We start from the raw sequence: 144179 nt of genomic DNA, 5'->3' as shown, positions 1-144179 counted from the left end.
GTTCTATCACTTAACTGCGATTTTAGGTAAGTTACTTAGGTGCAGGCTCTGAAGACAGACCTTGTGTTTATAATATTGGCTCCATCACTTGCTGATAGTATGTGAGTCACTCCGCCTCTGCAAATAGGGATAACCTACTTCACCAGGTTGCTGTGAGAATTAAATGGGATTATACTTGTCAAATGCTTACAGTTGTTACCTACAACATAGAGTTAAAAGCTAGCTACTGGTATTCGTTATATTAGCTACTCATCTGACAGGATCCTAGAGGCTGGGCACAGTCCTGGCTTTCTTCATCCTCTCTGTGTTACCGAACCCAGGTCCGGCTGCTTGCCGCTGGAAAGCCAATTCTCGAGAGATGAGTGTTGGTAGGAAAGGAAAGGTTGCTTTATTTCGGAGGCTGGCAACTGGGGGAGAGGGTGGACTCCTGTCCGAGAACCAACTCCCGATTGCTCTCAGGGGACAGGGGCTTTTAAAGGGGAGTTTCAGGGTTGCATAGGCGGGAGCAGAACAGCACAGTCAGTTCTGACAGTCATCTTGAAACCAGTAATGTGGTGGTCTGATCAGCGTCATCTTGGTTGTTTTAAGAACAGTTAATCTTCAGTTCCAGGGTTTCCATGTCTTTGAGGCCAGTTCTTGGAATTGTGGCAGCTTATGTCATGGCTACAGTCTGATCATCATGTAGTTAACTTCTTCCACCTGGTGGGGATTTCAGTATCTGTAAGACAGCTCACAGGACATGGCTCAGAATATTATCTATAGCCCTTGAGAAGGGACTGAAGGTCCTTGACTAATGCTTAATGACTAAACTATTATTATTTGGTCTCCTTTGACTGTTTTCCTTTGTTTCTGCATTTTCTCACTTCTCTGATTAAACTTATTCTTTGGCTAAAGTTTTTCCACAGACAAAAGGCGGGCTGAGGACATGGGGTGGGGGCAGGGACCGTAGGGTTCTGCTCCGTTTCATCTGCAAAGCACAGAAGCTATTCCGGTGTTATAAATTTGAGGAGAAGGTATAAGTAAACTTGTGGATAATTGTGTGTGGCTCTTAAACTGTAAGAGAATTAATCTGTTATAAAAAATCCCTTTTAGTTTCCTTTTTCTCAGCTTTTGAAGAAATAACAAGACTGAAAAACATTCCCTGAACCCTTGCCCTATAATCTAGTTAGAAAACAGGAAGTATTTTATTGCATGCCCGAAGGAATTGAAGTCTTCCAGAAAACTAAATAGGAGAGCTGGCAGGGCTACTACTTGGGAAATTCTTTTAACCTCTTGACCTCTGTTATGTCATCTTGTTTGCACAAAAATATCTCATCTCCAACCCTCTTGCGGCTTTTGAATCCTGCCAAGCTCACCTCTACATCTTTTAAAGATATCTTTGGCAGCTTCTAAATCGCAATAAACGCAAAGGAGAGGGGCAAAGACCCAGAGACGACCTTTTGTTCCCTTGCAAATGCCAATGGTATCCGATCTCAGCACCCAGAAGTGGAGGTCTGGGTAGACGCAGCTGCCGCCAGCGCCCTGTCCTACTTCTCACTAGGGGCATGGCATCCCGGCGTCCCTGCACCATCCCGGCCCATGAGCAGGGTTAGCCAGGGTACCACCGGGTCAGAGGTCTGTTTTCCCATCAGTTAAGTGGGGAGGCTGGGCCATCTTGAAGAACCTTGCTTTCACTGCAATTTGAAACGCTCCCCACCTATAACGTCTCATTCCCCATCCCTGCCTTCTAAATACCTGAGGCCTTGCACCCAGACCCCGCGCGCGGGTACCGAGCGGCGGGCGCGCCGCCGGCAACACCCGCGTGCCCAGCGCTCCGACTTGCCGCCCGCTCGGAGTAGCACATCTCGCGCGATTCTCTCCACCTCTCGCGACACTTCCCGCCAGCTCCCCTGCGGGCCTCCACGCCCCACCCGTTTCCTCCAAGCAGCGGTCCCCGTCACCTCACCTTTGCTCTAGGCAGCCCGGTCCGCTGCTCGCCCGCTGGGAGCGCGGCGGAGCCCTGAGTTGGGCGCGAGCCCGGCGGGGCCGCAAGCTCCGCCCTGCTCTGCTCCGCCCCGCCCCTCCTGGGCTCGCGGGGAAGGCCTCCACTGGGGATGTGTCGTAGCCCACTCAGCGAAGGCAGGAGAACTTGAAAGGCTGCGGGGCTGCCAGGTGAGTCTGGGGCGGCGGCCGGGTCCAGGGCTCCGACCGGCGTGCGGGTGGGAGGCACTGCGGGGTGGAGATGCCAGGGGCGAAGGAGGACGCGATGCTCGAGGCAGGGAAGGGGGGCTGGGAGGACCAGCCCTGGCGGGGTGGGGGTGACCTCGGTTACAGGGACGCGGCCAGGGCCCCTTTTGCATTGACCGTGCCCGAAGTCACCGGGAAATTACCTCGTTTTCATCCACGCTCCGCTCCTCTCTGCGGGGCTGGACGGGTGACGGGGAGAGGCGTCCGCGAGCCCTGAGGTCCCAGACCTGGGCTGCAGGAGGCCCGGGGTCGTGGGGAGAAGGGACACGCAAGGTGGCGGAGGTAAATTCGTGCTGGGAAAAAAGATAAAGTGGCGGAAGCTGGAGAGCGTCCGCTCCGAGGGAGGCCGGGTGTTTGCGGTCCCGCTGCGCTCGGTGCTGAGATAGCGATGGTCTTACCCGCGCCCCTCCAAGGAGCCTGGGTTTACTTTCGACGTCTGCAGTGTTAGTCTCTACGAGTGTTAAAGGGGCAGAAACACACAGGTCACGGGCTTCCTTGAGGGAAGGAGGCTTTTGAGGTCACTTGTTACTTTTCGTCTGAGACCTGGATGGTGCGAGTGGGTGCGCGCGTGCGCACAGTGGCCCCAAGCGAGAGTTCGCGTTTTCAGAATTTGTACCATAGTCTCTACTTAAAGACACTTCAAGCATTGATAAAAAGTGACTGTTTCTTAAGTGAATAGTTTTATTTTCAATATTGTGATTCCAGTAGTCATGTAAATGTGTAATGACAAGGGCCTGGAGCCTAAAACCAGGCGTTATTAAGAGGGAGTACGCGTTTTTGCCTTGGGACCAGACTTAGATTGGAAATAGGGGCAAATTTTTTTTGCAGTCAAGATTTCGACCATGTGTTTCTTGTGATTCCAGTTTTGTTTAATTAAAACCATGCAGTTTTCTGAGAGGATTGGAAGATCAGTGCAAAGTGGTTGGTCTAACTATAAGAAGCGTTTTGTTTAAGGCCTCCTTCCTCCAAAAAAACAAAACAAAAACCCAAACACAAAACCAAAAAAAGCTGTTAATTTGTTATTTCTGTTTTAAATTATGTAGCCCCCTTATATTTTTTTTCAGAAATGACTTCTTAAAAATGACCAGTTTTGTGTGTGAACAATTACACTGTTAATAGAAGGAAATTTTATTGATAGTTTTCTTTTGTCTTTTAGAGAAAGAAATGTCATCAGTGGAATCACACGAGGAACAATTGTCCCAGTCAGATCCATCCCCGTCACCAAACTCATGTAGTTCCTTTGAGCTAATAGACATGGATGTTGGCAGTTTGTACGAACCCGTTTCTCCTCATTGGTTTTATTGTAAGATAATAGATTCTAAGGAGACATGGATTCCTTTCAACTCTCAGGATTCACAGCAGCTGGAAGAGGCATACGGCTCTGGTAGGGTAAAAGCTATGACTTGTAATAGACAAGGATTTACTGTCATTTCTCTAAAACTGTAATATAAAAGTCCTTATAGTGAGTTCTATTGGAAGTAAATTTTAGATCTTTTTCTAGTTGTCTCATAGCATTTTTTTTTGCTTTACAGTTTTTATACTTTCCAAATTTTACTTAATAATCTTTTCTTTTTAACATCTTTATTGGAGTATAATTGCTTTACAATGGTGTGTTAGTTTCTGCTTTGTAACATCCTATAGCATTTTTATATAGAAGTTCTGCATTACTATCCAGCCAATTTATAATATTCAAGAATTTGGTCTGTATTTTGAAAACAGTACCTATTGTAATTCCTGCATAGTTAACCAATAATGTTTCTTATGTTTCAGTTTCTGTTTATGAAGAGTGTGGTGCGGGCAGTGTCACATTGCAAAAGAATGAATTCTTTCATTTTTCTCTTGTTTCTTCTTCTTTTATGGAAACAAGAATGATGCTGGTTACTACTTTATCATCATGATGGTCATTAATTTATCTTTTGGTCCCTTAAACAAAAAATTCAGAAAAGCTTTCTTGTATACATTTTTTTTTTTTAAGGGACACTCCTATCTCTCCTTAGAAAAAGAACAGAACAGCGTTGGGTATTGTTTTTTTCATGTTTCATTAAAACCAAGAATGATTTTGATGGTTTATAAAGTAGTTTAGCCAAGAAGAAACAGATCATTCGTGTGTTTTATAACATTATTGAGAGCATAACTCAGAGTTGTATTTTGGGAGCTTTATTTTGCTCTACTATGTACTTCTTTTCCCCTTTCCACTCCTTGATAGGAAAAGACTGTGATAGGAGAGTTGTGCCCACTGATGGGGGCAGATACGATGTTCATTTGGGGGAGAGGATGCGGTACGCTGTATACTGGGATGAGCTAGCATCGGAAGTGAGGCGCTGTACCTGGTTTTACAAGGGAGACAAAGATAATAAGTATGTTCCATACTCGGAGAGCTTCAGCCAAGTGTTAGAGGTATTCCTGTGACCCTTTTACTCATTTTCTTCATTGTGTTCTTCTCTTATTTCATAATCTTTTCTTCCTCTTGTGACTTATTCTGTGAATTTACAGAGAGTTTGGTTCTATTTGCATCCCAGTTCATAGCATTTCTTTTTGCAAGTTAGTTTCAGGATAAAGTAGTTTTATTTTCAAATTTTGAAATACTATGGAAACTATTATATATGTATTTAAATTAAAATTTTTTTTTCTCTAATGGTGATCTTTGTGAATATTTAAACTGTGACCACAGGATTGGTCTTTTTTGCCTTTTATTTTTCTTGCTCTGAAAATATTCTGAAATTTGCTTTAAATTGGAGTAGTATATTAATATTATTGAATGAAATATATCAAAATGTGAACAATGATTATTTCTAGTCTTGATGATGGAATTGGGACTGATTTTTTTCCTTTGTCCTGTACTATTATCGTAATTTTAAAAGAACTTTAAAATAAATTTGATAGATCAAGAGAAAGAACTTTATATGTAATGTAATCCTCATTTTATGGATAATATACATGCATTAACATTACTGAAAGAAATATATCAAAATGTATACAGCGATTATCTCCAGTCTAGATGATAGAAGTAGAAGTGATTATTTTTTCTTTGTTCTATACTAGTACCAGTTCTCATTTTAAGAGAATTAAAATAAATTTGATAAATTAGAGTAAGATATTCTTATTGTAATTGTTTATCTAGCAGTATTCTTGTAAAAAAGTTCAGTTTTAATAGAAAAACCATTACAGAAATCTAATGAAATGTGTTTTCTTTTAAGGAAACTTACATGCTTGCTGTAACTCTGGATGAATGGAAGAAGAAACTGGAGTCTCCCAACAGAGAAGTTATTATATTGCACAATCCAAAGGTAAGCAAATTAATGCCCTTCTTTAACATTGGGATTAAAGGTTAATTGCATTAGTAAGAAGAACTTAATTGGTTTCTTTTTCTGGGGATTCTACGTAGGATAAGCTTTGGACATTTTTATATTGCATTCACAGTTATGAAACTTGAAGCTGTGGCTCCTACCGTCATTTCCTCATTCAACTCTTACACAGAAATTTTCTTAGGGAAAATTATGTCACTGTAGATTTAGAAAATCACTGACACATTATGTGGGCACCTCTTCCATGTGTAGGGTATGGTTGAAAGATCTGTTAGCCTGATGAATTTTCATTTTCCTTTTTTTTTAGCTTTACTGAGGTATAATTGACAAAATAGTAAGATATTTGAAGTGTACACCATTAGCCTAATGTATTTTCAGGATTCTCATTTCAAGCTGTAGGAGTTGCATATCAAAACTCCAGTTGAGATTTGACTATGTGTTATGTTTTAAAAGACCCGTTCCTACCCCTCAGAATGTATAAATAGAAGTGTCTTTAATGTAGAGTATGCTTATTGCTCTGGTCTTTTTTATTTAAGCTTATGGTACATTACCAGCCAGTCGCGGGGTCTGATGAATGGGGTTCAACACCCACTGAGCAGGGCCGACCTCGAACAGTGAAGAGAGGGGTTGAGAACATCTCTGTTGACATTCATTGTGGTAATGTTAATCATTCATTTTTTTTTCTTATCTTCTGATATGCTTATTTGTTTATGACTTAAATCGTGGTCTTTCTCTATGGCTTTAGATTACATCAAGGCTTAAAAATGGTCTTTAATCAAATGGGCTTATTCTAAGTTAAGATTAGCATTACTTCATCTACTAAGAATCTTAATAGGTACAAAAGTCTCTTTTAAAGTTGCTAAGTATATATGGTGGGATGGATAAAATTTGATAGTACTAATCAGGAGGTCACTGGGTACAAATGAACTGATTTAGTCCTAATTCTAAGAAGTGTGATTCCACCTGCTTGATTATTAATTTATTCCTGGTAACCCCTGAAGGTTTTCAGGAGGTTTTCAACCAGGGAAAACTATTTTTCAGGGACCTTGATGGTTATCCATTGCTCTCTAGCTAGGGTCATTTATGGTTGGTTTTATAATATATTTAACTGGATTATAAAATTCCTTTCATCTTTCAGAGGAGATGGCTTGTCTCTTGGACAAAGTCGTAGACTTACTGTAATTTGAAAAGATGAGTTTAAAATTTCAGGCTTCAAATACATACCAGACTTTATTGGTACAACTGGTAAAAATAGAATATTAGGTAAAAGTATCCTGTCCATATTAAATTACTTGAATTTGGTAACTGCCCTTTGGTTAAATAAGAGCATATTCTTACATAATAAAATATTAAAGGGTTAAAGAGATGTGATATGTGCCGTCTGATAATGTATGCAACCTGCTCCCAAATAGTTCAGAAAAATAAATGTGTGTGAATACACATACACATAGAGAAATAAAGCAAATGTGGTAAATGTTAGTGTTGAATCTGTATAAAAAGTACATGAGAGTTTCTGTACTGTTCTTTCAAGTTTTCAATAAGATTGCAGTTATTTCAAAATAAAAAGTTTTAAAAACTTGAACAATTTTTTCACTGACTTATTACAAGATAAATTAGAAACAAAGTAAAATCAGTCTATTTTTACTAAGTAGTTAAATATGGGACTATCTGTGTCTTTTAAAATATCTGTTCATATTTTAACTTGCCCATTTCTATTATCTATTCATTGTGAATGTTTGATTTTAGAATACATGACTAGTTATATAGAGTAATTTTTCTTTGTAATTTCACTTGTAGGGGAACCTTTACAGATAGATCACTTGGTTTTTGTAGTCCATGGGATCGGACCAGCCTGTGATCTCCGCTTTCGAAGCATTGTACAGTGTGGTAGGTTTGCAAAGCATGTCATATTAGATCATGTAAGGGGACTGTTAGTGCTCCTGTGAGTTGAGATAAAGTGTTGTCTTTAGTCTGTTGTCTTAGCTGCATAATAAGATTTGGAGAGCTAAAGACAGGTGGCAAGGTAGTCAAGCTTCCCAGCTTAGACCTAAAGAGCTAGTAAATTCCTTAGGCTAATAGGTTTATATTCTTAACTAATAATACTTGAGTGAATAGCCCTCAAGTCTTATAAAATTGTTTTATGATGTGATGGTCCTGTTTATAACCATTCTAAATTTAAAGGGAACCATAAATATATGACAATGAAGATAATATAGTTTAAATGAATAACAGAAGCTTCAGCCGTTTTTGTAATTCATACTGTGGTAAACCTTATGATATTCTAATTGGAATATTTAGGTCATTAGTATAACTTGACTTTGAAAGGTAGTATTCATAGTCTAACTGCCCTAATTTGGGAGTCTGATCCTAATGGCTAACTAATGCTTCTAAGCATAAACCTCCTAGAAGGTTAAGATTGACGCAATATGAATTGCAAACAGCAGTGTATTTTTTAAAAATTTAAAATATTGGGTAAAGGTTGTTTATAAGAACCAGAAAGTTAGAATAGGAACCTGACTGCAAGGCCAATTGACATAGTCAAGTGGTTTTTTAAAAAAATTGAAACAGTTTCCTTGACACGGCAGAAGTTTTGAAGTTACTGTGTGATTTTTTTTAATATAAAAATGTTTTGTGTAGTAACAGCAGTTCTATATTACAGGAATGTCTTTTCCTACATGCACTGTTAATTTTTCTCGTGAATACTCTACTTTTGACTCGAGTCAATAGGTGCTATAAGCAGATATAGATGGATGTAGTATAATTACAAGATCTGTTGCATCCTCACTCTACAAATTCATCGCTTCACCGTTAACGCATAGTTAATTTTCTTTTCTAGTTAATGATTTTCGCAGTGTTTCTTTGAACCTGCTACAGACGCATTTTAAGAAAGCCCAAGAAAATCAGCAGATTGGGAGGGTAGAATTTCTCCCAGTCAACTGGCACAGTCCTTTGCATTCCACTGGTGTGGATGTGTGAGTAGTACTTTACACCTTTGAGTTGCTAACTGTGATTGTAATGTTTTCTGATCATTGATACGCTTAGGAACATTTCTGCTATAGCTGATTGTATATATAAAATTTTGTTCAACAGAAAACTTTTTGTACTTCTGTGTCTTTTTCTTAGAGATACATTATTAAGTGCAGACCAATCCCTTTGTTTAACTAGCTTGGGTTAGGAGTGGGGAGTTGTGTGTATCTTCTTCCAGTATGTTTTATTGGCTCATTAGTGTTTACTATTACAGCTTTATTATTTCTTTAGCATAAAGCCAAATGTTGCTTTCTCCCCATAGTGTATAAGCATTTCCATCTTAAGATGTCAAAAGCCAACCACCTCAAGATGCACGAAGTATTTTGTTGTTCCTTTTGTGATCACATTTAGATAATATTTGTCCAAATTTGGGGAAAAAAGGAAATTCCCAAATATTAAATTATTGGGGTTTATAACTTGAGGTATAATTGGTGCAATGACTTTTAAGTGATGGCTTTCTTAAGTTACAAGCTCAGTAGTTCTGTTTGTAAACTTTTTGGTAATGTCAGAGAAGGTTGCCTTATATTAAGGATATTCAGCTGTGGGCTCGCCAGAAAGAAGTATGTTCATAATATAGTTCTAGGATAGAACTAGGAGATGCTTCTCAGGTAGATAAAGGAAGTAGCATTGTTTCCATGCTGGTCTTGGAAATGGCTTTTCTGATTCCATGTCTCTCAGTTCTTAACACCCTGTGATTTGAGCATATTCCATGTGCCAAGTGCTCCATTGTGGTGGTGCTTTTACTAGGTGTACAGAGTTCACATTCTTTCATATTTGAGCTGATGCTAAGAGGTTACTAGGGGCACGTAGCCCTCTCTAAACTACAGAAGACGTTGAAGGTTTGAGGAGTCTTTCTGGGAGCTTTGAGAAAGCTTTATGTGGAAGCTGATTTATACTACGTCAACATTGTTTTCCTTTGAGAGATACGAGTTCTGTTTGTCCTTGGCATCTGGCAGTCTCACCTTCCTTCAGCGTTTAGAAATTTGGTGTAGAGAGAGAGAGCTGATCCATTTATCATTTGACTTGTGATCAAAAAACGTTAATGCTGAGAATTCTAGGAAAAGCCTCTTGTATCTTTTAAAAAACTTTAATAGAGAATTTTGTACACAAAAGTAGCATACATAATGAATCTTCCTGTATTGATGATGATGACCCAGCCCAACAAGCCTCAACACGTGGCCAGTTCGGCCCCGTCCATATCTTCCATGTACTGCCCATCCCTCCACTCTATTACTTTTGTTTTTTTGTTTGTTTGTTTGTTTTTTAAAATTTATTTATTTATTTTTGGCTGTGTTGGGTCTTCGTTTCTGTGTGAGGGCTTTCTCCAGTTGTGGCAAGCGGGGGCCACTCTTCATCGCGGTGCGCGGGCCTTTCACTGTCGCGGCTTCTCTTGCTGCAGAGCACAGGCTCCGGACGCGCAGGCTCAGCAGCTGTGGCTCACGGGCCCAGTTGCTTCGCGGCATGTGGGATCCTCCCAGGCCAGGGCTCAAACCCATGTCCCCTGCATCGGCAGGCAGATTCTCAACCACTGCGCCACCAGGGAAGCCCCCACTCTATTACTTTCGGATAAAATCTTAGACATCATATCATTTCATCTGTTAAATGTTTCAGTTCGTATATCCTTTTAAGGATTAAAAATATATATATAACACCATTATCACATCTAAAAAAATTCTTAATATCAGCAAATATACCATCAGTATTCGAATTTGTAATTGTCTAATGTCATGATTTATATACATATATGTATATGTATATACATACATATATATACATGCACATACACACATAGTTTAAACTGGGATCATAAATTGCAATTAGTTGATGTCTTTTAAGTCTCTTTTCATCTCTTGATTACCTTTCTATCTCTTATTTTCTTGTAATTTATGTCTTGAGGAGGCTGGGTTTTTTGTCTTGCAGAGTTTCTCACACTGAATTTTGCTGGTCACATCTCTTTGGCTTCATTACAAATGTCTGCCCTCTATATTTCCTGTAAATTGATAGTTATCCCTTGTATCTTAATTTCTAAGTGTAATTTGGATAATAACTTAGAGGAGGCTATGGAATGTATTTAGGTTTTCTGCTTAAAATGCCTTTTGTTTTTTCAGAGATCTGCAGCGAATAACTCTGCCCAGCATTAACCGCCTAAGGCACTTCACCAATGATACAATTCTGGATGTCTTCTTCTACAACAGCCCCACCTACTGTCAGACTATTGTGGACACAGTTGCTTCTGAAATGAACCGATTATATGTACTTTTTCTGCAGAGGAACCCTAATTTCAAAGGGGGCGTATCCATCGCTGGTCATAGTTTAGGTAACAGATTCTATGTGACCAGAGATGACTGTCACATTTTAAGGATACCTGTTTTTGAAGTACAGTGTCTTTTATCAGTATCACATTCAGAGGTCTAGAACTGGTCTGTGATGAAGAATTTGGAAGGGGTTGGAAGGGTGGTGGTGGATGGGAAAGAATGACTCCCTACCTCATAGATTTTGCTTCCTGGGTAATTGGCTTATTACTTTTTTTGTATAAAACACAGCTATTTAGTGCTAATGCTTCAAAACTGTCCCTTCTTTCTTCTGTTTTACTTGTAGGTTCACTTATATTGTTTGATATCCTAACAAATCAGAAAGATTCCTTGGGGGATGTTGACAGTAAAAAGGTAATAGGTTCTCTTGTATGCTTTCTTAGTAAGCATTTTTAGATTTTAGGCTTTTTGTTTTTTGCTTTGTCTCATACCATAATATTTACATTTATTTTAATTTTAACAGACTTGTAATTATCTCTGTCATTCTTGGATGATAGAAGCAAGATAGTAGTATGCTTCTACAAATATTTGCCACATTCTAAAATAATTATAGGTCTCTTATTTTTTCATTATAAATATGCACTACTGATCTGTTATTAGAATTATAGAATCATTGAGTTGAAATGGAATTTGCATAGGAGGAAATGAAGAGTGAATTGGATTCAAATTGATATAGTTTATAGAAATTCTGTTAAGCCATCCTTAAACGTTAATAAGAGCTCAGGGAAGGCTTTATTAATGATGATGAAGAATACTTTGATACTCATTCATTCACTCATTCATTTGTTTAAAAACATATTAGGTTTCAACTGACTGCAAAAACTTAAAGATCAATCACATCTTAATTTATATTTCATATAAATTACAATTTATTCAAAGTTAAGATAGGTCTCTGTGGATATCTAACATAGTACTTTCCTATGTAACATTAATAAAAATCTGAACGAATTTAGAGAACACGAGCTTTACAATTAATTTTTAGGATTTGCCAAGTATTTTCATGGATCGAGGAGACACACTGACACTGGAGGAAGATTTGAAGAAACTTCAACTCTCTGAATTCTTTAGTATCTTTGAGAAGGAGAAAGTAGATAAGGAAGCTCTGGTAAAAATAATCTTTTAAAACTTTGCACTATACCATTTTCAGTATTTTTTTAAAATAAATTTATTTTATTTATTTATTTTTGGCTGCGTTGGGTCTTCGTTGCCGCACATGGGCTTTCTCTAGTTGCAGAGAGTGGGGCTACTCTTCGTTGCGGTGCTTAGGCTTCTCATTGCGGTGGCTTCTCTTGTTGCGGATTATGGGCTCTAGGCGCGCGGGCGTCAGTAGTTGTGGCTCGCGGGCTCTAGAGTGCAGGCTCAGTAGTTGTGGCGCGTGGGCTTAGTTGTTCCGTGGCATGTGGGATCTTCCCGGGCCAGGGATCGAACCCGTGTCCCCTGCATTGGCAGGCGGATTCTTAACCACTGTGCCACCAGGGAAGTTCCCCGTTTTCAGCATTTTTATTGCTTCTTTTCATCATACTGCTTGCTAAGAGCCTGCCCTTTAGAAACATTTTAGTCATAAATACTTCGTTATCATTAGTAATGCTCTTTAGCCTTATTTGTGTGCTTTTTATCATATAAAGTGATCTTTGCTTTGTGGAGGTTCAGAGTTCCGAGGAGCCATGTTAATAGCAATGGAGCACAGACTAAAACACAGCACAGCTCTGAAAACATGAGAGCAGGAATAAATGACCACTAACTTTTCCAACTCTTATTTTCTGTTATACTGTGTAGAGCTCTACTGTGGATATTTGCTTGTTTATTTGTTTTTGTTACCACTAGGGAGTCCTAGTCATGCAAAGCAAAGAACAACAGAGTGTTTAGGCCTTATTCCTCTCAGAGAACAGGGCGTTTACTTATTTATTTTTAGGACATTTAATTGATTTTAATTTGCCTAGAAATAAGAAAGATATTTGATTTTTTATGCTTAGGCTTTATGTACAGACAAAGATCTTCAGGAAATGGGAATTCCCTTAGGACCAAGAAAGAAGATACTAAACTACTTAAGGACCAGAAAAAATTCAGTGGTATGTGCTTAATATAGTTTGTAGGATTAAACAGTTTTTTGACTTCCTTGTATTCTTGTGCTTTGTGAGATGTTTAGTATAGGGAGCTAAGCAATTTTAAAAATTGACCTTTGGCTCTCTTTTCAGAAATTAAACACATTTACTTTATTGATATCTTTAAAAGTGTTATTAGCTTCAGAAGTCTTATTTCCCCTGGACTTCCACCATTCAATTTTTTCCTTTTTTTTTTGTTTTGTTTTGTAACTGCTTTATTGAAATATAATTCACAGCACATACCATAAAATTCACCCTTTTAAAATATACAATTCAGTGGGTTTTAGTATATTTGCAGAGTTGTATAACCATTACCACTATCTAATTCCAGAACATTTCCATCACCGCAAAAAGAAACACCATATTCATTAGCAGGCACTCCCCATTCCTCCCTCCTGTGAACCACTGATCTATTTTCTGTCTTCATGTATTTTCTTATTCTGGATATTTCATATAAATGGAGTCGTACAATATGTGGCCTTTTGTGACTGGCTCCTTTCACTTAGTATAATGTATTCAAGGTATAACCGTGTTGTAACAGTGCTGCACTGAGCATTTTTGGCCACTGATTCCTTTCCATAGTCTAGTTAATTATTTTTCAACCTTTTAGCAGGTTGCTCAGTTCTGATTTAAGGCTGATAGAGACATACTACTTGCTTTGATTAGAAAGGCGTACACTTCATTGAACTCCTCAGCACTCCCCTGCATTCATTCCACAGTACTCTGCTATCGTCTCCTCTCATGATGGTTGCCTAAAGTTTCAACTGCTACCCAAATGGCTTTGTACAGCTTTCATTATTTCAGAGCATGTAGGAATATCAATTCATAATTTAAGGCAACTTTTGTTTTCATCAGCTTTATCTTGTTCTCTGAGAGATTCTTCTTAAAATTGTTGACTACCATTTCAAAACCTTCCCAAGCATCCTTTTAAACCAGTAGAAAACTGTATAATCCTTTGGATATTTTCACTACATAGCAGCTCCACAGAACTATTTTTTATTCTTTAGGGTATTAATAGACCAACCCCACAATCACCTGCAGGGGCGAATATGTCTAACATCCCCAAAGAGTCGGAGTTCTGCAGTAGTACTAATGGTACTGGAAATGATGAACATCTGGATGTTGGCATTGGGCAGGTAACAATACTAATTCTCTCTGGTCATTTTATTGTTTGCCATTGGTATGGCAGGAACAGATGTAACTTTTGTTATTAATGAGAGAGGCTTTTATTTCCTCCTTCCAGGTGCCTGTAAAATACCCCCGGCTCATCTATAAACCAGAAATATTCTTTGCCTTTGGGTCTCCCATTGGAATGTTCCTTACTGTCCGAGGCCTAAAAAGAATTGACCCCAACTACAAATTTCCAACATGCAAAGGTTTCTTCAATATTTATCACCCTGTAAGCATTGGACAGCTCTTGTGGTTTTACCTGAATATTGGGGCTTATTGGTAAAGAGCATACGGTGTTCTGTTGTGTTGATTTACTTTTTTCTGTATTATTCTGTAGTAATGAGATAATTTATAATAGTATGAATCTGGAAGTGATGAGGCAGAACAACTACATTTAAAAAAATGAGCTTATAGGGCTTCCCTGGTGGCGCAGTGGTTGAGAGTCCGCCTGCCGATGCAGGGGACACGGGTTCGTGCCCTGGTCCGGGAAGATCCCACATGCCGCGGAGCGGCTGGGCCCGTGAGCCATGGCCGCTGAGCCTGCGCGTCGGAGCCTGTGCTCTGCAACGGGAGAGGCCACAACAGTGAGAGGCCGTGCACCGCAAAAAAAAAAAAAAAAAAAAAAAAAAGCTTATAATTATTCTTGCCTGATACATAGCTCCTGAGACTGTCATTATCTTTCTTCAGCAGAGGTATATGTAGCTATTGTTTCTCCTATGTAGTTTGATCCTGTGGCCTATAGGATTGAACCAATGGTGGTCCCAGGAGTAGAATTTGAGCCAATGCTGATCCCACATCATAAAGGCAGGAAGCGGATGCACTTAGGTAAGTCTTGAGTATAGAACCTGATAATTCTAGACCTTCTGGTCAGTGCACACTGACTGGACCTCATTCACTTTGTTTAGCTGTGTTGAACCCTTTTACCTCTGTAAACCATGTAATGTTCTTTTTCATATATGCTTCAGAACTGAGAGAGGGCTTGACCAGGATGAGCATGGACCTTAAGAACAACTTGCTAGGTTCTCTGCGGATGGCCTGGAAGTCTTTTACCAGAGCTCCATACCCTGCCTTACAAGCTTCAGAAACTGTAGAAGAAACTGAAGCAGAACCTGAATCAAGTTCAGAGAAGCCTAGTGGTCAGTGACACTGTACCTATTGATTTCCTGCACCAGGCCAGATAAGAGGGACTCCATGGTGTCTGGTTCTTATTCTCCCAGGGTCTTCTTACTTTCTCCTTTTTATTGTTTAGGACCAATACTATGAGTCCTAATGGGCCTTCAGCTCTGCTGGTGTTTTCTGTCATCTCACAGCCACAAATTTTGGAAAAACATTATTTGTGAGGGAAGATGTCAAGAGAAGCTGAGCATCTAGTAATGAGGCTTTAAAACATTCCCCCCTTGGGCACTATGGCAGTAATGCTCAGAGCCTACACTGTGAAGAACCTTGCTTTTACAGGGGAATGTCTGTGTATTCATGGGTTGGTTTTATTTTCCTGCCTGGGGACTAGCTAGGACACTGTTCCTCTTAATTTCACAGTTAATATTGCATTCTTTTGCTTTAGTTTTCAATTGCCTAAGGAGTTCTATCCCTGTTTGCATTTAGTTTGTAAACCAAAGGCAAATGGAATAGCCATTAAAGGTACAGGAAGGAAAAAAGGGATTGGATAAAATCAGTGTGCCTTGAGGAGAAGCTTTAAGGGGATTGAGAGGAGGAAAATGAGAGAGAGCTTTCTGAGCAGGGTAGCTCATCCTACGGTAAAGCTGGAGCCTGAGGGAAAGTAAGGACAACCTTGGAGGGCTGGACGCTTTTATATTCTTATTATGGTTCTTCTGTATCCAGATGTTAGCACAGAAGAGAACCTTGTAGCAGTTAAACAAGAAGCTCCCCCCATCCATGTGGGAATGCTGAATGGAGGCCAGCGCATCGACTATGTGCTACAGGAGAAGCCCATTGAAAGTTTTAATGAATATTTATTTGCTTTACAAAGTCATCTATGCTACTGGTACGTGTTTGTTTTTTAGGTCTATCTTTTTTAAAAATTAATTAACTTATTTATTTTATTTTTGGCTGTGTTGGGTCTTCGTTGCTGCGCGTGGTCTTTCTTCAGTTGCGGCGAGCGGGGCCTACGCTTCGTTGCTGTCACGGGCTTCTCATTGCGGTGGCTTCTCTTGCTGCAGAGCATGGGCTCTAGGCGCGCAGGCTTCAGTAGTTGTGGCTCATGGGCTCTAGAGCGCAGGCTCAGTAGTTGTGGCACACAGGCTTAGTTGCTTCACGGCATGTGGGATCTTCTTGGACCAGGGCTCGAACCCGTGTCCCCTGCATTGGCAGGAGGATTCTTAACCACTGCGCCACCAAGGAAGCCCCTAAGTGTTTGTTTTTGTTTTGGGGTTTTTTTGTCTTAATTGTTTGTTAAGATTTCTTCAGATGACGTGAGTGTGCTGTTTTGTAATTGTCTGAACAAGAAATCATTCTAATCCCAAATGTACACTGGCCTATCCTCCTTTTTCTACATCTATCAAATATCTGTGAAACAATTAAGACTTATTTCACTAAGCATAATATTCTTTAGGTCCATCCACGTTGCTGCAAATGGCAGAATTCCGTCTTTTTTTATGGCTGAGTATTATTCCATTGTAATATATACCACATTTTCTTTATTCATTTGTCTGTTGCTGGACACTTAGGTTGCTTCCATATCTTAGTTATTGTGAATAGTGCTGCTATGAACATTGGGGTGCGTGTATTTTTTCAAGTTAGTGTTTTCGTTTTTTCTGGATATATACCCAGGAGTGGAATTGCTGGATCATATGGTGGTTCTATTTTCATTTTTTTGAGGAGCCTCCATACTGTTTTCCACAGTGGCTGCACCATTTCACATTCCCACCAACAGTGGACAAGCATTCCCGTTTCTCTACATCCTCGCCAGTGTTAGTTATTTGTGTTCGTTTTGATGACAGCCGTTCTGACAGGTGTGAGGTGACATCTCATTGTGGTTTTGATTTGCATTTCCCTGATGATTAGTGATATTGAGCATCTTTTCATGTGCCTGTTATCCATTTATGTGTCTTTCTTGGAAAAATGTCTATTCAGGTCTCCTGCCCATTTTTTGATTGGGTTATTTGTTGTTGTTTTTTTTGATATTGAGTTTTATGAGCTGGTTATGTATTTTGGATATTAACCCCTTATCACTCATATCATTTGCAAATATTTTCTCCCATTCAGTAGCTTTTCCTTTCATTTTGTTGATGGTTTCCTTTGCTGTGTAAAAGCTTTAAGTTTAATTAGGTCCCACTTGTTTATTTTTGCTTTTATTTTTTTGCCTTAGGAGACAGATCCAAAAAAATATTGCTGTGATTTATGTCAAAGAGTGTTCTGCCTATGTTCTCTTCTAGGGGGTTTATGGTTTCCAGTCTTACATTTAGGTCTTTCATCCATTTTGAGTTTATCTTTGTAAATGGTGTGCAGAAATTTTCTAATCTCATTCCTTTACATGTAGCTGTCCAGTTTTCCCAGCACCACTTGTCAAAGAAACTGTCTTTTCTCCATTTTGCATTCTTGCCTCCTTTGTCGTAGATTAATTAACCATAGGTGCATGGGTTTATTTCTGGGCTCTTTATTCTGCTCCATTGATCTATGTGTCTTTTTTTGTGCCAGTACTAATCTGTTTTGATAACTGTAGCTTTGTGGTGTGGTCTGAAGTCAGGGAGGGTGATATCTCCAGCTTTATTCTTTTTTTCTCAAGACTGTTTTGGCAATATGGGGTCTTTTGTGATTCCATATAGATTTTAGGATTATTTGTTCTAGTTCTGTGAAAAATGTCATGGGTATTTTGGTAGGGATTGCATTAAGTCTGTAGATTGCTTTGGATAGTATGGCCATTTTAACAATATTAATTCTTCCATTCCAAGAGCATAGGATGTCTTTCCATTTCTTTGTATCATCTTCAGTTTCCTTCATCAGTGTTCTATAATTTTCAGTGTGTAGGTTTTTCACCTCCTTGGTTAAGTTTATTCCTAGGGTATTTTATTCTTTTTGATGTAATTTTAAATGGGATTTTTTTTCTACTTTCTGTTTCTGATAGTTCATCGTTAGTGTATAGAAAAGCAATAGATTTCTGTATATTAATCTTGTATCCTGCAACTTTACTGAATTCATTTATTCTAACAGTTTTTTGGTGGAGGCTTTAGGGTTTTCTATATAAAGTATCATGCTATCTGCAAATAGTGACAGTTTTACTTCCTCCCTTCCAATTTGGATGCCTTTCTTTTTTTTTTTTTCCCTGATTGCTGTGGCTAGGACTTCCAATACTATGTTAAATAGAAGGGGCAACATTAGGCATCTTTGTCTTGTTCCTGAATTTGGAGGAAAGGCTTTCAGCTTTTCATTGTTGCATATGACGTTAGCTGTAGGTTTGTCATAAAAGGCCTTTGTTATGTTGAGATATGTTCCCTCTATATCAACTTTGATGAGCGTTTTTATCAAGAATGGATGTTGAATTTTATTAAATGCTATTTCTGTGTCCATTAAGGTGATCGTGTGATTTTTGTCCTTTCTTTCGTTGATGTGGTATATCACATTGATTGATTTGTGAATGTTGGACCATCCTTGTGTCCCTGGAATAAATCCCACTTGATCATTATGTATGATCCTTTTTTTATATTGTTGGATTCAGTTTGCTAATATTTTGTTGAGGAGTTGTGCATCTATATTCATCAAAGATATTGGCCTGTAATTTTCTTTTTTTGTATTGTATTGGTCTGGTTTGGGTATCAGGATAATGGTGGCCTCGTAGAATGAATTTGGGAGTATTTCCTCCTCTTCAGTTTTTTGGAATAGTTTAAGGAGGATAGGTGTTAGCTCTTCTTTGTATGTTTGCTAGAATTCCCCTGTGAAGTCAGTCCTGGACTTATGTTTCCTGAGAGTTTTTTTAAATTACAAATTTAATTTCACTAGTGTTTGGTCTGTTTAAATGGTCTGTTTCTTCTTGATTCAGTCTTGGCAATTTTTATGTTTCTAGAAATTTGTCCATTTCTTCTAGGTTGTCCAATTTGTTGGAATATAACTGTTCATAGTATCCTTTTATGATTTTTATATCTTTGTGGTATCGGTTGTAATTTCTCCTCTTTCATTTCTTATTTTGTTTATTTGGGTCCTTTCTCTTTTCTTCTTGGTGAGCCTGGCTAAAGGTTTATCCTTTTTGTTTATCGTTTCAAAAAACCAGCTCTCATTTTCATTGATCTTTTCTATTGCTTTTTTTCATCTCTATTTTATTTATTTCCTTCTCTGATCTTTATTATTTCCTTCCTTCTGCTGACTTTGGGCTTTGTTCTTCTTTTTCTAATTCCCTTAAGTGGTAGGTTTGTTTGAGATTTTTCTTATTTCTTGAGGAAGGCCTGTATCACTATAAACTTCCCTCTTAAATCTGCTTTTGCTGCATCCCATAGATTTTGGAGAGTTGTGTTTCCATTTTTATTTGGCTCAAGGTATTTTCTGATTTCCTCTTTGATTTCTGTATTGACCCATCATTTTTTAGTAGCATGTCATTTAGTCTCCATGTGCTTGTTCTTTTCCCATTTTTCTTTCTGTAATTTCTAGTTTCATACCATTGTGGTCAGAAAAAAGCTTGATATAATTTCTATCCTCTGAAATTTGTTGAGACTTGTTTTGTGGCCTAACATGTGATCTGTCCTGGAGAACATTTCATGTGCACTTGGAAAAAATGTGCTTTCTGCTGTTTTGGAATGTAATGTCCTGTAGATATCTATTATGTCCAACTAGTCTATTGTGTCATTTAAGGCCACTGTTGCCTTATTGATTTTCTGTCTGGATGATCTGTCCGTTGATGAAAATGGAATGTTAAAGTCTCCTACTATTACTGTATTATTGTCAGTTTCTCGTCTTATGTCTGTTACTATTTGCTTTATATATTTAGCTGCTCCTGTCTTGGATGCGTATATGGTAACAAATGTTACATCCTGTTCTCGTATTGATCCCTTTATCATTATAGAATGCCCTCCTTTGTCTTTTGTTACAGCCTTTGTTTTAAAGTCTATTTTGTCTGATAGGAATATTGCTGCCCCTGCTTTCTTTTCATTTCCATTTACAGGAAATACCTTTTTTCCATTCCCTTATTTTCAGCCTGTGTGTGTCTTTAGCTCTGACGTGTGTCTCCTGGAGGCAGCATATAGATGGGTCTTGTTTTTTGTCCAGTCACCCACCCTGTGTCTTTAGCTCTGACGTGTGTCTCCTGGAGGCAGCATATAGATGGGTCTTGTTTTTTGTCCAGTCACCCACCCTGTGTCTTTTTTAAAATGTATTTATTTATTTTTGGCTGCATTGGGTCTTCATTGCTGTGCATAGGCTTCTCATTGCTTTGGCTTCTCTTGTTGCAGAGCATGGGCTCTAGGCACGCGGGCTTCAGTAGCTGTGGCACGTGGGCTCAGTAGTTGTGGCTTGCGGGCACTAGAGCGCAGGCTCAGTAGTTGTGGCGCACGGGCTTAGTTGCTCCGCGGCATGTGGGATCTTCCCGGACCAGGGCTCGAACCTGTGTCCCCTGCATTGGCAGGCAGATTCTTAACCACTCCGCCACCAGGGAAGCCCCACCCTGTGTCTTTTGATTGGAGCATTTAGTCCATTGACATTTAAAGTAATTATTGATAGGTATGTACTTATTGCCATTTTATTACTTGTTTTCCGGTTGTTTTTGTAGTTCTTCTGTATTCATTTCTTCTTTATTTCTTCCTTTGTGGTTTAGTGATTTTATTTAGCAGTATGCTTGTGTTCCTTACTTTTGTGTGTGTGTGTGTGTGTATGTTGTGGTTTTTTGATTTGTGATTACCATGGGGTTCTTACATGTTGACCTATATCTACTGTGTTAAACTGGCAGTCATTTAAGTTCAAACATATTCTAAACAACCTACGTATTTTTACTCCCCTCCCCTGCATTTTGTGGTTTTGATGTTATATTTCACATCTTCATGTTTATCCCTTAACTGTTTATTGTAGTTATAGTTGCTTTTACAGTTTTTTGTCTTTTAATCTTCATACTGGCTTATTTAAGTGGTGGATCCTCAGTCCTTACTATGTATTTGCCTTTTCTATTGGGATATTCCCTTTTCTATAGGTTCTTACTTCTTTTCCACTTAGAGAAGACCCTTTAACATTTCTTTTAGAGTAGGTTTAGTATTGATGAACTGTTTCAGTTTTTGCTTGTCTGAGCAGTTCTTTATCTCTTCTTCAATTCTAAATGATAATCTTGTTGGGCAGAGTATCCTGCGTTGCAGGCTTTTCCCTTTCAGGACTTTGAATATATCATGCCACTCCCTTCTGGCCTGCAGGGTTTCTGCAGAGAAATCAGCTGATAGCCTTTTGGGGATTCCCTTGTATATGACTCTTTTTTTCTTGCTGCCTTCAGAAGCCTCTCTTTACCTTTTGCCCTTTTAATTATGTTATGTCTTGGTGTGAGTTTGCTTGGGTTCATCTTGTTTGGGACCCTCTGTGCTTCCTGTTCCTGGATATTTGTTTCCTTCAGGTTTGGGAAGCTTTCAGCCACAATTTCCTCAAATACATTTTCGATGCCCTCCTCTCTCTCTTCTTCTGAGACCCCTATAATGTGAATGTTGGTACATTTAATGTTAGCCCAGAGATCTCTTATACCGTTTTCATTTTTTAAAATCTCTCTTTTCTTTTTGCTGTTCTGATTGGGTGATTTCCATTATTCTGTGTTTCAGATCACATGTGTTCTTCTATATCACTCAGTCTGCTATTGAGTCCTTTTAGTGTGTTTTTTATTGCAGCTATTGAATTCTTCATTCCTGATTGGGTCTTCTTTATATATTCTAGTTCCTTGTTAAAATTCTCACTATGTTCATTTGTTCTTTTCCCTAATTCAGTTAACATTTTTTTTTTTTTTTTTTTGCGGTACGCGGGCCTCTCACTGTTGTGGCCTCTCCCGTTGCGGAGCACAGGCTCCGGAAGCGCAGGCTCAGCGGCCATGGCTCACGGGCCCAGCCACTCCGCGGCATGTGGGATCTTCCCGGACCGGGGCACGAGCCCGTGTCCCCTGCATCGGCAGGCGGACTCTCAACCACTGCGCCACCAGGGAAGCCCAACATTTTTTAACTAACTGTGTTCTGAATTCTTTATCTGGTAAATTGTTTGTTTCTGTTTCATTATTTATTTTTTCATGGGTTTTCTCTTGCTGTTTCAATTGAGAGCAGTTCGTCTGCCTTTTCATTTTGCTTAACTTTTTCTGTCACTATGAATTTAGGTGGAACAGTTACCTATTGCGGTCTGAAAGGGGTATTCTTATGTGGGAGCGTCCTTACACAGACTGTGTGCCCAGTGCCTTTGATGGGAGAGCAGGATTTGATGACACGGAGTCGTCTTTCCTCAGCTATCACCTTAGTAGGGGGTGGAGCTGGAGCTGGGTGTGAGGTGGGACTTCCCCTCTGCTCAGTGGCTGTCACCATGCAGTTGGGGACAGGGTCTGATCCTAAGTTGCTGGAGCCAAAGCCCTGAGGGTCCGGCCCAGGCTGGCTCTGTTCCCTTTAGGTGTGTTTCCCACCCCCCCCTGCACTGGAACCCTTGCCCCAGAGCTGGGGAGGGCAGACAAAAGTGGGGCCCATGTGGGCTCTCTGCAGACAGAGGTCCGAGCTGTCTGCCGTGTGCAGCCTTGGGTGCACGTCCCCTTTGCCCCTCACAGTCAATCACTGCCCCCAGCCTCCTCTGTCTTGTTATGGGGCCACACTGCAGGGCAGCTGGGGCCTGTGTGGACTCTTGGCGTCTGTTGGGGCATAAGCCGTGGGGTAGGGGCCGCCGTCAGAGTTCTGGGCTTCTGATGCACTGCTTGAGTAAGTGCCAACAGTGGCTGCTGACACCCCACCCAGACTCCGCCCCAGGCCTGGGTTGCCTGTGCATCCCTTGGCTGTGTTGCTTCCTGTCGTGGCGGCCCTAGATGCTGTGCCGTGGTGCGTCGTCATGGAGCACGTGGGGCTGAGCTGTGCACCCAGGCGGGGAGACCTGGCAGCCACTAGAGCAGTCCTCCCACTGTACTCTCCGCCCTGGCTGGGGGCGCGCCAGCACGCACGTGCTCCCACAGCCCTGCTGCCCTCCAGCTAGCCAAGGGGGCTCGTCTCCCCTGATTAGGACCCCAGGACTGGGGCGTTCGATCTGAGGCTCTCACTGCTCACTCCCCAGGGCGGGTCTCCGCCTGTGCATTCTCCCTTTTCCTCTGAGTCCCCTCCCAGGGGCACAGGTCCCAACCTGATCGCTTTTCTTGCCATCCTAAACGATTACATGTGGATCTTTCTTACAGCCTTGGTTGTACAGGAGTTTTTCTGCCAGTTTCCATTCCACATATAGATGTACTTTTGATGTGTTTTTTGGGGGGTGAGTTCCATGTCCTCTTACTCTGCCACGTTGATCGAGCCCCCTTGCCATCCATACATCTTCTTTGGTGAATTGTCTGTTGAAATCTTTTGCCCATCTAAAAAACTGGATTATTTCATTATTAAGTTTCAAGAGTTTTCTACATTTTAGTTACAAGTTCTTTTCAGATATACTTTTTTTCCTCAGGATGTGGTTTGGTTTTCATTTTTCTATCAAGTAGGTTTTGAAGCGCAGTTTTTTATTTTGATGAAGTCCATTTTACTGATGTTTGTGCTTTTCTGACATATTTAAGAAATCTTTGCCAAATCCAATGTCATTAAGGTTTCTCCTTTGTTTTAGAAGTTGTGTCATTTTAGCTTTTACATTTAGCTCTATGATCCTTTTTTTTTTTTTGGCGGTACGCAGGCCTCTCACTGTTGTGGCCTCTCCCGTTGCGGAGCACAGGCTCTGGACGCGCAGGCTCAGCGGCCATGGCTCACGGGCCCAGCTGCTCCGCGGCATTTGGGATCTTCCCGGACCGGGGCACGAACCCGTGTCCCCTGCATCGGCAGGCAGACTCTCAACCACTGCGCCACCAGGGAAGCCCTATGATCCATTTTGATTGAGTTAATTTTTAAAGATGGTGTGAGGAAAGGATTGAGGTTCATTGTTTTGCATGTGGTTTTCCTGTTCTAGCAACATCTGTTGGAAAGTTTATTCAGATGGAGAAACTGTTGAATTGCCTTGGCTCTGTTTTGTTCCACTGATCTGTTTGTCTATCCTTATGCCAATAAAACACTGTCCTGATTACTGTAGCTTTCTAGTAAGGCTTAAAATTAGGTACCGTGAGTCCTTCATCTTTGTTGTTCCTATTCGTAGTTATTTTAGGTATTGTAGGCCCTCTGCATTTCCTTATATAATGTAGAACGAACTTGTTAATTTCAGCCTAAAAGCTTTTTAGGGATTTTGATTGTGATTGCATTTTATCTATAAATCAGTTTGGGGGAAGAATTGACATCTTAATAATGCTGAGTCTTCTGACCCACGAACACAGTTGTCTCTCAGTATATTTTGGTCTTTAGTTTCTCTCAGTAGTGTTTCGTGGTTTTCAGCGTATGTATCATGCACTCTGTAATTCATATTGCCCTCCTCCTATTACGAATAAGGTTGAGCATCTTGACATATATTTAAGGACCATTTTAATTTTCTTTTTGGGGAGTTATCTATACCCTTTATTCTCTTTTATATTGAAATTTTGGTCTTTTTTAAATTGATAAATCTGTGATATGAGTTGTAAATACCTTTTCCCCAGTTTGTCTTTGACATTGTGTACATTAATTTTTGCTAAGTAGAAATTTTGATTTTTAGGTAGTCAAATTTATTTATTTTTTCCTTTTTTGGCTTCTGGAATTTGTGTCATACTTAGATTTCCCTTGCTCTCCAAAGAATTCCTTACCAGTTTATTCTGATATTTTAGGGTTTCATTTTTACATATAAATCTTTGATTCTGTTCAAATTTATCCTAATAATAAGGTGTGGATTGATCCAAATCATTTTCAGGATAGCTATCCAGTTGTTGCAACACTGTTAATAGATTTGAGGTTCTAACTTTATTGTATTAAATTTCTATGAGTATTTAAGGCTATTTCTGGACTTCCTGTTCTTTTCTATTGATCCATTTATTTATGCACCAGGATCACACCATTTTAATATCTGGTTTAGCTAATCTCCCCTCACTGGTATAGGAGGAAGGAGTTTCTTAACCTGCCGTCTGTGTATGGAACTTGTGGGGAATAGAAAAAAGTCTATGAGTCCAGTGAAATTCTATTGATAATTTCGGGTATATACGTATATGGTGTCTTTTCTGGGGAGTAATCCATAGGTTTCATTAGATTCTCAAATAGATCCATGACTCAAAAAATGTCAAACCTTAGATCTAGAAAACTGTTTGAGCCATATACCCTTATGGCAATCCACAAATGCTGTATTTTTATAATCAAATTTCTTTACAAACTGGATATAATTGCTTGTACATACACTGAATAATATCTGGAAGATGCATGAGAAATTGATAACGTCGGTTGTCAGAAATTGGGGACTAGTGGTTAAGAAACAGTGAGAAGGAGACTTCATTATTATATCCTTTTGTGTCTTTGATTTTTATTCATATGATTATACTGGCTTTTTGAAAAAGGTGAATAACATTTAAAAATTAAGGTGATGAATTGGACGACTCTTCCATGTTGTTCCAAGAATGAGTTCTGTGGAAAGGGAGGGCTTGATCATTTACTACTGGCTTTTTTATATTACAGGACATAATGCTAGACTTATTTGTTATAAGGTTACCTTACAAACCACTGCCAATTACATCACCTCTGAGTCAGATTTTTTTTAAACAGTAAAAAAATGAACTCGTAAGGTGGCTGTGCAGATTGAGATGATATATGTAAAGCATCTAGTACGAATGTTAGTTTCTTCTTTTTACAACATATTTTTTTCTCTTTACAGGGAGTCTGAAGATACAGTATTGCTGGTTCTCAAAGAAATCTACCAAACCCAGGGTATCTTCCTTGATCAGCCTTTACAGTAAAAATGAACCACCTATGGCTGCTTAATGTAAGTTTTTAAATGTCATGTATGCAGCATGGTTCCTACATATTAACATGTGACGAGGAACTGTGGAACCTCAGCTCTTTATAAATATACTTTTTGTTGCCTGTCACCAAGATCCAGGTTATTACTCATTTTTAGAGGGACTCTGGTTAAAATTCATGGGAAAAAAGCACAGTAGGCCACTTAGAGAAAGGTTAGTGTATGTTTGTTTTGTTAGCGACTTGGTCCAATAATACTTGCCATTTTTAGGATCTAAACTCAGAATCTTAATAGTTGACCATCTGAGAGTTACCATGATGGCAACAGTTACAGCTTTAAGTACAAACAGCTCATCCTGGGATTTACGTTACTCAGCCCTTTAGATGTGTAGTTAGAAAGTTTGTGTGTCAGACTCTGGCGTTCTCTCTGGTCGCCTTCCAGCGTGATGACCTCTTCAGCTCTCTCCCTTAGACGGACACTGAGGGATCCTTCCCCAGAGAACCTGCCTCTTTGTTGCTGCAGTTTTCCTCTCCTCAGCTGCGTCATTTCCTGCAGGTTGCCTGCCACTTACTCACCACTGGGGTCTTTGGAAGATAATCTTCCTCTCTGGAAGTGAGTGGAAAAGCAAAGGGAAGACCCTATTACTTTTTACCACTGGCTTCAGAGAAACACTTGCCATTCTTTCTTCATAGCTGGGAGTGGTTTGCATCTTTAATACTTTGATGATGGTATTTAGGTACCATGCTTTTTTCTTTTTTAACATCTTTATTGGAGTATAACTGCTTTACAATGGTGTTAGTTTCAGCTTTATAACAAAGTGAATCGGCTATACTGTTCCCTCTTGCATCTCCCTCCCACCCTCCCTATCCCACCCCTCTAGGTGGTCACAAAGCATGAGCTGATCTCCCTGTGCTATGCGGCTGCTTCTCACTAGCTATCTATTTTACGTTTGGTAGTGTATATATGTCCATGCCACTCTCTCACTTTGTCACAGCTTACCCTTCCCCCTCCCCGTATCCTCAGGTCCATGCTCCAGTAGGTCTGTGTCTTTATTCCCATCTTGCCCCTAGGTTCTTCGTGACCTTTTTTTTTTCCTTAGACTCCATATATATGTGTTAGCATACGGTATTTGTTTTTCTCTTAGGTACCACACTTTATTGCTTATTACTTGAGATGGTATAAAGTCTGTCTGAATTTTTGTTTTGGGTTGGGTATAAATTTTTCTAAGAAATTACTGCTTATCTTTAGAAAATATTCTAATCTGGAAGTGGACTCCTGAGATTCAGAAGGCATTGTGGGGTCTGCTCATCGCTCATGGGTGTTCTCTGCATTTGAGGCCAAGTCTAAGTGAATGAGGGAGACTGGTGGCCATCAGGTTCTTTTGAGCCAGCTTTTATTTCCTACACGTACTGTATGAAGAAAAGACTAAAATCTGTAACTACTGTTTACTCTCTCTACAGCTGACTGACAGATTTATTGCTAGGGATCACTGATGCTGTTCACTGTTTCCACAGCTGTTTAAGCTGCTCTCGGTGGACAGTTTAGTTCACGTCAGGTGCACCTTTATAAAGCAAAGATGTTATATATCCTAGACCTGCCCTTTTATATCATATCATACTTCAAACTGGGAGACTCTAGACAAAGTCCGACTTAGTTGTTAGTTCTTAAGTTGAGGGTTATAAAAGCTGACAGACCTGAAATTACACAGCTTTGACTGCTTATTAAGTGATGAATAAAATGTTTTAGTGGTACACTGATGGTGAAATAGAGTTTGTGTAAGCCATCTGCCACGGCTGCTTGGGTGAAGGGAGTATGGAAGAGTGTCCTCTTCAAGCACATAAACAGCGTTGCCCTCTTAGGTACCCGTAGTGCAGGATGCTATGGAACAGGCTCCCGGCACAGGCAGTGTTGGTAGATCTGGCTAGGGGGAGGTGTTCCTTATTCTGAAAGACAAACCTGCGTCTGTGGGGCCAGGAACAGCCATTGCAGTCAGTGTCAGAGCGTGCAAGTGAGATGCACCTTGAAGAAGACGAGTGAATGGAGACTAATTGTTTCCAAGGCATCTTGCTCACCACTGTGCTGTAGGTATCTTCTTTCTCACAGGTCTCAGTTTGTGATTGTCTTTGCAGTTCTCTTTGTGACAGTCCTTCACACTCCTCTCAGGTTCCTACAGGCCCTGGTGGACACAGCGGTGTAGACAGGCAAGCTGTGTTTCGTTTTTTACATCCGTTTCTTGTAAGTAAATGTATCATGGTACCCAAAGCCCTGGAATTTAACATTCACATAAGCCATCTCTTTGACAGCAGAGGGAAGGTTAATTACTGTCACCCTAGAGATAAGGTTGGGGTAAAGGTGAGAGCCTGGCCTTTCCTTGTCCATCTGCTTACACACTGATGCTAAGCCACTAAGAAGTCTCATCTATATGAAATACTTTATTTTCTTCACTACGTAAACTCTGGGTGTGAAGTAAGGGTTACTGAGAATTCAGTAGCATTCAGTACATATTAAAGGGGAAGCTTTCATCAAGTTGTTGTCTTCAAATTTAAATTTGGTCTTCCTACTAACAGAATAACTAAAATTTAAGAGTAAACCAAAGGACCAGCAAGAGTGAGTCCCTGTAACCAAAGATGAACAGGATCAACCTGGATGGCTAGATAAAACACTGTTTGTACTAAGAAGTGTTTCCTTCTGGTGGTGAGGGGCAGGTGACTGGAAAAGAGCTTTATATCCTGTTTGTCCCCCTGTGCTGGTATCACGGATGTATATTCCACAGGGTAATAAGCTTGACTTGAGTTCCTTGTTTAGCTGTATATTATTTGCACTACTTCAGTTGTATCATGTGCAATCTCTTGACCAAGCCTATTTTTAAATGCTGGTAGAGTATCATTTTATACATATTCCCAGCTGCAGAATTGGTATTGCTTATCGCAGCAAAAGAGATTGTTTGCATGGAAAGATTAATAGCACTGATTAGCTTTCTGATATTTTGCACTTTTGGAAATGTTTTTTATGTGATTATATTTAAAACTTTAGTAAATACTGAAATAAAACCATATTGACCAGTTGCCTACTTTTACCTGGCTCCTCCATCATAAAGTAAAGAGAGTCAATACAATAACCATTTCTCTTCCCCTTGTGTACTACTAAAACAAGTTTAAAAAGAGTTTTGGGCAAAGAACTAACATTCAGGTTCTTTCCCCTGACTGTTGATTTAAAGTACGGCGATTATAAGGTGAATATTGAGATGCTCCTTTGGTATTACTGACATCAGCCATGCTATAGATAGTGGAATCACTTGTGTCAGATAGATAGGGAATCTGGTGTCTAACTTTGGAAACGTTTCAGGTCTCAAATGGAACTTTAAGCACAAAAAACCACGTTCACCGTTAGGAAAAAGATATATTGAAAATATGTTACAGAAATACACAAATCAAGGTCATATTTAAAATATAATCACAAAAAGAAAACAAATAAAATATAATCACAACACAGAGAAAGGCCGTTATAGGTCCTACACTGTCAGTTCCGCCAACGTCCTGTCATGGTCCATTATACCCTACGGTGAGGGCGGGGCGGGAGGAGACTTGCCTGCCCTCCAGACAGCCGTGTCTCTGACTACCCTGCCCTGCCTTGGCTGCTTGGCACAGCTGGTGCATTTGGGCGGATCTTCAGTCCTGAGTGGCGGGAAAGCAGCTCGTGTAAGTAAGGTGGAGACAGTGAGTACTGAATCCACGCTCCTGACCAGTTTCTTTTTTATTGTGTTTACTCAGTAATTCAACAAATTATCGAATCGTTTATGTTTACAGTATTCAAAATGGACAGCAGTACTTAGCTGGACTTGAATAAGATATGCACAGTGGTAAATAAGCCAGAATTGGAGATTCTCCTATTTAAGGCGTGATGGAATTGCCACCAGAGAAAGTAAACAGAACTAAAATAATTTAACTGCTCATGCCCTAGATTTTAAGATTTTGAGCTATGGGAAATGGAAATTAAGTTCTGATCATCAGCGCTAGCTTCTAGGATAAAGTGGGGCTAAGGTGAAAGCTTCTTTGTGACAGAATCATTCCAAGAACAGTACTGAAGTTAAGTGTAAAAACACTGTAGATGTTGGGATACCAATCTGATGGGCCACATTCATAAGCTGGAAAGACCATGAAAAGATCTCGTTACTGGAACGCGGAACGCGTGGCGAACAGTAGTGATAAAGGACCTTGACTCCTCGTGATAAATCCCTGTGAGCCAGGGCAAAACTGCATGATCACTGGGGCTTCTCTCCTCACCTGTACCTCTCAGGAGGTAAAAGGTCAGAAATTCTTGTCCTGGGCGTGGTGAGTTAGGAGGGGCTGATTCACCTGTTTTCCAGGGAGGCAGCTCCAGTGTCTAAACATCAAAATGATGAGGGTCGCCAGGCTGCTTTTGCGCGGTGGGAAGAGCAGGGCTGTGCTGCAGTGGTCTGTGGCACCGGGCGTCCGTCAGGGGAGGGTAGTACTGCCTGTAGCAGACGTAGGCGAACGTCAGGCCGATGGCGGATCCAGCCAGGACATCTGAAGGCAGAGGAGATGGGCCTTCCCTCAGTCACGGTGATGCCAGCCAGCAGAGGGAGCTTGGCCCTCCAGGCTACTCTACTTGTTTAGCCCGCAAAACCCCTCAGTTCCAGGCTTATGGGGTTTTTGGGTTTTCTTAATTTTACCGTACAGTTGCAGGATTGTCATTGTCAGGTTGTTCTCTAAACACCAAATCAAAACACATCTTTAGTTGGGTAGTTACAACAAGGCTTTTTCTGAGTTCACTGCATTGAATATTTTTTTTTTTTTTTTTTTTTGGCGGTACGCGGGCCTCTCCCTGTTGTGGCCTCTCCCGTTGCGGAGCACAGGCTCCGGACGCGCAGGCTCAGCAGCCATGGCTCATGCGCCCAGCCACTCCGCGGCATGTGGGATCTTCCCGGACCGGGGCACGAACCCGTGTCCCCTGCATCGGCAGGCAGACTCTCAACCACTGCGCCACCAGGGAAGCCCGCATTGAATATTTTTAATTGAGAAGAAGAATGAAGGTTCACTTAATGCTATCAACAACTCCTTCTCACCATTTAAAGGGTTCTAGAGGAAGGAATAAACTCTTCAGGAGTTGCCTCTCTTTGCAAAAATTTATTCTTTAAAACTGAGCTCCTAAGGTCCTCTGGGCAATACTGTCAGCTTTTTTTTTTTTTTTTTTTGGACTGTGGGCTTTCTGTGCAAATATTCTGTAATTTGGATGTTTTACTCTATCATTCAACTTAAATTTCTTTGGTTTAATTACAATTTTATGTTTTCTTGAATTTTACTTTCGTTTCTGAACAAAAACCTCACGACAGGGAACTTGATTTTTAAGACAGTAAGTAAATTGAATTTTGAGGTTGGTTGTAAAAAATTTCTTATAGAGTTTATTCTGAACTTATGATGCTTCACAGTCATGGGAAAATCAGAATGTTCCTCCTTGGTAATCTGTTTAAAAGATAACAGTGTGCTTTTTCATTTTCCGTGTAGCGATAAACGCACACTCAGTACAGAACGCAGACCATCCTCTGCTCACTTGTCTGTTCATTCAGCAGACACCCAGGGAGTGTCTCCTGTGCCGAGTGCTAGGGAGAAATGATGGGAGAACGGTGGAGGCGTCCATGGCCTGGATGCCTTGCTTACCTTGCCAGTGATGCTTGTAGTCACAGGTGCGGGACAGTGCAATCACAGCTGCAAAGAGTAGGGGTGACAGAAAGGCACAGAACCTCCAAGATTTCCCTCGGCCTCGTGGTGTGAAGCAGTGTAACTTCCCTGCCAGGTAGAAGGACGCGAAGGCCAGAGCGGCAAATGCAACTAGAAGAGGGAAGACCTCTAAGTATATGTCTTTTAAAGAAAAAGAGGAGGCTAGCGGGTATCAATATGTTTTTATCCCTTTTGGTAACTTTTGGTGTAGATCATCGATCTACATCGTCAATCATGAGGGAGAAGGAAACAAAAGGGAAAACGAAGGACCGTTTCCCAAAGTGAGTAACATTTACCCTGAGGCTAGTTTTGGAATCCTAGCAATGGGACTTCACTTCCTGATGCGTTCGTTTCCTGATGCATAAATGGGAATCATGAAAACAACAGTACGCATCTCACTGGGCTCTTTATGGTGTCAAACGAGACACGAATCTACAATGCTTTCGGAAGCACCTGACATACAGTGACTCTTCAATAAAGGTTAGTTAATATTTTTATGACTGGAACAAGATTGCAGGATTTAGGCAAATAATACAGTAATAATAAAATGTTCCAATTTCATGAAGGTAAACTACTTCCTCTGTACTCGAATATTTAATATTCGAGGTTCAAGCTTGTTATTAAAGAAGGGGGCTCTCCGATTTCTAGATACAAGAACAAGAGTGCGTGAGACGTTCCCACCCTCACGAGCTTCCGAGGTTAAATTCAATGATCCCCAAAAAAGCACAGATGTAGAGCCCACGTGGTATTCCTACAGGAAGAATGTCCGCTGGGGAAGCTCTTGCGGCCCTCATTCACCACGGCCTCGTTCCCCGTGCACGGCAGGTCATGATGGGCTTGCCCGTCGGGGAAGCAACGGTAGAAGAAGTCTGGGCGTGGCCTGCAAGAAATAAGCAAGGTCCGAACGTGGATCATTCACAACTCCAGAAATTATTTTTTGGTTGTGTTAGATACCTTTCTTAACTGTCAGTCAAATAGTGTCCCAGGCAAAACAGTGAAACCGGATTGGATAGTCACCACTAAGAGAAAAGCCTTATTTCCAGGGTCAATATTTAAATCAGGAAGGAAAAAAAGCCACTGCGGCACATAGTTACTTTTTAGGGCAGAGAGTGAGTCGTGCTGCAGCTTCTGGGGGTGCTCTGGGGGACACCGACGCTGTGTCAGTGGGAAATGCTCTTCAGGGCAGAAGAGAGGACCGAGGTAGAGGAAAGGGAGGAAGTGTTGTTAGAAGAGAAAGATCAGACTGAGAATAATAAAGAGAAAAGGCGACGGGGAAGATGCGGCAGCAGTTGCGTGCGCCTGCCCTCCTGGGGGCGGGGGGCGGCAGCGCCGGGCACTCACCTCCCCACTATCAGTTTGACTGTGTTGGTGAAGACGCCGTTCAGAGCCAGGGCCAGGCTGGCAGCTGGAAGGCAACGGAAGTGGCTGCTGGTGGCGTCTGCCCAGGAGGAGCGGCCGGGTCCCTGTCTCGTTAGGCGCAGCCGCGGTCTCCGGGGACAGAGGAGCGCTCGGGCTCCAGCCGGAGCGGAGCGTGAGGATAATCCCGGCCCCCGCTGGCCACTCCGCCGTGGCACAGAGAACGCGCTACCCGGGCTGAAGACGCGTCGGAGCCGCAAACAGGCCGGTGCACGCAGGTGCACCCAGGACGTGGAGCACGTCTCACAGGCAGCAGGCGGGGCACCCGGGAGACACAGTCACCCGAGGAACGCAGAGCCGGGCCCCCCGCCACGCCCCGCAAGCCCCGTGGGGGCCCCCGCCTCCTGCTTCCGGCGCTGGGGAGGCCGCGCTTACCCAGGCAGGCCTGCCGGCTGTCCACTGCGTCCGCCTTCTTCAGACACCTGGCCAGGAGGACCGGGGCCAGCGGGGCCAGCAAGGCGACGACCTGCGCCGGACACGGCAGAGCTCAGCACGCGAAAGGAAACAGGGCCGCCCCGAGAACGTCACACAGCTGGCTGGGAAAAGAGCTCCCACAGCAAAAGGGGTGAAGTGACAGCAGAACTGGCCTATCAGGCATCCCGGCTCCCCCGCAAGTGCGGTGTCCCGGGTCTGCCTGCGGCTAGCTGGGCGCCGAGCTCCCGCGGGAGCCGCCGTCACCGCTCCTCTCAACGACCAGTTGCCCCGGGCCGCCCTGAGCAGCCGCCCCCAGACCCTGTCCCTGGAGCCGAAGCGGACGGACTTCTCTCTCAACCTGGCCCTTAACCGTTACGACGCGAAGGCTCGTCTTCAGCTCCGTGGCGGAGCCAGGGGGACCTGCCCGCTCCCTCCCTAGCGTTCGGCTCCGTGAGAAGTGCGGTCAGAAGGAAGGCTGGTTCTCCACGCACAAACATCGGCTTGGTGGCGAAATACTCTGCTTCCACGTACGGATTCCGGTAGAGCCACATCTCCTCGGGCTGGATGAGCCTCTGGAAGGGCGGGAGCAGCTCTGTTACCCTAAAGGGGACACAAAGGTGCGGGCGCGTCGGCGGCTTCCCGGAAGCGCGCGCGGAGCCCGGCCGGGCGGCGGGGCCGGGGGCCGGGGGCCGGAGCGCAAGTCCTTACAGGAAGGCCGCGAACAGCACGAGCCGCACGCCCACCTCCGCCGCCACCTCCTTCCCCATCACGGCGCCCGCGCTCAAGGCTGACGTGGCGGCGCCGAGGGAGGGGGGCGCGGGGCGGGGCCGGAGCGGGGGCGGGGCCGAGGCGGGGGCGGGGCCGAGGCGGGGCGAGAGCGGCCCCCAGCGCCTGAGACAGCGGCGGACGGAAGTGAGGGGTCGCCCCAGCTGTCTGTCCCCCGCGCGCCCGCCCGCCCGCGCGCCCGACGTTGCGTACCTTACCGAGGCCCGGGCCTTCCCTCCCGGGGACCACGCGGACTCCTCGTTTCCGGATCCAAATCCTCTGAAGCACAGTGCGTGCTGCGGGAAGACGTGCCGGGCTCCCGCACGACCTTGCGGGCCTCGCCGGCTTGGTGGACGCGCTGGTCCCCTCCCGCCCAGGGTGGCCTCTTGCCCACTGAGCGGTAGCAAGAAATTACGGCCAATGAACAAGTCCACATATTTAATTTGCAACATACGGGACAATTTATTGAAGTCAACCTCAAGCAAAATCTGAAATCAGTGGAATGTCATTAAAAACCTTTCCAAATTAATCCTCACGGAAGCAAAAAACACATTTGAATTCCAAAGTATTTGTAAAATAAGAAAGGCAGCATCTCAGTAAATATAATGTACAAAAATTATATGTTCCTACCAGCACACACAGTAGTAAGAAGCTTAAATATTACAGGCAATGCTAATACACCGTAACTAGTCAACAATAAGCTATCTATGTACAGGTTAACCAAGCTTTACACGTTTCACACTATGCAATAAAACATAGGCCAATCAACAAAATCCCCAATCAACAAAATCCCCAAAATATCGTATATCTTGAAGTCTATGTGGCAACATCAAGTCATTATACAGTAATGCCCTAGTGGAATACCCCCAGGGAAAATGAACACTAATCTTTAGTGTCAAGAGCTTCTAGCCAAGTCACAGAAACTCAGAAGAGACTGACTTAGTGAATATTGATGCTTTGTTATTAAAGACTCAAGTCTCAAGGGATTTAGGCAAAAAAATAACAGTTCACAGGATCTACAAAGTTTATTACAGATAAAGTACAGAAATAACCAATCTACAAAGGTAATTATCATAGATAAAGATCACGAGGAAATGAGCGCAGAATCTGCAGGTATCTGTGTTTTGTTGTGCAATATCACAAGTGGATACAAATAAATTTCTCCTATCAATTCCAATTATGCACACACCCTTGTATATAAAAAGAACCAGTTGTAGTCATCATTTAGCATCTTGGTTATCAGTGGCAACATGATTTTCTTTTTTTTTTTTTTTAACACAGGGCATGTGAGAGCACAAATGAGATAAAGAGCAATATTAGTGACAACAAAGTAAAAGTAAATTTTACTCAGTCCACTTCTAAACTGACAAGAATACTGTTTGAATCCCTCATTTAGGTCATCTGATGGATACCGAGAGGCATTCACACACATCAGAAGTCTGTGGCAGGTGGGGAAGGGAAACCCGAGGGTGCTTTCTTGCCAACTAGCAGGTGTAGTGATGTCACATAAGAAAACGAAGGACTGAATAAATGACTTTGGTAACTATTCACCTTTTCCCTTTTTCTTACACATTAATGACTCTGGGACGTCACCGAAGGACAGGTAATTCTCTTCCTCCTTCGTACATATGTGCCACACGCACCTGAACTTGTCACTTAAGCCATGGACTGAAAAGAACGGAAATGGGTTTGAAACACACAGGTTACACCCAGCATTTCAGGAGTGTAACATAAGTGCAAATTTTTGTTTTTTTCCCTACGCAGGCATATATTAAAAGGAAAGAAGAGGTGCTTGGGGATGGGGTTGACAAAATAACAAAACAGAGAACATACATATGAAGTACTCGTATAAATGCTGCTGGTATTTCATGCAGGAGTCTCTTCCCCGAATGTGTGCACTGAATCTGAGAGAACTACTGTGGACACTTCCGTCTGCAGAACTTGGCCTTTAATCCAAGTTCAAGAGGGTAAGAGACAAAACAGTATACAAAACAATGCTTTCTACTTCATAAATTTTAAAATAACTGTAAAATAAGGAGAATCTGAGGAGTTTCAAGTACTTAAAAAACCTGAATTCAATGAGGCAGAGGTCTCAGTGTTAAAGTGGCGACTTCGTACCTGTGGTAAACACCATCACCCCCTCCCTGACCCTACTGTAATCCCCTTTCCCTGTACCCCACCCCGGATAAATGTCGGTAGATTTCAGTATATACAAATTCCCAACTCTTCGTATTTGTCAATATAGGGCAAAGCTGTCTAATTATATCTATTCCCGAGCCTATCTGGAAAGGGAAGTTCTACTGTTTGTTTACAAATAACCAGAGACCAATTCTAGGTGGCCTGAGGCCAAAGGAAGTTGTTCCAAATGATCACTTCATGTCTGCAGCAGCTCGGACAATGAGGGGGCTGGACACATCGGCCTTTTAAGAAGTAATTCAAGTCTAATTTGCACTGCCCAGCACAAGCAACTTCCCAATGTAGAAGGACATCAAGTGTGAGCTTCCCAAGCTGTCAAGACGCCACGGTAACTTGTTCTCTTATCCTAGTGGGACATGGCATGTGGCGGTACCTTGACTTTAAGGTGAACGCTAAAGAAGAGCTTTCTGTTTTAAAATGAAATGAGAGACAAGCAACAAATCCCCGGGAGTCCAGAGACTGCGCTCCACACAGCTGGCCCATCTGTTTCCAAACTGCAGATCTGGGCTGGACCCTGACTGGAACACACCATGCAGCGAGCTACTCAGAAGGGAAACTCTACCTCCTGAGTCAGGAAAGAAAGGTGTCCAACAGCCGCCCTGTCTCAGTCCTTTCCGCGATCATCTCGATGTTGTGAGTTTCCCAGCGTTATTCACAGGCGGGCCTCCAAATACTCTGGGGAAATGGCAGCTGGGAGCTGGGAGCAGCCTTCCCCTGCCTTTTTTTTTTTTTTTTTAGTTTTTAGTTTTTAGATGTGTTCCTGTTTTGAACACACAGAAATTTCCAAGTTTCAATGATTCTAAAAGTCAGCCTATTTTATAGGTTAGGCCAGAGCGTTTCTGAGAATTAGGATAGGGTGGGAACTTGTTAAAAGAAAAATGAAAATAAAACCCACCCCACTCCTAACTCCAGCCCTGATTAGATATTCAAGAAGTGACTCACTCCCTCCAGCTGCTTCCGCCTGGCCTGCCGGGAGCACAGGGCCATCCACCCCTCCCTTCCCAGCCAGCGACAGGACACTCCTCACGCCCCCTCCCACGCAGGGCCTGGAAGGCCTCCAGGATTTCACCTCTAGCTCTTACAGATCCGATTTCTGAAGATTTATGCTGATTATCAAAAATCTTACGTTTGCTTCTTCCACCAAAGAACCAACATAAGGTTAAAAAAAAATGCCACCGTTATCCCATGCTGCTTTAAGTTATTTCATTTTCGGACAAGAATTAAAAACCAACCATTTATGCTCTGACCACAGGCAGATTTAAAAGTTAACAAATAACAACTTCCAGCTATCAGTGAGCAACATGTCTTTTGCAAAATGTCATTGGTGAAGCACAGACAAGCACCCTGGCATGGATACTATGCACGTATAAAGCACAACTTATTTTTTTTTCTGCTTCCATAGCCTGCACCTTTAAAATATACAAACTAGGCGACAGTACGAGGTGTGAGGAGAGCTCCCTGGCACTGCCAGGACTAAAACCACGTTCCAGACCGTTAAAGGACACTCGTGGACAAAGACCCCATGGCTGCAGTCAGCGATGGTGTTTTCCGCCCTGATTTCTGAAGTGGCAGAACAACCCTATTAGCCAACCCCCCACCCCCACACAAATTAAGAAACCTCAGCGGAGCTCTGCTACAGATACACAAACAAAATGTGACACAATGAAGAAGCTGCATAAAAATACTTAAACCTAAGGTATTTGTAGTATACAGGATATACCCTGGCTTACCATATAAAAGTCACCAGATATTAAATAGCACGAAGTCCAAAACAAAGCAAGGAGATAAGATTCCATGTTGGATACCGTTTCAACACGAGGTGCATTTCGGATATTAAAGGAAATCCTTCATGTTAGTAAGTTTAAAAAAGCAAACATTTATCATATACATATATAAAATAAAGTTTTAGTATGATAAAACCTAGATTTTCTTAAATTATTTTTTAAAAGGACATCAAACTATATAATTGCTCAAGAGCAAACTTTAGTGTTTTGGTGAGCTGTAATTCACGGGACTTGCAGCAGTCGCATTTGGTAATACATATAGCATTTTCTATCTTGCTCTTTCTTTTGGGACCATATCTAATCAACAGAATTACTGGAGGCCCAATAAGTTACCTCAGAATTATTTGCTGGAATCAGGCAAATGGCAGTTTAGGAGCTTAAGTAAAGGAATTGTAGTGTTTTTTTGTTTTTGTTTTTTTTTGTTTTTTTTAACAAGAAAAAATCCAGTATAATTGCACATTTACATACAAAGAACAAAAAAAAAAAGAAGCACAAAACAGATGTTTTTCTTCTTTTTTCCAGAGAAGAGTTGTAAATTGATAAGAAAAAGGAACACACAGCACAACTGAAGGAATGTTGTGGAGCATCTATCTTCCCTGCCTTTATAAGGTCACTGGGTACTTCCTGAGGGAAAATAAATGCTACCAGGTACCGGCAACTGTTAGCAGTCAAAATTCACAGAGAAGTTGACGTTCATTCAAGCTAAACCTAGGCTTCTACTTAGTACAGTGTTACAACAATGTCTGACAGGACTAATTAATTCATACAGGGAATCCTGGAATATACATATTCCTAAGCATTAAAAGCAAGTGAGTCCTGTGGGCAGGTATTCCGGTTCACTTGCATCTATGAGCTCCAGCCATTCCTGCTACCACTGCTTCTGTGGAGCTCTCCCTAAGCGCTTCCTGCCATGAAGTGTGTTCGTGTGGCTCTCGTTTACCCTGTATAAGTACAAGTGCTTCCCCTTCCTCAGTGGGGGTGAGTTTAAGCACTGGGTAACTGTTTACATGTAACTTGGGGATGCCCCCTACCACTTTCACCCCCAAATTAGGAACTGAACAAAAAGATCTATTCAAATACAGTTCAAATTCATTTGTGTAGTTTTCACCAGGACACGTGACTGAGTGGTCAGCTGACAAAGGGAATGTTTGCTTGGGAGAGGAAAGCAGAGACAGAAAATTAAAATGCCCATAATTCTCTCCAAGTCAGACCAGGGTGTACATTAAATTGGATAGAAAATGGTGCTTATTTGACCCAACTTTTGGTCTGTGCCTTTCAACTCCCTTTAGCTGCCTTTACCAGTGTGTCAAGACAACAGGAATGACCATTCTAACTGTCTTCATATCCACAGAGACACACTTCATCAAAAACACCCATTATCAGTGAAGAACGTTTCAAACTCAGTGAGGGCATCGATTTCTTTTTTTCTCCAGAACAAAAAACCAACAACCACATTACATACCTTTCTAGGTAAAGTTATATCGGAAAGCCCACCTAGTTTAAGACCACAGAGGTAATATTCACTGAGGCCTTTTGATTTCAAGAGGCCAGATTCAATACTCCCACAGAGCCCTTCTCTAAGACTACGAGAGGCGTCTGGAAGGGAAAGCGAAGCCAGCCTCCCTACTGCTCAGGAAAGAGGTATGTAAGATCACCATACCCTTTTCTAGAGGGCTTTCTGCAATTCCTACTTAAAACACACACACACACACACACACACACACACATACACACAGATTAGACTATCTGAACTACACTTCTCAAAATTTTTAAAAATGAAAATAAATAAAGGAATGATGGCTACTTTTGCTTTTTACACCCAAGGAACACATCCTAGACTTTAAATTTATCTCATTAACAAAACTTTTTCTCTTTGTTCTTATTTTAAAAGCGAAGACATCTCTTTTGCCAGCTGCAAAGGCATTAAAGCACAATAAAAGGCAAGAAAAGACCAAGGGAATCTAACCCTCCACAAAAGAATCCCCAAACTGACAGGACGAAACTGAACAACCAGGTCCCACCAACGGCTTCTGCCTGCACGGCCTGGTTCCCCACCTTCACTTTAATAAGGCAGCGCTGATGGCCAAGGCTGTATGCACTGCAGCGGTCTCTTCTTGTACTAATGCATTCTCTACCTTTTCCTTTTCCTTTCTTCGTTTAAATAAAAAAAGAAGGAAATCGCTGCCCATTTATTCTCTGACTTCTTCTCCGTGATCTTGTGATTCCAATTTACATTTGATCTTGCTCCAGTATTCGGGTGACACGGGAGATACAGGGTCATGTTCAGAGCAGCAGAGACGGCCTTCCAGGGCGGAGGGCACCAGAGCCCCCTTTTCATGATCTTTGCAAAACGAACGTGGACAGAACTCACAGAAGGACACAGCTGCGCCGCTGCACTCGTCGCACTGATGCCACGGGCACTCCCACTTTCCTAGTGTGGGCGGGAAGAAGGGAAGGAGCCCAGTGAGTGCCTGTCCCCAACGCCACGAGACACCCCACTTCCCACCTTCCTCTCGGCCTGGGGACTGAATGCAGTTGACTACGACTCCAAACCTCAGCCAACAGAGGTCTGGGTGCACCTGTCAGTGTGGCTGCGAGCTACTGCCCCAAACTCAGCTAGGAGCCAACTACCACCCGTGGTAATGGACAGTAAGACACCAGTCCTGCTGGCCCACGGGCGTCCCCCATTTGCACTGAGACAGATTTTTCACTAGCAGAATCTTTGCTCGCTACTGTTGCTTGTTCTCTCCAATGCTTCCTATCCCACGGCTCCACACGGGGGACTGGACCGCCCGTGTTCTGAGTCGGGCACGGTGGGCGGAGATGGCGTCGGGTGGGGCCTGCAGGCCGGGCTCACCGTAGGGCGGCTGGGGCAGGTTGAGGCACAGCAGGTGGTAGGCCCTGGGGCAGTCCTTCCTGTCGCACATGACCAGCTCGCCGCCGTCCCCGCACTGGAAGCAGCGATCTTCATGCAGCTGCTTCGGCTCTGTTTTGAGTTTTCGTCTCTTCTGCTTCAGCTTAGCGTTTTTTGCCTTTTCTTCAGTTGTGGACGCACATGCCGACTGGCAGGAAAGAGGGGGTCACGGTTTTAACGATCACAGAGCGTGAAGCTTTACGTAAAAGGGAGATCCTACAACCTCACGTTCATTTAAATTCACCTGTTGTTCAGTTACCTAAAACACCAGGAGGGCTTACCCTGTCACGGAACTGTAGTAAAAATAATTCATTTTTCATTGATTTTTGAATAGGTGGTGTTTTTTCTTTTAATTGCAAAGACAACTGAGATAGCATTCACAAACTATCATAAAGTTCACCAATTTAAAGTGTATAATTTGGATACACTAAAGTGTATTAGGATAGTGTGAATTTTTTTTTTGAAGTTTTTGAAAAAGATCTTGCTAACTTCAAATTCCATCAGAAACAGACATTTTCAGAACCTAACAGTTCTCACTAAGATATGCTCTAGTGGGAGATCGCAGTCGAAACTCTGGGTAAACGCAACTGCTGGCCTGCAAACTAAACCAGGTCCCCCTGGCCAGCACCTCCTGAGACAGCCCCAAACAAGCTTCTTCAGCAGCCCCTCCCCAGCCCCAGGGGCGCCCCCTGCAGCCACTGACCTTTGGCCGCACGCCGAGGAAACCACTGCAGTTATCCGCCCCACAGTGGCACTCCGTCCTGCCATTGCCCAGACAGTCCAGGTTGTAATTAAATGTTAGCTCCATCCCTAGAACACAAGAGAGAGAAGTATTCAGACTCAAGTCCTGGGGGAGAGAAACGCTGTCAAAGACACACCCTCACAACGAAAAAAGAGATGTAATTCTGACATGAAGACCCTTCCATCCTCTGTGTTCCACACTGAAGACAGTGATGGGAAAAAGGAAAAAAACAAACAAACAAACAAAACACAAAAAACTAGAGGAACACATCCCATCCACCAAGATTAAAGCAAAAATAAATATTCTACAAAGACCATCATATTCTTCTCACTGAAGTGGTCAAAGACCACATGACAGAGACCAAGAATCTGAAATCTGTGCTCAAGAAAAATGGGTTCTAGTTTAGCTCTCTTTTCTAAAACTAATTTACACTAGTTTCTAAATAAACAAGATGACCGTGGAATTGTCACAGCCATACCATTTCCACTAATTAATGCCTCACATTATGATCAGAAAAGACTTCAAAATGCACATTTACTACATACACCAAAGACCCAGGGACTCAAACTAGGAGGTCCAAGCTTGCTTTCTTTCGTCGTCTTTTTTTTTTTTTTTTAATTTGGCCACACCATGCAGCAAATAGCAAATTGAATGTACACAGTCAGTCCCCTGCTTTTTACACATAACAGATTCCTAAGAACGTGTGCCAGTGTTAAACAAGGGACTTCCTGTTATGAAGTGGTTTCTTTCTCAGAAATTAAAAAAACTATACTAAGTACTGAATTAAACCCTGTCTTTTTGCCGTTGCCTTTAAGGACAGATTTCTAGCATTTTAAAGTTTTGTTTTGTTTTTTTTGGCCACACCGCTCGGCTGAAGGATCTTAGTTCCCGAACCAGGGACCAAACCTGGGCCCCCGCAGTGAAAGCACTGAGTCCTAACCACTGGACCGCCAGGGAATTCCCAGTTCAAGCGTTCTTTAGCTGGACCTCAGCAATCCACAGCGAGTGCTAGAAACACAGTTTACATCACTTCTAGCTACAGCATTTCTCTTCCCACCCATTTTTCTACAGACTTAACAAACGAGAAATTAAGTCTTGCTGTTATTGATGCTGGATGGGTAAGGAAAAATGAAAGCAGTAACTCTGCTTTGAGAAGCGTTTTATGTCTAATTTGAAACAGACTGATTTTTCAAACTAAAATACAAAACAAAACAACCTCCCACAAACAAACGAAGAGACCAGTTGATGGTAACAACTGGTTAATATTTTCTTTAATATTAAAGAAAAAAAAAGGAAACGAAAGCTTAAACATTTGGTTACATTATACAGACAGAAATAATTTGGAGAACTAATTCAGCGGGATCATAGACACAGAATTCTGTGATACTCTCTTACTAAGCTCCCTTTTGCAGGATATAGATGTTTACTTCCTACGGGCAGGTAACAATTCTAAATATAGCTCTTTATCTTATTTGAATGAATACTTGAGTGTCAGAATGTCCTGCCCTCAAAGACATACTTGCTTTCCGGGGAGGGGGCAGTCCCTTTTACCTGCAGGAATGTCACAAAGAGCAAAAAGGCCAACTCGAACATCTCCATTCACCGTCCACTTTTGTGTTTCACAGTTTGGATTACAACTGTGGTTCATAAAGCGAGAATAATTTCCCTTCGGGCCAGCGTCAATGATACGGTCCTTCAGAAAGAAAAGAAAGGAAAAGTTCCTTTGACATGAAACTGAGCATAAGCGCGTCTGAGAAACATCCAACTCAGGCGAGAGCCACGAGGCAGCACCGTCTGCCACCAGCTGAGGTCTGACGACCGACAGCTCCGAAGATGTGCTCGCGGCACAACTGACTAAGTTCTCTACTTTACATGATGACCAAGTCAAAAGCAAGTAAGATGAAGTGGAGTTTAGTTTCTTTTAAAGTTTGTTTCTAGAAACAAACACACCACAGAATAATGCGACTTCGATCAGCTGGCCGTGGGCTCGATGAAAGGTGTTTTCTGAGTAGGACGCTCTCAGTCCGGGTGCTACTTGGGACGGGAACTATGGTGCTTTGCTGCCAGCCCTCCTTTCCTGCTCTAAGCAAGAAGCAAAACTCGCAGGGGGGTAGATGAATGGGAGCTTAGGCCACAAAGAGGGAGGAAGGAAAAACAAGAAACTTCTCTGAATGAAGACTTGGAGATCTGACTGATGGAAGGGCTGGGGTTTGGGATATAATCTTCATAGTCTGTTTTTACTTACACAAAAGTTCAAAATACCATAAAAAGCTCAACATTTTGGCTCCCTGAATTTAAACTCTGATAGTCTGGGAAAGCTCTAGAAGATGGAGCCTCCCAAGTGTTGTCCAGGTGGCTGGAGGGGTCACCGGCAGTGAGGCTAGGATTTAAGGGGCCAATCAGCAGTCACAAATAAATGGCATTTTATGTATATAAAGTGTATGTTCATGAAGGTGGTAAAACTTTCAAACAATGACATATCAGTTAAAATAGTACTTCTTTTAAATGATTTCTGGTTCTTGTAAGGCTATTCGGACTCAGTTTTAGAGACAGCCTGGAACATAGGAAACATGGGTACTAATCTTGGCTCATCATTAAACTGTAACAAGATATCCAACAAATCACTTATGGCTGGATCTCAGTTTCTCGTCCTCTGTAAATCAGAGGACCGTTTTTTTTTTTAATCTTTTATTGAAGTATAGTTTTACTGAAGTATAGTTATTGGTGTACAATATAAGTTACAGATGTACAATATAGTGAGTCACAATTTTTAAAGGTTATACTCCAGAGGACTGTTGAAGAAATTAAATGAAATAGTTTTGCTGTAATGGGCATCAAACAGCACTCACAGTTACATGTATTAAACCAGAAGTTTTACTGTCATTTTTCTTTTGACAGCGTTCATTTTTCCTAACTCATAAAAAAAGTTTAAATATGTAGAACAATTTACAGTCAGGATTTTTGCTAAAGCAGAACTTTACTGGTGGTTTATAACTTAGAATTACAGAGCTGATTCTCTCCCTTGGGGATAAAGAAACTGAGGGCCAGGTCTTTCAGTGACTAAGAGCTGGGACTCAAATCCAGATGTGTCAACCCTGTTCCTGGTCATCTTCTCATTCACAGCGCGTCTCACATGACCTGTGCAAGGCGCCAGCAATCATTCACTTTTGTACTCTGGTATAATGAGCATATTATAGTGGGACACACACTGGCTACTGCAAACCATTATAATTTGCTTGAGAAAAACCAAATGAGAGGAAGGAAACTGAGTTTAACCTAAGACCACCAGACTAAACCAAAAAATCCTTTTTTCTTACCAAAAAAAAAAGCAATTTTACCTTGGTAACAGTTAACATATAAAAATTAGTTACACTGTTCTCGTGGGCTCGCTTGATTCGCAATCTGCATTCTTCCTCATCAATTAATTCGCCAACATATTCATTTACAAATTCACCCTGCAGAGGAGCACGCAATATATAAATGTACAATCAGTGGATCCTATTAGAAAGCATTCCTTAACACCACATGTATAATCCGAGAATTAACCAAAAACATTCCTGGAAATACAACTATAGTACAAAATAAAACCAGAAAATTGACATTGGTACAATCTACAAGCCTTGTTCAGATTTCACCGATTTCACAGGCACTCATTTGTGTGTGTTATGTGTGCATGTGTGTAGTTCTATGGGATTCTACCAGGTGTAGACTCAGGTAACCATGACCACAAGCAAGATACAGAAGTGTCCCATCAGCACAGATGCCCTGTGCTTCTCCTTCATAACCACACCCATCCTCCATCCCTAATTTGTTCTCCAACTCTATAGTTCTTCTAAAAATTTATTTTATTGAAGTACAGTTGATTTACAATGCTGTGTTAATTTCTGCCGTACAGCAAAGTGATTCAGTTATACATATACATATTCTTTTTTATATCCTTTTCCATTACGGTGTATCACAGGATATTGGATATAGTTCCCTGTGCGAAAAACAGTAGGACCTTGTCCAACTCTACAGTTTCGTCATTTTGAGAGTGTTCTATAAATGGAATCACAGTATGTAACCTTTAGAGATTGGATTTTTAAAGAAAAGCTGAGCCTAATTCCCTTGAGATCCATCTAAGTTGTATGTATTAACAGTTCATTCTTCTGTCACTGCTGAGTGCTGTGCCACAGCAAGGACGCACCAAAGTTTGTGTGACTGGTCACCGGCTGGAGCACATGTGAATGGTCTCTAAGTTTTGGCTATTACAAATAAAGCCGCTGTGAGCATTCTGAGAAAGTTTTTGTGCAGACAGAGGTTTTCATTTCTCTGCGATACATGCTGGGTCATATGGTGAGCATATGTTTAATTTTTTAAGAAACTGCCAAACTGGGCTTCCCTGGTGGCGCAGTGGTTGAGAGTCCGCCTGCCGATGCAGAGGACGCGGGTTCGTGCCCCGGTCTGGGAAGATCCCACATGCCGCGGAGAGGCTGGGCCCGTGAGCCATGGCCGCTGAGACTGCGCGTCCGGAGCCTGTGCTCCGCAACGGGAGAAGCCACAGCAGTGAGAGGCCCGCATACAGCAAAAAAAAAAAAAAAAAAAGAAACTGCCAAACTGTTTTCCAGAGCGGCTGTACCACTGCGCATTCGCACCCTCCTCTCCCCAGGTATGAGAGATGCAGTTTCCCCACGTCCTCACCAGCATGTGGTATAGTCCCTATTTCTCATTTTGCTGTTCTAACAGGTGTGTAGCGATAAGCTCCTTCTTAAATAAGTGTAAACATGGTCCATTCAACATTTCATGTTTACAAATGCATAAGCATTAACCCTTTTACCTCAGAAGCGTGGCTGATTCAGTCTAGGACAACAGCATTAGCTACAGGATTTACTGGTGTTACCAATACATTTTTAAGGCAAAGAAATGTCTTAGGCAGTAAGTTACAATGTATTTGCTTATTGCTTCCCCAGACTTGTGCTCCTGCCCGGCCCCCGACACACATCCTCACTAGCTGTTCTTACAGCTCTTAGTGTCACAGAACTGAGAGTACCAGTCATCTCAAGAGTACTATATTATACTTTCTGATTTAGATGAATCATTAAGGGCATAAGCCAATGTCCTTTCTCTACTGATAAAAAGACAAGACTGTGATTTCTGTGTAAGAGAAGGGCGCCTGCGGGTCAGCCTTTCCCTGGGCGGCCAGCCGGCCGTTGGTGAGATGGCGGAGGGGCCCTGTCTGCTTCAGGCAGCCACAGGTGCGTTTCAGCTGGGCCCGGTCACCACGCGAGTGCACCTCAGGCTTCTTCTCTCCCCCATTTTAACTGACAGTACAAGCTCTGACAAAGAGTTAGAAAAGAACCGCGCTTCATCTCTAACTGCAACACCACGACAGGACCACTCTGCACGTTCGGGCACTATGCACTGTCGGCCCGGAGTGGCTTTTCCTACACCCAGTTTGGACTTGGACCCCGGCTGCTGAAAACATTCTGCACCTTTGTATGGTTATCACCGCCCTCACCAGGTAGAAGATTTCACTGCCGTCTTGGCTGCACTGCCACCTAGTGTTACTTTATTCTATGGCAAGTTTCCTTTAATGAAAACCTGCAGAGCAGAATTTAAACCAAATCAGCTCCGCTTCATGTTTTTTTACAAATTGAGATTCAAGTTAAGGTTTCATTTCAAGAAAGGGTTCTGTGGCTTTAAAGGCCTGAAAACCATTTATTATAGTTTATATTTACTATTCTATGAAAATTGGTGAATACAGAAAGGTGAAAGTGCTGATATCAAACATGAGGCATGCAAGTCTCATAAACTCGATACCACTGTGAATAAGTGTCTTTAGCTATTCTGTAAAAGAAATATTTAAGGCATCCAAAAAGTGACAAATCTTCAGCCTCAAAGAGCTGCTCACTGGACTTAAAACCAAAACCATTAACTGTGAATTCAATTATGGATAAAAATAACAAAATAAAGAACTTTTAGGGAATTCCCTGGTGGTCCTGTGGTTAGGACTCCACACTCTCACTGCTGAGGGCCCAGGTTCAACCCCTCGTTGGGGAACTAAGAGCCAGCAAGCAGCGCAGTGTGGCCAAACAAACAAACAAAAAAAAAAAACTTTTAAAATGCTAGAAATCTGTCCTTAAAGGCAATGGCAAAAAGGCAGGGTTTAATTCAGTACTTAATGTAATTTTTTTAATTTCTAAGAAAGAAACCACATCATAACAGGAAGTCCCTTGTTTAACTCTGGCACATGTTTTCAGGAATTGTTATGTGTGAAAAGAAGGGGACTGACTGTGTACATTCAATTTGCTGTTTGGTTTCTGTCCCCTAAGTATACCCAAACCTTCTCCATGTTGCTACGAAGTCTTTATGATTATGCTGTTCAGTGTCTGTATATTTCTAGCCATTTTGTAAAACACCAATTGTCTTAACATTAGCAATTCCTCAAGTGCTAAAGTGCAGAATAATCCTGATCGTATTTTCTTTTCTCTTAATTATATCATTAATTTAGTAACTTAGAATATGATTTAGAATAAATGTAACCACTATTAAAAGATGTTAACATGGTATTAAACTGGATAGTTTTCAGGATGGCTCCCCAAACTCCCCTGAAATCATAAGCAAAAATTTGCAAGTGATATGCAGGGCATTAAAGTAATATCAAAACATATGCATTATATAATGCCATTCTAAACGCAGATGGCCTTTGACCAAGCGACCCAATCCACATACCCAATGCATTGGCAAATCCTGTTGGCTCTGCCTTTAAAATGTCAGAAATCCAACCACTTCCTTCCTACTCAACTACAACCCTAGTTAGTCCAGGCCACCAGCATCTCTCTGCGGGACTGTAATGGTCTTGTTTTTATTGCTCTCTCTCCATTATCATAAATTCCCCATAATACAGCCCAGACTCTTAAGGTGGTCACCATGACCCCTGCCTGCTGGTGCTCACGCCATTGTGTAATCCCCTCCCCTGGAGAGAGCAGGACCTGTGACTTGCTTCTAAGCAACAGAATGTGGCCCAAGTGACAGGATGTGATTACGTGAGTTTGTTACATTAGGACTTCAGCATCCGTCCTGCTGGAGCGTCTCTCTCCCTCGTTGGCTATAAGGAAGCAAACAGCCATGTTGGAGAACCCCATCTGGCAGGGAACTGCGGGCAGCCTCTAGAAGCCAAGAGCAGCAAAACAACAACAACAACAAACCCAAACCCAAAACACCTGATGCTCTCAGACCTAGCGCTGTGAAGGACAGAATTGCGCCAGCAGCCGTGCAAGCTGGGAAGCCAGATCCTTCCCTAGTTGAGGCACAAGAATGAGAATCCAGCCAGGTCAGTGCCTTGACTGCAACCTGGGGAGCCCCTACGTAGAGGACCCAGCTATGCACTGACCTATAGGATCTGTGGGATAGTACACTGTGTGCTATGCTGTAAGTTGCCAAGTTTGTGGTTATCCAGAAAACGAACACATGGAGGCAGACGGATGCCCTCCCTACTAAACTCCACCAGAAGCCCCTGTCCCGAGGCCGATGAGGCCCCACGACCTGGTCCCGCTGCCCCTCTACCTTGCCACCCCCCCACACCCCAGCTCCCTCTCCAGCTCCCTGCTGTCCTGGCGCACGAGGGCCTTCCCTCCGGCCTGCTCTCCCACGTGCCTGCATGCCCTCCTCGCCCACACGTTCGGGTCAGACCTTCCTGAACCCAGTCCCTGTCACCCCTACCCTCTCTGGCAGCTTTATTTTTCTTGGTGGCATCTGGTAGTAAGTGGCGTCATATGTCTATCATCTGTCCCTGGTGGACTCACAAAGGTGTCCTGCTCACTGCTGCCTTCCAAGTGCCTAGAACAGTACCAGGCACGGGGAAGCCACTGAACAAACATGTGCTGAATGAATGAGTTTCACCCAAGCAATCTAACCTACAGAAATAGATGACAGATGATCGACAGAATTAAAAAATGTGTGTGTGTGTGTATACACACACACACACACACACACACACACATATTTATTGGAAAACAGGCTATGTAAATGATGGTACATTTTACTATGGAATACAACGAGACTATGAAAAACAATGAGGTGAAATCTGTATTACTGCCACAAAAATAATTTTCTGATACATCAAGTGGGAAGAAGAATAATATGTATGATTAAAAAAACCCTACAAATACAGAATATATGAATATGTATTTGTATATGTGTTTATGTGTATAATTGCATAGAAAAAGTTCTAAAAGGCTACATACCAACCTATGGACAATGGTCCTCTCTGGTGAGGAGACCAGGAATTGAGGGTGAAGGAGGAATTTCACACTTTATTATTTTTTGTATTGTTTGATTTCTTTACTACATTATATGGTATTTCTTCATTACAAAGGTGATTTTTTAAAAGGCAGAAAAATGCCAAGAATAATTTTAAATTCCCACTAGGCCCATCTTCTCTCACTAAACACGGCTCCAAGTTCTATGTGTTGGCAGGTGGGGGGAAGGGTGGAGGTGGGAACTGTTCAGGCCTGTCACCAATATTTCAGGTGGCACTGTTTTAACAAGGAACCCGGAAGATTCTCAGGATATCTAAAGGCTGAGAGCCACTGTTTGAATAGCAGGATTTACTGGTGATTTTCAATTTTCTTTGAGCTATTTGCATTAAAATATCTTCTACAATGGGCATGTATTTCTTATGTTAAACAAAGAGACTGTTTTGAAAAATTGCTTCAAAGTATAAGAATGAAGATAATTTATAAGTATCAAAGATCTCAACTTTTTCCAGTTGCTTCTGTATATATGATCTAGTCTGAGACTAGCAACAACTCTTAAACATGTAGGGCAGGAATTATGTCCATTTTAGAGATGAAGAAACTGGGGCTCAGCAAGGTTAAGTGACTTGACCAGGGCTTCACGGCTAATGAATTATGATGTGGGAGCAAAGTCCTGGGGTTGCTAGTTTCTGTCTCAGTATGTCCTTAACTTTACTCTTTTTCCTTTACAAATTTTAAATCTAGTTTGCTTAACAAGTAAAAATTATTTCAGATAGAATTACCAGTGTCCCTTCTCCTTTTTATGATTGATCATAGGAAACCCAAAGATTATGTGTATTTTATTTTTTTTAATTAAAAAAATTTTTTAACATCTTTATTGGAGTATAATTGCTTTACAATGGTGTGTTATGTGTATTTTATTTTTTTTAATTTTAAAATTTTTTTAACATCTTTATTGGAGTATAATTGCTTTACAATGGTGTGTTATGTGTATTTTATTTTTTTTAATTTAAAAATTTTTTTAACATCTTTATTGGAGTGTAATTGCTTTACAATGGTGTGTTATGTGTATTTTATTTTTTTTAATTTAAAAAATTTTTTAACATCTTTATTGGAGTATATTGCTTTACAATGGTGTGTTTTATTTTTTTTAATTTTAAAATTTTTTTAACATCTTTATTGGAGTGTAATTGCTTTACAATGGTGTGTTATGTGTATTTTATTTTTTTTAATTTAAAAAATTTTTTAACATCTTTATTGGAGTGTAATTGCTTTACAATGGTGTGTTATGTGTATTTTATTTTTTTTTAATTTAAAAATTTTTTAACATCTTTATTGGAGTGTAATTGCTTTACAGTGGTGTTATGTGTATTTTATTTTTTTTAATTTAAAAAATTTTTTAACATCTTTATTGGAGTGTAATTGCTTTACAATGGTGTGTTATGTGTATTTTATTTTTTTTAATTTAAAAATTTTTTAACATCTTTATTGGAGTGTAATTGCTTTACAATGGTGTGTTATGTGTATTTTATTTTTTTTAATTTAAAAATTTTTTTAACATCTTTATTGGAGTGTAATTGCTTTACAGTGGTGTGTTATGTGTATTTTATTACTACCTCTTTTTACTGCTCCTTCTTTGCTCAAGAAGTGCCAAACTCTCAACTTCGGAAGTTTCAAAATTTTGGAATAAATCCCCATGTATTTAATCCTTATTGAAGCATTTCTAAGAGGCCTAGGTCCTGGTCTGTTCCGCCACTGCCCCCATCCCATGCTACCTTCTTAATGCTCCTTTTGGTCCTGAGGCCCCAGCCTCTCCGCTCCGTCTTGATGATTTCTGCGTCCGGGTAGAGCCTCTTGGTGAAGCACTGGTTCTGGCAGCGCTCCCCTGCCGGGCACACCTGCGGGTGACACTCGTACTGCAGCATTCTGTTCAGGCACTCGGACTCCAAGCCACACGGGTTCTCGTCAGCCGGCTTGCAGTTACAGCGGGGAATCTCTGACAGGTCTGCCACCTGGATCTGTACCTTTCCTATTACTTTGTTAGCCTGAACAACAAAATCACAAATGGGAGGGAGGAATGTGAACAGGACACAGGAAACACCCAGGCCCTCTTGGCTCTGCTACTGCCTTGTGGTGTGACCGTGAGAAAGGCTCTTTATCTTGATCATAATTTCCCCATGAATAAGCTAAGATTAATAGCTGTCTCTCCTTAGTTGACAAAAATATCAAAACCTGATGTGAGTTCTCACTTATTTATCCTGTGTATTTCTCCTTCTACCAGTTGATGACAATTTCATAACTGAAAACAACTGTGGGCTGTCTGGAAGAAAGGGGCTAAATCTCCATATTTTTATTTGGTTACACGACAAGCTGATGGAGCAAGAACAGGGCTTCCCATCAAACATACTGCTCCTGGGTATGGGGGGCTCATCAGAGCCCCCATCATCCTAGGGCGGCAACCTCGGCTCCTGGCTGATACTCCAACAGAAGCTCTCAGGTTGTTCTGCAGAAGACTGGGTGATAATTAGCAAAAGTTCTTATAAGACAACAAGGGCCTTCTAACTACTAAGAGAGCAATGCATTTCATCCTGTCTGTCAAAGAGCAATGTTTTCACGGGTAAAGACTCACTTTGATGTGTTTGTAAGGAGGGGGTTTTCTTGAGTTTTTTTCAATCTCTAGTGCTTCTTTACTTTCTCTTTGCGCTTTCAATTCCTGGAAACGTTTTGCAGCTTCTTCCAACGCTGCCAATAAGACCAAACAAAGTATATAAATACCAAAAACCAAATAAACAAAAACCATTAACAGATTAGTTTTACCCTGCCTTCCCAACACACTGAATCTGGCCTGAGGGTTTCTTTTTACAATTATATTCTGGAAATAACCATTTACCACCAGGATAGGGTAACACTGAAATAAGCTATAACTCCTTTACGGCTGAACACTGTGCCCTGTGCAGGCTGTTGCTTCGGAGGAGAGGTCCCACCTCAATGATCAGAGGTTTCCACGTGAACCAGAGAGCAGCTCTTTACCTTGTACCAGATTTAAATTCACTTTACTCTTACCAGAAAGCTAAACTTCCTGGCAACTTGTTGCAAAAGCAGCTGTAAGGCTCTTCTTGGGAAGCATTTAGTCTTACTATCTTACTTACTCTTCTGTGGCAAAGGAGCTTCACTTGATTAAGAAGACTATGTATTTCCAGGATAATCTCTATGTTTGTAGTAAGATCACTGAGGGAACTCCTTTCACGTACACAGCACAGTCTACTACACTGAATGTATTTTTCCAGCTGACTGGATTGTGACGTGGTTCTAATGTGATTGGAAACTTATGGACGCCGGATCATAACACCTGGTGAAAATTCTCTAACACCAGAAACACGTCTTATGCAAGTTAGGAGGTGTGGAGAGATCAACACAGGTGTGTTAGTTCTGAGCCACTGTGAACATTGTCCAACGTACCTTTTTTGAAGGTCTTGTTAATACTAGTCTGTCCCTCAGCAAAGCTTTTGTCTCCTTCGACGTAAGGGAACACTCTGCCCTGGTGTACCCAGTAGTAGTCGTGAGAACCAAAGAAGAACACGGGGAAGTCCCCCAGGTCGTGCTTGAGGCCCTGGATGTTGAGTGGCACAGACCGGGGGTTGCAGATCTCCGCTGGCCACCATCTGAAAGCAGGAGGATGAAAATTGCACTACGCTTTACGTGGCTGGTGGGAGCCAAAAAACAAAGGTTTTGTACTTTGCAATTTTCATTTAGAATCTAAGGACACAAAATACCTCGCTTAGCTTTAATCCTGCCCAAACCACACGTCATTTAACAACACATTGAACGAATTAATGAATGAAATAGTGAACACAGACTAAACAAACTAGGCTCTAAACACCCAATCTAGTTTCTTCCTTAAAAAATTAATATTTGATATTTATAAAAGAATGTATATCATGAAAAGAAAGCATAATAATAAAGTAACAATGAACCCACTATACAACTTAAGAATCAGAATTTACCAATAATATTCCAAGCCAGATTTCAGTCCTAGAAAACTCATGTTTTTCTCCAAATGTGACATTCTTAATACCAAGTTTGTCTTTATTCCTAGTAATCAAGGGCATCATTTGAGAATAAACTGATGCTACAGTAAAGAATGCCCACTCCCATTCAAACTGGTGTTTTCTGACTCTCTAATCAACTAGGATAAATACTTTTTGGTCAAATGTACTAGGTTTATATCAGTGTATATTTCAGAATCTAATTCATCTTAGATCATAGTAAATGGGAGGTTTGGGACAGGACTGAAAACATAACTGCTTCATGCGACGATGACTGTGCCCATAGCAATCACTGAATAACTAGCTATTGAAAAGAAACAGTTTCATAGGGCCCAGAAAGGCCTGATTGGAAAAAATACATTAAGAATTAGTTCATGGGGCTTCCCTGGTGGCGCAGTGGTTGAGAGTCCGCCTGCCGATGCAGGGGATACGGGTTCGTGCCCCGATCCGGGAAGATCCCGCGTGCCGCGGAGCGGCTGGGCCCGTGAGCCATGGCCCTTGAGCCTGCGCGTCCGGAGCCTGTGCTCCGCAACGGGAGAGGCCACAGTGGTAAGAGGCCCGCGTACCGCAAAAAAAAAAAAAAAAAAAAAGAATTAGTTCATGGATGTGAGTCTTTGCAAAATGAACAAGAAGAATATGAGCTGCATATAAAATCTCACTGGATTGTGAATGGGAGCACTGCTTTGGGCTTCTTTAAAATGTAATGTGATAGCACAGGGAGATCAGCTCAGTGCTTTATGTCCACCTAGAGGGGTGGGATAGGGAGGGTTGGGAGGGAGATGCAAGAGGGAGGGGATAAGGGATATAAGTATACGTATAGCTGATTCACTTTGTTATAAAGCAGAAACTAACACACTATTGTAAAGCAATTATACTCCAATAAAGATGTTAAAAAATGTAATGTGATTAAAATTTAAGTATTAAAATTAAGTCAAATATATTTTCGTATTCATAAGTTTTTTAAAAAAGGAAATACGTAATGTACGGCACAGCGACTATAGTCACTGCTAAGAGACTATATTTGAAAGCTGCTAAGAGAGCGAATTTTAAAAGTTCTCACTGGAGTTCAGGCTTTTCCGGCACTAGCTGTCCTGAACTCCTAGCTTGGCTCCCTGCCATAAACACTGCACCTTCCTTCACCACACACAAAAAAAGTTTGCATCACAAGAAAAAAAAAATTTGTAACTATATATGGTGACGGATGTTAACTAGACTTATTGTGACCGTTTTGCAATATAGACAAATGTCGAGTCATCGTGTTGTATACCTGAAACTAATATAATGTCAATTATATTTCAAAAAAAAAGGCAAAAAAACTTTTAAAAAGGAAATATTCTGAAATGTATTTGAAGATCTAAAGGCTCCTTACACTGTTTTAGATATTTCTTGTCCAGGAATGTCTTATCTATTATTTGTCAAACCTGCACCCCTCCCCTCCTGGAAAGATATATATTTTTAATTATAAAAGCAATGTGTGCTGGTCAGAATCACCATCACTAAAAAAGTCTACAAATAACAAATGCTGGAAAGGGTATGGAGAAAAGGGCACCCTCCTACGCTGTTGGTGGGAATGTAAGTTGGTGCAGTCACTATGGAAAACAGTATGGAGGTTCCTCAGAAAACTAAAAATAGAGTTACCATGTGATCCAGCAATCCCACTCCTGGGCATATACCTGGACAAAACTATAATTCAAAAAGATACATGCACCCCTATGTTCACAGCAGCACTATTCACAATAGCCAAGACATGGAAACAACCTAAATGTCCATCGACAGATGAATGAATACAGAAGACGTGGTACATATATACAATGGAATACTACTCAGCCATAAAAAAGAATGAAAAATGCCATTTGCAGCAACATGGATGCATCTAGAAATTATCATAGTAAGTGAAGAAAGTCAGAAAGAGAAAGACAAATACCATATGATATCACTTATAGTGGAATCTGAAATATGACACAAATGAACCTATCTACAAAACAGAACCAGACTCACAGACATAGAGAACAGACTTGTGGTTGCCAAGGGGGCTGGAGGGGAGGGAGAGGGATGCACTGGGAGTTTGGGATTAGCAGATGCAAACTATTATACGTAGGATGAATAAACAACAAGGTCCTATTGTACAGTACAGGGGACTATATCCAACCTCCTGGGATAAACCATAATGGAAAAGAATATAAAAAACAAATGTATATATGTGTATAACTGAGTCAGTTTGCTGTAACAGCAGAAATTAGCACAACACTACACTGTAAATCAACTACACTTCAATAAAAAAAAAGACTATACCTTTAAAATTATTAAATGTAACTTTATGGAAAAAAAAGCAATGTGTGTTTCTTTTAAAAATTAAAACAGTGCAGAAATGTATAACAGAAAAACTGAAAATGGCTCCCCCTTATAATCTCATGCCTCAGACTATTAACACTAGATGTTTTTTTCCAGGTAATAATAAAAACATATTATATCTAGATCTACAGTTTTTAAGAGTTGTATAAACACGTGGAGAGATAATGTACATACTGTTTAACATACTTCCTAAAATTAACTATATATTGTGGATACCCTCCCATGTTACTATACGCACCTGCATTATCCTTCTTTTGGCTTCCAGGTATTCTACAATATGGATACACTACAATTTATTTGACAAATACCCTACTGACTGAACATTTAGATTATTCAAATTTTTGCAATTAGAAATAATACTGCAATGAACACCCTTATAAGTACATTTCTGCCCATTCATCCAATTCTTTTCCTTAGATAAATTCCCTGAAGGGGAACTACTGGGTCAAAGGGATGCACAGTTACAACTCTGATACGTGATGCCTTACTTGTACAGGAGCACTTGTCTCCCCATGCCCTCCCAAGCTGCAAAATTATTACTCTTAAACCTTTGCAAGTCTGTTAACTGAAAAATAAACTCTTTGTTTTTTAAGGTACATTGATTTCTAGTGAGGCTGAGCATTTTTTACGTCTATTTTCTATTCTTTTGCAAACTGGCTTTCTCTTCTTTGCTCCTTTTTCTAGGGAAGGTATTATTTGCCTTTTAAAACTTTGTATCTTTTGCCATAAAGTATAAAATTATTTATGTATTCAAACTGTCCATTTTTTAAAAAGAACTTGGAGGTTTCCCATCATATGTTAAAAAAAATAGTTGGGGGGGAGCTTCTCAATGCCCCTTATCTCAGCTAAAAATGAAGTTTTTAAGGTTAAATAGGTAAGCAAGCAGTGTATTTAAAACAGAGAAAATGACATAGCCCTTGTTAAAAAAAATTACAGTATGTTTGAAATTCTACAGAAACATATTATACTTAGGATTCTAATTGAAAAGCAGAACTCTACTGTGTGTATGTGTTGTTGTTTTTTTTTTTTTAAACCAAGGATGGACTTACACTGACACATCATAATCACCTAGTTTACCTTAGAATTCACTCTTGGTGTTGTACATTTTATGGGTTTAGACAAATGCAGAGTGGCATTTATTCATCATTATAATATTATACAGAGCATTTTCACTGCCTTCAAAGTCCTCTGTGTGTTCTCTTGAATAGTATCTATTTTCTTAGTAAAATTATAAACATATGCCTCAAAATGTAGAATGCAGAGTTTAAAAAAACATCGTTATTCCTGTTCACTTAAAGCCCTGTTAAAAACAGGCTTCTTAAAGAGGAGGAAGATTTATTAAAATAATGGCAATCACACATACTTCTTGCTTCATTCCCTTAAGAGCTAAAGGCTCCTAATGAAATAATCTCTCTTTAAATTCTAAAAAGCTCTCTCTTTGCACACAATTTAGAGCTTCTAGCTAGAACTATAATGGACTAGATTTAGGGGTAAAAAGAGCTATTTTGGCCAGGATATAAACTCTTAACTTTATTAGAAATCAGAAATTAATATAAATCTAATTAGAGTACAAAAAAAAAATCTTCCCCACTCTCCACATGAAAACTTTTATTCTAAAATCTATTAGTACCATAGTTCATTAGGAAAAAATAACTTTCAGAACTTAAAAACAAAAGTCAACCAACTAATAAAAAATATCCACCAACCACTAACCTTCCCAGTCTTCTAAAAACCCAGACTCAGAATATGTTTCTTCTCTTTCTTTTTCTAAGGAAGTTGCAGCACTGTGCTGCTTTTTCTACCTATCTCCTAGCCACTTTGTGTACAGGCTATGAACTACTGAACAGTGACTGAATACTTCCTCTTTGTCCTTGGAAAAACTTGCCTGTAATTTCCCAATTTGACCCAAACAATCTGCTTGTAATGTAGTTTCTTGCCAGCTTTACAGTCATTGCAATTCCAGCAGCCTTCTGGCATCTCTATGCTCAGGCACTCCGGGTGGAAGGAAGCCGGGCACGACTCACAGCAGAGCAATCTTCCACCTTGAAACAAACAAACAGTCTTAATAACTGAGAAAAGAGGAAAGAGAGAGAGACAAGAGAGAAAGTTATCTTTTACCTGCATTAAATTTGATTCAGATTGAGGGAAATTAACAAAGGGATTGAGTTATATTTTAGTGATGGATTAAAATACAAAGCAATGAACAGATTTAGCTGAAGTAGCCCTTTCCAGGGAGGGCTTCAGTGGCCAGAAACTCAAAGCTTTTGAGTAGTAGGAAAAACATTACTCTTTATCCCTCTAAAATGTGGGCTACTGAAGTACCAGTTTAGCAGGCAGCTAAGACTATTAACATATGACAAATAGATGCATAAAATCTTTAGACTGAGTAGATTTGAGAACAGATTTTCAGAGAAATATGTAGCAACTCTCTTTTCTCCTTGAGAGCTAAGAAAGCAAGCAATGGTCATCTTTGTATTTTAATCCAGTGGCACAGTTAACTACATCCCTTTATAACAACATAAGCAAGAATGAAAACAGCCAATAGGTTGACCAGTACTTTTTTCTTCCCATGTAAGAATACAAAAAAGGAAAAGAATCTTGAATTGGTGATTACATTATCATTACCTTTTCAGTGAAGACAAATGAAGTCAAACAGGCTATATAGCAGTGGTTTGCAACTTTTTCATCACCAAGGATCCCCCTTCCCTTTCTCATGGATCCATATGTTTTCAAATATTTTACCAAACAAAAAACCCACCAAAACCAAGAAACATTTTAAAAGGAACAATTATTTTCTTCTGTTTTAATTAACCGAAGAAATATATAGCAGCCAATCAGAGCTTCTGATCCCAATAACAAAACTGGTATTATCACATTAAATTGCTAAAAGCATAGCCAAATATAAAGAAACTCATGCCACTGTATTTTACGCAAATGTCTGATTCTATTAGACTTTCTGAACGGTTAAATAGAGTTCAGAATTTTGTTTGTAATATTTCCTGATGTCATATTGAGAACCACTGCTTTATAGCATAAAATAAGTAAGTATCAGTGTAGAATCAAGTACCACACACAAGGAGATGCCTCCAAGTACCCTAGCAAAATCCTCTCCTTTTAAATACACAAAACGATCTCTGGATCAAGACCAAAGCAGGTGCGGCAAACAAAACAATATTATTTTTAAATCCAAAAAATTAAAGAGATTTCGGGGAGAAATCTCTTTATTGTTGTATTTTCTCTTTATTGTTGTATTTCAACAAGTGATAGAAAAGAATGTTAACCACTGAAGATGAAATGCAATAAAGACATTTACTGAAAAAAAAAAATCTTTCTATTGGAAAACCAAGTCTACAACCCATGAGTATACTGAGATTTAAAGTCTCATAAGCAAAAGGTTAAGAGCCCTCTATACAACTTTATCAAATCACATGCTCCAACCTTTTGAGGGTTTGCTATCAATTTTCCAGAAAATCTTATCTTCCTGTAGACTTTCAAACTTCTAGCTGATTAACATAAAAACAAAAAGAAAATCCGTATACAATCAGTGATGAATTAAATTACTATATTTCCTCTGCTTAAAAGCTTTTACTTCAATCATTGGGATTTTCCCCTTTGTGTGCAGATCTCAATATGGATTAATTGTTCCAATTCTCCAACCTAGAGATTAGCTGCCTGAGTGCTCTTAGCCTAGGTAGGGAATTCTTCTGTAAGTTTAAAGTAAAATGAGATAATTCATTTTTCCATCAGAAAGAAATGACCGATAGGGAGAGCGGTCTTTGCAAATACCTTTAGAGGACAAGTGATTATTAGGGTTGGTGTGGAAAAGTCAGTCTGGCCTTTTTTTAACATTATGGAACAGTCCTGAATTTTAAGTCTTATTTCAGAGGAAATACAGACCCTGAATCATCAGTGAAAATCATCACGATTTTTTGACAAAAATACACAAGGGAAATATAAAAATAAAAGTATGAACAATCCACCTTGGTGCTATGCAAGAAAACTGCTTTAGGATGCGAGAGAAGAAAGATATGGTTCAAGCTAAGCAAACAGAGGGCTCAAAATAATTTCAATTCATGTCAAGGTCAATACCGAGTACTGAAAAGAAAGTAAGCGACAATTGAATTAGTCTAATTTTATAAAGGCGCCAGCAGGGAAATAAGGCATTTCCTAAAATGCCTCAGGTAGTCTAATTTTATTGCACTATGGAATTAGTCAGACCCATGTCCATCTTTGTTTTGGAAACAGTTGGTATCACCAGTAAGATGCCATACTGTGACTTAAATGGAAAACAGACAAAAGAGTCAACAGCCTCTCCAACCTCCCTCTTCATGGGTTCTAATCAACTTGCTTAGTTATACTTTCTTTTAGTCATGGGTTGCCACTTCAGATGTCTGACAAACAGCAAACATACATCATCAGCAGGCAACACAAAGCATGAAAAAAAAAAAGAATTAAATTTTCTTTAAATATTCTGAGCCTGGCCCCAGATCATAATGGCAATGTATACAGGAAAAGGCTTTCACCTTCCAAGTTATTTATTTTACCCTCTGGGATAATAACTCCCTAAATAATACATTATTGTTAAACCACTTTTTTCCCCTTTATTACATGTAGGCTATATAAAGCGAAACACAAGATTTTTCTTCCATAGATTAAATTAACTTGGAGAATATAAATATACATTTAGCTCTTGGTTCTCAGTGGATAAATTATCTATTAGCAATTCTTCAATTCAGCTGGGCTGCCTTTCAATATCCAGTATTTGCAGCATTTTCCCAGCTGCCCACCAATGTCTCCTAAGAGGAGGGCAACTAGTTTTCATAGCACCATAACAAAAACATTTAAGAAACAAAACGATAGAATGTATTTCAGAATCAAAATTTTAAGTGTCAGTATCTTTGTTTCCCTCTATAACCTGTCTTGTTATTTAGTTGAAAGTTAGTAACAAATTATATCATGTCTACTCTATTCTAACATGAATGATACGGTTCTACATCAGGCAAAAGAGAAAGAGCCCTCAGAGCATGCTTCTATATTAAGCAGAATCCTAGTCTTTCAATTTTAATGATCTATAGATATATGGAAGGTGTGAAAATTTATTCAAGGAGAAGAGTAGGTAAAAATTTGTAATAATGGAATTATTTTAAGCCCTTTTTAATAATTTTGCAGCCATATGAAGACAGCCACAGCCACCAAGGTAGAATTTACCAAAAGCAACAGATGGTGCTTGACAGGCATACATTTCCCCCCTTCATTTAAAGAGAAAAAATAGGAAATGCAAAAATAAAAGTAAGAGATAAACTATTTTGATTATTACCTTTCTCACATTTCTTTTTGGAAGCTGACGAAGAAGGAATCATAGGTAATTTCATCAACTCTGCACGATTTGATTCGTTCAGTAGGTAGTGGGACTTATAGGCATAGGAACTGAACATGGGGTCTGAATGGTCCTGCACTATCAGCCCTATACGAGACAAACAGAAAGATGTGAGCTGCAATGAAACTACCCATGATTCCATGAGGAAAAAATAAACCAACACCTACTATGTAGCTGTGCTTAAAGCTGGGGGGGAAAAGAATATGAAGGAAAAGAAAGATCTGACAGACAAGGCTTTCCATCGTTATTAAAAGGAGTTTAAGCTACTCAATGCCTTATCCCTATATAGAAACCTATACACCCAGAAGGAAACTCCAAATTAATTTGAGGCTGTAAACTGCTTTGACGTCATTCTGAAAACCCCCTCTGGAAAACAAAGCTACGTTCCTTAAGGTTTAGAAGTACTATGACGACAACCCAAAGAACAAAATGATGTATCACTTAATTGCTGGAAATAAGAACTGTCTACATGACACAGTAGAGACCGGCTGAAAATAAGAACTGTCTACATGACACACTAGAGACCCTGGTCACCTTCAATACATCAAGCAGCGCTGAAAGGCAGAACTGGACTTCTTCTCCTCTCTGCTCAGATCTTTAGATACTCTCAAATTCCAGCTTTCTCAGCCAGATAATGAAGCTTTTCTCTATCAGTATGATACATGACTTTAAAGAAGATATAAGTCGTTGAAGTTCACTGAGGTAATGCACACATTTAAAGTTTGGTCCTGCCATGATAATAACTAACTTAAACGCTTACCAACTTAAGGGTTTATAAAAACAGTCCTTTCAATCTACCAATACAGCTGTCCTGTTGGAGGAAAACAGCATCTGCTCTAAACTGCCCGTGACACCCACCTTTCCCCTCCCTCTCTCCTCCTCCTGCCCTGAGTTAAGACCATCCTGTAGCTACGGGCCACTCCTAAACCCAGGACCTCTGAGACCAGGGAAACTTTCTCTATTTGGTTACTGGTCAAATCATGACCGCAGGTTCACAGAGATCATTTTGAGAAGAGGGAAGAGTTTTGTTTTTAAAGGGGTGACCATTTACTATTTTCTGTGGATTTTATCTTCATTTGATTTTATCCTACACTGAGGCAGATTCAAGAAATACTGATATTTCTCATGTGAATGGAACCTGAAATTGCTAATCGGAAATACATAAGAATTTTCGAATAAAAGTTATATAATGTTGAATGAACATTTCATACGTTTAACAGAGAAAAGTGGTGCAATGGCTTTTAAATAAGACAGAACAACTTAGAATATTAAGTAACTTTTATTTTACATCACCCTCCAGATTAAAGGAAATGCTGAAGAATCTATACTACACTGAAATATAACTGAACACACCCTACGGCACCATGGGGGGCAGGGGAGGAGGAATGTTTCTCTAAATGCTGAAGTATTTCTAAAAATACTTCCAGATATTTCAGTCCTAAAGATTAGCTTAGGGCTTCCCTGGTGGCGCAGTGGTTGGGAATCCGTCTGCCAATGCAGGGGATGCGGGTTCATGCCCTGGTCCGAGGGGATCCCACGTGCTGTGGAGCAACTGAGCCCGTGCGCCACAACTACTGAAGCCTGCGCGCCTAGAGCCCATGCTCCGCAGCGAGAGAAGCCACTGCAATGAGAAGCCCCCGCTCGCCACAACTAGAAAGAGCCTGCGTGCAGCAACGAAGACCCAACGCAGCCAAAAATAAATAAATAAACTTATTTAAAAACAAAACAAAACAAAACAATTAGCTTAATGATTCTAAACAACCAATAACCAAGAACTAAGACAAAAATCCTCTGTGCGGAGGAAGAAACTGTACGCGGCAAGAAACAAAGGCAAAACAAGCTGAGTTTACTAACACCAAAACATAAACAATTAAAGTATCCCTTTTCATGTGTGGATTTATTACAATTAGATCTCCTTAAAAAAGAAGACCTCTACAAATTCTGGTAAAAGAACACATATCATTTACTTCTGGAGAACTTTTAAGCTCTTCTCAAATCCCAACATCTGATCTATTCAGAATAAGTTTCTGTAAAATGCTGGAAAGGAAAATGAAAGTTTCTGTTTACTGTGCAAAGTTGCAGTTAAAATATTTGGGGATTAAATAATCTTGCTCTTTAAAGAGGCATTTAAATACAGTACATCTTTCAGAATAATTGCCAAATTGGTTAGATGCAAACAGCATCCTGTTGTTAAAACATGAGTTTTCCCCTCATTTCCATTATCTCAAGCTTTTAATCAAGGCGTATAACTTAAACTTAACAAAATGGTTAGAAGTTTCTCTAAAACTAGGTTCCTTGACAATGGGTCATTTTCTATCTATCTTAAAGCAAAACACCTGCTTTAAAGTGTTAAAGCAGAGCGACACAGAGCAAAAGAAAATATTGGTCGATATACTTAACTGATGGTACTTGATTCGAATATACTCCAAAGTAAGCCAACATGATAGTTTTAAACTTGGTATTTAAAATGTTGGCTCAGTTACTTACACACACACCCACACACACCAACACACCCACACACCCACACCCCTCCACCACTCCTAGTAAAAGTGAGTGCCTAGAAGGGTAGAATGAAATATTTACAAAAGTGATAGACTTTATGTTATCACTGACACTCACCTATTTGAAAGTCTCTAAAGCTAGCCATTCAGTTGATAATTCAGTATTTTCATCCTAGCATTACTTTCTTAGGAGTGGGGAGATGGAAAAGGCACGTGACTTTTTATTTCTTTGGCTAATACAGTGTGGCATGAAACACTTCAGACCTTCTTCCCCTGTGCCATCCACATTTCAGAGCAGGACGCAGCTGTCGTCACTACTCTACACAACACTTCCTTCTACCTGCAGACCGCCCCGCGCACTTCCAAACTGAAAAACTCAAAGCAGTGTGTACAGTGGACCCAGGAGGCTGCTATGGAAAGGACTACCACTTACTTAATCTTGTACCGTCCACCTCCTCTGGTTGTTTTTCTTTTTTTTAATGAGAGTTTCAAAAGCAAAACAACTCAAGATCTATCATACTAGCTAAATTCTATTAAAAATACTCTATAGTACTTTCACCAAATTAAAAGAACTGTCTCCTAAAGCAAAAAAAACAAAAACAGGGACTTCCCTGGTGGCGCAGTGGTTAAGAATCCGCCTGTCAGTGCAGGGGACACGGGTTCGAGCCCTGGTCCAAGAAGATTCCACATGCCGCAGAGCAACTCAGCCCATGCTCCACAACTACTGAGCCTGCGCTCTAGAGCCCAGGAGCCACAACTACTGAGCCCCTGTGCCACAACTACTGAAGCCCGCATGCCTGGAGCCCATGCTCCGCAACAAGAGAAGCCACCATGATGAGAAGCCCGTGCACTGCAATGGACAGCAGCCCTCGCTCGCTGCAACTAGAGAAGGCCCGTGCGTGCAGCAAAGACGACCCGAAGTGGCCAAAAATAATAATAAAAAAAGATAAATTAATTAAAAAACAAAACAAAAAAACCAAAAACAAATAAAAAACAAAACACGATTCAAAACTTCATTTTCAGTATGGGTTAAATATAATCTAACAGGCCTGATATGCCACACAGTCCTTTCAAATATTTCACACTAAGGGAAGTTTAGAAAACTTAGCACTTATGATTAAACAAAAAAACAAACAAACAAAAAAAACTGCACTTGGGGATATTAGTTGGTTTCTAAAATGCTTACTAAACACTAAAAATTCTTTTATTATAATACAGCTGAGACGCTCTGTAAAGTTGGGTACTCTGTATCACATTCAACTGAAGAAGTTCTACTTTATATTTATTATGAACTCAAGTTCACTGACGCCCTCAGGGACGCAATATTATTTTGAAGTGATCAATCTTAAGTGGCAGACTTAAATATCAACAGCTGGCAAGTAAGAAAGCCTGTACTCTAGGCTCTTAACTAATATACTACATATGTTGCCTTGGTGGTATTCCACCAGGTCTTCCTCAATGCCAGACCAAAACATGATAAAATACAACATAAACAATTAAAAAATAAATGTGCTCTTCTTGCCTTCCAAGTGAAATCTCAATTAGTTGAAAACTCTGGATTAAAGAATATGACATGGGAAGAGTCTACTTTGAGTAGAAGAACTGTTTGCACAAGGGAAGAGAGCTGACCCTTGAACAATGCCGCAGTCAGGGGTGCGGACCGCCACGCAGTTAGAATCCCCTGTAACTTTAAGTCGCCCCCCGACCCACCTGTGGATTCCACCAACCTTTGATCATGTAGTACTAGAGTACGCCACTGAGAAAAATGCGCACAGAGTGGATCTGCGCAGTTCAAACCCATGTGGTTCAAGGGTCAACTGTAGATTAATCTTTTGATGTTCCAAATAGGAACACTAAGGAATCATCTATAACTCTAAGTTACTAAACAGATGTAGATTTTAGCTTAATTTATGGAAGAATTAATATTCTAACAGTTTGAGTGTTTAATGTTATAAAAGGGACGAGTTACTAGAAGTGTTCATCTCTCTCAGGGATGTTACTGAAACTCGATTTTAATGGGGGAAATATACCAATGAACCCAGAAAGACATAAAGAGAAAGGGCTGACACTCACCTCTTGCACAAACGAAACAAAAGCCTACATTTACAGCAGAGGAAGAGTTACTGCTCCGTTTGGAATGATTACTACAGATGAGAACGTAGGAAGACACAAATATGCTGCCGGCAGCAATGCAAGCATCTCCAGAGTGGTAGGCTACTGGGCACCTCAAACATCTCATCATGCGACCTGTTGAAAGACAATCAAAAAGGAATCTACGTAAGAAAGAATCAGCTGATATAAAATGAGATCTTTTGGGATCCAGTGTGATGCTGGTTACAGTAATACAAAAATCTTTTTCTTCCCTAGTTTGACTCTGCTGTTCCTATGCTGTCTGGGCCCTAAATGCAGTGCTCATCTAGAGGTCACTCAAAGAAAAATGTGTCTGTGCCAGTGCTGGAGAGATGCTGGTCTCCAATATGGCACCTGTTTAAGGAATTTTCAAGGGTAATTTTGAACATATGGAATTTTCTTCCCATGGTCTGAATTAGAACCTAGAATCCACTTATCTTACTATCCATTGTGGCTGAGCTGTAATAGCTATAGATAAACAGAGGGAGAATGCCTGATGTTCTTTATAATAATGTGCTTACTGTTTGCTACTGAACTTACAAAAAAAACAACTGTCCCCTTCCTTAGCTCTGTTTTACCTTTACTTGCTTTGTGGATATCTTTCTCCATACAGCAGGCAGAGCAGCAGTGCTGGGGACAGCGGAATCCTTTTGATTCAAAGATGGCAGTGGGGAATTTGCGGACACAGGCTTCATGGTAAAATTTCCCACAAGCACCAACAGAGCAACGCTTCACGTCTGTACCAGACACTTTACATGAAAAACACGGGTGCTCTCCTGGAAAATTGGTGAGGAACACAGATTAAATAAAATCTGATTAAAGCATATTCCTTTTAAATAGAAGCAGTCACTGACACCGAAGAGCTAATCCCCAAAGATTCTACTATTGCATGTAAGATTTTTAACATACAAAGAAGGCACTGAAAATAGTTAAATTAAAATATGACTTAATAAAACTTGCTAGAATAATTGATTTGCTACAATAATTGATTGTCAGTTTGAGGATATAGCACCAAAAACAATTTAGATCTCCACTTCTCATTTTATACTGAAATTCCATAGAAAATCTAGAACAGAATTTTCAACACCTGGCAGCTGAGAGTGGCAAGGTCTTCCCAACATAGAATAAAGAAATTACCAATAAAAAGGCAGATTCCATTACATAATCACAATTTCCATTTGTAAAACAAGACATAAAATGAAAACTCATAATCCTAATAAAAACAGAAAGTTATATCTACACATCTTATTCAAACTGTAGAAAATCAAGGACAAAGAGAAAATATTAATATCACCCACAGAAAAAGACAATTACCTTCAAAGAAGCAAGACCGCTGACTGAAAGAGAAAGATGGAAGCCAGAAAACAGGGGATGCTATCAGTAAGGGCTGAAAGAAAACTGTCACCAAGCCAGAATTCTACGCCCAGTGAATGTACTCTTTTTTTTTTTTTGCGGTATGTGGGCCTCTCACTGCTGTGGCCTCTCCCGTTGCGGAGCACAGGCTCCGGATGCGCAGGCTCAGCGGCCATGGCTCACGGGCCCAGCCGCTCTGCGGCATGGGGTATCTTCCCAGACCGGGGCACGAACCCACATCTCCTGCATCGGCAGGCAGACTCTCAACCACTGCGCCACCAGGGAAGCCCTGAATGTACTCTTCAAGAAGGAAGTGAAGTCAATACACACTGGGGAGAATTAATAAAACCAAAAGTTGGTTCTTTGAAAAAGGTTAATAAACTGACATCCCTGGAAACAAGTAACAGATAAAAAAAGGGAAAAAAAGCAACAATGTTAACATCAGAAATGAAAAATGATACATCACTACAAATCCTACAGATGTTTAAAAAATAATAAAGGGATATCACTATATTTTTGCCAATAAATTTGAAAATTTAGATAACAGATTCCTAGAAAAACAGAACTTACCAACACTGGCACAAAAATATTAAATAGAAAAAAAACAGTTCTATAATCTATTTAAGAAATTGAAACTATAATTAGAAACCTTCCAACACTAGAAACCTTCCAACCAGTGGAGCCCAGGTGGCTCCACTGGTCAACTGCCAAACATGTTAAGAAAGAAACAATTAGAATAGAAAAGAAAAAAAAAAAAAAAAAAAGGAACAAGTGAATAACAGATGTAGAAAAATAAATGCAACAAGGATGACAAAGGATTACGTTTTGTTATATAAAGAGTTCACATATGATGTTATCACTTATATGTAGAATCTAAAAAATAAAACAAATTAATGAAAATAACAAAACAGGGACTTCCCTGGTGGCGCAGTGGTTAAGAATCCGCCGGCCAATGCAGGGGACACGGGTTTGAGCCCTGGTCCAGGAAGATCCCACATGCCGCGGAACAACTAAGCCTGTGCGCCACAACTACTGAGCCTGCGCTCTAGAGCCCGCGAGCCACAACTACTGAGCCTGCGTGCTGCAACTACTGAAGCCTGCATGTCTAGATCCTGCGAGCCACAACTACTAAGCCCGTGTGCCACAACTACTGAAGCCCGTGCTCTGCAACAAGAGAAGCCACCACAATGGGAAGCCCGCGCACCACAACGAAGGGTAGCCTCCGCTCACCGCACCTAGAGAAAAGCCTGCACACAGCAATGAAGATGCAACCCAGCCAAAATAAATAAATAAATAAAATCTTAAAAAAAAAAAAGAAAATAACAAAACAGTCTCACAGATACAGAGAACAAACTAATGGTTACCAGTGGGGAGAGGAATGGGGGGAGGGGCAGGATAGGGGCAGGGGATTAAGAGGTACAAACTACTATACATAATAAAATAGGTAAGATACAAGAGTATATTGTACAGCGCAGGGAATATAGCCAATATTTTATAACAACTTTAAAAGTAATATAATCTATATTGAATCATTATGTTGTACACCTGAAACTAATATAATATTATAAACCAACTATACTTTAACCAATTAATCAATACAAAATAAAGCAGAATCATGGGGGAAAAGAGAGTTCACATATGGAGAAAATATATGTAACAGATACAAGAAAAGATAAGAAGACTTATAAAGAACTATAAATCAATATAGAAACGGCCTAATATAAAAGTGGGCAACAAATATGAACAGGAAATTGACAGAAAGCAGAAAGACAGATAGCCAATAAACATATGCCAAAATGCTCAACTTTACTAGTAATCAAATAAATACTAACTAAAACCACAAGTAACATTTTAAAAATTCATCAAATAGGAAAAAACTTAGAGTCTGATAATACCGATCATTGATCTGGGTGTGGGGAAACGGGCACTCTTATGTACTGCTGGTAGGAGTTTAAGTTGGAAGGAACTGTCTTAGAAGGCAACAGGGCAGTATCCATTCTAAAAGGATACACTGGCTTCCTGTGGCCTAGAAATTCTATAATACTCCTTGCTGTCTGTGTTAGAGGGAAGACTTGTACATATAAAAGGATGTTGACTGAAGCACTGTTTACAACCGCATATGACTGAAAGCTGTAATTATCTGCTTTTTAAAATTAGGATTAGCGTTTTACTTTTGTGTCTGTGTTACATATGGAAATCATAAGTGACTATTTATTTGGACATCATCTTTTGAGAAGTGTTCAAGTCTTTTGCCCATTTTTCTTATGATGCTATAAAAATTCTGAAGGACAAAAAATACAAGGAATAGTTTTTTGTTTTGATTTTTTACAGAAAGTTATATTTGGTTTTGGAAGTACCTAACCATTACAAATTGGCTAAGTCATAAAGCTCCTTTAAAATCAGGACTTAAAACTGTGATATTCAAATTTTTGTTGTTGTTAACTGGCTTTGTTGTAGAAATAAAATAAAGTTGAGCAGTGTTAAATTGGCTGAATTATAAAAATTCTTTAAAATTAGTACTTACAACTGTGATGCTCAATTTTTTTTTTTGGCTTCATTATACAAATAAAACAGAGTACAGCAGGGTTATTTTTGTTGTTGACGTCCTGTTGCATATATATAATTTCAAATTATATTTTAACATATTGGTAGATCTGAAAGCAATAGTACTGTTTTGTTTTGTTTTTTTAATAAATTTATTTATTTATTTATTTTTGGCTGCATTGGGTCTTTGTTGCTGCACGCAGGATTTCTTTAGTTGCGGCGAGAGGGGGCTACTCTTTGTTGTGGTGCGTGGGCTTCTCATTGCTGTGGCTTCTCTTGTTGTGGAGCACGGGCTCTAGGCGCGCAGGCTTCAGTAGCTGTGGCTCGTGGGCTCTAGAGCGCAGGCTCAGTAGTTGTGGCGCACGGGCTCAGCTGCTCCGCGGCATGTGGGATCTTCCCGGACCAGGGCTCGAATCCGTGTCCCCTGCATTGGCAGGTGGGTTCTGAACCACTGTGCCACCAGGGAAGTCCAATAGTACTGTTTTTAAAATAACTTTTAGGGCTTCCCTGGTGGCGCAGTGGTTAAGAATCCGCCTGCCAATGCAGGGGACACGGGTTTGAGCCCTGGTCCGGGAAGATCCCACATGCCACGGAGCAGCTGAGCCCGTGCGCCACAACTACTGAGCCTGCGCTCTAGAGCCCACGAGCCACAGCTACTGAGCCCGTGCACTGCAACTACTGAAGCCTGGGGGCCTAGAGCCCGTGCTCCACAACAAGAGAAGCCACCGCAACGAGAAGCCCGCGCACCACAACCAAGAGTAGCCCCCGCTCGCTGCAACTAGAGAAAGCCCGTGTGCAGCAACAAAGACCCAATGCAGCCAAAAATAAATAAATAAAACAAATAAAATTTTTTAAAACATACAAAAATAAGAAATTTAAAAAATTAAAAGAAAATTATTTTAAAGTTTAAAAGGTTTGACTTTACCTAAGGCATAAACTGCCCTATGTAAAAATGAAATAGGGTTTCCCTTGCATAATGATCAGAGTAAGTCTAATATAAATGAAAATTGTTGTAATTAGTGGTACCATCACACTAACAGAGCTGACTGAGCTATAACCCCCTGTGAGACTTACGTTTAGAGCTCCAGCATGGGCATGCTTCCACTACCCTCCCTCCTCACTAGCACATGGTCTTCCTTTAGAATAAGAAAGTAATAAGTAAAATTGCCTGTTACACATTTTATTCAAAAGGGCAGGGCTTCCCTGGTGGCGCAGTGGTTGAGAGTCTGCCTGCCTATGCAGGGGACACGGGTTCGTGCCCTGGTCCGGGAAGATCCCACATGCCACGGAGCGGCTGGGCCCGTGAGCCATGGCCGCTGAGCCTGTGCATCCGGAGCCTTGCTCCACAACGGGAGGGGCTACAACAGTGAGAGGCCCGCATACCGCAAACAAAACAAAAAACAAAACAAAAACAAAACAAAACAAAACAAAAAAAAAACAAAAGGGCAAATGAAAATGCTTTCTTTCCAGAAATCACATTTGTCTTAAACAACAGAAAGTGGCAGTATAAGAACTTATCTTATATACGTACTTTTTACACGTGAAGTGTTTTATCTTTTGATAAACAAAAGAAGACTTCGTAAATGATCTTAAACAATGGTTTGAAGAATCTGAGTTTTCACTCCTAATATGCTGGTAGTGTACCACATTGGTATCAAACTGATTTTCATGTAATAGTAAATATATCAAAAACAGTTTAAAAAATAATTACTTTTGTGGTTTTGATTTGCATTTCCTGGATTACTAATGATGTTGAACATTTTTTCATGTCTTACTAGCCATTTGTGTATTTCTTTGGAGAAATGTCTCTTCAAGTCCTTTGCCCAATTTTGAATTGGGTTATTTGGGGTTTTTTGGTGTTTTCTTCTAAGAGTTTTATAGTTTCAGTTCTTATGTTTTGGTTTTTGATCTATTTTGAATTAATTTTTGTGTATGGTATAAGGTAAGGGTCCAACTTCTTTTGCATGTGGATCTAATTTTCCCAGCACCATTTATTGAAAAGACTATCCTTTCCCCATTGAACAGTGTTTGCACCCTTGTTAAAAAATAATTTGACCATATATATGAGTTTATTTCTGGGCTCCCTATTCTATTCCATTGGTTTATATGCCTTTATGCCAGTACCACACTGCTTTAATTACTGTAGCTTTGTAGCAAATTTTGAAATCGGGAAGTGTGAGTCCTCCAACTTTGTTCTACTTAATTGTTTTTTTTTTTTTTTTTTTTTTGCGTTACATGGGCCTCTCACTGTTGTGGCCTCTCCCGTTGCGGAGCACAGGCTCCGGACGCGCAGGCTCAATGGCCATGGCTCACGGGCCCAGCCGCTCCGCGGCATGTGGGATCTTCCCAGACCGGGGCATGAACCCGTGTCCCCTGCATCGGCAGGCGGACTCTCAACCACTGCGCCACCAGGGAAGCCCTACTTAATTGTTTTTAAAGCAAATTTCCTTCTTAAATTTTCTGTTAGTTGCGTACCCAGTTAGATTATATCGAACCTTTGTTGGCAGAATTCTACTGGATTCTAGAGTTAGAAGAGAAGCCCTAAGAGTGTTTTAATACTGAGATACATGGTCCTTCCTATCAGTAATTTATCAGGCTTAATGGGGCCAGGCAGATTACATCAATGACTGAGTGACAGGGTTTTAGAAAAAGTGTCTGGTAGGGAACGTGGGGAACAAGGAGTATGTGCCTGATCCATGTTAACACACTCAAAACTCATTCTGAGGGCCAAATAAAACAATGTGCAGATAATCTGACCCTGAGGCTGCCAGCTGGCAAACTGTTCAAAAGCTTTACTGCAGAGTCTAAATGTGATAAATAAAATGATATTTTACATAGGGAAAAATACAAGTTATTTGTTTAAAACAGCTTGTGTAGCTTAATTTTTGCCTGTGTATGTAGGTGAGTGTGAGTGTGTGTGTGTGTGGGGGGGGTCAGGATATGTGATATATGATCCCCATCCGACTGAGTCAAGGTGGCAGAAGGCAATGGTAAAGGGCAAGGACTCTGGGGTCAAGCTCTGCCTCCTGGGCCTGAACCCCAGTTTCACCATGTGTGTCTTTGTGACTCTGGGCAAGGTTGGAAAACAAACTCTCTAATCCTCAGTTTCACATTCTGTAAAATGGAAATAATAGTATCTATCTCGTAATGTAGTGAGGAGCAAATGAGATAAGAAGATAAAACGCTTAGTACTAAGAGCACCTGGCATTTAGAAAGTATTTGGTTAAAAAAAAGTTAGTGTTCTAATGGAATCTAGAATATACAAAAGAGTTTTGGAGGCCTACAGTAAAAAAGAATAAAATAAGTATCTATGAGAATCCAAATAATGGGAGGAAAGGAGGAGGAAAATAATAAGGTATCAAAGGCAAGGTCAGCATATCGTACGTACTTGACATCCAATTGGCTCACAGTTCCTCACAGCAAAACCAAAACAAAACCCACAGAAACATGTGAACATGGTTCCTAGAAGCACTACCAGGCCATCTCCAGGTGACTTTTCACTTACCTTATTGGTACAAATTAAACAATTCTATTTTCTGCTTTCCATGACTTAACTAGAATCATGGCTACAGAGAGAAGAAATATGAACTTACATATTTCTTTCTCTGTAAGTTATTTTGACAGGTGGCAGTCTATACATGGAGTACAAGAAATAAATGGTGACTCCAAAACCCCCATGTTTTAAAAACAATTTCTGATAGTTCCATCTTTCCACTAAAAATACAATCCCCATGGACACTTATTCTGGTCTATAAACTCAAGGGATTTTAAAACCAATTTATTGAGCACAAAAATCTCAAGCCCACCTGAAAAATAATTCACTCTACAAACTTTGTATAGCTCTTTGGATAAAACATAAATACATCTCGATGATTTGACAGATTTTACGGTAAAGGCACTAGAGGGACGAAATCTGACAATAATATTACGAACTGCTCTTTAGATCTCAGGAGGCCTAATCACTGGATGGTCTTAATTGGTTGGAATAGCTATGGGAGAGGAGATACGAGCTACATAAACATGGTAAGAGAGTGTGATGTCATGGGAGATGCGGGCACTGCCCTTTCTCCACCCTCACCCCCATCTTCTCACATCTACCAGGACGCTCACCAGTTTTACATTCGACGCAGACGAACTTTCCATCAGGGAATGATGTCAATCCCAGGCACTCCAGGTGGAAGTGTTTGCAGCACTCTCCCTCACAAGGAATCAGAGAATCCCCAGAGCTTTCACAGATCTGTAACATGGCAAAAAAAAAACCCAGCTGTTCTTAAACTGTAGCAGGCATCAGGACCACTGGGGGGTCTGTTAAGACACAGATTACTGTGTCCACAGTTTCTGATTCAGTGGGTCTCGGGTGGGGCTCGAGAATTTGCATTTCCAATAAGCATCCTGACAATGCCAATGCTGCTGGTCTTTGGCCCTCACTTTGAGAACCATTGAACCAGATAACTATTTCCAGACCCAATATGTATAAAGTTTAAAAGTCATACTTGATCTTTTATGATTCCTTCTTTGGAATCTGCATACTTTAACTTTTCTTCACAGTGCAAAGCAGTATTTTTCAAAAAGGGTAAATATACATTAAAAACTTTAATACCAACTTCAATTTAAGAAGATGTTTTTGAAGTCAGCCATCTGCCATTTACTTCCAATTAATAAGGGAGTAGTATCACAATGAAGACTGGCACTTACATCTGAATAATAAGTATTCCAACTCCGAAAGGGAAGAAAAGAGCCAGAAGTGGCTTTTGGATCTGTAGCTTGAAAGCAGTATCATAACTTAGAAAGATACTACCCTCTCCAACAGGAGGGAAGTGTATGACTGGCAGGATATTACAGCCTTTGTTTCAAGCTGCAGGACAGGTTGCCTGCCTACCTGACACACAGTGTCCTTCCTACTCATTCCAGTGCCTCTTCTTGACAAACTTGAATCCACGGACTGCACATCAGAAACATCTGCATCTGCAGTAGCTGAAGGGCTATCGACTTGCTTTCCAAAGCCTACCTACATGGAAAACAGAACACATTTTTAAGAAAAACAGAAGTTTCCTCAAGATTAGGTGCTACGAAAATCCTAGTAAGACTTGCTCAAAGAAACCTTCACACAACCTCTTCCTCCTTTCTTTCTAAAACCCCTGGATACCCAATGTCTGGTGTTTTGAGAGAAACGGTTACAATTTAAAAACTACGCTCCTGTTATGTAAGAGATCAGCGAAATTAAGAGACCCGTAAGGGCCTCCCTGGTGGCGCAGTGGTTGAGAGTCCGCCTGCCGATGCAGGGGATACGGGTTCGTGCCCCGGTCTGGGAGGATCCCATATACCGCGGAGCGGCTGGGCCCGTGAGCCATGGCTGCTGAGCCTGTGCATCCGGAGCCTGTGCTCCGCAACGGGAGAGGCCACAACAGTGAGAGGCCCGCGTACCACAAAAAAAAAAAAAAAAAAAAAAAAAAGAGACCCGTAAGTTACAAAATGACCAAAATGATTTCTTTACTACTAGCGTTTAAAAAAAAATTCCCTGTTCTTGCCGAAAAAGTCAGGCAAAGCAAAACCATTACTTGGTTGCTTGGTTTGGCAAAGCGAGACAACACTGCGCCCAGGCCCTGGGACATATTTACCTGCAGGTCACTCAGTCCTCTGGAATCGGAGTCAGACGTGTCTCTGTACGTGGAACTAGCCATTTCTACATCAGTTGAGGCGCGGCTCCTTTTCTTTAGAGGTTTACAGGAATCTGAAATCTCGCTGGCACCTTAATACAACACACCGAAATTAATCCTAAAATAGTACTTAAAGTTTGTCTTAATTTTTTTGTGGGAGAATATTTTCTTTCCCCAATCTCATCTGTAGTGTGAAAAAAAAGCATAGCTCTCTTTGTAACACTGAAGTCATGAGTCAAAATTTCATAAGCTTCTGACCTTCCTGATGGTGAGTGATGTAATTTACAACCGCTCTATTAAAACACTTCATTCCGTGCTCCTGCTCTAAAGCTATTTTCGGGCAACAGAGCCCAAGTTCCAACCTAAAAACCAATTCTATCAAAACTGTAGGACAGCTGATCGATTTGGAGCAATCCAAAGAACCATTCAATTTGGAGGGGGAAGACATAAAACCCAACACACTGTGTAGCTTACAAATATGGTCGCAGAGACACCTCCATCTTGTTTTTATTAGGGATGTGACAAATCTTTGATTTGTATTCGATTCGTACACGGATAGTGCCATTTTCCCCCGAATTTTGCAATTCAGTTGATTATTGCCCCCCAGATAAATCCTGGATGTTCACAATTGTTCATCTGAGACTTGCTGGGTGAAGGGCATTTACTGTGACCATTACAAGTGCTGCAGCACAGCTACATACGTCATGCCATCTAGGAGGCACAGTGCTGAGGGCTGTAAACAGACAATGTTCAAGTGCAGCCAAATCACGAAGAGCTGGATGAGAGGCCTCTGTGTGGACTTGGTGAGGGAAGGAATAAATATGAAAAAAAAAAAAAAAAAAAAGGCAGAGAATAGTGTGGAATTTTTTTTTTAAAACGGTGTGTAATACAAATCCAGCCAAAACAATAGTGCAAAAAGTTACAAAGCAACAATCTCTTGGGCTAATGCAGTATAGGCTATACAGAAACAGCCACGATGAAATGTGCAGATCAGGCACGGTGAATACCAAGGAACCAAGGAGACGGTTAATATTTCAACCCACAGTTTGTGTTTTAGATTTTTTTTTTCCCCCAAAATTTCCATACAACAAACAGACATCTAGATCAGCCCAGCAAGCTATGGTGGAAGTGTGCAGTCCAGAAGAGACCATGGAGAAACAGGTCTCCCGAGGCCATGAAGATCCGCAAAGGCTGAGCGGGAGCAGCACTTGGTGTGTGGCCACGGTCTGTGGAGGAGGATGTGGACCTCGTTAGACTGCTCAGGTTACTGGAACCTCGTTATCACATCCCATCCTACAAGGTTTTCACTGAATGTTTCCTTACATCTACAAATGAGGGTGCCTGCCCGTGTTAACGCTGATTAAAAAACACAAGTACACAAATCTATCTCCTTCATTGCTGGTGTATGGACCCAGAACACCACCACAAAATATTTCCTTGGCCTAAAAGATCACTGGATTAACAAGGAGTTTTAACAGAGGAACAGGAGTGCTGTACTGAGAGGCTTTCGAAGGGAAACACAGGTACCGCCATTTCCGATGAGTTTCTGAAAATGCTAGAAAAAGGACAGGCTGCCAAAGGCAGCCACCACGCTGTTCTCCATGATAACGGCACTAATGTTAAAAAAAATAAGAGCTTTTAATGATTGTAATGTATACAGTTTGGGCTGTTTGGCAAAACCCTGCAGATGTGCATTAATGACGCTTTATTTAAAAAAAATAAAAATAAAACCAAAAAAACCCAAAAACAGTCCATGTTGAAATTGATCAGTGTAAGTTAAATGGTCGTTTTTAGGCTGGACCCATGATTTAAGCTGTACCCATCCAGCTCAGACAAAAAAAAAAAAAAAAAAAAGAAAAGAAAAAAAAATCATTTGAATGTTAAAGCAATTGTTCAGAGTCTTGAAAAAGAAATCAGGCAGGAAAATGCCAATAATGATGATTGGCAAAATCAAAACTGAAAACAAAGGAACTGTTTATCGAGCCGCCGACAAAGAAATCTTGCATGGAGACTACAAGTCTGGAGTTTCTGGGATGAAATTGTACAGGAATCTCAGTCCACAGTTTCCTCACTCGCTGCGGAGACGGAGCTGTCACTGAATCTGACAGAGCCCTGCACTCCCCGGTCCGCCGACCCTGTGGAATGGTGGAAACACAACGCAATCAGGCCTCCTAATCTCGCAGCGATCGCGATGTCTTTTCTTGGAGCTCCGCCAAGCAGTGTTCCCTCCGAGAGGCTGTTCAGTTCTGCTGAGGATCTCCACGGAGACCATCGCTGCAGACTTCTCCCCGAGAATGCAGAGAGGCTGGTGTTTTTTTTTTTTTTTTTTTTTTAAATAATGCAATTTGCCCAGAGTAAACTACAGGTATTAAATACAGTCTGATCTCATCACCAAAAACGCACGAATCATGCTATGGAGTTTGTACTGTAGTCAAATTGCACACAGAAAAGTACAGACTTAAGTTTAAGGTTTCTTAAACTTTGTGCATATCTCAAATAGATTCTGCATAAGGTCATCAAATAATGGCCATAAATATGCTACGAATCATTTTAATCTACAAAAAGATTTTACAGCACTGTAAAAATAAACGTGGCAAGATTTTTTTTTTCAATCAGGTTGTCTTGTCTGATTTGTCATAGTCCATGTTTGACCACTATTGACATAGCTACTATTCGGTATTCAGTCGAATACCAAAAAAAGTGGATTCGTCACATCCCTAGTTTATAAACCAGTGAAACCCCAGAATCTTATGGAGAAAAGCTGGAAACAGTATCAAGCCTACACGTGGTGTTCTCCAATTTACCAAAACAAATAAGACTTTTCACATGGAGGCACAGAGTAAGATCAATTCTAAGAGACACACACGCACGCATGCGCGCACACACACACAAACACAGGAATACTTCAATTTCACACAAATTATCGACTGAAGAGCGACAAGTGATTTACAGAGACACACAAAAATACATGAAGTACAAATAATTCTTTAAAATTGGTTTTAATCAAGGAAATGCAGAGCAACATTATAATAACTCACCTTTTTGTAATCCAGTCTTCACTGTAGCCTGAGGAACTGTTTCAACCTGTTTGGACAGAAAAATACAGCATTAATGGGGAATTGTTTTTCACTTAATAAACAGAGGGAAAAAAGTAATACTTCGATCAATCTAAGTAATGATGAGCGATTAATGTATCTGAAATCTGGACTCGGTCCCATTTTCTGGTAAAGTTCTCTGTCTCAGGGTCAGGGAGGGTTTAAATCCTAACTGCCTGTGCTGGATGCCAAGTGACAACACACAGCCACATGCTTTTGAGCAATGACCTTTCCCACCATTCCCTTGGTATATGAAAAGAACACAAATACTTTCCTCAGTGTCTGGGAGGCAGGAGAGGGGTTGTTTCTGCAACCAGTCCCGATGTTGCTATAAACCCCTCCCGCCCCAAAGACGTTAGGATAAATTTTTACTTACTATGATACTCAGGTTAATGTAACTCACGCCACTTTAAGACCCTTCCGCGCCTGCACTCACATCTAAGTTGCTGGGAATCAGGACCCTCTCTGTAGAGAGTGCTACAGGGCTCCATACAGCTGGAAGCTCAATACTTTTGCTGCTAGTACAAACTTAAGAAAATAAGTTTGTGATATTGCAAAAGCACTTTCTTGAGTGTCTTATGAACAGTGTCTTGATCCTACATTAGGAGAGCGAGATCAGAAGTTATTCTGCCAATGTTTATGTAAAACACGTGGTAATTTGAGGATTGAACCGTTGGAATTAAAGAAAGGATGCCGTTTGAAGGAGTTCCTGCTTAAGCTATGAATTGGATTTTATGTTTCTCTGAGTGGTGAAATATGCATGTTGCAACACATTTTGTAAATATTTAAGGATTATTCTAAGCTTTTTAAAAAATTTTTTATTTTTTTTTACAACAAGTAAAAAAAACATACAACAGAAGTACTTTTATAAGATACAATTAGTAATACAAATATAAAATCTTCTAAACAATCACTGGTATTGTTTTACTACTAACTATAAACACAGTGGCATTAACAATCCGTCCCATTTTTTGTACTCATTCTCCTTATTAATTTTAGACTGACTGGTCACAGACTGAATTTGGGAACCAGCTGGCAAAATTACAACTTCATTTTGTGAAGGAATACTGGAGATCTGTAAGAGGTTAGAAAGATTTTTTGGAATATAATTTCCTAAGTATGAAAGCTAATTATGATAAATGAATGACAAATTAGTATATTATTTAAATTTTTGTTAAATATTTCTGGGAAAACTGTTTTACATATCTGATGATACCACAGAGTACCCACAAAATCACCTCTTAAGTTTGGAAGTTTAAAACTCTGAAGGAAATAATTTAAATAGAAAACTTCACATTCTTCCATATTTAAGTGGTTTTAAAAATATAAAGCTTATTGGAACTAATACTATTCACAATTCTTTTTGTTTAGTAGCAGCTGTCTGGGTATAAAACTGGATATTCTTTCACTTTAACAAATTAAAAATTCTGACTGTGAATTTAAGTTAAAGAAGTTAACGATTTCCAAAAATTTCTTTGAAAAGGTAATTTAATATGCCTATTGCTGTATTGATTACACTGGCTGAATACCCTTCAGTCAAAATGCCCCTCCTTTTTTTTTATGTAAATAGTGTGTATCTGATAACCCAGTAACAGGTGAGTGCCATTCCACTGGGAAAATAACATTCCAAAAAATCTGTGATACCAACAGAAAAACCAGATCATCTATGATTATCTTTCTTAAATAAAACTCTTATAGGTAAATTAATTTGGTCTGTTTAAAAAATAAAAATAATATATACCAGCAGCTTAAACCAAAAATTAAAATTAAAAAAAAAAGGGAACTCAATGATGGTTCCAAATAAAAATCACGAAAACATGAAATCATTTTGCTCGTAACTGAAATGTCAAAATCAATGTGAGGAATTCTTTAAAAGTCTTGTACCACTGGCTTCCCATCTCCTGAAGCCTGATTGTTTTCTGTGAAAATGCTTGAAGCAGCATCACAGGGATGGTTGTATCAGGACTGGGCACTGGGATTCACCAGGACAGAAGCATTAGGTAGTCCGGAAAGGAAAGCCAGTGTGGGGGGAGTCTCTCTTTCTTTTAAGACACCAGCATAAGTCACAACACTCACAAATACGACGGTTAACCCTCTACATGTGGGAAGCCAACCTGCTCCTTTTTGATCTTCTTCTTTGGCACGACCTCAGTGGATTTCTCTGATTCGGAACGGGTTCTAATGGATCTTCTCTGTTGCTTCTTTTCTACTGAGCCTAAAAGATAATACAAACGAACAAACAATAAAACCTCACTTGACTAACTGACATTCAAGTAATTAAGATCTGACCAAATTCCTTCCTTTTCTTATCCATTATTTTTGGTCCTTTAACGATAACTCATTAAAAAACTATTAAACACTTGGGAGTACATTAAAAAAATTGTATAGATCAAATTGTAAAAGCTGATGGGTTGAGACTAGGAGTCATAACGCACTCTGAACTATACAGATAAAGAGGGATTGGATTTTTAGAAGTTGTAAAGTCAAACCAAAACAGCAGATAAACACATTTAGGTAATAATAATTGAAGGGATGAAGGGACTGAGGGGATGGATGAAAATGATTTTATTCTCAGCTGACATTAGGAAGTAATGGTTCAAAATTCAATTGGTACTACATATTTTGCATTTTAACAAATAAATTAATTCTACACGTAAAATGCTTAACAGTGCTAGGTGCTGGTTTTGCTATTGTTATATCATTAACAGCCAAAGGGAAAAAAGCAGGAAAGGCACAAAAATGGGACTAAAACGGAATCATTAATTTGACTATCTAGGGACTTGTATAATTTAGAAATAATTAGTCACGGAAAACTAGTTGAAACAAATTATCAAGCTATTTAATATTAAATGGTGAAAAAAAGAAACTATGAAGATTTTTAAACAGTAAAATTCTTTGAAAGAAAACTCACATGGACCCCATTTTGGAAAGGATAAAACTTAAGATTGAAGGCTGCAATGTGAAGAAACACTAAGTCAGGAATGAATCACAGAATGATTCATTCTGTGACCCTAAGAAGGAATGATACCTTCAGCACAGCTGTTCTCCATCTTTTCAGTGCTTGGACCACCTAAACGGTCCTTGCTAGATAATAATCACCTTGCAGAAGCTACCTCAATGAAGTGTTCCATGTCACCTGTAAATTTTCTGGTTTCATTGTTCTTGTCTAGGTGGAAAGGGCTTTCCTCATCTTTGTTCAAAGCCAAAACAAAGAAGGATCCCACTATTTTTGGGGGGGAAGGAGTAGGTAGTTTGGTGATAATGTATTGTTTCTGAGCTGTGCTTAATTAATTTCCATCAGAGAAGTCACAAAATGAAGGTGTCCTTTACTCTCACTCTTTTCCTTACAATGATGAAAATGCTAACTAAGACAACAGGTATCCTACCCTCACAGACACCTGAGTATCCCAGAGATCCGTATTTCAGTATAGTCATCAATACTCAAGACCTACCAGGGAAGAGGAAAATGAAAATAGAACTACGTAAAACAAACAAACAAAAAACTTTGTTTTGAGAACAACAACAAAATTGTTCTAGCAAGGGCAAATGATATTTGCTCTATTGTCTTATAAAGATAAGGCAATGTGGTGACTCCTTAAAATTATTCTGAAAGCTACCCGAAGAACATATACATTCTACTACATTTAAAGACACTAAAAAGTATTATGTTTATGTTCTAAGAGAGGAGAAGTGAGCATCTCTGGATTTGGAAAATAGCTTAGAAATCTGGTAGAAATGCAGACACAACGCCTCAAACCACAGAAATGTAGCAGTGCCACACATCCTGTGTAGCACCTAAATTTACTAAGAAAAGGCTGGAGAATTCCCCATGAGTAGTTTACACCAAATGAGATAATGGTGCAATTGGTTTCTGAAGGGAGATCGGGTCTCTTTTCTGACTTTTCAACTACTGAAGTTATTTTCACAAGGAACAAAATGGTCATGTAAAAAGATAAAATATGCTTATCAACTACAGCTGGTAACCAAATTTAAACCAAGGTCAAAGCTTTAGAGCGCTCATCCCTAAATTAAGGCTGCAACATTAATTTACAATCTCATTACACTACGTCTGCCTGAGGAAGGAACTGGGCTTTTTCTTGATATAAAGAATTATAACCTTCCACCTTTAGCTTTCACTAGGAAAAAAAAAAAAAAAAAGAAGGAAAAGAAGGAAATCCACAGCAGAACTTAAATTGAAATGAAAAGACTACATGAAGATAAAATGTTCAGTAGCTGAGGGGCAGAAAAAACAATCTCCATTAAAAGTAAAAGTTTAGGGCTTCCCTGGTGGCGCAGTGGTTGAGAGTCTGCCTGCCGATGCAAGGGACTCAGGTTCATGCCCCGGTCCGGGAGGTTCCCACATGCCGCGGAGCGGCTGGGCCCGTGAGCCATGGCTGCTGAGCCTGCGCGTCCGGAGCCTGTGCTCCGCAACGGGAGAGGCCACAACAGTGAGAGGCCTGCGTACCGCAAAAAAAAAAAAAACAAAAAAAAAACAAATAAAAGTAAAAGTTTAATATTTAAGACCAATCTAATATCCTATGAAGAACTTACTTTCTCCCTAGTTCAGAGAATGCAGATGTTTAAATAATGATCCTCCTAGTCTAAATATCACACTTACATTCAGACAAATTACTAACAGTTTAGTGTAAAGAAAGAAGACAAAACTGATAGGCCTAACTACAGAGTACTGAGGCCAAAAGAGTCTTGTGGGATCCAAGAAGGTACCAAACATGTTCAATTATGGCTAATTAATGCAAAATCTTCTAAGTCCATTGTTCATTGCTTCGTTATAATTTCATTTTTTATACAGTATTTTGAAGTGATACAAGTTGCAAATCTGGTTCTGGACTTCGCTACTCCCTCCTTACTTTACTGCAGCTTCCTTTCCCAACTCATTGTTGAATAAAGGCATTCTATTTACTATGCCCTGTCCCATACATGGCAACACCTCTCCCTATCCTGCGGCCCTTTCTTGAAAATAAAGGGCTGCAAGTTCTTTCCTGAACAATGAACTTTCCTGAATAATGATTGTTTTTATTTAGCTTTTATAATAAGAAGAATCTTACTCAAAATTTCCCTTACAAAAATACTTACCCCTTAGTGCCACTCAATTACAGGCTTGCCTGAGTTACTACTGATCCAAGATTACTACCTTGGGTCTTAAGACTTTAATCCTTCTAGAAAATTATTTGGTCACTTCTTAGGTTCCAAAAAATATTTTTAAAGAACAAATTGAAACAAACTCCTTCCTCCTAAGGTTTCAAATGACCAAGTTGGTTGGTATCTAACTCTTTTCTTGACAGCTGTATGCAGCAGTAATACTGTTATATAAACCAAACCCACCAGACACTCAATTAAGCTTCTATAAGATCCTTAGTCAATCTCTTAATGAAAATTACTTTGCCTATTCCAAAGGTATGATCTTACTAAATACAGGCATTTCTTCTTTGAGCGACAATAATGTAGCTTGATTTTCAACTCATGGTATCTGTTAATCAGAGAAGATTATAAGAGAGCCAGGCCCGAGCCCCTCAACTGCTGACATCTAGCACACCTAAGAATAATGGAAAGAGTGTGGGCGTCTACCAAGTTGTGTCCAATAGGGGATAAAGGAGGAAACAGTAAAAGTGTGTTAATAGTGCTGGAAAACTAAAGCTGTTATTCTCATGCAGAGAGGTCATCAAATGGTGCAGATATGTACAGACTGTATAACTATAGTCTTTTCATTATAGAATCCCATTATTGAAATTCCTGTAGGAAAAATAACTATTACTATTACTATCAGTAAAGCTCTCTGGCCCCTAAACCATTCTTTCCTATTGAAATAATTGCTTTTACAATTTCATTTTTAAAATATAATTTGATTTTGATAACTAAAGGTTTCTTAGGAACAAAGCTGCCATGTGACAGTCAAGCAGAACCAAGAACTCAAATGGAAATGTACTCTACATTCATACCCACCTGCAGGACCAGATGTTGTTTCAGGAGATGACATATTCTGAGTTGCCTTTTCATTCCTCTGGTTTGGTGTAGAAATTATAAGTCTGTCTTGTCCCCTGACACTTATTTCTGTTTTGTTACCAATTCCCTTCAAAATAAGGCAAATTAAAAAACAGGTGATTACCAGGCAAATGGCATCATTGGCTTATAAAGATGCCTTAAGACCATCATAATGTGCTTGGATTTTATATGGTCTTGGATTGCAGTTAATTTATTATCTTAGCCATTATCAGAACAATTTTATTAAGTCATCAGAATGTATGCTAAAATGTACAATGAGACTATATGGGGAAAAAAACCTGTTTTCTAAGTCCAGATGATGAATATCACTAAAAAATAAACCTGTATCATCTAATTTTCTGTCAAAACCAAAATATTTTCTGGTCTGAATAGTCTCCCCCTTTACCCATATCACAGTAAGAGAACTATAGTCATTTTCATGTGGTAAAGTACCCTACTACAGATAAAAATCTCAACACGTCTTTGAAAGACAAGGATATCCTTAGATTACAGAAGTATGACGAAAATGTGCACCCCATAAGCAATTTGGAGCAGAGAGAAGGCAGGGACAATTACAGTTCTGTCTCATTTTAGGTATTTTTAATGCAGTGAAATAAAGGAGTGATTTATAAATAGAGTATATGTATTTTTTTTTTTTTTTTTTTTTTTGCGTTACGTGGGCCTCTCACTGTTGTGGCCTCTCCCGTTGCGGAGCACAGGCTCCGGACACGCAGGCTCAGCGGCCATGGCTCACAGGCCCAGCCGCTCCGCGGCATGTGGGATCTTCCCGGACCGGGGCATGAACCCCTGTCCCCTGCATCGGCAGGCGGACTCTCAACCACTGCGCCACCAGGGAAGCCCGAGTATATGTATTTTTAAAGCTTTCATTTTTAAAAGGTCAGTTTTATCTCAAATTTGATTTAAATAGCACTCTTTGGCGGGCGGGGGGTGTGTGTGTGTGTGTGACAAAGTTTGATTTGTGCATCCAAAAGCAGATAAAAACCAGCTCCAAGAAAGAAGCCAATTTGCATTCGAAAAAGATGCAAAGTATTTACTTGCTAGTCAAAGCTGTCAACAGAACCAAGTGGGGACTGTAACTTAAGTTTTTTCCAAGGAGCTTCGCCTTACTGAAATCAGTTGAACCTATAGGCAGAAACAGGTTAACGGAGGACGCTTATGCTTTTCTTTAGGAAAATATATCACTGATGAGGCGTACCTATATTTATTTTAATGTGCATATGACAACGTTAGGAAATAAGCACAGAATTCTTTAAAAATAGCACACATCCATGAGGTGCCACTACATTTGGATTCACGAGCCCACAGTTGTGGTGTCGGCTGGGAGGGTAGTGAAGAGATACACGGAATAGAAATTACAAATGTTGTAAAAGAGTTTTAAAGTGTTCGAGCTAAAGTGTAAGTGCCCTAAATGGAGGCCCAGGGCTGTCGAGGGAGGCATTCCGTTTGAAGAGGCTACTTTCACCCTGTTACACAAGCTGTCACCACAGTTCATTGTGACAGAACAAACACAGTTCTGGTATTTTTCTAAAATGTATTAGCTATCCCAGGTCAACATGAGCCAAACAAAATCGCTGGTGCAACCAAACAGCGCAACAGGTATAATGATTACAATGGTTAATTCAGATAACTGACAGAAACGATTTAATAAGAAGCATACTTTGCAACTAAGAAAAACTAACCACACAAACCAGAAACAGGCAAAGTGCCCAGTTTTTTTCCATGATTTTAGGGAGCTCAGCTCAATTTTGGCTGCACAGCTCAAGATTAATCTAGTACAGATGGGGATATTACAAAAGAGAGAAAAAAAAAGAAGAAAAACAAAGCTTTTTTGCCTATGTCTTTTTTGCCCCCATCTTAAACAGAGTAAACTGACTGTACATTTCAAGTGCAGTGAATACAAAGGGTATTCAAATTATGACCTTGTGTTGTTTGGGGTTTTTTTAAATGCCAAGGTTGACTACTTACTAGATACCTAGGTCCCCCCCAAAAAACCCATGAAAAAAGGAGGTACCTTCGTTGAATAAACAAACTGATCGATAAATTTCCCATCTCCTGTAGCATTCTGAAGAGCAAACACTTGTTCAATTTTCACAACTGGAGACATGTTACACTTCTGCAAATCCAGGCTCCCTTTGTGCATTGTGATGGAAGCTGGTAAGGATTTCCTCGCAGCTGCCGTTTTCCAGGCTACTTTAACGGGAGGTGGTTCGTCCTCTTCCACACTCGTGTGCCGCCTCTGGCTGTGTCTCCGAATTTCAGTACCTGATAGTGAGGAGGCCGCCTCGCCTGCACTGGTCTGTTCTGGCTGAGCATTCAGCACCGATCTTGGCCTTCGGGTTTTTTTAACTTCAGCCTTGGAGGCAACATTCTTTTTTGCTTGGGATAAAGCCTCCTCAGGCTGTTTATCAATGTAGATAAAAGTATACTGTTCGATTCTTTCCTCCCGGGTCATTTTCAACGCTTTCTCGGCGTGGGCAATGCCGATATCCCACTGAGCACGTTCTCTCTGAGGCCGGGGTTTCCGAATCTGTAAAGAAAGATACAGGCATTATGGAACACGCTTTAATCTAACAGGGACAGTTAAACCAACACGTATTTCCCATGTGGTCTTATCATCTTTCCAGGTATGCACAAACATCTTCAGGGTCTTCAGTCAAACAAGGGAAATGTTCTAACTCCATGACTTTGATGAATCAGCGCTGCTATCGAGGACATGCAGGTCCACTCTTTTACAGTAAACCCTTGTTTGTCGCCCACTCTGCTGGACAAGTCCCTCCAAGAGGGAGTCGTCCTCCTCATGTCACATTCCTAAAAAGCTGGCAGTGATGATGGCAGAGAGAAGAAAGATTACAGAAAGGATTACTTTCAGGGGCCAATAAAACACTAACATTAAAGACGACACCCTAAAGCTCAGGGGTGCCACCCAGACCACAGCAAAGCTAAGTAAGTGGCACAGAGCCAGCATTTGGAGCTGAGCGGCCAGCCTGTGCCAGAATGCAAACAGGGGAAGAATGCAGAGAAAGGAGAGCCCCGAGGAACACGTGGAAATGGATACAACACAAGAAAACAGGATTGTATGAGAGGAAAAATAAACCTGCATCACAGTTTCCAGAGTCCTGATCAGAAGACTTCGGATTGGCAAAACAGGTAAGAAAATTTTGAATAAAGGTATGTGAGGGCTTCCCTGGTGGCGCAGTGGTTGAGAGTCCGCCTGCCGATGCAGGGGACACGGGTTCGTGCCCCGGTCCGGGAAGATCCCACATGCCGCGGAGCGGCTGGGCCCGTGAGCCATGGCCGTTGAGCCTGCGCGTCCGGAGCCTGTGCTCCGCAACGGGAGAGGCCACAGCAGTGAGAGGCCCGTGTACCGCCAAAAAAAAAGGTATGTGAGATGAGCAAAGCAATTAGGAATTATCCAGGGGGTTAGACTGAGGTAGCCAGAAATTAGCTAATGAAACAAGGAGACGGTACAGTATATGTCAAACACTGTTATTTAAATCTGTGAAGTGTTAAGTTTGATAAAAGTAATCAAAATCCTCTGTGAAAATATTTAGCTTAGAGTGAAAATATGACAAAGTTCTGAATCACCAGAGGCCCACAGTAAATTAGTTGAGTTTAAAAATCTCGACCAGACAGATTATCAAGAGTTCATGTCAAAATTCTAGTATGTCCACCACCACAACAAACATCTTTGGTTCCATCACTAGTGTGACCTTGGTTGAACCCGCTACTTAAGCTTTCTGTGCCTCAATTTCTTCATCTGCAGAAATAGGAATAATAGTATCTACCTCACCGAAGTTGTAATGAAGATTAAATGGATTAATACATACATAAAATGCTTAAAAACAGTGCCTGTCTCAGAGTAAGTACTAAATATTTTTTAAACCTTACTTTCATAAAACAATTTTGCTAAATAAGAATAAAGGGAAATTAGGGGGAAATGCTGAAATAGGAAAAAACATAAAAATCTCTGTCAAAATCCACATTTCACTAGCATCTACTTGACTACGTACATTTGAATTCAATTCAAAATAGAATCCAAAATTGTATTAAGCAGATAAAGTTTTCAGTAGGACTATATAATGTTGTTTATATGACATATAAAATTTACTGACACACTTACAATGAATTATTAAAATTGAACTTAGAGGACTAAAATAAGTCATTCTAATTGCCTGAATTCAAGTATGAAAAGCTCTACTAAATTATTAAGTCCTTTACAGTCCACATTCAATTTGACCATGTTCCTATGTCATCAGTCACCTTCTGTTTCTCAGAGTGATTGCTGGCTTGTCTGGTCGCCTCGGCCAGTAGTTCTTCATACTGTTTGTGACCTTTGTACTCTCGGACCCGCTTTTCGTGAACCCACGCCCTCTCTGGCTGGTTGCTAAAAAATTGAACGTGATATTCCCGGGCACCTGTAAGTAAAAATTCTTATTAGCCATTTCAGAGCATAAGCAGCCACATATACTTTGCCAAAAATGTGCACCTAAGCCAGGTTCCCTAGTTTACTCCTATTAAAACGTGTAATTTTTGGATTGTCCAAAGATGTAATCCAACATCTACCAATAACACACTAATTGTTACTGTAAAAATCACCCCAAACGATTAAACTTAGTACAGCAAGTTTTAAGAGAAAAAAAAAAATCAGAAATTCTGCTAATTGTCAGATTTGTTACCTTGGTTACACAATTTATTTTTACTGGCCTCAAACCTTTTTACAAACAAATCTGGGTATAAATGAATAATTTTTCCTTCAAAAAAATGCGTAACATATTTTCTTGGACTTTCAAAAGCCAAGTGCTGGTCAAACTGCTTTTCTAATGACATAAACGTGTGGCGCACAGACCTGGGGGTGGTAAGGGGAGGACAGGCTACTGAGACTCTCCCAGGGATCCTGCAAGGTCAAAACCATCTTCACAATAACACCAAGATGTTGTCTTTTTCATGATGTTGGCATTTGCACTTAATACAGCAAAAGCAATGGTGGGTCAGACTGCTGGCATCTGAGCACAGATAAAGGCAGTGATGACAACAAATTATACTAGTGCCGTATCCTTCACAGCCATATGCTGGCAGTTAACAAACAAACAAACAAAAAAGCCAGTTTTACTTAATGTCCTTGATGAAGCAGTAAAAATTACTTTTACTAAATCTCAACCCTTGAACACATGTCTTTCTAGTATTCCTTGTGACAAAATGGGAAGGGTGCATAAAGCACTTCTGCGTGCTGCAAGTATGAAGACTGCCTTGAGGGAAAGTACTTCTGTGATTGAACTGCACGGTGAACTGGCCAATTCTTCATGGAACATGACTAAGAGAAAAACTATGGTTATTTGAACTTGAGAATTTGGCAGGTATGTTCTCAAAAATGAACAAGCAAGTTTGTCACTTCAAGGAAAACAGCTGATAGTATTTGTTGCCAATAATAAAATTTGATCTTCCAAGAAAAATCAAAATATTGGAAAACTAGTATCTGCCCCTATGAGTCTTCCAATTTCCAAATAATCTAAGAATTTTCTGATGAAGTAAGTGGTGACAACGAATGTGATTTTAAAAATATCTGTAAAGGAATGTGTCAACATTTGGAAGATATGCATGCAATATTTTTAAAATGGCCAATGTATGAAGTTACAAAGTCATGAAAGGCAAACGATCCATTCAAAGTGCAAGACAGAAACCGAGTACAAAAAGTTTATTGATAGGATTTCAGATTCCATATTGCAACTACCCCACCACTTGCTGAGTTTTGGGGCAATATCAAAGAAATATACCCACAATTACCTGAAAAGGCTATTATTAAAATACTCTTCCCTTTTCCAACTACACATCTGTGTGAGGCCAGATTATCTTCATTTTCTTCAACCGAAACAACAAACCATAACAGACTGAATGTGGAAGCAGATACGAGAATCTAGTGTCTTCAGTTAAGTCAGTCATTAAAGAGATTTGCAAAGATGTAAAAATACCATTCTCAATTTTTTTGCTTGAGAAAGTATTTTTCATAAAAACAGAATTAATAATATTACAGTAGCTTTTTAAAAATGAATTGGTAAATATTTAAAATTTTTCTCAGCTTTAATTTCTAAATTAACATAAACAGTAATAGATATAACCTATGTAAACAAAAGCATTTAGAATCCTCAAATTTTAAGAGTAAAAGGGGTTCTGGGACCAAAACACCTGAGAACCACTGCTCTCTGGCAGTGCTACTCTGAGTGTGGTTCCCAGGGCAAGCCAGTCTGCCACAAAATAAGCAGAGAAGGTAAGACTGAGCATCTAGAAACTATGATAATTTGACATTGCGTGACATCTAGGCCCATGATCAGGGATCCTGTACCGTGTATTTTTTTTGTAAGGGGAGGCCTTTCATTTCCCTAATAGTTAATTTTATCGTAATTTACAGAAGTTTTGGTCCACGGTGGACTGGAAAACTTTTTTAAAAGAGCAAAAAACTAGTCCTTTACCAATAACAGTTTGAAAAACATCACTGTAAAGAAAATGTCTCAGGTCAATAGAGAAATGTGAAAACTGGTCCTCTTGGGGAATCCAAGATAAGGCAGGTACGGAGAGAAGGACAAGAAGCAGATCCTGACAGAAAGTATGGGTATCAGCGTAAACTCAACTGACTGAGTTACAGGAAAAGGATTATATCTTGGATTTGAAATTTTTAAATTTTATTAGACATTAACGGGAGATTACTTAAGGAATTATTTTTAAACCAAATTAAAATTTCATATGTAAAATAGCCTGTGAGAAAAGAGAAACATACACACCTTGGTTTTCCATATCATCTAATCTGAGAAGAGCCAAGCATAAATTTGATTGTGATCAATCAAAGAAGGTTTATTAAAAGTCCAAGGGTTTTGGAGGACAAGAACAAAAATATAGTCGCAACTAATAGATAGGTTTGGAGGACAGGGTGGTGGGTACAAGCAGTAGGGTTACAAGAACACAGGACAGGTGAAAGCGTCGCTTCTCGTTTTGTCCCGAGGCCGCGGGGCTCGTTTCTGGCACCATGGCGCAAAGGGCCTCCCCGAATCCTTATGCGATTATAACAAATCCCTGGCTGAAGGCTACTCTGATTCTGCTGGGATGACTACTGAATTCTCACAACTCCTGAACAATAAGATTCGAGAGCTTCTTCAGCGAATGGAGAGAAGCCTAAAGTCGGCAGACACTCGGGATAGCACAGTTTACACTGACTGGGCAGGTATTGCTGTGCTTTACTTACACCTCTAGGATGTGTTTGGGGACCCTACCTACCTACAGGTGGCACATGGCTATGTAAGGCAAAGTCTGAATTATCTGACCAAGCATTCCATCACCTTCCTCTTGCGAGGATAGGGGCCCCCTGGCAGTGGCCGCTGTGGTGCATCACAAGGTGAACAATGAGAAGCGGGCAGAAGACTGCATCACCCAGCTAATTCACCTAAATAAGCCTGATCCCCATATGCTCCAAATGAAATGCTCTATGGTCCAATGGGCTATATCTATGCTCTTCTCTTTGTGAAGAAGAACTCTGGAGTGGAAAAGATTCCTCAAAGCCATATTCAGCAGATTCGTGAAACAGTCTTAACCTCTGGAGAAGACCTAGCTAGAAAGACTCCGCTGGTGTATGAATGGTACCAAGAATACCATGTCGGGGCTGCTCATGGCCTGCCAGGAATTTATGACCACCTGAGGCAGCCCAGCCTTCAAGTAAGCCATGGGAAGTGACAGTTTGGTCAAGCCCAGTGGAGACTACGTCTGCCAGCTGAAATTCCCTTCCGGCAATGTCCTCCTCGTGTGGACATTACTCGGGACCTGCTAGTCCACTGGTGCCACGGTTCTCCTGGAGTCGTGTACATGCTCATTCAGGCCTATAAGGTGTTCAAAGAGGAACAGTCTCTCAATGATGCCTATCTGTGTACTGATGTGATCTGGCAGTGTGGCTCGCTGAAGAAGGGGTACAGGCTGTGCCACGGCGCTGTAGGCGATGCCTACGCCTTCCTGTCGCTGTACAACCTCACAGGACGCAAGGCACCTGTACAGGGCCTGTGAGTTCGCTGAATGGTGCTTAGATTATGGAGAACACAGATGCAGAACACCAGACACCCCCTTCTCCCTCTTTGAAGGAACGGCTGGAACAATTCATTTCTTGGCTGACCTTCTAGTGCCCACAAAAGCCAGGTTCCCTGCATTTGAACTGTAAGAGGAAAGTCCCCTCAATGCAACTCACTGCGTGAGCCTCTCTATACATCAAACACGGGCTAAAGCAACAACAGAGTCAAACTGTGTACTTTAGTTGATTTTTTTTTTCAGAATATGTCTTTAGTTCAGTTCCTTTTTTATTATTTACTTTTATTTTAAAATATCCAGGGAAATCTTAATTAACTTCAGTTTCTCCTAAAGGGAGGGTAGGTGATGTGTACAGTATTTTGAGGGCATATATGCATTTATTTCAGAACTTGGAGGCAGTCGTATTCTTACTCAAGCTTATGAATATAACCATCTGTTACAGTTCTAAAAACGTTTAAAAGAAACTAAATGTAGATAAATACATGCTTATCGCTGGATATTGACATCCACCTCTTCCCTTTAGTATTTTTTTTATGACACTTTTATGACTTTGCTTTTCTCTAAGTGGTTGATTATGAAACGGGACAAAAATATAACTATATGCTTCCAGGACAAAAACTGAAAGAGTTGCCAACTGGGCTAGGGACCTAAACACCATTTTTCAGATTCACAATGCTGAAACTAGAGATAAACACACTTTCAAATTTGCCTCTTTTTGTTAGTAGAGCATCCAGGCTCTACAATCCAACATCTTTATCAAAAACTTCTGAAATGTGATGGTCGTTATATGAAAATTCTGATTTAAAGGCTATTTCTAGATAAGCTAACAAAACGTTTGTTTTCTCCAAATAAGCTAGTATGTTTTGGAACTACTTATGTAAATTTGTTTCTTCTTTGGAATAAGTGTAAGATCAGGAAATGAGATTTCTGTGTGTAAATATATTGTGATTGAGTCCACCCTTTCTGACTGACCTTCTAAACTCTGATTTGTGTTTTACTTACTTTGCAATGACGATGCTTTATAAAGGGTTGGTTGCTGGGAAGAAGCCATAAGGTATTTTCCTTCCTATCTGTCTAGATGTTGATCTTTTCACTAAATAGTAGAGCATTCTACTTGTTTAAAAAGGGGGAGGGGTGCTATACTGCAAAATCGCTAAGCTTTTGACAGGAATGCTGGTTCCTGAGAAGGTATTATCCAGTGATTGTTCTTAGAACAAATGGCTTTTGTCTCTTTGCATACCCTAGGCTTTAACACTCATCCATTTCTGAGCCCTCAGGATCGGGTATTGATATGGTAGGTGAAGACTCCCTGGTGCTTCAAATTCTGTACAAATTGTTTTGACTCATCAGCTCCCATTCCCCCTTCTTCCATTGCTGACTTTCCCAGGCTTGTTTGTCTTTTCTATGTATTTTGACTGATTTTGAAACATTTTGCAGTTTTTAAGAAAACAGGCTCTAAAAATTTTAAATGTGCCTATTTCACGGCTCTCTCGGTCACAAAAACATGCTATTTTTATTGGAACTGTGAACCATATCCCCACTGAGTACATGTTGGTTCCCGTGGATAGCAATCCCCTATTATTTTCCATTTAGCACCAAAATAGCTAATATTATTGGCAATTGCCTGACCCTTTAAAGGCTACTGACAGTAGGATCTAAAACACAGCCCACTGCTCCATTCCCAGGATTAGCTTATTCCTCTGTGACTCATGCTAGCTGGGGACAACCTTGTGCCTCTCAGATTTGAAGCACTGCTGGCAAGCTCTGTGCAAGCCGTGCCTTTCTCGTGAACGTGTCACATGAACAGTGTCAGCATCCACAGGAAAGCTAATCTGCCTTTGGATGGGTGTCCAGCTTGACAGAACAGACCCCATTTGGTTTAGTCAAATGTCTTACTATACCGTTCCTGCACTTTTAGCTACTATAGTTACTAACCAAGGGAAAAAGAACAAAACGCTTTCTCTTAACTGGAGGAGACTGATCACAGTGCTTCACCAAACACCTTAATTAATTTAACCCCAGGAAGACATCAAGGCAGGGAGAACACTTTGAATAAGATTCTTATTCCTGTTTAGATTGCTGTTTAGCTACTGCCATCCATTAACAAATTTATCAATACAAACACAATCCAGTTTTCATTTTTTTCTTTAGCTTTTTAAGTTATTAAACTGGCAAGATTTTATATTTGTGCCATTGTTTGTTTTATTTATGTTTAAGAGCTCAGAAAGTTTGATAGGATTTTAAACTCAGGCAAAGGCTATAAAACTCAGACTAATACCCTAACACCATGGCAGAAACTGAAACTTTCACATGAAGTTTCTTAGTTTTGTAAGGAAGAGGCATCATTTTAGTTCTATTTCTGTTACATCATTTTTCCCTCAGATATTTTTTTTGTTAGAAAACAAAACAAAATGAAAAAATGCACAAAACTGCTTCCCAGAAAACTGAGTAGTATCCTTTATCTCCATGTAAAGACTAGGTAGTGAAACCTTAAAGCCTTGTCAAGCAGTATTCATTTATCCTGTCGTGTGCTTCTGTGAACGTCAGGATCGGTTATTGACATCAATCCTATTGGTCCCATCAGGAAGTCAGTCTTTAATCCTTAGAGTCATTTGACCCTCTTTTCATCTTTGACGTCACTTCCAATTATTTGGAATCAAAAGCCTTCACGGTAGGTAGAGTTTTAGGTAAAAGTGGCCATTTTCTCTCCTATTACAACTTCCCGGCATGACTTAACTGAGAGGTGTACTTTGCTCCTAAGTCCTCAGGTTAATTGGTGTCTGATCTTATAATGCCCTGCCTTCTCTTGAACTGAGTGTGAAATACAAAATGTGAAGAGTAAACACTTATTCATCTACTCCTGTGGCTACGTGAACTCACCTATAATCCTTCATTATTCATACTCAATTCTGACTTCACTGCTGCTCCCCCTAAATAGGTCAGAGCACCCCACTTCTGTATTGTTAAGCTGTAGAAGAACTGTTTCTCTCCTACAGGTACAAGTCAAAGTAGGATATTCAGGGATCCTACGCCAATGTTATATAGCCATTTACTGGAAAGGGCTGGAATTGTATGTATTTCTATGTTCCGTAAAGGATTTGACTTAACTGGTTCTTAATGAAATTTTATTAGGACTAAAAAAAAAAAAAAAAAAAAAAAAAGAACATAGGACATAATCTGTTTCCAGAAGTCAGAGTTACTTATTTAGAACCAAACAGGTAATCCCAAAAGACTCTGAATTATAGTTAAAAACATGAAAACAAAAACTCACAGATAAAATAATCTCATTTTAATCTTTATTTTCAACTTCTTCCTCCATTAAATCACTTACTACAGATGAAACGAATCAAACAATTTGTCTCTTTGTTGGCACTTTGTTTCCTGCTGGCTGGAAAACTATAAAAAAGAGTGAAATAAAAACCCAAAGACCTGGGCTTCCCTGGTGGCGCAGTGGTTGCGAGTCCGCCTGCTGATGCAGGGGACGCGGGTTCGTGCCCCGGTCTGGGAAGATCCCACATACCGCGGAGTGGCTGGGCCCGTGAGCCATGGCCGCTGAGCCTGCGCGTCCGGAGCCTGTGCTCCGCAACGGGAGAGGCCACAGCAGTGAGAAGCCCGCGTACCGCAAAAAAAAAAAAAAAAAAAAAAAAAAAAAAAAACCCAAAGACCTGACAGATGGAGAAACAAGCACATCTGTCTCTGAATAATGAGCTAAATTTCCAATAGAAAAATGTGGAGGAAACATTTTTATATAACAAAAATAATATAGGTAAAACTGTCCAGTTTTAAATTTTTAAAAATATATTGGGATTAAAAGTTACAATAGGTATAATGTGATACCATTTAAAACTCTCAGTTAAAAATCTTTATTTTCATATCTATTAATTACAATATGCAAAGAGAAAAAGAATTACTCCCAAACTCTTCTTCTCTTTTCTCTATCTCTTTTTTATTTTTTTTTTTTGGCCTCACCTCGAGGCTTGTGGGATCTTAGTTCCCCCACCAGGGATTGAACGTTGGTGCCCCGGCAGTGAGAGCACAGAGTCCTAACCACTGGACTGTCAGGGAATTCCCCGAATTACTCCCAAACTCTTAATAGTTGTTACATATCTGGAGGACGGGACTATGGGCAACTCTGCCTTCTGAACATATATACTGTATTGTCATAAGCAGAAAGAGCATTTCATTTTTAACTTTTACACTTAAAATGAGATCTAAACAATGAAATACAACAAAATAGACATGTGATCCAAACATCTTTCAATGTGCTCTTCAAAGAATTATATCTGTAAGTGTGAAAACCGTTAAATACGTTTTCCAATGCTGAGAATCTGACTAATAACAATACTGACTAATAACAGTATGGAAACCATTGATTACTATATAAAATTCAAGACAAATTTCACAAAGTAGTTTAGATAATAAGCAACACAAAATGTTTCACAGGTGTCATGTGTGGAACATAATCAACAAAATCAAGTTTTATACTGTGTTTCTGGTTTTTAGAAAAACTGTCAAAAAACTGCTTCATTTAAAACTGCACTGCACAGCCATGCAATGAAATATTATTTGGCAATAAAGAGAGACAAAGTACTGACACACACCACAACACAGATGAACCTCTAAAACATGATGCTAAGTGAAAGAAACCAGACATAAAAGGCCACATATTATATGAGTAGATTTATATGAAATGTCCAGAAAAGGCAAATCTATAGAGACAAAAAGTAATTAGTGGCTTCTCAGGGCTGGAGAGCAGAGGGGGGAATGGGAAGTGACTCCTAATGGATGCGGGATCTCTTTTTTGGGCTGATGAAAGAAGTAATAAAGTTAGATTGTGGTAATGGCCACACAACTCTGGAAACGTACTAAACATCATTAAATTGCAGGCTTTAAAAGGGTGAATTTTATGGCATGTAAATCATAGCTCAAGAAGGCTATTATTTTAAAAACTACTGCAGGAAAGAGAAAATTTTAAATATTATCAGCATGTACATTTTTCAAACCTAAATTCTCAGATTTCGGTTTCCTCAACAATACAAACAAAATCAGTTTTTCCAGCACTAAAGTAGGGAGGACCAGACCAGATTAACTCATAAAATAAATTTAAACACTTCCTTTGGAATACAAGCTGAAGCATAGATTATGCTTTCATTTGTATCCCAGAAAAAAGCTGAAATTAGTAAGTTTTCATAGAGTAATTAAATGTGAAATTCTTTATATAATCTCAAAAGGATGCTTTCCTAAGGGGACAGAACTGAAGAGCCACAACTCTCACGTGATGTAACATCTTAGAGTGCTCTGGAGGCCCAGATAGGGACTTGTGTATTGTTTTATCTAAGAAGGCTTGTCCCTTTCTTCTCCCATTCAAGAATCATAGATTATTAAATGTGCAAGGTACTCAAGAGATTAACAGTCCAACAGCCCTACTATATAAATGAAGGGGCTAGGACTGCCTCCCCCAGTCTCTGTAAATTATGAGCAGGGGAATTCAATTACTTTCCTTTTATTATACAGTAGTAGTTAAGAGTGGAGGTTAGGGACTAAGATTTCTTTGAGACTCTATTTACAGATCCAAAACGTAAGGATAGTAGTACCTACTTCATAGTATAGCTGCTATGAGGACTGTTTAAGAAAATATACAAGAGAATTGTTTGTTTTTTAATTTATTTTTTGGCCACGTCATGCAGCACGTGGGGTCTCAGCTGCCCAACCAGGGATCCAACCCATGCCCCCCCGCATTGGAAGCGTGGAGTCTTAACCATTGGACCGCCAGGGGAGTCCTACAAGAGAATTGTTTAACACTGTGCCTTGCAAGGAGTGGACATTCAACAGTGTTGGGTTTTTTTTTAAACTTCTACCCTATTGATACTTCTAGTCACCCCAACCCTTAATCAGAAGATTACAGTGACAAGATGATTGCCTTCTGTATCTGGGTGGATTTCTTGCTGGGTAGCACAAGAGTTACAAATATGGCAGATCCCGTCACAAATCTGACTTGCCAGACACTTTTTCTCCTCATAACAGTGAACAGGGGCCAAGACAGAAAGTTTAAAATGAGAGAAAAAGAAATAGATGCAAAGTTGTCACAGACAATAAGGGACTCGACAAGTGAGTTCACAAAGCAAATATCCAGAAATAAATTCCCAACTCCAACCTTCCTCTGGCTACTAAGCAAGTCCATTCCAAATGCTAAAATCTCAGGAATCTATTCTACAGGTTTTGGTCAAACTCTGGAAAAGGAATAAAGTTAGAATACATGTTTTCTTAACATTTATTAACATTCCTAAGGTAGAATTCTATGCCATGTAGCTGGCTTCAAACCATACTTCTATTTCATATTGAATTTATAAGGATGTCCCAGTAAATTTACAGATGCAAAAATGGAGTAAAAAAAATTTTTTTAATTAAAAACAAACAAACCCCCCCCCCAAAAGAAATGGAAAGAAGGAGGAAAAAGGCATCTTGCAAAATTTATCAGGATGAAAAGCACTTGTCTGAGTAAAAAATTACTACCCACAGGAGTCAAAGATGAAATAAAAATGTTCAAAGCTTGGCCCAAATGTCTATTACGCTCATATATGACATCTCATTACCTATCGGTCTGCTTGCTTTTGAAGGTCAGATTAAGGTTTTTTTAAAAAAGAAGTGTGAAAGAAATTATAAAACAAACATAGGGTGTTCTAAGGGAAAACAAGGACCATGTCAGCTGTAGAGGCTCTCTGCCAGTTAAGATGACCGTAATTATTTCACTGCTCATTAAAAACTGATACTGATATGTGTTTGGGTATCAGATTATATTATCACATATGTATTATATTCATAAACAACATTTTAGATTCACTTTTTTGCCACAACTTTTTACTAATGTCCATTTATGCCTTTTCTTACCTCTTGTGTTAATTTTGGTGTGAACCTCGAGTTGGGGATCACTTGAAACCATACAAGGCCACCAAGGATAGGTTCCCACCTTAGACCAAACAAGATCGCCAACCTGGAACTTAACACCAGCGGACACTTCTGTTGTTGGAACAGAAGGTAACATCGGCTGAACCTGTAGGAAAAGGTCATAAAAAACTTCACTCATACTTTTCTCTGATGCCTGCTATCCGTATCTAGCAAAAGGGAAGAAGAGAGGAGGAAGATAAGCCCCACCCCAAATATTGAAAAGAGGACTGATGGTTTCTGTTGCCAAATGATTGATAAGGCATCTCAAAAATTCACATCTATTAAAAAGTGGTCATAGTTATGAAAAGGAAAATAATTCGCTAAAAATATCTACCTTTTAAACCAGCTCCAAGATTTATTTCCGTATAACTTCTGAAGTAATAATACATGCTATGTGTGTTCTAATTTAATCACTCTGCTTCCACCTCCTCACACCATGTTTGGTTAGACAGTATTCACTAAAGCCACTCACCGGGAGCTCCTCTTTCAGTACTGGATCTTCTCTTGGTTTTTCTGATACAGTGTCAACCCTCTCATTTGGTCTCTATGTGAAAAGAATAAAATGGCAGCAAACCAAAGAACAGTGACACACACAAAGAGTCAAAGAAAACTAAACAGCAAAGGGAATAAAGGACATTTATTAGCTGAATAATATAAGGAGGAAAAATACAACTTACATAGTACATGATGCTGTGTCTTAACATCCATTGTCCATTCTACACCACAGCTATAGCTCCCATTTCTTACTTTATCACTTTTAAAACTTAATTTGTTGATTTTCATTTTTTTTTAACCTATCAGAGTGCAGAAAAATGGGCACTCTGAGATTGCTAGTAAGATGTAACTTGGAATTCTTCTAGAGAACCATTTGACAATGTGTATGAAAAGCCTTAAATTTTCAGACTCTGACCCTGCAAATCCACTTCTAAAAGTGTATGCTGAAAAAGCACTGATATATACACATACTGATAGATACACACAAAGATATGCACACCAGTGCTATTTTTAAGAGCGAACATTAGAATTAGACAATAGTCTAGATGTCCGAAAGTACAGAATTCGTTAAATAAATTGTAGTACAACTAGATAGTGGAATAATAGAAATTTTTAAATGACACAGAAAAATAACAATATAATGTTATTTGAAAACAGCAAATTGAAAAGCAGTTTGTATAGTGTGATTCCAATCTTGGAAAAATAATTTCTTACGTGTACAGACAAAAAAGACTAGAAGGATACCACCAGGTGATGGAATAAGTGATTTTCTTGGATGTGCCTTTCTATATTTGTCAAATTGCTTATAATAAATATCACATTACTTTTCTAATCATAAAATCCACAAATACGTTATTTAAAAATTGATTTCTACAATCCTTTGAGGAGGCAATTTGGAAGTATCTATCAAAATTCAAGGGCTTCCCTGGTGGCGCAGTGGTTGGGAGTCTGCCTGTCGATGCAGGGGACATGGGTTCGTGCCCCGGTCCGGGAAGATCCCACACACCACGGAGCGGCTGGGCCCGTGAGCCATGGCCGCTGAGCCTGCGCATCCGGAGCCTGTGCTCCACAACCGGAGAGGCCACAACAGTGAGAGGCCCGCGTACCACAGAAAAAAAAAAAAAAAAAAATCAAAATATGTACACTCTTCAATCTAACAATTATATTTTAGGAACCTATCCTACAGGAATACACAAAGTGAGAAAATCTAAGCAGAGGTATGGTAACTACAACATTATTTCATGTCAATAATCCACATCTATCAAAATCTTCCTACTTTTTATTTTAAAATAGCCTGTATACGCCTTGAAAAATATGTGATACATTGTACAATAAATTGATGAGTAGTTATCTTTGAGGAACAAGATTAGGGAAGCGGTGAGGGAAGATCTATACTTGTATATTATTTGTGTTTTCTGTAAAAAGCAAATTACTTTTGTAATTTAAAAGGTTTAAAAACTTTTCTTGTCAAAGAACAGAATTTAGTTTAGATGGCTTAAAAAAAGAGAAATATATCCATTAACTTAGCTCTAATTCCACTTAAAAAGTATGGCTAATTCTAGAAGTTACTTAAAATTCTCATTCAATTAATTCAAGCAGTTTAAGATGCTGCTATAAAAACAAAGTTTTATTAAATAAAAGAAACTGTAAAAATGGTGAGGAAAATGATAAGCCAGACTCATATGCCAAACCCCAAGTATCATTCATTCATTCAGCAGTGCCTACGACTTTCTAGGCATTGTTCTAGAAGTTGGGTATACGATGTTGTAACAGACAGATAGGATCCCTGACCTCAAAGAGCTCACAGTTGGGTAGAAGAGACAGACGTTAAACAAACACAAACATACACTCATACGATGTAAATGTAAAAAGAGAAATAATGGTGTGTCTGTATGTAGCTATGATATGAAGGTCAGGAAAGGCCTCTCTGAGAAAGTATAATCTGAATCAAAAGAGGAGGAGTTAGTCTAGTAAAAAGTGGGGGAAAGACCATGCCAGAGAGGAGTGGCATGTGTGAGGTCCCTGAGGTTAAACAAAGGTAGAAACTTCAAAAAAGCCATTACAATGGACTTAACTGCCCCAAGGAAGAGACAGGTTACAAGATGAGAGTGGAGAGGAGGCTACATCACCAGGGCCTTGTAAGCCACATTTAAGTGTTTTATCCTATGTGCACCGAAAGCCTCTGAAGAGGATTAGGTAGAGAAGTAATACGCGGCCAATTTCTGTTTTAAAAGGATCACATTAGCTGTTACATGGAGAATATTTTGGAAGGGAGCAAGAGGGGAAGCAGAATGTCTAATTAGGAGGCTACTGAAAATATTGGAAATAGCCCAAGTGAAGGAAGTAGTGGCAGCTGTTGGTGGGCACTAAATTAGCTCTGTCAGATGCGTCTGTGGTGGCACCATGACTAGCTAATCCAACAGGACACGCTCACTGAGCAAGGAAAGAAAAATCTATGTTCAAATGGGAATTTTTGTCCTGATCTCTGGTGTAATGAGGCAGTTTAAAAATACGGTCCAGGGCTTCCCTGGTGGCGCAATGGTTGAGAGTCCACCTGCCGATGCAGGGGACACGGGCTCGTGCCCCGGTCCGGGAGGATCCCACATGCCGCAGAGAGGCTGGGCCCGTGAGCCATGGCCACTGAGCCTGCGCGTCCGGAGCCTGTGCTCCGCAACGGGAGAGGCCACAGCAGTGAGAGGCCCGCGTACCTCAAAAAAAAAGTACGGTCCACATTTGCGTAGGCCCGTCCGGCAGCTTCATTTCAGTCCACAAACGTAGCTTAAACCTTCACCTCAGCTTCTCATTCTCAAGCTACCACAGGAGAACAGGACCACCTGGGGAAGCACATATGGAGCCAAGAAAGCAAGTCCTCCTCCTCGGCACATTCAGTCTTCTGATGCCGGGGTGTTAGGGATCTCTGTAACTCTAAGGGCAGATAGATACGGAGTGACTCATCTTTGCCAAACGACAGAACCCTACTGTTGTTAAGAACTCGTCTGAAGCTCAGTAACATTTTTCCCTTTCTGGATTAAAGACAGGATTTCCTCCAAAACCTTTTTATTATTCAAATGTCTTACTTCTTTTTGATTTTTTTTGTTTGTTCCATATTGTTCACATTTTCTCCAGGCTGGCTTGAAACACTGTTAAAATCACTTTCAAAGAACTGAGATTTTTTTTACACAGTCATTTTAAAAGGCAAGAAATGGCAAGGGAGAAAAAGAGGCCCAAGAAGATTTATTCTAAGCTTTCAAGACTATAAAAATAAAAGAAGAAAAAATAAGGATGCTGCAGTGACAGAAAGGGAATATACATGGTAAAATGTGCTAATGTGTGAACAAAACAGTAATACTTACTAGGCATTTAGAGACCTATGACTTGAGCTCAAAAGAAAGGTAAAGAGAGAGAACACAGTATCACAAATACCAATTAAGAAGGGGAGTTGGGTTTTTTTTGTTTTTTTTTTTCGGTACGCGGGCCTCTCACTGTTGCCGCCTCTCCCGTTGCGGAGCACAGGCTCCGGACACGCAGGCCCAGCGGCCATGGCTCACGGGCCCAGCCGCTACGCGGCATGTGGGATCTTCCTGGACCGGGGCACGAATCCGTGTCCCCTGCATCGGCAGGCGGACTCTCAACCACTGCGCACCAGGGAAGCCCGAGAAAGAGAGTTTTTAAGATGAAATGGTCAAGGGAAGCCAAATGCTTAGGAGTCAAGAAAAATAAGGAGTCAGAAATTGCCAACAGATAAAATACTGCTGGGTATAAAATCCATTTTCCTTCAGTTGTTCAAAGGATAAGCTTAAAAGAGATTAAAATCACATAGGGACTGAAGATACCTTTTTTGGTACTAGTAGTGCTGCTTCAGAAAGAGAAAGCATCAGAGAAAAGGTGACAGTGAGTGAGCTCGCTCCCCATAGCATTCGAGTCATCTTAATTTTTTTTAAAAATAAATTTATTTATTTATTTATTTTTGGCTGCATTGGGTCTTCATTGCTGCACGCGGGCTTTCTCTAGTTGTGGCGAGCCGGGGCTACTCTTCGTTGCGGTGCATGGGCTTCTCATTGTGGTGGCTTCTCTTGTCGCCGAGCACGGGCTCTAGGCACGTGGGCTTCAGTAGTTGTGGCACACGGGCTCTAGAGCACAGGCTCAGTAGTTGGGATGCACAGGCTTAGCTGCTCCATGGCATGTAGGATCTTCCCAGACCAGGGCTCGAACCCGTGCCCCTTGCACTGGCAGGCGGATTCTCAACCACTGCGCCACCAGGGAAGCCCGAGTCATCTTAATTTTAAATGAGGGCTTCCCTGGTGGCACAGTGGTTGAGAATCCGCCTGCCAATGCAGGGGACACGGGTTCGAGCCCTGGTCCGGGAAGATCCCACATGCCGTGGAGCAGCTAAGCCCGTGCGCCACAACTACTGAGCCAGTTCTCAAGAGCCCAGAAGCCACAATTACTGAGCCTGCATGCTACAACTACTGAAGCCCACGCACCACAACAAGAGAAGCCACTGCAATAAGAAGCCCGCACACCTGAACAAAGAGTAGCCCCCCACTTGCCGCACCTAGAGAAAGCCCGAATGCAGCAAGGAAGACCCAAAGCAGCCAAAAATAAATTAAAAAAAAAAATTAGGGGGAATTCCCTGGCGGTCCAGTGGTTAGGACTTGGTGCTTTCACTGCTGAGGGCCCAGGTTCAATCCCTGGTCGGGGAACTAAGACCCCACAAGCCATGTGGCGTAGACAAAAAAAAAAAAAAAAAAAAAAAATTGGTCTTTTTTTAATTAAAACCCAAGAGATTTATCAGGATGAATAATACTCATCAAATCTGGCAGAATTCGAAATCCTTAATAGTTTTCAAAACATTAAGTAAAATCATATTCTCTAAAAGAACCAAAAACTTATGTCATCATTTAAGGTAGAAAGAAAAATGTCAAGTCAGTAAATTATTCGTGCATTTTTCTTTTACTTTCTGAATAACTGTGTAAATTTGCAATGCATATGAACAGTTTCTAAGAATTTTAAGACCTAACACTCTGAGGCTGGAGAACCAAATATAACCTCTAACTTAGTGCTAATGGGACCAAACCAGCCATCTGGCTTTTTATAAGTGAAAATGGCAAGCTAAGAGTTAATGAGACTGGCCTTAGTGGATAAGCCCACCAAAGTGCTAGTAGAAGACCAATGTTTGAATAGGGCCTACACTCACATGCCTGAGGCATTACACCTGCCAAGGAGGAAGAACTGCAGAAACATTTCCACATGTTTCTAATTTGGTGGGAGAGAAAACAGCTAAAGCAGCTTTACAAAATATACAATTTCAGTAGTGATCTCAGGTCTCCTGCTGCCTGGATGTTTGGACACATTTTCATTGTTGAGAAGATACACTTAGGTTGTTCCAAAGAACAGCCACTCTTTAGAAGGCCGAACAGCTCAGAATTGGGAGGAAATACTTGTAGATCAAGTATGAAGAAAAAAGGAAAGAAAAAAGAAGTGAAATCTTTAAGTGTATTATTTTAGATGAGATTTTGTTTGCTTTGTTTGTCTCAAAAAAGAACCTACGAGCAAGCTTTTAAGGAAGAAATCGACATCTATATCCATATATCTATAGCTATAACTATATCTATCTATACATCTGCAAACCCAGCTTGAGGACACTCATCCCAGGCACACAGTTCTCATTATGCTTCCCTCAAGCATCTGGGGGAGGGGAGCTGTCCCGTGGTGTGGGCAAACTCTTACGTGGGCTTCTTTCCCTTCTACGCCCGCTACAATGCTGAACACCAAGGGCGTGGACCCCCAGTGACAACCAGGAGGCACAAGGGCATCAAGAATTAAAGCACTTAAAAACAACTGTCCTGAAGAAAGCAAAAGAGATGTTGTTCAAGTTAAGAAAACCCCATTAAACACATACACAGTTACAAAAAACAGGTTGATTTGTGCACATCCCTTGTCCGCATGGCTTAGCAGAGACACGGCACTAACAATAAGCAGGGCCTTTGGGGCCTCCAGCCCAAAGTTCTACTGTCAGAATGGAGCCTCATTTTTATGGCACCATCTCTTGAGCTTATAACTGCCTCCCATGTGTGATAAAAGTTTAATTAATCAAATTCAACTAACAAGAGCTTAGTTTTTCACCATATTTCTTTGAAAGAAAAAACCCTGGATTTTCCCCCAAAACTCAACTCTCAGGCAATGGTCTTGGTAACATTTAGTGCAATCAATGCCACTTAACACATCTATACCTTCAGTCAAAGTGACATTCCTTTACCCCAAGATACTGTAAGATCCTAAATAATAAAATATTAAATTATGCCCCACATGATTTACTAAAAAAGAAAATGAACTAAAACTCTTAAATTACATCTAAACATTCTAATTCCTGGATATAACAGTTAACTGAAGGTTTAAGTGATATAAACAGCCATACATAGCAGACATCCAACAAAGACAGAATTGGCTTTAAAATCTCACTGAAAAGTGACTACTAGAAATATCACATCACTGCACTGAATTTTTTTCCTAGATTCCAATAAAACAAAGAGTGGATACGAAAAATGAACAGACTATCTTCTCTGCTTCCAGCCCTATTTCTATTTTGTGACATATTTTAAACTATATATTTTAATATTTTTACCAATAAAGGCAAGAAGTCTAGCCTAATAAATAAAATTGGATATTCTCCTATTTGCCAGATTCTCTAGAGCAAAAGCAAGACGGGCCAGCAAGATGGTTCTTAGGACCTAAGCTAAAAGCAAATGCAGGTTTTATGCATTTTCGTGATTGCTAAGGGTCATAGTGCATCACATGTCTTTTCACTGCAGGTCCATGAAAGAATTGCTACAGTGGATGTCTCTGGAGGGTAAAAGGTTAACTTCTCTCCTTCCACTGATTCATTCATTTAATAAACAGTGTAAGATACTATGTGAGCTAAGTTCTGTGGGGGGCATTTAATAAATGACATAAGAAATTCAAAGGCATTCCAGAAACCACTTAGTTTCAAAGCCTCCATTTTACAGCTGCAGAACTAAGATGGAAGAACTGCTAGTGTCCGCGATTACTCTTTATCTCATCACCCAGTTTGATTTTCTTCATAGCACCTACCACTATCTAAACGTAGACTCATTTGCATACGTATGTATGTATTTTCTGCCTCTTCTTACTAGAATATTAGCAACCTGAAAGTAGGCATCTTTACTTTTCATTCACTGCCCGACTTTCAATTCTTAGAAAAGTGTCTAGCACACATTAGGTACTCAGTTGATATTTGTTAAATGAATAAGAAAACTATAGAAAAATGAGAAAAACATACTGAAATATCACACTGAGACTTGTGAGAGCCTAGAACCAGTGTGACCTTTACTCCAGAAAAACATCGTATTTGAGTTGTGTGAAGCAGTGGAACCCAGCTACCAAGGAAAAGGGGAGCTGGTAAGATGTAAACATTTCTTTGAACAGAAGATGATAAATTAACTTATTGAGGCAGTGCAGATAGAAAAGCATACAACTGTCATAAAAATTCACAGATATTCATTTCTTCCCAAATCAGTGTCTGGGGACATCTTCAAGTAATACCATGTATTGGAACACTAACTAAAAACTCTTCATTCAAGCTAGCATTGATTTGTTACATACCTTTCTTACTAAGAAAATTAATACTGAAACCTCAGAGATGTTAAAAAAAAATTAGTGGCATGCATCTTAAGTTACCATTAAAGAATGACTTTTATAAAACCTCTACCTGAAGATTTAGTGAATATGTATGAATACTAACTCTGATTTTATAAAAATTTTGAAGTAAATTTTATTTACTTCCGGTTATTTTGTGGCAAACACACTAGTAATGAGGGTTAAATCTAAGCTCTACTGGCAAAAGTCGGTCTGGAACAATGGAAAACCAATATCATTAACCATCTTTCTCTGCCTTTCCTCTTCATCTTCAGAAACCAGGAGTTTTGTTTGTTTGGTTGGGTTTTTTAAACATCTTTATTGGAGTATAATTGCTTTACAGTGCTGTGTTAGTTTCTGCTGTGTAACAAAGTGAATCAGCTATATGCATACATATTTTCCCACATCCCTTCCCTCTTGCGTCTCCCTCCCACCCTCCTTATCCCACTCCTCTAGGTGGTCGCAAAGAATCAAGCTGATCTCCCTGTGCCATGCAGCTGCTTCCCACTAGCTATCTATTTTACATTTGGTAGTGGATATATGTCCATGCCACTCTCTCACTTTGTCCCAGCTTACCCTTACCCCTCCCCGTGTCCTCAAGCCATTCTCTACGTCTCCGTCTTTATTCCCGTCCTGCCCCTAGGTTCTTCAGAACTTTTTTTTTTTTTAAGATTCCATATATATGTGTCAGCATACAGTATTTGTTTTTCTCTTTCTGACTAACTTCACTCTGTGTGACACACTCTAGGTCCATACACCTCACTATAAATAACTCAATTTCACAGAAACCAGTTTATTACAAGCAAAATTAAGTGAGGCTATTAAACAAAGAAACATAGGAGGCAAGATTCTTAGTGTCACATGTTTCTAAAATATTTCTTTACTCTGATGATGTCCATTCATTTACTCAACAAATATTTACTTACCACCTATCATAACATCCCAAGCTCCATGCTAGGGATCAGATGAAAGAAGTTATCAGAAATATTTACATTTGGAGAGATAAAAACTGAAAAAGATCTCTTAGACTTCCAGTAAATGTGAAATATTACAAATTTTTTCAAAAAGATGTTTCAACTTACATTTTGTTCCTCTGGTTCTAATTTGGGGATTTTGTGTGACTTGCGCTCTTCAGATCTAGATGAATCATGCTTGTTGCTTTTTTTCCTCTTTTCTTTTCTGCTTTCATGCTTTGACTTTGTGTGCTCACTTGCCTGTACTTCATTTAAAAGGTCTCCACAAAGGGAAGACTCAAACAATTCCCTGCCATTCTGGATAGTTTTGGTTATTTTTAGTTTAATTTCAGGTGAGCCAGTCTTCTTTGGAATCACAGTCTGTGGTACTGAAGGAGGAGGTGGTGGCTGTGGAGGAGAAGGTTTTTCCAGAATTTCATGTGGTCTTGTGTTTGGAATTTCTGAATGGTAATAGTCAGTGGGGCTAAAGTTTCTAACTGCACCAAAGCCATTGGCCGACCCATTGGGATACTGGTTATAGGACTGGTATTTGGTTTGAGTTTCGTACATGCTGATTGATGATGGGTAGCCATTCGTGAGTGGAGGAAGATCTTCTGTTGTAGGTGGGTACTGAAAGCCTTGCTGCAAGGTAGCTTCGTATGGTGTCTGGCCACCATCTTCAACAATGTCACTGTTGTTATCAAAGGCATCCTCCTGACGGATGTTGGCGGAGTCAATGAGTTGAGGTGGTTGCTGAATTGTGTTTCCCATGATCCCTTGCATGAAAGAGAAAGAGAAATCCATTGTTCTGCTCCAGCATCCTTAACTTTCCCTTTCTCTCATCGGGCCTAAAGTTTTAAAAGAGAGATTAAAAGGTGTTAGTTAACATCCTCAAAGATTAGAGGCTAATCAACTGCAAAAGGATTAAAGTAAAATATTCTGAATCCAATTTTCATATCCAGATCTGCACAAACTAAATTTTTAAAACAGGTAGCCAATATAATTCTGACACAGAGCAAATACGTTTTATCTTAAACGCTTATCTGGGGCCTCCCTGGTGGCGCAGTGGTTGAGAGTCCGCCTGCCGATGCAGGGGATACGGGTTCGTGCCCCGGTCTGGGAGGATCCCATATGCCGCGGAGCGGCTGGGCCCGTGAGCCATGGCTGCTGAGCCTGCGCATCCGGAGCCTGTGCTCCGCAACGGGAGAGGCCACAACAGTGAGAGGCCCGCGTACCACAAAAAAAAAAAAAAAAAAAACGCTTATCTGTTTGAAACTCAATTACTTTCACAATAACTTGAGTAACAAAGTTTTATCTTCTTTGCCATCGTGCAAAACAGTTTTGACATTCCTTTCTGTTTCCCAAATTAGAGATTATAAGTCTCAGTTAAAACCGTAAATTGCAAAATAAGCAGTGTCCTGACACATACAAATTAGGTTCCATGTGCGCTTTCCTTAAATCATTCATATTTTATCCAGTGGTTGTTATTATAAAAATAATAAAATCTTATTGCAAATATTTTAAATACAAAAATTAAAAGGCCAAATCCTCTCCCACTCCACCATTTCCATTCTCCTAAGTCATGGATAACCACTGTAAATACTTTAGTGGGTACTCTTCCAAATATTTCTCTACATATTTACACACAAAATGTTTAAAATAGAGTTTACTCTGTGACTTGCTTGTTCAACTTAAAGTATGTCCTAGATAGCTTTCTACATCAGCGTGTACATATCACTCTCATACATACTTCACTCTTTCAGTGGTTGCACAGTAAACAACTGTGTAATCTACCCTAACATGTTTAACCATTTGCGTACTGACAATCATTGAGTTGCTCACAGCTGTTTGGTATTATAAACAGGTTTACAGGAAACCTTCTTGAAACTGTATCTTTATGCATATATGTATTCTCCCAGGACAGATCTGAATTTTGATAGATACTGCAAAACTGTTTTATAGGCTGTACTATATCAATTTATACTCGTACCAGTAGTGTGAGGGGATGCCTGATTTCCTATACTCTTGCCAGTATCTAGTTGTTTTTAATCAGTGGTATGTATAGCAGAATCATCTTTACTTTTACAAAAGGTGCATGTCAAGATCTATATACTGATGACTCTGATTCAGTAAATCTGGGGTGAGGCCTAGAGCATGAGTATTTTAAGGCCACATTCCAGCTCATACTGATGCACACTCCTGGTTGGGTCACTGCATTACACTCTCACAATTATTGTGCCTTCTCTAGAAGGTGTCTGAAAATGCCCACACTGTGTAACAATGTTATAGTATGGATAAGCATCTGTTAGGAAATGCTCTAAGACCACTCTGCTTTGTCATAAGGTTTGACAGTCTCACAACTTGAGACAGAGGATTAATGGACTGCCCAGATATTATTTTGAAAATCCTACAAACATTTCTTCTAAAAAGCTCTAAGGCTGAGAAGATTTCACTACTGTATCAAGTCTGATGAACTGACTGTAGCTGCTGGAATACTGGGAAGAGGATTCTGAAGCTACAGTCCAGTTCAATTCCATGACCAACTAATAATGTCCACCATCTTGGTTCTAGTAGGATTTACCATAATGATAAAGGAAGTAACCCAGAAGAGCAAAGGGAAGAAGGAAACAAAAGCTGACAACACTTTCCAAGGTGTATCCAATTAAACAGCTGTTGTTTATTCTGCTGTTAGCAAATGGAAAGAATTTTAGAAGTTTTAAAATTGCAAACAATGAATATGCGAGCATATAGGAAATCAAACTGCCCTTACTGCTCTATAGTGGAGTGAGGGATGGGGGGCATGGGGTGTGAGAGAGTACTCCCGCTTTTTTAGCATCTACTCTGGGCCAAGCACTTTATATGTATCTCATTTAATCCTCAAAACAACTCTGCAAGGTGGGTATCTGACTCCTGCCTCCTAGGCAAAGAAAGTGAGTTTCAGAGGGGTTAGGTGTCTTGCTTAAACCCCTATAACCAGGGGGCCAAATTAGGATTTGAATGTAAGCATCTCTGACTCTAAAGCCCAAGATTTTTGCCACTATGCCACTTCCATTTTCTTCAGCTGTAGGTTCTGAGAGGATTTGTTTCTTTCCTTCATGTGCTTTTATTCCTTGGTCACTGCCAAAATAACGACTAACTATTCTATAATAACCACCGCTGACACTTAAAGAGCGCTTATAGAGTGTGCCAGGAGCTGTTAAGCGCTCTAAATACAGTACTACATTTAATGCTCCCAACAACCTTCAGCTAGACATTAATGTCAGTTCCCATTATGGATAGGGAAACAGAGGCAAGAGAGGTTATGACTTGCTCAAATGCACAAGGCCAGTCATTAGCTGACAGCTGGGATTCGAGCCAGGCAGTCTGGTTTCATAGTCTGTGATCCTAACCAGCATACTGTACTGATAATGCTGACAAAGGTTAGAAATCATTTCTTTATATATATATATAGCTTAAGAGTTGAAACATTACCCTACTCTGACCCTTGGCAAAAATCTATATAGCTCACAGACACTAGAAGGGTATGTTCTAAAATTCCATAAACAGGGACTTCCCTGGTGGCACGGTGGTTAAGAATCCGCCTGCCAATGCAGGGGACACGGGTTCGAGCCCTGGTCTGGGAAGACCCCACATGCCGCGGAGCCACTAAGCCTGTGTGCCACAACTACTGAGCTTGCGCTCTAGAGCCTGCGAGCCACAACTACTGAGCCCGTGTGCCATAACTACTGAAGCCTGTGCGCCTAGAGCCCATGCTCTGCAGCAAAAGAAGCCACTGCAATGAGAAGCCCGCGCACTGCAACGAAGAGAAGCCCCCGCTTGCCGCAATAGAGAGCCCGCATGAAGCAACAAAGACCCAACACAGCCAAAATGTTAATAAATTAATTAATTTTAAAAACTAAAGGAATACTTAATTAAATCATTATCCTGTAGTAAAAGTCAGATGTGAAAAAGAAATAAAAAAAGAAAATAAATAAAATAAATAAAATTCCGTAAACACACATGGGGCAAGTACACAGGTAGAATTCAAAAGTTCTCCAAACTTCCAACTTGAAGGCAAGTTAAATACCAACATTCGACAAGATGCAACCTGTGTTTTTGGTTCTCATAATTGTTGTACACAAGATCAGCTTCCAGATAGTCTCCCCAAATTACAGTCTACAGAGGTTTTCAGGCACATGTATTCAGAGACTAAGATTTCTGATGCTTTCGATTTAGTTCCAAACACAAACTTCTGAGAAGTTTGGTATTTTCCCCCTTCTCTTCTCTTCTCTAGCTCTATAACCAAATATTTTATCTTAGTTTGAACTAAGAACAGAAATAACATCACCCTATTACAATGATAGTATATAAGAGTTTACAATTACAGTGTCTTCATATACATTTTTAAAAATAATTAATTAATTTGGTTGGACCAGGTCTTAGTTGAGGCTCGCCTGCTCCTTAGTTGCGGCATGCGAACTCTTAGTTGCGGCATGCATGTGGGATCTAGTTCCCTGACCAGGGATCAAACCCAGGCCCCCTGCTTTGGGAGCTCCGAGTCTTAACCACTGCACCACCAGGGAAGTCTCCTCATATACATTCTTATTTAAGCCACAAAACAAGCCTGTAAAGCTGACAGGGGAGGTGTTAGCTTCATTTTTCAGATAACTACATTCAATGTTTGCTGAATTTCCCAAGACTACAAAGCTAATTAGCGATTAAGCCTGAAAAAGCAACCTCTTAGTTTCTAATCCTGTGCTCTCTTCCACAAGATCTCACTGCCAGAGAATATCCAACCACCCACAGATAACATACTATAACCTTAAAAGTCATACGTTCAAAGCTGAACAGACTGTCCTTCCTTAACTCAGCTTTCCTTTCAGACTACCCCAGATCGGCCGTTGCTTCCACTATTTTTCTAGCTTCCCAGGCTAGCAGCCTCAGGTTCACAGGTGACTGATTCTTCCCTCTCTGTGAGGCCGTAAAACTAATCACTGGACAAGTCTAGTCTCTTCCTTTGAACTCTGATTTGTTCTTTGATCTCTACATCCATGTCAGGCCAGGCCCTCGTCAGCACCTTATCCTGGACCTACAATGACTGATTTTCTAGATATTTCTCACCTCTAACTACTTCTTCTTTAGTTTCATCTAGACCAAACTGCACTGGGTCTACTCCCATATTAAGACACTCTGAACTCCATACCACACCAAGTCCCTTCCATGCCTTTCAAAATTTTCCATAATCCGACTTTCTCCTACCAATCCAAATTGCATGTGCATGAATGAACTTTTCTGAGCATCCACTGGGCCAAATATCTATAAACTGAGGCCTAATATATTACATGTTGTTTAATCCTATGAGGCAAAGTATCATTCCCATTTTACAGATGAGAAGGAATGGAGCTCAAAAAGATCAAGTGATTTGCCCTTAGTCACACAGCCAACAGAAGTTGAGTAAAATGGTGAAACTCAGATCTTCTAACTCCAATACAGAACTCTTTACATGGCAGCTGCCTCATAACATGCAAACTACCCAAACTTCCCATTTTAATCCAATATGCTCCATACCCATAATACAAATGCCTGTTTGACAGCTTCTCTCATATCTCACAAGCCTCTTAAAATACCTAATAATGAACTCTTAGTTTTTATTTTACTTAAGTGTGTCCTTCCCCCAGTCCCTCCTATGAGAAGGAGATGAAACTTCCATCTATCAGTTGTCAAAGCCAGAAACCTGGAGACCATGACACACCCCTTCCCTTCACTCCTACTCTTGCCCAATCTGTCAGTGAACTCCCGGAGTCTTACCTCCCAAGTGCACGTCTCACACTTGCCTGCCTCATGCCACGTCTCCAGCTCCTCACACTGGCCCCTGCACCTCCCCTTGGCTCCTGCACAGCTGCCTCCGCAGTCTCCAGGCTGCTTCTCCTGCCTCTCAGAGCCCACTTCCCCAGAGGACAGCCCGCCGCCTTTTAAAAGCTAACCCGATCACGTGACGACTCCTCAGATTACAGCAGGGAAAATGAGCGACAACATGGATGACTCTCACAAAAGTCATTCTGAATGAAAGAACCCAGGCACCACGATTCCACTTATATAGTACACAGTGTGATTTCATTTACACAAGGTTCAAAAACAGGATGAAGTTAAAACTAAATCCATGGAGATAGCTGTCAGAACAGTAGTTGCTTTTTTTGGACGGCATGCTGTAAACACTGGAGGGGGGCCATAAGGGAGGTTTTTAAGCTGCTAGTTATGTTTAATTTATTGATCTAGACAGTAATTACATGATTTGCTAAAATAAGCAAAAACAAGCAACAAAACCTTCAATGCCTTCCCAGTTCACTCAAATAAAATCCAGACTATGTATCATCCCAGCAAGTCCCTGCATGGTCAGGCCTCAGTTTACATTTCCAAAGTTATCTACGAACACTCTCCACTGGAAGCATTACACTCCAGGGGCTTCTTTTCAATTTCTCAAATGTGCCAACTTCATTTCTGCAATCGGGATTCTCATATGTGCTGCTCCAGCTTAAAAACCTCTCAGATAGGACTTCTGAGGTTCTCTGCTCATTCTCCTCAGTAAGCCTATTTTTCATCCTTTATAGGACTCACCACAGTATGTTATTATTCAGGTATGCGTTCGCCTTCTTATGGTCTGTCTCCCTCATTCCACTGCATGCTCTGTAAGTGCAGGGACCATGGATGTCTTATTCAATGCTGGACACTCAATACTGTTCAATTAACAGATGAATGAAAGAGTCCCTGACCTCAAAGGGCTAAAAATTAGTACACCTCCACTGACCTGCAGGATTTCTGGGGATATTAGCCTATAATGTAACTTTACTCACCCACTAATCCCTTGTTTGGTAAAAATGTATTATGCTCATTGTAAAAAACAAACAAGCAAACAAATAAAACATTGACACCCATAGTTACATGGCCAACTTATCTTCCACAAAGGTGCCAAGGTAATTCAAGGGGAAACGATGGTATTTTCAACAGACGGAGCCGGGAAAAAATGACTGGATATCAGTATGGAAAAAGCGAACCTCACCCTTTCTTTACATTATACACAAAAAATAACTAAAATTAGTTCATAAACCTGGTACTAAAGTCAAACCATAAAACTTCTAGAATAAAACGTGGGAGAAAATATACCACTGTGTTAGGCAGAAGATTTCTTAAACAGGACACAAATACCATGAGCTATGAAAGAAAAAGACTGATAAAATGGACTTCAAAATTAAAAACTCCTGCTCTTCAAAAGTCACAGTTAAGAAAACAAAAAGGTGTGAAACTAACACAACATTGTAAATCAAGTATACTTCAGTAGAAAATTTACAAATAAAAAAATTTAAATGGCAAAAAAAAAGGTGAATTATAGGCAGAGAGAAAATATTTGCAAAATACATATCTAACAAAGAATACCCTTACACTCTTACATTCTAGGAAATGGGGAGAGATCCACTAAGGGTTTTTGCGTAAAAATAAGACAAGTGAAACGACAGTTTAAATATTCATCACTCCACAAGTTACTTTCTAATTGCAAACAGAAATATGTACAGGAGAGAGCTGTGGCGGGCAGCATTTCAGACAAGTGAGGAGATATGGCGTTACCAGAAGCCAGGCAGACAGGCCTCCTGTGCCTTGTGGTGTGATTCATGAACACATCATCATCTCCGAAGTTCTCTTCCCAGCACTTACACTGAATCTCAAAATGAGGAAACAATCAGACAAATCCAAAACGTGGGACCTTCTCTCAGAAAACTGGCCTCAGCTCTTCAAAAGTTAATGTTACAAACAAAAGGTGGAAAGACTATTCTATATTTTAAAAGACAAGATTTAACAACCAATGCAATAATGGGTGAACTTTGATGAAATCCTGGATTTAAACATACATGCGAATGTAAAAATGTTTTGGAGAAAATGAGAATTTAAAATGTGAACTAGCTACTAAACAATGGAGCTACTAATTTTCCAAGGTATAACAGTGTTCTGTGTATGTAAGAAAACGTCCCTATTCGTAGGAGAGCTATGCTGAAACATTTAAAGTGTCATGTGATCCACAACTTTCAAATGGTTTAAGATTTTAAAAGTACATATACCTAGAGTAAAACAAAGGAGGCAAAATGTTAACAATTCACTAATCCAGGTGTTGACTATAATATTCTTTTAACTTTCCTAACGGCTTGAAAATTTTTAAAGTAAAATGTTGGGGAAAAATAAAAATAAATAATTTAGCTAAGGGGGTGGAAGAAGTATTGAAAAGAAAAAGCAACTGCTTCTTAAGGTGGAAAAGCATGCATTAAATCTTGACACCATATTCTGACCAACTCAGCTAAATGGTCCACTGTATCATATTTTCTAGAAAGTCTAAGCATGAATAGAGCCACACTTTTTCATATTATACCTCCAAAGAGTACAATAATGCAATCAAGAAAGTAGTTTTGATAATGAAAAAAGAAGATATTTTAGGACTATAACTAAATTCCTTTACATAGTGATTTTTATACATACTGCAGTCTGGCGGCCAGCCTTCAAACAGCAGACACACCGACTGACATTACAGAATTAGGAGGCACTCTAGTGAGTACTATGGTTGACAGAATCAAACTGCTAAGTTCAAAACCCAGAGCCAAGGCTCATTAGCTATGTGACTTTCGGCAACTTAACCTCCCTAAATCTCAGTTTTCTTACCCAGAAACTGTGGATACTTTAATTGTCTACAGTGTTTCTGTAAGAAATAAGAGTTAATCCATGAGCAGTACTTCGGACAGTGCCCCGAGTATAGCTAGAGCCCAGTATCTATTGGCTATTATTACTGTTATCATTCTGTACAATGCTGGGCACACAGAACTTGTGAAAAACCTGATCTCTGACCTGAAGGCATTCACAATCTCTTTAGTATATCAGACAATATAGGATTCTATGGGCAAGACCCATATGTAAACACATTAAACAGAAGGTGACTAAGAATTACATTGTGTTTTGTATGGAAACACAAAAGACCCCGAATAGCCAAAGCAATCTTGAGAACGAAAAATGGAGCTGGAGGAATCAGGCTCCCTGACTTCAGACTATACTACAAAGCTACAGTAATCAAGACAGTATGGTACTGGCACAAAAACAGAAAGATAGATCAATGGAACAGGATAGAAAGCCCAGAGATAAATCCACGCACATATGGTCACCTTATCTTTGATAAAGGAGGCAGGAATGTACAGTGGAGAAAGGACAGCCTCTTCAATAAGTGGTGCTGGGAAAATTGGACAGGGACATGTAAAAGTATGAGATTAGATCACTCCCTAACACCATACACAAAAATAAGCTCAAAATGGATTAAAGACCTAAATGTAAGGCCAGAAACTATCAAACTCTTAGAGGAAAACATAGGCAGAACACTCTGTGACATAAATCACAGCAAGATCCTTTTTGACCCACCTCCTGGAGAAATGGAAATAAAGACAAAAATAAACACATGGGACCTAATGAAACTTCAAAGCTTTTGCACAGCAAAGGAAACCATAAACAAGACCAAAAGACAACCCTCAGGATGGGAGAAAATATTTGCAAATGAAGCAACTGACAAAGGATTAATCTCCAAATTTTATAAGCAGCTCATGCAGCTCAATAACAAAAAAACAAACAACCCAATCCAAAAATGGGCAGAAGACCTAAATAGACATTTCTCCACAGAAGATATACAGACTGCCAACAAACACATGAAAGAATGCTCAACATCTTTTTTTCTTTTTTAAATATTGACATATGTCATGAATTTTTTTTAAATTTATTTATTTATTTAATTATGGCTGTGCTGGGTCTTCGTTTCTGTGCAAGGGCTTTCTCTAGTTGTGGCAAGTGGGGGCCACTCTTCATCGCAGTGCGTGGGCCTCTCACTGTCGCAGCCTCTCTTGTTGCGGAGCACACGCTCCAGACGCGCAGGCTCAGTAATTGTGGCTCACGGGCCCAGTTGCTCTGTGGCATGTGGGATCTTCCCAGACCAGGGCTCAAACCCGTGTCCCCTGCACTGGCAGGCAGATTCTCAACCACTGCGCCACCAGAGAAGCCCTGCTCAACATCTTTAATCATTAGAGAAATGCAAATCAAAACTACAATGAGATATCATCTCACACCAGTCAGAATGGCCATCATCAAAAAATCTAGAAACAATAAATGCTGGAGAGGGTGTGGAGAAAAGGGAACACTCTTGCACTGCTGGTGGGAATGTGAATTGGTACAGCCACTATGGAGAACAGTATGGAGGTTCCTTAAAAAACTACAAATAGAACTACCATATGACCCAGCAATCCCACTACTGGGCATATACCCTGAGAGAACCATAATTCAACAAGAGTCATGTACCAAAATGTTCATAGCAGCCCTATTTACAATAGCCCGGAGATGGAAACAACCTAAGTGTCCATCATCGGATGAATGGATAAAGAAGATGCGGCACATATATACAATGGAATATTACTCAGCCATAAAAAGAAACAAAATTGAGCTATTTGTAATGAGGTGGATAGACCTAGAGTCTGTCATACAGAGTGAAGTAAGTCAGAAAGAGAAAGACAAATACCGTATGCTAACACATATATATGGAATTTAAGAAGAAAAAAATGTCATGAAGAACCTAGGGGTAAGACAGGAATAAAGACACAGACCTACTTGAGAATGGACTTGAGGATATGGGGAAGGGGAAGGGTAAGCTGTGACAAAGCAAAAGAGAGGCATGGACATATATACACTACCAAACGTAAGGTAGATAGCTAGTGGGAAGCAGCCGCATAGCACAGGGAGATCAGCTCGGTGCTTTGTGAATGCCTGGAGGGGTGGGATAGGGAGGGTGGGAGGGAGATGCAAGAGGGAGGGGATATGGGAACATATGTATATGTATAACTGATTCATTTTGTTATAAAGCAGAAACTAACACACCATTGGTAAGCAATTATACTCCAATAAAGATGTAAAAAAAATAATAAAATAGAATTAAAAAAAATAAAGAGCAAAGCACCAAAAAAAAAAAAAAAAAGGAATTACATTGTGTGCCATGAGAATTAGAAGACATTTGAGGACAATGCTCACTGAGGAAGGAGGCATTTAGGCCACGAAAGACAGGCAGGATAGAAAGTTAGGTGTTTTTCACCCACACTTTTTTTTTTTTTTTTGGCCGTGCCACACAGCTTGCAGGATCTTAGTTCTCCGACTAGGGATCGAACCCGGGCCGCCCGACAGTGGAAGCTCGGAGTCCTAACCACTGGACATCCAGGGAAGTCCCTCACCCACACATTTTAAAACTCCTCCACAGAGGCCACCAAAAACTCTCATACCGGGCTTCCCTGGTGGCGCAGTGGTTGAGAGTCCGCCTGCCGATGCAGGGGACGCGGGTTCGTGCCCCGGTCCGGGAAGATCCCACATGCCACGGAGCGGCTGGGCCCCTGAGCCATGGCCACTGTGCCTGCGCATCTGGAGCCTGTGCTTCGCAACGGGAGAGGCCACAGCAGTGAGAGGCCCGCATACCACAAAACAAAATAAATAAATAAATAAATAAATAAATAAATAAAAACTCTCATACCTTTGTCATGAATAAATCCCTGATAAAGATGTATGTTTTAAATTTTTTGTATTACTAAAGTAATAACAATAATGACTAACATTTGAGGACTTACTATGTGTCAATGCTACTCTAAATGCTTCACATTTGTTATATTATTTCACTCCTTATAACACCTCTTCGAGGAGACACTATTGCTTCCCCCATTTCACAAGAGAAAAATGAAGGCCAGCATGATTAAGTGACTTGCCCACAGTCAGACATCCTGTAAATGGAGGATTCACACACAGACCCTCTGTCCCACAGCACTGGCTCTTGGCCAGTAAACTCATTTCTCACCATCCGTAAGTATGTTGAGTAAACAGCAACCCAAACATTCACTTTACATCACACACTTCCCGATCCCGCTGCCCAGAGCTAACAATTTGGTGGGAGACTTAGCGAACTAGTGTTCCGCCCATTCTAATATGTACTTCCAAGTAAATGAAACCATCACAGGCAAACAATTTAGGACAAGTTCTTCCTCTGAACAATGTTTCCACGTTGGTTTTTGTTTTGAGATGAAAGAAATCAGTGAATGAAAAAAAAGAGATGAAAGAAATCAATAAATAAATATTTTCTTAATTTTGTTGAAGTCGTTCACGGACATTTTTAAAGGAAAAAAGTTGAAAGTTATCAACTAAAGCTTTAGGTCATTCATTCATTCACTCACCAACTTATTCATGAGGGGAGTGATAACAGAAAAGTTTACTTAAGTCAATCTTAGATACAGAGTTAAAAGAAAAAGGAAGCATGTTATGTTTCAGATGAACGGCTTGAGGCTATAAACATCAATTTAAGTATTCATGATGTGTGAAATGTTTAGTCTAAGTCACAATAACAAATTATTAAAATGAACAATGCCCTTTGGTAGACCGTACATATTGCTAGATTCCACTTTACAGAATTACATGCTGTGCTGTATATACTTATTTTCCTATGTTTAACACCAGTTTCTTCTCAATAAGAAAAAAACTTTATATTTTATTATGGATCAAAATCCCTCATATTGATATCATTATTCAGGCTTTTTGGAATCAGAAGTAGTTCTAAAGGTGTCACATAAATTACCTATTTCTGTCTTCAGACCCAACTGCCCCTTCAATACATTCCTAGGTTACTCAATTTGTAAATCTAACTGCATCACTTTCCTGATTAAAACCCTTCAATGATTCCTAGAAAAAGTCAAAGCACTTCAGCCAACAGAGCACACAGGCCCTCTAAGCAAGGTCTCTATCCATATCTCCAACCTTAAGTCACTTTTGTACACTAGTAACGTCAGGTTACTGAAAATTACCGTACACACATGATTTTGTACCACTGTGCCTTTACTAATGTTATCTCCTATGCCTAATACACCCTTTTACTTTTTTGGGGGGCTTGACTTTTAGTCATCTTTTGAGCTCAGAAAGTCATTTCCAAGGAGTAGTCACTTAAGTTCTAGGCTAGTCTGAGTAAACTTTCCTCTGTGTTCCTAAGATAAAACCTCTTAGAATTAATCATGAAACAATCTGTTTATGTGATTTTTCTTAAGAGCAGGAAGTAATTTTATTCATCCATCTGCTCCTAGAACCCAAAGCAAAGGCTCAGAGGAGGGGCTTAATGAACCTTTTAAACTGAACTGTGTAAACTTAAGGGAGTTATTACATATAAATGAAATGCTTTAAAGACTTGTTGAGGATCTTGCTGTGAAGAATGCAAGATAATATAAACGCAACTATGGTCTCCTCAGGAATATCCTTGGCAAAATTTGACTGATAACCAGTTACCTAGCCGCTACTGAGATTCTCCTTAGTTCTGGGCTACAATTCCCTGCAAGGCTTAAAGCCCCAAGAGACTGGCATGAAGTCAAATGAATTTCCAGGGAGAGTCTATTAACCCAACAAAAGACCAAAAGATATCAAAAACTCCTTTATAAGCATATCTATTTAAAACTCTAGTGTTATTAATACTGTAGATCTGAAATTCAGAATGTGGAAGCTCTCAAAATACAATTTTCGGGTTTCCCTGGTGGCACAGTGGTTGAGAGTCTGCCTGCCGATGCAGGGGACAGGGGTTCATTACCTGGTCCGGGAAGATCCCACATGCCGTGGAGCGGCTGGGCCCGTGAGCCATGGCCGCTGAGCCTGCACGTCCGGAGCCTGTGCTCCACAACGGGAGAGGCCACAGCAGTGAGAGGCCCGCGTACCGCAAAAAAACAACAACAACAAAAAATACAATTTTCACAGTCATAGTTAATTGAACTGGCATGAACATGAATCCTCATTTTCCAAATGTATTCCAGTAATTATAATCAATCCTACTAAAATACAAAGCGAATTTGATATACCAACATTAGAAGTTTTACAGCTAAAGAAATACAGTGGAATATAACGAGATTCCCACAGCACAGAGGAAGAGGGTGGTCTTCCTTTACCCCAGGATAAACAAGGGATCCAGATGTTTCTTTATGTGAACTGTGCAAGAAATATTTCTCAAGGTTGATGATAAATCCACAGTCTGTGTGTGTTTCTATAGTAACAGGAATGGAGTGCACGCAGACAGTCTACAGTAGTGACCCAGCTATGCTGGTTCTTGAAAACCTGGCATTTTTACTGTTTGGCAATTTCTGCGGCAAAACATTATAAAAATGATACAGGATGTTCAAAAATTAGAGTCATTTTGTTTTAAAGCAAAGAATTGAAATTAAGCTTAAGTATATACTCTTTGAGGTGTAGCAAGAGAAAGCTATCAAATATAGTCATATACTGATTTATAACTGAATGATCACTAATGTTTGAAAACCAGATCCTGCATTTGAAATCAATTCAATACATACACACATACCCCTCCAGAAAACTTCAACTACAACTCGCACTTAATGACAGAATATGAGGATTTTTGGATGACAGCATCAAGGGAGATTTTCATTTTTACTATTTTTTCCCCAAATCTACACCAAGAAGAAAATGGTAAGGGGAGTTAATTTTTTTTTTTTAAATATGGTCCATTATTTTCAGTACTTAGGTTTGTAAGGGTGAAACCAGAGCCTCTATAAAGTAAAAACCTGAAAAAACATGCATAATCTACATAGGAAGAATGCTAAAATCCCCTAATGCCAGGGTTTTAAAAGAGACTCCATTCTTCTTGGTTGTGTGTTCTATTCATATTTTAAAATCTAATTATATGATCAGAGTGATCCTTTGACTATAAGCCATAAATTCTGTATTACCCGTTTTGTCTTTCATAATTTAAAAATTGTTTAATTGCTAGTAATGTAATAACAAAGGTGTATTGTTAAAAAACAGGTGTATTATTTTGTTATAATTATCTATTTTAAATCTGTAAATCATTCACCCTTTTTGGAAATAAGAGATAAATATTTTTAAAGAGCCCAAACACACACCTTTAAAAATCAGCAAACACAAACTGCTACTAAGTATCAACAAGATGCATATTACTCTAAAAATTAATATTCTTCTTTCAGAAGCCTTTCTACATTTTAACTTCACCACATACACAAAAAATCGGGGGTGGGGTTATGGAAAAAAGAAAATCAGCCACTTGGTTCTAAGAACTTGACCATGCCTCTATAACATCAAAAAGGAAATGAACAACAATATTCACCTTTTGTTTACTAAAAGTAGCTAGAATTGATAGCATCTAATCTGGCTCTGTTATAGACAAAAAGCAATAACTGAATTTGGTACAGTGACTACACAACTCAACATCAGTCTTTCGAACAAAACGTATCCTGCTTGAAAATTCTTTTTTTTTAAATAAATACATTTATTTATTTTTGGCTGCATTGGGTCCTCATTGCTGTGCGCGGGCTTTCTCTAGTTGTGGCGAGTGGCGGGGGGGAATACTCTTTGTTGCGGTGCGCGGGCTTCTCATTGCAGTGGTTTTTCTTGTTGCGGAGCACGGGCTCTTGGCACTCAGGCTTCAGTAATTGTGGCTCGCGGGCTCTAGAGCGCAGGCTCAGTAGTTGTGGCTCCCGGGCTTAGTTGCTTCGCGGCATGTGGGATCTTCCCGGACCAGGGCTCGAACCCGTGTCCCCTGCATTGGCAGGCGGATTCTTAACCACTGCGCCACCAGGGAAGCCGTTTTGAATCATTTAAAGAGGTTTACTGCCACTGTGGTTGAGGGTAACTCTTTGAAAGTTTAATGCAAAAAAAAAAAAAAAAAAAAGTGCGGGGAATTCCCTGGCCGTCCAGTGGTTAGGACTCCTCGCTTCCACTGCCAGGGGTCTGGGTTTGATCCTTGGTAAGGAACTAAGATCCCGCAAGCTGCAAGGTGGGCCCCCCCACCCCGGCCCCCCACCAAAAAAAGTTTAATGCTATGATTTAGGGAAAAACATTTTATTTTCTGAACTATATTTCAGCAATTACACTAATAAAACATCAATTCTCCAAATGATACAAAAGGCTTGCAGTATTGTAGTACGCTAAATAAATGTTCTATATTAGTAAACCTTATATGGGTATCTTGACTTAAAGGTACTTTCCTACGTAGCCTTTTTTTTTTTTTTTTTTTTTCCGGTATGCGGGCCTCTCACTGTTGTGGCCTCTCCCGTTGCGGAGCACAGGCTCCGGACGCGCAGGCTCAGCGGCCATGGCTCACAGGCCCAGCCGCTCCGTGGCATGTGGGATCCTCCTGGACCGGGGCACGAACCCGTGTCCCCTGCAACGGTAGGCGGACTCTCAACCACTGCGCCACCAGGGAAGCCCCTAAGGTAGCCTTTTAAAAAGAACTCTAAGCTGCTAATTTCTGGGTTAAAGTGGAAAATACGCTTGCTTTAAAAAATAAACAATTCGAGAGAGAATATATTCCCTTTATATCGTCACGTGATTTTACTCATTTATCCACCAAGATACAAAGGGAATCATGTCATTTTTATACAATTACTGACAACATGCACCCAAATCAAAGTAGTTTTACTCCATCTATATCTAATAAACTCAAGATGTATCAAATAGAAGATACCTTTCTAGAACAGGATTTGTTACATGACATTTATTCATTAAACAACTAAGCAAAGGCATAAGATTGGCCACTCTCTTCAATAAATGAAGAAATGAAATATGAATATGATGCTTAAATAAAAACAAAACAGAAATAAATACTGGTGAGGTTTTCTCTTCTTGCTCCCTACTCAGGTACAGTATTTTTGGCTTTTTTTTTTTTAACATCTTTATTGGAGTATAATCACTTTACAATGGTGTGTTAGTTTCTGCTTTATAACGAAGTGAATCAGTTATACATATACATATATCCCCATATCTCTTCCCTCCTGCATCTCCCTCCCTCCCACCCTCCCCATCCCACCCCTCTAGGTGGTCACAAAGCACTGAGCTGATCTCCCTAGTGGGGGAGATAGGTTGCTTCCCACTAGCTATCAGTTTTACATTTGGTAGTGTACATATGTCCATGCCACTCTCTCACTTCGTCCCAGCTTACCCTTCCCCCTCCCTGTGTCCTCAAGTCCATTCTCTAGTAGGTCTGCGTCTTTATTCCTGTCTTGCCCCTAGGTTCTTCATGACCTTTTCTTTTTCTTTTTTAGATTCTATATATATGTGTTAGCATACAGTATTTGTTTTTCTCTTTCTGACTTACTTCACTCTGTATGACAGTCTCTAGGCCCATCCACCTCACAACAAATAACTCAGTTTCATTCCTTTTTATGGCTGAGTAATATTCCACTGTATATATGTGCCACATCTTCTTTATCCACTCATCTGTCGATGGACACTTCGGTTGCTTCCACGTCCTGGCTATTGTAAACAGAGCTGCAATGAACATTTTGGTACACGACTCTTTCTGAATTATGGTTTTCTCAGGGTATATGCCCAGCAGTGGGATTGCTGGGTCATATGGTAGTTCTATTTTTAGTTTTTTGAGGAACATCCATACTGTTCTCCATAGTGGCTGTTGTCCTACTTTCTTAAAGACACAGCAGTATTCCTACAGAATGCCCTGTAATCTATTAATTTTACTCAATTTAAATAAGAATGCTGTCACAAAAAGCTACATATTGTATTATTCCATTTATATGAAATGTCCAGAACAGGCAAATCCATAGACACAGAAAGCAGAGCAGTGGTTGCCAGGGGCTGCGAGGAGGAAGGAATGGAAGGTAACTGCTAGTGGGTATGGGATCTCTTTTTGGGTGATGAAAACGTTCTGGAATTAGTGGCTGGTTGCACAACCTTGTGAATATAATAAAAACCGCAGAACTGTACCCTTTAAAAAGGTGAACTGTATCTCAAAAAAAAAAAAAAAAAGGAATGTCTAGAAGAAATCAGGAAAGTATTTGCGTATGTTTCTCAACAATGAAGTCTACAATACCTATACAAAGATTTACTGGTTTCAACACACATGTAAACTGTACTTGAAATAAAAAGCTCTACACTTATTAAGCTACAGCAATTAAAAGGTGAGGTACTGGCAAAGAGACAGACAATGAAACAGACTAAGATCCGAGACACAGACCCAAGTCGATACGGGAATTTGGCATGTAACAGAAGAATCACTGCAGATGAGTGAAGAAAGGATAGAATATTTAAAGAATGGTACTGGGACACCTGATTATCCATATAGAAGAAAATTAGATCCTTACCATGTAATATACCAGCTCCAGGTGGATTAAAGACCAGATATAAAAAGTAAAACTTAAAGAATTTTTAAGGAAAAACAATAACATAAAACGGAAGTAGATCATTATGAACTCAAGGTGGGGAAGGATTTCTTAAACAATACATAAACAGTACAAAACACACTGATGAATAAAATCAACAATATTTAAAAAAAAAAAACTGTACACCAAAAGATCACACAAACAAGTGCAAGGGCAATTCTCCAGACTGCAATGCATTGAAACAAAGCTGGGTTCTACCCTCCAACCTTCTGCCAACTTTCCTCAGTTCTTGCTATGTTCATTGGCTGTGCCTTATCATCTCATCTGAACTAGAGTAACAACTTCAAACTGTTCTTCCTGCTTTCAAAGTTGTCCACCTCCAATCTACCCTCTCTACCATTGACAGTTCTTAAAAAGAAAACAACTGCTTCCCCCCACCCCGCCACCCCCAAATTTAATAACCTCCCATGGCTCTCCATGCCTTAGGATAAACTCCTCAAAGCAAAAGGTCTCTCTTGATTTGGCCCCTGCCTACCTGTCCAGCCTCCCCTCCTCCTGCTTCTGCTTTCCCACTTTGCCTTCCACCATTCTATCATTTCCTCTCTCATCAACCACTTAGCTTTTGTACAGATGTGTTAAAATACTCCAAGAAGCTTTCCCAGACCACCCCTCACCCACCCTCTGAAGTCCCTGATAGCATCCTACCTATACTCTACCATAGCACTAATATATCACAGAGGACCATCTTGACCTAAATGAAGGGGGTGTCTGTGTGTAACAAAACATGATCTCAAAACATCTGTGTAAGAAATAAGAATAAAATACTTGATTACATCCATTCTGGATACCAGCTGCTGTCTGTTAATTGCCCTCTGCAGGCTGAGACAATGTTGGGCGGAGGTTCATGCCAGCTCCTCCTTCCTTCCTATTCTGCTGCTACTACAATGGGAAGGAGACCAAAAGTTACAGCCAGGTTGTCCCCACCCCAACCTATACAGGCTCCTCTAATAAAGCACATATTTATTGAGCACCTACTACATGCCAGACATCGCACTAAGCACTGAAGTTGTAGAGATGAAAATTCAGACGTGGTTCCTGGAATTATACAGTTGCATTATTACCAGAGAGAGAAAAGCAATAAAGGGAACATGCTGGAGATGAGGCTCGGTAATACGCATTTATTCATTTCATATCGAGTGCCTGTATTATGTTTAGTCCTAAGTACTAGAGATAAAAGATGAGCAAGCCAGAGTCCCTGCGGACAGAAGGGACAAGTGCCCTGGATGACAAAGGAAAACATCCAAGGTTGAGGAGCTGGGGGATGTGGGACAGAGAGAGGATGCAGGGGACCTGAGACAATTCCAAGTATAGGAAACAAAAAGTCCTAACCTGTGGAAGGGAGGGGAACTCCTTTACAAAGACCTATATTAACCATCACCTAAAATGGTTAAGAACTTCGTTGGCTTCTTAGTTTCACATCTTCTAAATGATCTAGATTATATATTTCTTGATATGTTGCAAAACCAAATTACAAGAATTTGATGAAAGCACACTATATAATTCAGGTGTATAAAAACAACTTACATGCCAGAGAATATGGCAAGACTGGAAGTTTATGATGAGGACATGGGACTGCTTCATCTCTGAAACCCAGCCAACTACAGTGGCTAGCACATTATCAATAAACAGATTGATCACAAACAGAAAGGAGTATTGCAGTAAGGAGCCACAGGATTAGATTAACAATGTGAGTATTTTAACATGAGCTCATAATTGTTAAGTAACTAGTATTACTGAAATACCACAGGTGTTTGTTAGCAGCATGCACTTAGAACTGACTGTACAGATTTACTTTTTCCCTCCTAAAAAGATCATGAATAAAGCTGGAAAGTAGCTGCACAAAACCAAACAAGCAGCAGGTAATCAGGTCACTAAGAGGAAACAGAACAAAATGAAATTTCCCCCTATTATTTTTAAACTTTTTCAAAAGTTTAGTATGTAATCTTACTATATATTTTATCAAGTAACCTTTTCATCAGAATTAGAGTAGAAGATATTTTATTAAGTGCTGGAAATTCAGAGTATAAACACATCACAAAAAAAGAGTCACTGGCTGACAAGAAATGTATTTACATAACCATATTTAATTCAAAGCTCACTACCATGAATCTAATAATTCTACAGGCATACATAAACTATTAACATAGGGACTTCCCTAGTGATTCAGTGGTTAAGACTCCGCCTTCCAATGCAGGGGGCATGGGTTCAATCCCTGGTCAGAGAATTAAGGTCCCACATGCTGCAAGGTGTGGCCAAAAAAAAAAAAAAAAAACCACATTTAAACTATTAACATATTAGGGTTCATATTTTCCAAAACAATAGTTATATTATGAAATGAAGCTTTGTCTTTTGTTCACTGCAATCACTACTAATGGGATTAAGAGAAACTGTCACATTATCACTGCTGAGCATAACGTATGATAAGAACATAAAATACTAATAAAATGAGTTCCTAATAAAATGACTTCCCTTTTTTGAATCATTTATAGCCTAATACAAAACCTGTACTAAACACAAAATCGGTTTATTAGAATGCCAACCTGTATTTGAGGCAACTTTGAGTAACTTCAGCGTTCAGAGAATTGCCAAATGTGTTCAGATTTCTGAAGTTCATATTTATCTTTAATTTCCAAACCAAAGGGTAGCAGTGCCTTCTTTGGTCATGGAAAAACCAACCAACCAACAAACAAAACAAAACTACTTCACTTCTAGCAAAGGTACTGGGTACTTTTATGTTTTGCTCACTGCTGTAACCCTAACCCCCCAGTACCGTAAGGGAATGAAAAAGGCTGTTAAATGAATATAGGAATGGCAGAAAAGACAAGCGGAAATTACAACTGCTATTTTACTGAATGTTCATTTCCATCCAAGTAATGAAGCCAGAAGAAAATGTGTTTTGGCTATCAAACTACAGTCAAAAGTACAGCCCCAAATCACAGCATTAGTATATGCTGTAACAGGACTTCAACTCCATAATCTAAAATTATGCAGATAATTTCAGTGTGGACCTCATCAAATCTCTGTGTTGTTATACTAATCTCTAAAATTACTAACATTTCCCAAGAGCCAGATATGAGTTACCAAATCAAATTTGGTTTTTAGCATCTGGACTTTACATAACCCACTGATCAAGAAGTGATCCAAAACTCAAATATATGACTGAGAATCAGACTAAGAAGGTAACACAGTTATCAGTGAGTTCGCACTCTGAAACAACGTTTTTGAACCCTGGCACTACTAACACTTGTTGAGAAGGGCTGTCATGAGCATTCAAGATGTTTAGCAGCATCCTGGCCTCTACGCACTAGAGGCCAGTAGTACCACCTGCCAGCAATAATAAAGGATGTCTCTAGACATTGCCAAATGTTCCCTGGAGGGCAAAATCGCCCTAGGGTTGAGAACTACTGCCCTAAAAGGATGTTCACCAAAATGGAAATGCTTACTATAGTCTGTTCTCTTTTGCTTTATCTTTTACTTCTCTGTAGATTCTATAACGAACATATAAAAATGTTAATGTCTCTTCAAAAGAAAAAATATAATTCATTAATTATAAATCAAGAAAATGCTCATATTTATTCGGCTTCTATCCTATTTTTCAATGACTAATACACACAGATGTTTTCCTGAATATGCCATATTTCTGAGTATTCAAAAGGTTAAACAAAAAAACCTGCAACAGCTCAGAATAGATCCAGATTTTAATCTGTATAAGAATCTCTCCAGGGCTTCCCTGGTGGCGCAGTGGTTGAGAGTCCACCTGCCGGTGCAGGGGACACGGGTTCGTGCCCCGGTCCAGGAGGATCCCACATGTCGTGGAGCGGCTGGGCCCATGAGCCATGGCCGCTGAGCCTGCGCGTCCAGAGCCTGTGCTCCGCAACGGGAGAGGCCACGACAGTGAGAGGCCCGCGTACCACAAAAAAAAAAAAAAAAAAAAAAAAAAAAGAATCTCTCTAAAATTTCAAACAAAAAATACTTTAAACATGCTTCAAGTAAAATAATATTAATTTACTGAGGACTTACAATGTGATGTTCCAAGTGCTTTACAAGTATTATCTCATTTGATCTTCAGAAAACTCCTGCAAAATGGATACTGGTATCTCCATTTTATAGATGAGGAAACTGAAAGACAGACAGGTCAGGTGGCCTGTCCAAGGTCCCACATAAAGTAAGGGGTAGAGCCAGGAGTCAAATCCAGGCAGTCTTGCTTCATGACCTGCACCCTTGACCACATGCTACACTGTCACTGACCACTGAACCACTTTTCTGTCATGTCTGTATTAGTTCAGAAAGGCAACCATTACTGCTTCAGAAAACATCCCTACAATTAACAAAGCCAGAATCTTCAACTTGTAAAGAGGCTGTGATAGATAGAATAATGACCCCCCACCAAATACCCACATCCTAATCCCTAGAACCTGTGAACATGTTACCTGATGTGGCAAAAGGGACTTTGCAGATGTGATTAAGTCAAGGATCTTACAATGGAGAGATTATCCTGGATTATCCAGGTGGGCCCAGTATAATCACTAGGATACTTACAAGAGAAAAAGGGTTGCAGAAGAGTCAGAGAGAGATCTGAAGATGCTCTGCACTGGCCCTGAATATAAGAGGAAGGGGACCGTAAGCCAGGGAACGCAGGCACCTACAGAAGGTGGAAAAGGCAGGGAACAGATTCTCCTCGAGACCCTCCAGAAGGAATGCAGCCCTGCTCATACCTAGATCGTAGCCCAGAGAGACCCATGTTGGCCTTATAACATCCAGAACTATTAAGATAATAAATATGTATTGTTTAAAATTTTGCTGTGTTTAAGCCACTAAGTTTGACATCATTTGTTAGAGAGGCAAAAGAAAACTAATACAGAGTCTTCTCTGACAGCATTTCTAAACACTCCCTTGTCTTCATTAGTTCTAGTAACATCCCTATAGAACCTAGGACAGGAAGGAGGAGAATTCCCTTAGCTTCCTTAACCTAAGATGTGGGGAACGTGAAACTGAAAGAGCACTTTTTTTTTTTTTTTTTGCGGTACGCGGGCCTCTCACTGTTGTGGCCTCTCTGGTTGCGGAGCACAGGCTCTGGACGCTCAGGCTCAGCGGCCATGGCTCACGGGCCCAGCCGCTCCACGGCATGTGGGATCTTCCCGGACCGGGGCACGAACCCGTGTCCCCTGCATCGGCAGGCGGACTATCAACCACTGCGCCACCAGGGAAGCCCCAGAAAGAGCACTTTTAAAGTGACAACATGAATAGTCATATCTATGGCTACAAATATGCTAATGTGGCCTACAACCTGTCCCTGGACAGCCAGGAAAGCCATCAGCCTGCAATTGCTCAGAGGATGCTGCTGTCACCTTTTACGCTGCAGAAGAGAAGGACGTGATTTCTTCCCATTTTGTTGGCAGTCACTCTTGCTTTCTCTGCTCTGGAGTTAACTTTCATTCTAGTTGGAGATGTGATACAAACAGCGATGTGGCAGCAAAGCCAACACCACGCATGACACAATAACGTTATGGGTCCTTTTATTACTAAAATACTTACTGTATCTTTCCATTTCTGACAACTAAAATCTCTGGGCCACACTGGATTCTGTGGCTGATTTTCACAAAAGTATGTGGTGGATGTGGAGAAAACTCGCAGTAGTAAAGACAGCACTATGGTTAAGAACCATTTTTTAAAGTCTGTTAATTTAAACATATAATAGCCACAGTTAATAAAGAAAAGCCCCTTGCAGCCATCCCAAAGAACTCTATTGAGTCAACATTTTTTATAATGAATAACCTCTAACTGGAAGTTTATTTTGTAAAGGTGAATAATGTATAAGTTCCCTAAATAAAAAGACTGATTCATATCTCAAAACATTAACGACTATGTATAGGAATACATGAGTAAAAATAAAACCCTTTCCACACTTTTCATGTTGGCATTTAAAGATCAGAAATTAAATGACCTTATTTACTGCATGAGAACATTTGACCTCTTACTACTCACAGATAACTCAAACCACTATCAGTTAAATACCGCTTTTATCAGGTAAAGTGCCTATGTCTGCTACACAGTGATGTCCATTCATAGATGATAAGTCAAAACAACACACTGGAAAACTAGGATTTGGCAGTTCTCTCTGTTCTGACCAATGGCATACAAATAAATGACTTCGAGTAAATCCCTTAATCTCTAAAAGGTTACGAAATGAGGCTGAATACTCAAAAACCGATGATGGCAATATTTTCTCACTTGTTTTTCCATTTTGTCAACTCTATGATTTTTAAAATAAATTTATTTATTTATTTTTGGCTGCGTTGGGTCTTTGTTGCTGCGCGCAGGCTTTCTCTAGTTGTGGCGAGCGGGGGCTACTCTGCAGTGCGCAGGCTTCTCATTGCGGTGGCTTCTCTTGTTGCAGAACATGGGCTCTAGTCACGTGGGCTTCGGTAGTTGTGGCACGTGAGCTCAGTAGTTGTGGCTCGCGGGCTCTAGAGCACAGGCTCAGTAGTTGTGGCGCATGGGCTTAGTTGCTCCACGGCATGTGGGATCTTCCCGGACCAGGGCTCGAACCCGTGTCCCCTGCATTGGCAGGTGGATTCTTAACCACTGTGCCACCAGGGAGGCCCCAACTCTATGATGTTTTATGTGGAGAGGATTTATTTAGTACATATGTACATGCCTGGACAAAAGTTTGTCTATTTTTAAAGTAAGAGTTCCCACAGAAATGTTTCTATACAGACTCATTCTAAACTAATCGCCGTAAACTACCCATATCAACACCACCAAGATAATCAAAAGTTGGGCCTCACCTTGCCTATTCTCAGACTCTAAGTGGTTTGTTATTCCAGATATATATCTAATTCCTCACAAAGTCCTTTTTTTGTTTTGTTTGTGACACGGTTCATTACTGAACACCAACTATGTACCAGGCCCTATTCTAGATCCTGGGAAATCAAAGGAAATATGATTCTGATCTCATAGAGTTTAAATAAACATGAAAATTTCAGAAAATGATAAGCTACTATAAAAGAGGGTAATAGGACACAGTGACTGGGGGTCTGGATTGTTATAAAAAGGACTAATGGAATCCAAACCAGGAACTAATCATATAGAAAGATTAGAGAAAGACACGTGAAGACGTGATCATCAGACATATCTTTTATCTCAAGTTCTCTTTCTTTCAGAGGCTTCTGAGGTTATAGTAAAAAGACTTAAATAATAGTCAAGTATTCCAAGTAATATAAAAAGTTTAAGATTTCCATATTATTTAACCATAACTACTCTAAAATACTACTGAAATGAAATCATTTTGTTGGTCAGCAGTACACAGTCTGTTAATAATTGCATTGATTAAGAGTTTTTAAAAATACTTTTATATTTTAAAAAAATTTTAATTTTAAAAATATTTAAAATTTGTATATTTTAAAATAATAATCAAATAACTATTACTAAGTTGTTTCCTGTGAATGGATTTATTCATTTGCTAAGACAGTAAGCATTTGGAAAAATGAGATTTTAAAGTCCCAATCCCACAAAACACACAACAAAAGTAATCACAAGAGCAAAGAATGTGAAAATGTCCACTTCTACTTAATTCTTTCCCTTCACTAATAATATCTAAATCTGTGCTAATCACACGTGGCTACTGAATTGTAAACAAATTAAAATTAAATTAAAAATTCAGTTCTCAAGTACACTAGCCACATTTCAAGTGTTCAAAATCCACACATGGTGGGTGGCTACCATACAGGACAGCACAGACACAGGGTATTTCCATCACTGCAGAAAATTCTATTGGTCAGTGCTGATGTAAATCCTTTCTCAAATTTGACCCAAACAAAAACATCCTAAAAAAGCTTATAAAAATAAGGTTAATTGTAAACTTTTTAAAGAAATTGGTGAATAGTACCGTATAACTAGACAGAAATCACATATGAGGAAATTTAGCAGACACACATGCAAGAATAAAATAAGAGTAAGATAAATCGGGGACAAGGAAAAATGCGCTCTGACATTGGTCTTGAGTTTTAGCTGTGAGTCTACCTCTCTGAAGAGATCGACGTATTTGGGCTTCTGTTTATAGCCCATAATAGAGGTTAAATCAGGTGATCCGATCACCTGAAATGACCCCAAACAATGGGAAAATGAGCTGTGATTCCTCCTAGTCACCAGTACATAAATGTAGGGGTTGGATTTGCATTCTGACAAGAACATATGCGATTTTAAAAATTAACTTTAATGTCTTACCTACCCTATTAACATTATTTAAAGATATTCGTTATTTGCAATAGCAAACAATCATATGAAATTCACAACCAACACCTATTTACATAAATAAGATTTTAGGGGGTAAAGCATGACCACCATATTTCTTTCTACAAAATTCTCTAAGTAATCAAGGTGTATTAGAGAAGTAGCACCTTTTCTTATCATCCTTGGTTTTAATTTTCCTTAGTTTATACCACTAGTAATAGAGTAATACTATATTTAAAACATAACGGTGCTACTCCATAATCTGTTTAACTCTAGTAGCATCACCCCAAAAATATTCTGAAATTTTCACTTAATAATTTTCCACTAAAATTGTGTTAAGATGATGGTCAAGGACATGAAAATATCCTGTATAAGGGAGTGACCTATGTGAAATGAAACACAGTTAAACACCAAAAATCCCCTGTCACTAAATACAGTCACACAATTTTCACTTGACTATGATTCTATTAAGTTACACAACATTTTAGGTTGCTTTGTAGTTCTTTTTTTTCCTGACTAAACCACATTACTTATTGAACTGCCTTGTACCAATACAAAAGTTACTAATAAAACACGCAATTTCCCTTATCTATTTGGTTTAACCTCCAAGTCTTCACTTTGTTCTTGACCACACCCGGCAACAACAGACATGGTATTATGACTGGAAGAAAATTCACATTAAATTATTTTCCAATCCCCTACATCAAGGGACTGGCTCACAGTGAAATTTATGACAAAATAAGTAACTTATATCAGTCATATTGTTCCATTCACTATGAAATCTAGTAAACTAACAAGTTCATCCACATATTTTCCTTCCTCTTTCCCTAACAAATTTTTAAATTACAGAAAACAGGTTTGAGATTGTTCAAATTTTACTTTCTTTACCATATCAAGGCAAGGTATCACAGAAATGATAATGTAGTTTTTAAAGTACTAAGCAATTAATTTATCATAATATCTAAAATGATAATTTACTAAGTTTATTTTTCCTATAAAGACCAGGGGTTTTTCTTCTCTTTTCTTTTTTTTTTTTTTTTGGTTCATCAGGTTTATCACTTTAGTATTTTAGGTTCAATTATATTCAACATTTCATTTTTAAAATAAACAATAAAAGAACATAAGGAACTTCATACCATATATTCAAATTTTACATTATCACCTATTTGCTTAATCAGAACATGAAGCGTTGGTGAAGCTATAGCCATCATGCTTTTGTAATAACAACAGTGGAAGTAAATTTGGACTGGAAAGTTAACTTCATGTTCCTACTTGTAACAGCATGAATTCTCTTTACCAACTGAGAAACACCCATATAACCCATGCAAAGATTCTGCTCAAGCACTAACATTCAACTTTTAACTTCTACAAAAGTGAGTTTAGGCCAACTGAGTTCACATCTTCAGCGATGAAACATTCGATTAAAGACTAGCTCAGGGCCTCCCTGGTGGCGCAGTGGTTGAGAGTCCGCCTGCCGATGCAGGGGATACGGGTTCGTGCCCCGGTCTGGGAGGATCCCATATGCCGCGGAGCGGCTGGGCCCGTGAGCCATGGCTGCTGAGCCTGCGCGTCCGGAGCCAGTGCTCCGCAACGGGAGAGGCCACAACAGTGAGAGGCCCGCATACCACAAAAAAAAAAAAAAAAAAAAAAAAAAAAAAAGACTAGCTCATTTTGCATATGCTATTATTCTTATATTTTTAAAAAGTCATTTATTATCAGCTACATGCCTGGTCCAGTTCTAGGCACACTCTAGCACTTCTAGTTTAGATCCCTATAATTGCAAAAAGTAGTCATTTTCATCTCCGATTCAGAGGTAAGAACACTGAGCCCCAGTGGTAGAGGTATGGCGGGAATAAGAACTCAGGTCTCCCTGACACTTGCCCTACACTCCACAGCCCATCGAGTTAAAAAAAAAAAAAAAAAAAAAAAAGTTTTGTTAAATGGCTTAAAGCAAACAGAACAACTTTCAGGGTGAAGGTCAGTTAGAGCAAAGCAAACCTCTCAATAAAAAGCAAGCCATACACTTTATACAATAAGTTTGCTATAGTTAACTATATAGGTATAGCATACTTTCCATAGACATTTCCTAAAATAAGGTGTTTCTGAATAAAATTTGAATGAAAAGAAAGGTATTTTAAACCACGTACAACGCTTTCTCAATAAAGGCATCGTGACTGAATGGAAAGATGATTTTATAATTCAAAAAATCTACCACATACTTTGTTTTATAAGCTTAAACTTTATGTCATGTTTTCTTAACACAGGAATATGAGCATCTTGTTTTCATAGATGACTTTTAAAATCTCACTCCATAAATTGATGTAAAGTATATATCATCAATTACAACTCAATAAGGCTGGAAATAAAAATTTTCAAAATAAGTGATAGGAATTATAAAGAAAAAATATATCACACAAGCTGCTGCGTTCTTGTATACCTGTACTACACTTTAAAAACCACAAATAAATGCAGTTTTTAAAAACAAAGCCTTTCTGATATTGCTAGGAGTTTAAATTGGTTCAAATCTTGCTGGAAATGTTCTAAAATCGACTGTGGTGATGGTGCACAATTCTATGAATATACTAAAAACCACTGCATTGTACATTTTAAATGGGTAACTTGTATGGTATGTGAATTATTTCTCAACAAAACTGTTATTAAAAAAAACCTTTCTGAAAAACTATTGGAAGTATGTGTCAAAAACTTCTGTAATGTTCAGACCTGTTAAGTAATTCTACTTTTAGGAATTTATTGTAATCAAATCATTACAGTCATACAATTTTTTAAATATGTAAGAATGTTCATCAAATTTTATCTAAAAATTGCAAACTGCCTAAAACGCCATCAACAGAATAATGGTAAATAGATATGGCACAACCATACAATGAAATTATATATCAGTTTAAAAATCACACTCTCAAAACAATTTATTTCACAATAAAGCAGTTTATAAAATAATATTATATACTATTCCAATTTGTAAAAAAAAAAAAAATACAGGTATGCATAAGAAAAACACTGGAAAGATACAGAACAAAATGTTAACTGTAGTTGTTTCCAGTTGGTAGGATTTCAGGTGATTTTAACCTTCTTTATATCTCACTGGTTTTCAATTTCTCTACAATAAACAACCCTTTCCTAACTTAAACATAATAAATGTTATTTTAAAACTACCAGCCACTTTGGAAAGTACAAATTTTCCATTAAAAATTAAAAACTAATAGGTCTGGGGGTAGTGGTGGTGGTGGGATGAATTAGGAGATTGGGAATGACATGTATACACTAATATGTATGAAAGAGATAACTAATAAGAACCTGCTGTATAAAAATAAATTAAATTAAAAAAAAAAAGATTCTATAAAAAAAAAAACCTGGGCTTCCCTGGTGGCGCAGTGGTTGAGAGTCCGCCTGCCGATGCAGGGGACACGGGTTCGTGCCCCGGTCCGGGAAGATCCCACATGCCGTGGAGCGGCTGGGCCCGTGAGCCATGGCCGCTGAGCCTGCGCGTCCGGAGCCTGTGCTCCGCAACGGGAGAGGCCACAATGGTGAGAGGCCCGCGTACAGCAAAAAAACAAACAAACAAACAAAAAAACCCTAACAGGACTATCAGCATTTCTTAGGGGTACTGTGTGTGTGGACCTATATGCATATGGATGTAATACCTTAATTAAGACCTTAACCTCAACACCCTAATTCTATGACACAATAAAATAAATTCTAATGATCAAGGCTAAATTGTACAGGAGAAAACAACACAGAAAGCATGAGATGACCAAAAGTATATTAACCCTACTTCATATACAAAGCCAAATTACCTACTTTAGGTTTAAAAAACTATTATATTAAATTATGTGTGTTTCCACATGTAGGAAAACTCAACATATACAGTCATTTCAAGATTTAAAATAATTATTTCTCATCCTTGCAGGAGAAAAAAAATAGCAAGGGATGTATTTAACCTTCACCCAGAATAAAAAAGAACAACATTCTATTGGAATTTTAGGTGAAGCATAGCATGAAGTTTCTCACCACAATCAAATATGAAATACCATATTGCAATGTATTTGGATCCAGCAGAGATCAAGAAAAACACAGACAGCTTAAAGTAACAAAATTATAATAGCCAAATAAAGGCTTTAATTTATGTATGCAGATGTGTTATAAAAATGTCCTTCTTAAAGTCCACATTGCAGAGTTTTATGCAAATAGTCTGTATTCATCAGGTAGTCAGAGGGGAAAAAAAATTCAACTTTGGGACTTCCCTGGTGGCCGTTAAGAATCTGCCTGCCAATGCAGGGGACACGGGTTCGAGCCCTGGTCCGGGAAGATCCCACATGCCACGGAGCAACTAAGCCCATGCGTCACAACTACTGAGCCTGCGCTCTAGAGCCTGCGAGCCACAACTACTGAGGCCGTGCGCCACAACTACTGAAGCCCGTGCGCCTAGAGCCCGTGCTCCGCAACAAGAGAAGCCACTGCAATTGAGAAGCCCGTGCACCGCAACGAAGAGTAGCCCCCGCTCGCCACAGCAAGAGAAAGCCCGCGTGCAGCAATGAAGACCCAACGCAGCCAAAAATGAACAAATAAATAAATAATAAAAAATTTTAAAAAATACTCACAAAAATTCAACTGTTTTCTGCTATCAAAATCCTCCAAAGTCAACATTTAACCTTTCCATACATATAAGAAAATATGTCTAGAAAGTGAGGGAGGCACACTAAAGTAGGTTTCTCCAGTTAAAAAAGAAATCTGGTTCACCCAGCCAAGATGCAGACAAGGTAAGCATCAAGAGGCACCAAGGATGGAAGAGCCAACACGGATTGCCACTGTTCAGGTTAATACTTTTTCTAATGGTTACATTAATGTGAAAGCAAGAGAGTCAAACTAGTTTTTGTAAATAAGATACTTAAGTTAGGATATCACTGATACAGGCAAACCTGACATTTCCTAAGCAAAAGCTGTGGTTAGAGTCTGCACGTAAATCTAAAACCAGTAGGCACTGAATCCTACCAAAAGCTGCATCAGAGATGAACTCTGAAGAAACAGCTTTATGCAACATGGCATGATTCTTGTAGGATTCAGCATTATTTTTTGTTTCACATTCAGTAGTGAAGCACCAAGATTTCAAATGACTAAATGACTACACTAAATGTTAGGAAACTTTTTTTAATTGTCTAGATAACCCTTTTGATAACAACAAATAAAAACTGGTGATTCAGTTTTTACCTGTGCTGACTCCTCATGGTTATTAATTTTTCAGCTTTCTTTTCAGCACAGTGTTATCCCTCAAGTCCAACTACCACCAAGACAATACCACTTAAACCAATGAGACTGTCTCTGCAGCTTTTCTTACAGGGCATATTACCTGGGTGGTGACTACATGATGTTTGTTTTCTAATTATTTGTTTATACTGTACATTTAGGTTTTATGCTTTTATCTTTATATGTCATGTTTTACAAAAGTCTTTAAAAATGCACTTTAAAAGTCTTTTCTTGTTTGTTTGTTTTTTATGTACAGCTTTCTTAAGACTCCACAGCTAAGAGATGTGAGCAACACAAGACTCACTAGACACAATACCATCTTGGCTACAGCCAAAATGCCAGTAGGCAAGCCTCCACATGAGACTTCCTAATCTTTTGAATCTCAAATCAATTTGATGAACTAAATTTTATTTTACCCACAAAATCCCAGGAAGCCACACATTTCCTAAATTTAAAATACCTACTTATTTAAATTGAGTTAAATAATTCTTGTGCTTTCCAACTTCACACACACACACACGCAGAGAAGTTATTGTGCTGGAATTCTATCAAACATCTCAGAAGATATCACGTAAAACAAAGTATTATTAGATAATAATATTCATATATGTATATGGTTAAAATGGAAGCTATATGAATATAAATTTTTAAAATTTTCCTATTCACTCTCTCAATATAGTTGTAAATCTAGATGAAAGAGGGAACATAGTAGAAAAGAGTTCTCATTGTAGATCAGTCAATGATAACACAGATTCACATCTAAAATTTAAGAATAAGCCAAGAATCATTTATCAAAGAGCTTTTCAAATGCAAAATTTTATCAATAAGCAGATGTACTTTAGAAGTAACAAAACACATCCATCTAGTAAAAACTGAACATTCTCTAAATCACAAAATTTTAAATATGCCTTTTTCCTTCTTTTCATGCCACCCTGTACTAGCACAACATAATACAGAAGTGTTTAAAAGTATTTTGTAAGGTCAACAATAAAAACAAAACGAGAAACCTCTTTTAAAAATGTGTTAGGTAGTCGTAGTATAATCAGTTTCTTAAATTTATCTTTATTTATATTTATTAAAAGATTAGCCTGCAGAAATAAAGCTCACCATTCATTTAAAAACTCAAATGCTGGACATTAACACATGAATAAATCATCTTAGTTGCTCTTTCAAAAAATAATAGACTCCTATTTTTTTTTTTTTTTAGTAAAACTAAAAACAGCAATACACCAAAATAGATTTTATGGATAGATACCAAATTCTAAACCTTTTTAAAGCTTTAATGATTTTAATTTTTTAAGTGTCTAAAACAGACTTTTTGTTTTAAAGGAATTCAATGAATAAGTATCCACGGTTACGAACTTTCTCCTTGATAGTAAAAAATAATTAAAAATAATCAGTGATGCCTAAGATTTTTTTAAAACTTGTTTTCAATTAGGTATTCTTTCCAAGTCCTTTTCCAGGACCATGATAGACCTCTTATTTTTTTATTTCATTGATAATTTTATTAAGACAGGAAAAATTCTGCCAAAACCACTTCATTACCCAAAATACAAACTCCAAGATACCTGGACAGGACTCATTTATGCACGTAAAAATATTTTGTATAAATGCTATATGTACAACATCGTGAACAAAGTATGGAAAAAGAGAAGCAAGAGCCTTTACCTCACCGCAGCTTAATCCCCTTGTGCTCATTATACTAACCATGCCTAACCTTGAGTATTCCCTCTCACCTTGAGCTTTCACAGAATGCACAAATACTTCCACAATAATGAAGTAATGTGGTGTGGTATAAAGAGTCAAGTGACAGGTTTTTCACCAAAGCCTTGGACTTAACTTCTCTGGTCTCAGTGATTTCTCTTGTAAAATAAAGTAGTTGGACTATATCTCTTCTATTTAAATAGGCTGTTAGGGACTTAATTCAGGACCTGCTATATTACTTGTAATAGCAAAAACTTGTTAACAACTTAATATTAATCAATATTTCAAACAATGGAATACTATACGACCCTTAAAAAAAAGAAAGCTGTAGGTCCATATGTGCTTGTTTGAAAGGATGTCCCAGGTAGCCTACTAAAACAAAATAGCAAAATGCAAACAGTGTGATAGAATTTATGTATTTTAAGACAGATGTACGTACGTATGTACAGAAATTTTCTAGGAGGACACCCAAGAAACTTCAAAATGGTTGTTCGTGGAGAACAGAGTGTTAACTTTTCTTTAAACCTCTTATAGTCTTTTATAATATTTCAAAAAAATTTAAATAATGGACGTGTATTATTTTTATGAATCTTTACAAGAAAATAAAAGTAAAGGTCTGCTGATCAGGTTTTATAGTTAGAAAAGACCTGGGTTCGTATACTGGCTTTGCTGTTTACCATCTGTGTGTTATTAAGGTGTTTAACCTCAATCTCTCCATCTGTAGAAAAGGAGTTAACAGTACTAACCCTCCCACAACTGTTGGGAGGATGAAAGGAAATCATCCATATAAGACATTTAGCACAGCACATTGTTAGAGGACAACAGCTATTGGTAGCCATTACTAGGCTTATTATAAATATTATTATAAATTCCAGAAATGGAGTGTCTTTTAGAATCGGACAACTGACTAAAGACACTGACAATTCATTCAAGGATGACCAATCTCAAAGGCAACCAATTTCCTTTACCCCAAACTCATTCAATCTGATCAGTTTAAGAAAGGGCATATCTATTAATTTAAAGTTAAAAAAAAAAAGCTATCACAGGTAGTAGATGAGCTGATGAGGGACATGGTAATCAGAGCACAGTCTGGGTTTTAATTAAGTGTCAGCTAACTAGAGTAGCCTTCTTCATTACATGTGGATACCTAGCCAGGAGCCAGAATACTCATGACAGCTGGGCAGGCGACCCTTATCTTTACAAAATGCTGAATATCTAGGAATAAACGTTGTTTT

General features: G+C 39.8%; 3 protein-coding genes and 1 pseudogene across 9 annotated transcripts; 2 read left to right on the top strand and 2 right to left on the bottom strand.

Moving 5' to 3' along the window:
* Positions 1-3390: 3390 nt before the first annotated feature.
* On the top strand, positions 3391-26186 carry DDHD2 (DDHD domain containing 2; the record flags this gene model as incomplete). 3 transcript variants are annotated; one of them, XM_079726765.1, is made up of 16 exons in its annotated part: positions 3391-3610; positions 4433-4623; positions 5424-5513; positions 6068-6188; positions 7329-7418; positions 8368-8503; positions 10667-10875; positions 11157-11224; positions 11853-11975; positions 12844-12939; positions 13980-14108; positions 14216-14371; positions 14865-14967; positions 15108-15278; positions 15982-16144; positions 26020-26186. In XM_079726765.1, 16 exons carry the CDS (start codon positions 3391-3393, stop codon positions 26099-26101), a joined length of 2148 nt encoding a protein of 715 aa, XP_079582891.1. In that variant the 3' UTR covers positions 26102-26186. The 3 variants fall into 3 exon arrangements, with proteins under 3 accessions (XP_079582891.1, XP_079582892.1, XP_079582893.1); XM_079726766.1 differs by lacking the exon at positions 7329-7418; XM_079726767.1 differs by lacking the exons at positions 13980-14108; positions 14216-14371 and having other exon boundaries at positions 12844-12936.
* A 4292-nt stretch (positions 26187-30478) lies between these two features.
* Positions 30479-34438, bottom strand: PLPP5 (phospholipid phosphatase 5; the record flags this gene model as incomplete). Its single annotated transcript, XM_079726674.1, is given in 8 exon segments — positions 30479-30650; positions 31782-31952; positions 32597-32721; positions 33183-33246; positions 33633-33723; positions 34048-34135; positions 34137-34271; positions 34380-34438. Coding segments are annotated over 8 exon segments (897 nt in total). The 3' UTR covers positions 30479-30486.
* Positions 34439-40391: 5953 nt separating this feature from the next.
* Positions 40392-110296, bottom strand: NSD3 (nuclear receptor binding SET domain protein 3; the record flags this gene model as incomplete). Of its 4 annotated transcripts, none has more annotated exons than XM_079726600.1 (23): positions 40392-40847; positions 41274-41478; positions 42034-42140; positions 43624-43765; positions 45411-45527; positions 52085-52354; positions 52939-53051; positions 53769-53971; positions 58593-58776; positions 62025-62171; positions 66659-66832; positions 67294-67491; positions 74723-74849; positions 75492-75620; positions 76231-76361; positions 79308-79353; positions 81479-81579; positions 85326-85452; positions 87397-87912; positions 89646-89800; positions 100332-100494; positions 100861-100932; positions 109622-110296. In XM_079726600.1, 23 exons carry the CDS (start codon positions 110294-110296, stop codon positions 40606-40608), a joined length of 4344 nt encoding a protein of 1447 aa, XP_079582726.1. In that variant the 3' UTR covers positions 40392-40605. The 4 variants fall into 4 exon arrangements, with proteins under 4 accessions (XP_079582726.1, XP_079582727.1, XP_079582728.1 ...); XM_079726601.1 differs by having other exon boundaries at positions 41274-41475; XM_079726602.1 differs by having other exon boundaries at positions 58593-58749.
* LOC307068628 (glutathione S-transferase LANCL1-like) lies at positions 92398-93576 on the top strand (annotated as a pseudogene). Its single transcript has one exon. The product of its transcript is annotated as a glutathione S-transferase LANCL1-like (transcript).
* Positions 110297-144179: the final 33883 nt, after the last annotated feature.

This window comes from Hyperoodon ampullatus, assembly GCF_949752795.1.
Source record: "Hyperoodon ampullatus genome assembly, chromosome: 20".
Lineage (NCBI taxonomy): Eukaryota > Metazoa > Chordata > Mammalia > Artiodactyla > Ziphiidae > Hyperoodon > Hyperoodon ampullatus.
This window is presented reverse-complemented; position numbering and strand designations above follow the sequence as displayed.